We start from the raw sequence: 144179 nt of genomic DNA, 5'->3' as shown, positions 1-144179 counted from the left end.
ATGTGTGACACTTTTTTGCAGCCTAGGTGGGCAAAGGGGCCCATATTCCAAAGAGCACCTTTCGGATTTCACTCGTCATTTTTTACAGAATTTGATTTCAAACTCCTTACCACACATTTGGGCCCCTAGAATGCCAGGGCAGTATAACTACACCACAAGTGACCCCATTTTGGAAAGAAGAGACCCCAAGGTATTCGCTGATGGGCATAGTGAGTTCATGGAAGTTTTTATTTTTTGTCACAAGTTAGTGGAATATGAGACTTTGTATGAAAAAAAAAAAAAAATCATCATTTTCCACTAACTTGTGACAAAAAATAAAAAATTCTAGGAACTCGCCATGCCCCTCACGGAATACCTTGGGGTGTCTTCTTTCCAAAATGGGGTCACTTGTGGGGTAGTTATACTGCCCTGGCATTCTAGGGGCCCAAATGTGTGGTAAGGAGTTTGAAATCAAATTCTGTAAAAAATGACCTGTGAAATCCGAAAGGTGCTCTTTGGAATATGGGCCCCTTTGCCCACCTAGGCTGCAAAAAAGTGTCACACATCTGGTATCTCCGTACTCAGGAGAAGGTGGGGAATGTGTTTTGGGGTGTCTTTTTACATATACCCATGCTGGGTGAGATAAATATCTTGGTCAAATGCCAACTTTGTATAAAAAAATGGGAAAAGTTGTCTTTTGCCAAGATATTTCTCTCACCCAGCATGGGTATATGTAAAATGACACCCCAAAACACATTCCCCACCTTCTCCTGAGTACGGAGATACCAGATGTGTGACACTTTTTTGCAGCCTAGGTGGGCAAAGGGGCCCATATTCCAAACAGCACCTTTCGGATTTCACAGGTCATTTTTTTACAGAATTTGATTTCAAACTCCTTACCACACATTTGGGCCCCTAGAATGCCAGGGCAGTATAACTACCCCACAAGTGACCCCATTTTGGAAAGAAGAGACCCCAAGGTATTCGCTGATGGGCATAGTGAGTTCATAGAACTTTTTATTTTTTGTCACAAGTTAGTGGAATATGAGACTTTGTAAGAAAAAAAAATAAAAATCATCATTTTCCGCTAACTTGTGACAAAAAATAAAAAGTTCTATGAACTCACTATGCCCATCAGCGAATACCTTAGGGTGTGTACTTTCCGAAATGGGGTCATTTGTGGGGTGTTTGTACTGTCTGGCCATTGTAGAACCTCAGGAAACATGACAGGTGCTCAGAAAGTCAGAGCTGCTTCAAAAAGCGGAAATTCACATTTTTGTACCATAGTTTGTAAACGCTATAACTTTTACCCAAACCATTTTTTTTTTACCCAAACATTTTTTTTTTATCAAAGACATGTAGAACAATAAATTTAGAGCAAAATTTATATATGGATGTCGTTTTTTTTTGCAAAATTTTACAACTGAAAGTGAAAAATGTCATTTTTTTGCAAAAAAATCGTTAAATTTCGATTAATAACAAAAAAAGTAAAAATGTCAGCAGCAATGAAATACCACCAAATGAAAGCTCTATTAGTGAGAAGAAAAGGAGGTAAAATTCATTTGGGTGGTAAGTTGCATGACCGAGCAATAAACGGTGAAAGTAATGTAGGTCAGAAGTGTAAAAAGTGGCCTGGTCTTTCAGGGTGTTTAAGCACTGGGGGCTGAGGTGGTTAATGGGTCCGTGATCCGTCCGTTCCGCAAAAAGATAGGACCTGTTCTATCTTTTTGCGGAACGGAAGTACGGGACGCAACCCCACGGAAGCACTCTGTAGTGCTTCCAAGGGGTCCCGTTCCGTGCGGCCGTTCCGCAATTCCGGATTTGCGGACCCATTGAAGTGAATGGGTCCGCATACGTGATGCGGAATGCACACGGAACTGTGGCCGTGTATTGCGGCCCGCAATTTGCGGCCCGCAATACGGCCACGGATCACACACGTTCGTGTGAACTAGGCATAAGGCTTAGTTCACATCAGCGTTCAGCCTTTCCGTTCTCCTGCTCCATTATAGGAGCAGGAGAACGGAAAAGACGGATTCGGCTCATAACTGAGCCGAACTGAGCCTTTTGTCTCCGCTCCAAAATCATCCTCTGAGCGGAAACCTAATGGACTTCATTATAGTCTATGGGGTCTGTAGGCACAGTTCGGCCGAATCCGTCCTTTCCGTTCTCCTGCTCCTGTAACGGAGCAGGAGAATGGAATGGCTAAATGCTGATGTGAACTCAGCCTAAGGCCTCTAGCTCACGAACGGATTTTCTTTTCGCGTCCGCTCAGTTTTTTTTGCAGACCGTATACAGAACCATTCATTTTAATAGGTCCGCAAAAAAAACGGAAGGTACTCCGTGTGCATTGCATTTCCGTATTTCCGTTTCACAAAAAATAGAACATGTCCTATTATTGTCCGCATTACGGACAAGGATAGTACTGCTCTATTAGGGGCCAGCTGTTCCGTTCCACAAAATATGGAATGCACACGGATGTCACCCGTATTTTTGGCGGATCCGTTTTTTGCAGAACGCAAAATACATTCGGTTGTGAGCAAGAGGCCTAACTCACACGTCTGCACATGTGAATATACCCCTATTGTGTCCGATTTGGTTGACATCCAGCTTTACCATATGGAAATATAGCAATGCAGGGGTCATTTATTATAGCTTTACATGAAGTTTCTGAAGTAGAAAAGTCGCAAATTTGTCAGCTTGTGACAAAATTTCCATCTTTCTGACGTTCTTCAACATCCTTGCTGCTTTTACAAAAACTGGCGCACATTACACTTCAAATCTACTCCTACTCCTGGTTGGCATAGATTTCAGTTCTGATGCACAGACAGCAGAAGATGTGGCAAATTTATAAGGGAGATGTGTGCCTCTTAATAAATAGGTCGGATTTTCCACCACCAGCGTTTTTACTAAGATTGGCGCCTGAAGTGTCGGTATTAAAAAAATGACCCCCAGTACCCCAGTATATTTGAGTAGAATTAAGAAATCAAAGACTTAATGCTCATGCACACAATCGTATGTATTTTGCGGTCCGCAAAAAATATGGACGACATCCTTGTGCATTCCGTATTTTGCGGAACAGAACAGCTGGTCCCTAATAGAACAGTCCTATCCTTGTCCGTAATGCGGACAATAATAGGACATGTTCTATTCTTTGCGGAACAGACATACGGAAATGCACATGGAGTTACTTCCGTTTTTTTTTTTTTGCGGACCTATTGAAATGAATAATTTACGCATACGGTCCAGAACTTACATGGAAAAAAAATACTTTCATGCGAATGAGCCCTTATATTCATTATTTCAGATAGAGTGCTCTATAAGTAAAGCATGGAGGTGTAACGCTGTGTGATATGCTTTGCTCCTTCACATCATTTGGAAGGTAATGAAACAGACCCTTGTGTGTGGCATTAACTTTACAGGCGGCCCTGGAACCCACAAATGCCATTAATGGGTTTCCCATTAAAAAGTTATTCCACAGGAGCAGGCTCTGTCTTACCCTGTAATCTCATCCCAGCTCGAGTATCTGACATCGAGTCGAGCAACTGTCTCCCTAGGATATTCCAAACTGTACTTTTCATGGTTTCTATGACAGGCTGTTCAATCCAGGATCCGGAGTATTTCTGCAATGACAGCTAGAATGTTATTCAGAGGAGTAAGAGGGGAAGCGTCCTGTCCCCTGCCTCCAAAATAACTTCATCGTGTGACAGGGATTATTTTCATTTTATAGTAATAATTCACCTTTAATGTGAAGTGTTACAGCTGAACCATGGAAGTTATTTCGCTTATCTCATTTCATAGCACAGGATATACCGTATGCACTATGGCGATAAGTGACTTAATACCGCTGAATGGTATCCATGGCATATCAAAGAGCAAATCAACGGCAGAAATCCAAGGCACAGGCTCGGCTTTCTGCCGTAAATTGTGCATCATATTTTTCACAAGACAATACAGTCATGTTTTTTTGTGGCAGTTTTTGAAGCCAAAGCAACAAAATCTACGACAAAAAGCTATGTAGATCCTTCCCCGAGCCTTTCGTAACCCGTACCAAGAAGGGAGGAGTTGTATCAAGCAGCGCGGTTTTCCACTTTCTTGATTTAAAAAGCTATGTGTCACACCACCCTTAGGCCACCTGCCTACGAGTGCGGGTGAAAGCACATAAGATCTGCACAAATTTCCGTGTGGATTTATGTGGGTTTTAGCAGCATATCCGCACCAAAATCCCCAACTGTATAAGGACTCGTTCACACGAACGTTTTTTGCGTTCCATATACGGTCTGTATACGGAACCATTCATTTCAATGGTTCTGCAAAAATAACTGAATGTACTCCGTAGGCATTCCGTTTTTCGTATTTCCGTTTTTTCTTTCTGTTGAAAGATAGAACATGTCCTATTATTGCCCGCAAATCATGTTCCGTGGCTCCATTCAAGTCAATGTGTCTTTCATATCCGTTCTGTTTTTGTGTAACCATCTATTGAAAATTTTATGCCCAGCCCAATTTTTTCCATGTAATTACTGTATACTGTATATGCCATACGGAAAAACAGAACAAAAAAATGGAATGGAGCAGGAAACACTACTGAAACAAAAAAAAAAGAAAAACAGATCCGTTAAGCACTGAAAAAGCCATACGGTCGTGTGAACAAGCCCTAACTGTGGATTTTGGTGTGGATTTGAAAGGTTGAAATCCACAGCTAAAGCGGCAAACATAATTGACATGCTGATTTTAAATTTGCGCAGCAGGTTCAATTTCCGCATAGAAGTGTAAATGAGCTTTGTGTAATCTCATACAATTTGCTGCTACTGTAATAAGCAGCAGTTTTTCCGCACGGGATTGTTGAAACATCTCAATAACATCTAAAAAAAAAAAAAGTTACAAAAACGCTGAGCAAGAAGGGCTTTTTTGAGACTTTTTAAAAACTGTGCGTGGTAGCGCCCTATGGGCATCTCTGCACTAAGATGCGGCTGGCACCATGTGGCCAAGCCATGCTCAGGCTCGGTAACCAATAACTGCACAATCATGTAGTCATGATGGGCATAGATGGCCACATGCCAGCCTCACCATCGGGCTGTACCCTAACACGGTCTCTGTGCACTCACTAGTAACTTTGTGTGATACTAGTGATAACATGGGGCATCTGCAGTGACCCAGAATAGAGTACTTGCAAACTGTTCTTGTTGTTCATAACTTGTAATGTCCCCGGCATAGCTTTTATATGGATGAGACCGGGATAATCTCCCCGACTCAGCCCCTGCAGGAAGTTAGGTGTGGAACCTGAAGCCGTCCCTAGCTTAGTCAGTCTAGTGAGTCTAGAATTGGTGGAGAAAGTGAGAGCTGTGATATGTGCTCTACTCCTTAGGCCTCTTTCACACGGGCGAGATTTCTGCGCAGAGGCAATGCGTGAGGTGAACGCATTGCACCCGCACTGAATCCGGACCCATTCATTTCTATGGGGCTGTGCACATGAGCGGTGATTTTCACGCATCACTTGTGCGTTGCGTGAAAATCGCAGCATGTTCTTTTTTGTGCGTTTGTCACGCAACGCGGGCCCCTTAGAAGTGAATGGGGCTGCATTCAAAATCGCAAGCATCCGCAAGCAAGTGCGGATGCGGTGCGATTTTCACTCACGGTTGCTAGGAGACGATCGGGATGGGGACCCGGTCTTTATTATTTTCCTTTATAACATGGTTATAAGGGAAAATAATAGCATTCTTAAAACAGAATGCTTAGTAAAATAGAGCTGAAGGGGTTAAAAAAAATAATAATAATTTAACTCACCTTAATCCACTTGTGATGGATCATGTGACGAACCCTGTGATGAGAGCAGTGACGTCACCACAGGTCCTTTTCCCCACAGATGAAGAAAGAAGAGATGCCGGGCTGCGCAAACAAGTGGATTAGGCTACATTCACACGTCAGTATTTTTCTATAATCCGATTTTCTGTCCGTTTTTTGCGGATCCGTTGTTCCTGAAAATGTTTCCGTATGTCATCCGTATGTCATCCGTTTTTTGCGGATCCACAAAAAACGGAAACATGTAAAAATTTCAATAAGCAAATAAAGTTGTTTGGTTTTCTTGAAAAAAAAAAAAATTAAAATGTAATTTCCAGGAACGGATTCCGTATAAAACGGATGACATACGGAATGACATCCGTATGTCTTCCGTTTTTTGCGGATCCATTGACTTTGTATTGTACCAGGATCCAATTTTTCAGGAAAAGAATAGGACATGTTTTATATTTAAACGGACATGCGGAACGGAACAACGGAAACGGACAGCACACATTGTGCTGTCCGTTTTTTTCCAGGACCCATTGAAAATGAATGGGTCCAGATCTGGTCCAGAAAAAACGGAACAGATCAGGAAAGACAAAACGGACGTGTGAATGGACCCTTAGTGAGTTAAATTTTTATTTATTTTTTTAACCCCTCCAGCGCTATTTTACTATGCATTCTGTTTAAAGAATGCTATTATTTTCCCTTATAACCATGTTATAAGGGAAAATAATACAATCTACAGTGCAACTAACCCAAACCCGAACTTCATTGAAGAAGTTCGGGTCTGGGTACCACATTCAGTTTTTTCTCATGCGCGTGCAAAACGTATTGCACTCGCGCGGAAAAAAACTGAACCACGCAACGCAATCGCTGTCAAAACTGACTGAAATTGTGTGCTCACTCGCACGATTTCCCCGCCACGCACCCGCATCCTATCCGGCCCTAATCTGTAATGCCCGTGTGAAAGAGGCCTTACAGGACTGGACCAAAGTTCAAGAGAATCACCTTCTCTGAGAATTATCTACTGAGCAAGAAAGACCTCACCATTTCTACAGTACTCCAGAAAGAGAGAGATGGAGATAAAGGAGAGAACCAAGAGGGTCCAGAATCTGCTAGCCAAGCACTGGAGTCAGCCATTAAGGTATTTGCTGATTAAAGCTACTGACTTAGGGCCTGTTTACACGACCGTGCCATTTTTTGCGGTCCGCAAACTGCGTATCCACAAAAAAACGGATGCCGCTCGTGTGCCTTCCGTAATTTGCGGAACGGAACAGGAGGCCCATTATAGAAATGCCTATTCTTGTCCGCAAAACGGACAAGAATAGGACAGGGCTCATATTTTTTGCGGGGCCACGGGACAGAGCAACGGATGCGGACAGCACACAGAGTGCTGTCCGCATCTTTTGAGGACCCTTTGAAATGAATGGTTCCGTATACGGACCGCAAAATACTTTCGTGTGAACGAGCCCTTACTGCTGTGAAGGGGGCATTGCTTAGACACCCTTCACATTTGGACCTGTACAGTTTTATCTTCAGCCTGTATTCTTGAACTGGAAATTAAAGTCAGTATTGCCAGCCTTAGACTCCAGGAAGATAGAGAGGAACGAGTATTAAGATTACCTTCCTTACTCAAATCCATACATTGCTATCTGGAGGTTGTTGGAACTGTGTTTTTATATTGTTGGATGTACTACAACTCCCATTCTGCAATTTGGGAAAGACACGTTTATTTTCTACAACTGGCCAGGTTAGAGACTCCTGCACCATACATCAGCCACCGTACACCCCCTGCCTCGCATCTGCACCAAACCTATAACATCAAGGACACCCCAACTACCATCAAGCAGGAGCCACAACATCAGGTTGTGCCCTCCTACTACTTCCCTGGCCTCAGATAGTATTGGTGTGAGGATTGCCACTGCGATTGACTATTACAGCCAGAGCCAATACCACTTCTATCCTCCGCTCTGCTACTCCTGGGCTTGCAGCACATTTAAACTGGTAACTGTACGACATTTACACGCAGATTCATGAAACCGTCTTTGCTGCCTATAACACCAATTACAGCACAGCTTTTATTTTTAAGGGCAGCATGCAAAATAAAAGCAGAGTTGTGACTGGTTGATATGGGCAACAAAGGCAGTTTCTCTTTTAGACAGTTTTATGAATTTCACTATTGAATACTGATTTCAGATTATAAAACCCACTGTATATTATGCTCTGATAACCCTCAGACTAGCTGTTGAGTACAGAAAGACATCAACTTAAAATTTAGAAAGGAATTCAAAAATATTATAAAAAAAATTCAGGATCTGTTTTTATTAATGTATCCAAAAATATTTATTAATGGTCAAAATTTTTTTCTATATGGCATTTTGCTGCCTTGATTTTATGTCTTTGGGTCAGTTTCTTTTTAATACAGACTGCTTGGAGGATGGTGTTTTTCCACCATTTTTCCAGTAAGCTTCTCTATTGTCCTGTGTGAACCCAGCTTTAGATTAGTTACTGTAATATTTATATAGAGCAATAAATGAAAGACACAAACACGCAACAAAGACGCAAAACACATGTATGTAATAGAAGCTTCAATCCCCAATGCAGACGCACAAACCATAAGCCTAAAGTAACTTGGTATAATGAATTAGTTACACACAAGCCTCCAGAGTATCACAACGCAAGAGTGGTGCATCTGTTGTCAGCATACAAACAGGCTACATCACTGCTACTGGATTTTATTATGAGAAATTGAAAACTTAAAGAAAAAGGATAAGATTAAGTTCACAGAGGGCAGTTTTTGATGTATTCCGTTTAGGGCTTTCACATAGCCTTGAACTGCAAGCCTTTTTCATTTTCTACAAGTGTTTTGTTGGCTTTTAGTTGTGTTGTAACATTTTACAGATGAGTTTTTTCTACCATTTTCAAGTCCTTAGGGGGAAAAAAACATTAGAAACAACACAATACCCATAGCATGCTGTGTTTTGGAGAAAAAAAGATGTCACTGACACTAATAAAGCAAAAAATGCAAATAAAAACCTCCACAAACACCATGGGCCAGATATATCATTAGGCTTAGTCACTTTTATGGAGTCAAAAAGTCGCAAAAAAATGCGCAAATCAAATTTTTGCGACTTTTTTGCGACTTTTTGAAGGCAAGCGCTAAGCACTCCAGTTTTGAGAAAATGGGCGTTTTGCCTTATGCAAATGATTGGCAAGACAAATTTACTATTGCGACTTTTTTAAAAAGTCGCAAAAAAGTCGCAAAAAAGTCCCAATTTCACTCCAGCGAGGACCATGCTTATCTTATGAGACTATTTAATAGAACATGCGACTTTTTCATAAAAACGTGCGACTTTTTCATCAAGATGTGCGACTTTTGTAAAGCTGCTTACTGACGGATAAACTGCTACCGTCAAACCACATTTATTATAGTCTTAAAGGGCCGATCATAAATCTGACTTGGCTAAAACTGACTTTAGCCATATGTTAAAGTGGAGTGAGCTGTCAGAGGAATGATAAATCTGGCCCCATGTATGATATGTTTTTGATAATTCAAAATTAAGTAACATCTTGCGTCTTTGGCTAAAAGCCGGCAAAACTGTATTAAACAGACCACAAAAAAACACATGAAAACACTGGGGCACGTTTTAAAAAGACCAGCAGTTTCACGATGATATTTGTTTTCCCTTGCGCTAACAGAGGCTTATCCAAATTTATGACAATGCGTGCTCTTCTTCATAAATTTGGCTAATCCTCTGGCAGTTCTGTGCCTGGCAGACATGTCAGTAAATTTGCCAGGCATACATGTTAGTAAGGGCTCATGCACACGAAGTTGCCTGTTTGTTTGTGCTCTCATTAAGTCCTCTTTCACACAGGCATGTGCGCCCCGTGGTCGTGCTGCGGGTCGCAATGCACGAGCACAGTCCGTGGGGCAGCCGCAGCGAATCGCGGACCCATTCACTTGAATCGCGGACCCATTCACCCGTGTATTGCGGATCCCCAAATGCGATCCGCAAACGGCAAACGGGGCGCACACGCCCATGTGAAAGACGCTTAAGAGAAACAAAATAAGGCCTCCTGCACTCAAACGTATTTTCTTTCTGTGCCCGTTCAGTTTTTTTGCGGACTGTATACGGAACCATTTATTCCAATGGGTCCGCCAAAAAAAAAAAATGGAAGTTACTACGTGTGCATTCCTTTTTCGTATGTCCGTATTTCCGTTCCACAAAAAAATAGAACATGTCCTATTATTGCCTGCATTACGGACAAGGATAGTACTGTTCTATTAGGGGCCAGCTGTTCAGTTCCGCAAAATACAGAGTGCACACGGACGTCATCCATATTTTTGGCGGATTCGTTTTTTTGCGGACCGCAAAATACATACAGTCGTGTGCATGAGGCCAAAGAGTATTGCAGGTTTGATACCTTTTAATGGCTAACAAAAATAGAAGTAATGATGTTACATAGTGAGCTTTCGAGACATCACCAGTCCCTTCATCAGGCGTACCACAAGAATATATGAAGAAACAGCAATATATATACAAAAAGAACATAGACATGGGGGAATGAATGGACATTTGAAAAATAACAGAACAACATTTCAAAGATCTTGAGAATGAGTCCTTAATTATCTTACAGATAATGGGTGTGAAAGTTATGGTCTCTAAATTGATGCTATTTCAGAGACCTGGTGCCCCGACTATGTCTATAGAAGACTCTTTAGATCTTGTAGTGTAACTTGCACTTCTTTTTCCATCTAAAAAAAACGATGCACAGGGTCGTTTTTTTTTTACAGAATCAGTTTTTTTGTTCTTTAGTTATTTAGTAAATAACGGTGATGTGAACTCTCCCTAAGGCCTATTGCACACGGACGTTTTTTTTTCCCGTTTACTGGACGTTTTTTGCGTTCCGTATACGGTCCGTATACGGAACCATTCATTTTAATGGGTCCGCAAAAAAAAACGGAATGTACTCCGTATGCATTCCGTTTCCGTATTTCCGTTTTTCCGTTCCGTTTTAACATAGAACATGTCCTATTATTGCCCGCAAATCACAGTCCGTGGCTCCATTCAAGTCAATGGGTCCGCAAAAAAACGGAACACATACGGAAATGCATCCGTATGTCTTCCGTTTCCGTTCCGTTTTTTGCTGAACCATCTATTGAAAATGTTATGCCCAGCCCAATTTTATCTATGTAATTACTGTATACTGTATATGCCATACGGAAAAACGGAACGAAATAACGGAACAGAATCGGAAACACAACGGAAACAAAAAACGGAACAACGGATCCGTGAAAAACGGATCGCAAAACACTGAAAAAGCCATACGGTCGTGTGCAATAGGCCTAAATTTGCAGAGGCTGGATCCTGGCCCCAGCTCTGCCCCTGGACAAGCCCATGCTCCACCCTCGTCCAGCACAACTATCAAAAACTTTTCGACGAGAGCCATGTGACTTAATATAGTAGTACAGCAGAGCAAAAAGGGGACTTGAAGCTATTTTTTTTTTTATAAATAACCTCCACTGGGTGTGAATCCAGCCTTAGGCTAAGTTCACACGAACGTGTGTGATCCGTGGCCGTATTGCGGCCCGCAAATCGCGGGCCGCAATACACGGCCGCAGTTCCGTGTGAATTCCGCATCACGGATGCGGACCCATTCACTTCAATGGGTCCGCTAATCCGGAATCGCGGAACGGCCGCACGGGACGGGACCCCTCGGAAGCACTACGGAGTGCCTCCTGGGGTTACGTCCCGTTGTTCCGTTCCTCTAAAAGATAGAACAAGTCCTATCTTTTTGCGGAACAGCCGGATCGCGGACCTATTAAAGTGAATGGGTCCGCGATCCGATGCGGCAGACCTACGGCCGGCGAACAAGCATTGCGGCCCGCTATTTGCGGGCCGCTTCACAGGCACGGGTCACACACGTTCGTGTGAACCCGGCCTTAGCAGAAGCAACACAATAGAGATATATAATAAAACTTGTTCCTCTATTCTTTTTTTTTTCATTGTGACCCACAACTGGTTTCGGCCAAAAGAGAACAAAAATGCAACCAAGGGATCATTCACATGACCGTGGTTTGGTTCCGCATCTGAGCCGCATTTTTTGGGGCTCGGGTGCGGACCCATTCACTTCAATGGGGCCGCAAAAGATGCAGACAGCACACAGAGTTGGTCCGTTCCGTGGCCCTGAAAAAATTATGGATCATGTCCTATTCTTGCCGTTTTGCAGACAAGAATAGGCATTTCTATAATGGGCCTTCTGTTCCGTTCCGCAAATTGCAGAAGGCACATGGGCGGCATCCGTGTTTTGCAGATACGCAATTTGGGGACTGCAAAACACGGTACGGTCATGTGAATGAGACCTGAAGATGCATCAAAATGCACTTTGTGATCTTGACCCATTTCAAATAGACATGCTACAGCTTGGGTTTGTACTATGGCAACAACTCTTAAACAATGCTCTGTTCTTCTGAACCAAACTTAAGCCTCAGCCACATGACAGTTGGTTCAGTCCACATCCAATCTGCATCTTTTGCGGATCAGATGAGGACCCATTCATTTCAATGGGGCTGGAAAGATGTGGACAGCATGCAGTGTGCTTTACACATCCGTATGTCCGTTCCGCTGCCCTGGAAAAAAATAGAACATGTCCTATTCTTAGGCATTTCCAACAAAGTGCAGGACATACCAATTCGCAAAATGCAGTACGTACTGAAAATGCACCAATCATTTGGATAAAGGAGATGGTAAATGAAATGTTTGCAACAAATCTGCTGCATGTGAATATACCCTAAAGCCTCATTCACATGTCTGTGTCAGTAATTAATTCTGTAATAAGATGGTGAGTGATCAATCTGTGAAATTTTTTTGTGAAGAAACCGTGTTTTGTCTGTGTGTCCATTTTTTGCTCTCCGTGTGTCATCTGTGTTCCACGGACACTGCACTGCTGAAAACTCATTTCTCCAATAAATGGTGCATGAAACACAGACGAAATACGGATGGAGGACACAAGTAGGGCATGCTTCCGTGCTGAAACCACGGACCGTGCTGAAACATGGATGTGTGAATGCACACATTAAAATGAATGGGTACATGTGCTGTTCAGCGAGAACACATACAGTACACGTCCGTGAGTCACTGAGGCCTAAAAGACATACTGCAAAAATACACTATTCAATATCAGACCTATGTGACCCCCCCCTCAGCTGTTTGAAGAGGCAGCAGACCTTCTCATTGCATGCAGAGTAGTAGCTGCTCTGTTGTCCTATTCATGTGATGGGGACAGCGCTGCAATACTTACAACAGCCACTATTATATGTACTGTATGGTGTTCTGGTGTACGGACCAAAGTAACAATGATGAGGCCGCATCGCTTGCCTGAGCACTGTGGCCCACCCAAACCTCCTATTCAGGGGTGCCAAGTCAGACCCCACCAATCTGTTATTGATAGCCTATAGTGATGAGCAGTAGAGATGTCCCAAATAGTTCGCTGGCGAATAGTTCCAGGCGGACATAGCTTGTTCGCGTTCGCCGTGGCGGGCGAACATATGCGATGTTCGGTCCGCCCCCTATACATCATCATTGAGTAAACTTTGACCCTGTACCTCACAGTCAGCAGACACATTCCAGCCAATCAGCAGCAGACCCTCCCTCCCAGACCCTCCCACCTCCTGGACAGCATCCATTTTAGATTCATTCGGAAGCTGCATTCTCAGTGAGAGGAGGGACAGTGCTGCTGCTGCTGATCTAATAGGGAAAGCGTTAGCTAGGGCAGTGTTCTGTGTCCACACACTCATCTACTGTAAGGACAGCGTCCTGACAGCACCCCAAAAAGCCCTTTTCAGGGCTGGTACATCAGTCTGCTTTTTTTTATTTTTATATTTATATACAGTATATTGCAGTTGCCTGCCCGTGTTGTGTGAGAAGCTGCAGGCTCAGTCACAGACAGTACTGTGTGCACACCATTCATACAGGGTGTGACAGAAAATACCTTGCAGATAAAAAAAAATCCATTTATTATTTCTCTGTGATATAATAGCAGTTGCAAGCCAGTGTGTGTCTGGCCCATAGACTGTACTGTGGCCACTGGCTAGCCCACCACTAATACCGTTACAGGGTGTCACTCACTCACAAATACCTTGCAGATAAAAAAAATTCAATTTAATAATTTTCTGTGATATAATCCCAGTTGCAAGCCAGTGTGTGTCTGGCCCACAGACTGTACTGTGGCCACTGGCTAGCCCACCACTCATACCGTTACAGGGTGTCACTCACTCACAAATACCTTGCAGATAAAAAAAATCTATTTAATATTTTTCTGTGATATAATCCCAGTTGCAAGCCAGTGTGTGCCTGGCCCACACAGACTGTACTGTGGCCACTGGCTAGCCCACCATTCATACCTTTACAGGGTGTCACTCACTCACAAATACCTTGCAGATAAAAAAAATTCTATTTAATAATTTTCTGTGATATAATCCCAGTTGCAAGCCAGTGTGTGTCTGGCCCACACAGACTGTACTGTGGCCACTGGCTAGCCCACCACTCATACCATTACAGGGTGTCACTCACTCAGTCACAAATACCTTGCAGATAACAAAAATTCAATTTTATATTTTTCTGTGATATAATCCCAGTTGCAAGCCAGTGTGTGTCTGGCCCACACAGACTGTACTGTGGCCACTGGCTAGCCTACCACTCATATCGTTACAGGGTGTCACTCACTCACAAATACCTTGCAGATAAAAAAATTCTATTTAATAATTTTCTGTGATATAATCCCAGTTGCAAGCCAGTGTGTGTCTGGCCCACAGACTGTACTTTGGCCACTGGCTAGCCCACCACTCATACCATTACAGGGTGTCACTCACTCACAAATACCTTGCAGATAAAAAAATTCAATTTAACATTTTTCTGTGATATAACCCCAGTTGCAAGCCAGTGTGTGTCTGGCCCACACAGACTGTACTGTGCCCACTGCCCACCACTTATATAGGGTGGCACAGTACCTTGCACGCATAGTACCACTTATCTAAAAAAAGAATGACAGGCAGAGGCAGGCCACCCCGCAGGGGCCGTCGTGGTCATGGTGCTGTGATTTCCACTTGCCCTGCAATAATGCCCAGTGTTCAGAGGCCACGTACCCTGAACCCAAAAAATTCAGAGAAAATAGTTGACTGGCTTACACAGGACACCCAATCTTCAACAGCTTCCGCTAAGAACCTTGATGCACCATACTCCTCCAGCTCAGCTTTGGTCACCTGCTCTCAAGTTACCACTCTCCCGCCCGCCGCCAACACCACCACTACCACCACAGCCACTTCAATGGATCCCTCAGAGGAGTTATTTACACATCAGTTGGATGAAATTAGTGATGCGCAACCATTATTGCCAGAGGATGTAGATAACAGGGATATGTCTCAGTCAGGCTGCATTACACACATGGACGTACAGTGTGATGATGATGATGATGTTGTACCCGCTGCTGCTTCCTTTGCTGAGGTGTCAGATACAAGTGAAGTGGTTGATGATGACGATGTGTCTGTTGATGCCACGTGGGTGCCTGCTCGAAGAGAAGAAGAAGAGGGGGAAAGTTCAGAAGGGGAGACAAAGAGAAGGAGCAGACGAGTTGGAAGCAGGGGGAGGTCGTCGCAAGGAGTTAGTGGCACAGTCAGACAGCATGTATCGGCACCAGGGGTCAGCCAGATAGCACGCCAATCAACGCATGCTGTTGCCACCACCAGAATTCCGTCATTGCAAAGCTCAGCAGTGTGGCATTTTTTTTGGGTGTCTGCCTCTGATAACAGCAATGCCATTTGCAACCTGTGCCAAAAGAAACTGAGTCGTGGGAAGTCCAACACCCACCTCGGTACAACTGCTTTGCGAAGGCACATGATCGCACATCACAAACGCCTATGGGATCAACACATGAGTACAAGCAGCACACAAACTCAAAGCCACCATCCTCCTCCTGGTCCAGAATCTTCAGCCACGTCAACTACTGCTGTCCTCCTTGCCCCCTCTCAACCACCCGCCACTCCGCCTCTCACCTTCAGCAGTTCCATCTCATCTGCCCACAGTCAGGTGTCTGTCAAGGAAATGTTTGAGCGTAAGAAGCCAATGTCACAGAGTCACCCCCTTGCCCGGCGACTGACAGCTGGCTTGACGGAACTCTTAGCCCACCAGCTTTTACCATACCAGCTGGTGGAGTCTGAGGCCTTCAAAAAATTTGTCACTATTGGGACACCACAGTGGAAGGTACCTGGACGAATTTTTTTTTCAAAAAAGGCAATCCCAAACCTCTACTCAGTAATTGAAAAGAAAGTCATGGCATCTCTGGCATACAGTGTTGGGGCAAGGCTCCATCTGACCACTGATACCTGGTCTGCAAAGCACGGTCAGGGCAGGTATATCACGTACACTGCACATTGGGTCAACCTGCTGATGGCTGCCAAGCATGGAATGCGTGGCTCTGCAGCGGAGTTGGTGACACCGCCACGACTTGCAGGCAGGCCTACTGCCACCTCCTCTACTCCTCCTACTCCATCCTCTTCGATAACCTCCTCGGCTGAGTCCTCTTCTGCTGCGGCGTCTGGCTGCACATCAACTGTATCCCCCCAGCTCCCCAGGGGCTATTCCACATCCCGGATAGGACAGTGTCACGCTGTCTTGGGGTTGACTTGCCTGAAAGCAGAGAGCCACACAGGATCAGCACTCCTGTCCGCCCCGAACGCACAGGTGGATCAGTGGCTGACCCCGCACCAACTGGAGATCGGCGAAGTGGTGTGTGACAATGGAAGCAATTTGATGGCGGCATTGAATTTGGGCAAGTTGTCACATGTGCCCTGCATGGCACATGTGTTGAATCTCATCGTACAACGCTTTGTGTCTAAGTACCCAGGCTTACAGGACATCCTCAAGCAGGCCAGGAAGGTGTGTGGCCATTTCAGGCGTTCCTACACAGCCATGGCGCACTTTTCAGACATTCAGCGCCGAAACAACATGCCAGTGAGGCGCTTGATTTGCGACAGCCCGACACGTTGGAATTCAACACTCCTAATGTTCGACCGCCTACTCCTACAAGAAAAAGCCGTCAACGAGTATTTGTATGACCGGGGTGCTAGGACAGCCTCTGCAGAGCTGGGAATTTTTTTGCCACGTTACTGGACGCTCATGCGCAATGCCTGTAGGCTCATGCGTCCTTTTGAGGAGGTGACAAACCTAGTCAGTCGCACCGAAGGCACCATCAGCGACCTCATCCCATTTGTTTTCTTCCTGGAGCGTGCCCTGCGAAGAGTGCTGGATCAGGCTGTAGATGAGCGTGAAGAGGAAGAGTTGTGGTCACCATCACCACCAGAAACAGCCTTGTCATCATCGCTTGCCTGACCTGCGGCAACGCTGCAAGAGGAGTATGAGGAGTCAGAGGAGGAATGTGGCTTTGAGGAGGAGGAAGACCAACCACAGCAGGCATCCTAGGGTGCTCGTTGTTGTCACCTATCTGGGACCCGTGGTGTTGTACGTGGCTGGGGGGAAGAACAGACCGTCCATGACATCAGTGAGGACGAGGAACGGGAAATGAGTAGCTCGGCATCCAACCTTGAGCAAATGGGGTCTTTCATGCTGTCATGTCTGTTGAGGGACCCTCGTATAAAAAGGATGAAGGAGAATGACCTGTACTGGGTGGCCACGCTACTAGACCCCCAGTATAAGCAGAAAGTGGCGGAAATGTTTCCAAATTACCGAAAGTCAGAAAGGATGCAGCAGTTCAAAACCAAACAAAAAAATATGCTTTACACAGCTTATAAGGGGGATGTCACAGCACAACGGGAATCTAACTGGAGAAGAGGTGAAAGTAATCCTCCTCCTACCACGACCACGGCGGCAAGGACAGGACACTTTACAGATGTGTTGTTGATGGAGGACATGCAGAGCTTTTTCAGTCCTACACATCACCACAGCCCTTCGGGATCCAGCCTTAGAGAACGACTCAACCGACAGGTAGCAGACTACCTCGCCTTAACTGCAGATATCGACACTCTGAGGAGCAATGAACCCCTTGATTACTGGGTGTGCAGGCTTGACCTGTGGCCTGAGCTATTCCAGTTTGCGATAGAACTTCTGGCCTGCCCCGCTTCAAGTGTCCTGTCAGAAAGGACCTTTAGTGCAGCAGGAGGCATTGTCACTGACAAAAGAAGTCGCCTCGGTCAAAAAAGTGTTGATTACCTCACCTTCATTAAGATGAATGAGGCATGTATCCCGAAGGGACTGACAGTGGGGGATACGTTTGACTAACAAAAGGCCTGATGACATGCCTTGGCCTCAAAATGGTCCCCAAGCTGCTGTATTTAATGTCTGCTTACCGGATGACTTTCGTGAATTCTCCGCCACCAACTAGGGTTCAAGCCACAATGTTTTAGTCACCTTTCTGCCTTGAAAACATCAATTTTTCCGGCCGCTGCTACAACAGCGGCTGCAACAATACCATTATTTTTCAGGCATGTGTACATGCCTAATTTTTCTGGCCTCTGGTGCTGAACTGTGGCTGTTTTTTTTGTATGGGTTTTTAATACATAAAATAAAAAAATCATAATAAAGTCTCTTAATAGTTTATTAGAAATAATGCAGACAATTTAAAAAATCCCCATCAATTCCAATACAAAGCAAGTACAAAGCTCAGAACTAAATTATTGTAGGATGTCATAATGGTTCGTTAATTCGACAATGGTTAATCAATTCTACACACGTCCCCGGATAGGGGACGTAACAGGGATTAAACTAATAGGAATAGTACTAGTTAAGACACCACTCATATAGGGTGTCACAGCACATTGCTCCGTGCACGCACAGTGCCCCAACTTGGGAGTAAGAGGACCGACCAAACTGCTTTTTCCATCTCCCGGTTCCAAAAAATCAATTCATTTTGGTGTATCAGAGTTTGGTCTGTCACTGTGAAGGCAGTCGAAGGTACCCGGCCTAAAAATTTTTTCACAAAAGGCAATCCCTGATATGGGACGTAACAGGGATTAAATTGATGAGAATAGTACTACAGAAAATACCACTCATATCGGGTGTGAAAGTAAATTGCACGGCGCAGACGCAGTGACCGTGGCATGGATTTAAACAAAGGGGAGGGAGCCAGCGTTTTTTTAACCATCTCCCCGTTCGAAAAATCGATTTAATAAATGGACCCCAGATTGGGGACGTAACAGGGATTAAACTGATGAGAAGAGAGAACTACAGAAAATACCACTCATATCGGGTGTGAGAGTAAATTGCACGGCGCAGACGCAGTGACTGTGGCGTGGATTCAAACAAAGGGGAGGGAGCCAGCGTTTTTTTAACCATCTCCCCGTTCGAAAAATCAATTCAATAAATGGACCCCAGATTGGGGACGTGACAGGGATTAAACTGATGAGAAGAGAGAACTACAGAAAATACCACTTATATCGGGTGTGAGAGTAAATTGCACTGCGCAGACGCAGTGACCGTGGCGTGGATTCAAACAAAGGGGAGGGAGCCAGCGTTTTTTTAACCATCTCCCCGTTCTAAAAATCAATTAAATTCACCTTTCGGGGACCCTTGGTGTTGTACGTGGCTGGGTGGAGGAAGAAACCTTCAATGACGTCAACGGGACATGGCTAGCTTGGTATCCAACCTTGTGCAAATGGGGAGTTTGCGGTTGGGCAAATGGACTGTTTGTGGTTGTTTGCGGTGCATTAAAAGGGGAGTTTGGTCTGTCAAGGTCTGTGAAGCGGGCGTAACCCTTACACTACCTGATCGATACAACATCATACCTGATCGTAAACACACACTGGATGTTTTAAACCACGTTGTTCAAAATAATGTAGGATTGTTAGGTGATTTATGCCCTTTATGGATTAAAACCCAACTCTGCGTCAACTATGTCATTTTCCATTGGAGTTTTGCCATGGATCCCCCTCCGGCATGCCACAGTCCAGGTGTTAGTCCCCTTGAAACAACTTTTCCATCACTACTGTGGCTAGAAAGAGTCCCTGTGGGTTTTAAAATTCGCCTGCCTATTGAAGTCTATGGCGGTTCGCCTTGTTCGCCCGTTCGCGAACATTTGCAGAAATTCGCGTTCGCCGTTTGCAAACGGAAAATTTTATGGTCGCGACATCTCTAATGAGCAGCAGGGCCTATATTCGAATTCACGATATTTCACGAATATTTTTTAGAATATTCGTCATATATTCGCGAATTTTGAGAATTCGAGATTATTTTATTGAATGCAATATATCGTCAATGTAAAAATCGCGTAATGCGAATTTGTAACGTAAAATTCAGGCGTGGGTCACTTTGGCTACATTTTTCAAGCTGGTATAAGTTTCCTGAGACTGTAGAAAATGGTTGGCAACGCAGAACATTAGAATAGCTTTATATGCAGATAGAGTCAAGTGCTTCAATATATTCGCGATTGCGCTAATCGGCAGTGATTAAAATATTTTTTCGCACTACGTGCAACTTCACATTTTAGCAGGTCTGACTAAAGATTACTGATTGGTGCACTAAGTATTGTTGTGAACTTGACATTGCTTCCTTCTCATTGGCCCACAAGCAAGAAGCAGAGAGAAATCATGTGTTCAGATGAAAAAAAAAATGACGAATATTCAATATAACAAATATATAGCACTATATTCTAAATATTTGCGAATTCTCGAAGTGGTGATATTCGTGATAAAAATTCGCTATTCGAATATTCGTGCCCAACACTAATAGCCTATCCTGAGGAAAGCCCTTTATACAGTAATATCGTCCAAACGAGGCCACATTCTTAAGGGACTAACTGTTCAGTCAACTACTGTCACTAAAAATCACTAAAGTTTGATGTTTTACTCATAGTATAAGTAGGTCACTAGACTGACATTTCATGTAGAGTCTCTGTAGTCACATCATGGAGGATTGATTCATGTCCTCACTCCATGCACTGTTTGACCCGGAGCAGTGATTCAGCTACTATATGTGTGGACAGGCAGGAACAGCTGTCAAAGAATTCATCAAATACTACATCTTCTTTTTTTCAGGTTGTTTAAAAGCAGTTTATTCCCTGTGAATGATCTGTGACTAAACTGTTGATTTAACTAATCTATGTGCTTAAAGTGGACCTGTCATGGTCAAATATTTATTTACAGCATATATCATATAAAATGCTAGGGTAAGATATTAAGATCAGGTTTACACTAGGCAGTTTCTTAATGTTTTATTTAGCCAAAGCCAGGAGGGGATAATAAAGTAATGAATAGTACAAAGGAAAAATCGATATTACTTTTAGCCTTCTTGTACACGATTATATGGCTTTTTCTGTATTTTGCGGTCCGTTTTAAAAGGATCAGTTTTTCAGTTTTTTTTGTGTCAATAGTGTTTCTGCTTCCATTCCTTTTTTCCATTCCCTTTTTCCATTTGGTTTCCGTTTGTGATCCGTTTTTTGCAGATCGGAAACGGAAGCATACAATAATGTTTAAACAAGAGTTGTTTGCAAATGGAGATGAAATTTGAGAATTTCAATTTTTTGCAAATTTTCTATTTTAATCCATTTTTTCTGGTAACAAAGCAAGGGTTGACAGCCAAGCAAAACGCAATATTTATTGCCCTGATTCTGTAGTTTGCAGAAACGCCCCATATGTGGGCGTAAACTACTGTACGGGCACACGGTAGGGCGTAGAGGGAAAAGTGTGCTGTGTGGTTTTTAGAAGGCAGATTTTGTTGGACTGGTTTATTTACACCATGTCCCATTTGAAGCCCCCCTGATGCACCCCTAGAGTAGAAACTCCATAAAAGTGACCCAATCTAAGAAACTACACCCCTCAAGGTATTCAAAACTGACTTTACAAACTTTGTTAACCCTTTAGGTGTTCCACAAGAGTTATTGGCAAATGCAGATGAAATTTGAGAATTAAAATTTTTGGGCAAATTTTCCATTTTAATTCATTTTTTCCAGTAACAAAGCAAGGGTTAACAGCCAAACAAAATGCTATATTTATTGCCCTGATTCTGTAGTTTGCAGAAACACCCCATATGTGGCCGTAAACTACTGTACAGGCACACGGTAGGGCGCAGAGGGAAAGGTGCGCCGTGTGGTTTTTGGAAGGCAGATTTTGCTGGACTAGTTTATTTACACCATGTCACATTTGAAGCCCCCCTGATACACCCCTAGAGTAGAAACTCCATAAAAGTGACCCGATCTAAGAAACTAAACCCCTCAAGGTGTTCAGAACTGGTTTTACAAACTTTATTAACCCTTTAGGTGTTCCACAAGAGTTATTGGCAAATGGAGATGAAATTTGAGAATACATTTTTTTGGCAAGGTTACCAAAAATAGAAATTCTGAAATTTCATCTCCATTTGCCATAAACTGTTGAGAAACACCTAAAGGGTTAATAAAGTTTGTAAAATCAGCTTTGAATACCTTGAGGGGTGCAGTTTCTTAGATGGGGTCACTTTTATGGATTTTCTACTCTAGGGTTGCATCAGGGGGTCTTCAAATGGGACATGGTGCCAAAAAAAAGGCCATCAAAATCTGCTTCCAGAAACCATACGGCGTTCCTTTCCTTCCGTTTGGTCATACAGCAATTTACGACCACAAATGGGGTGTTTCTGTAAACTGCAGAATCAGGGTAATAAATATTAAGTTTCGTTTGGCTGTTAACCCTTGCTTTGTTACTGGAAAAAATCGGATTAAAATGAAAAAATTGCCCAAAAATAGCTGTTTTGGCACAGTTTTTATTTTTTTGACTGTGTTCATCTGAGGGGTTAGGTCATACAGTCGCGGCGATACCTAATATGTCTACTTTTTTCAAATTTGTTTAGGTTTTATACTATATTATCCTCTTATAAACAACAAAAAAATATTTTAGGATCTCCATAGTCTAAGGCCTCATGCACACAAACGTATTTTTTTGCGGTCCGCAAAAACGGGTCCCGTTTTTCCGTGATCCGTGACCGTTTTTTCGTCCGTGGGTCTTCCTTGATTTTTGGAGGATCCACGGACATAAAAAAAAAAGTCGTTTTGGTGTCCGCCTGGCCGTGCGGAGCCAAACGGATCCGTCCTGAATTACAATGCAAGTCAATGGGGACGGATCCGTTTGACGTTGACACAATATGGTGCCATTTCAAACGGATCCGTCCCCATTGACTTTCAATGTAAAGTCTGGAGTCCCTTTTATACCATCGGATCGGAGTTTTCTCCAATCCGATGGTATATTTTAACTTGAAGCGTCCCCATCACCATGGGAACGCCTCTATGTTAGAATATACTGTCGGATATGAGTTAGATCGTGAAACCTCATTTCCGACAGTATATTCTAACACAGAGGCGTTCCCATGGTGATGGGGACGCTTCTAGTTAGAATATACTACAAACTGTGTACATGACTGCCCCCTGCTGCCTAGCAGCATCCGATCTCTTACAGGGGGCCGTGATCAGCACAATTAACCCCTCAAGTGCCGCACCTGAAGGGGTTAATTGTACTATCATATCCCCCTGTAAGAGATCAGGGCTGCCAGGCAGCAGGGGGCCAGACCCCCCCCCCTCCCCAGTTTGAATATCATTGATGGCCAGTGCGCCCCCCCCCTTCCTCCCTCTATTGTAATAATTCGTTGGTGGCACAGTGTGCGCCCCCCCGCCCCCCCTTCCTCCCTCTATTGTAATAAATCGTTGGTGGCACAGTGTGCGCCCCCCATCGGCCCCCCCTCCCTCTATAGCATTAACAACATTGGTGGCCAGTGTGCGGCCTCCCATCTCCCCCCCCCCCCCGATCATTGGTGGCAGCGGGTTACTAGCAATAGTACAATAGTAAGAGATTCATACTTACCTGGGAGCTGTGATGTTCGTGTCCGGCCGGGAGCTCCTCCTACTGGTAAGTGACAGTTCATTTAGCAATGCGCCGCACAGACCTGAGGCTGTCACTTACCAGTAGGTGGAGCTCCCCGCCGGACACGAACATCGCAGCAGCAGGTAAGTATGAATCTTCTACTATTGTACTATTGCTAAGTAACCATGGCAACCAGGACTGTAGTAGCGTCCTGGTTGCCATGGTTACCGATCGGAGCCCCAGCGATTAAACTGGGACTCCGATCGGAACTCCGCTGCCACCAATGATGGGGGGGGGGAGATGGGAGGCCGCACACTGGCCACCAATGTTGTTAATGCTATAGAGGGAGGGGGGGCCGATGGGGGGCGCACACTGTGCCACCAACGAATTATTACAATAGAGGGAGGGAGGGGGGGGGCGCACACTGTGCCACCAACGAATTATTACAATAGAGGGAGGAAGGGGGGGGGCGCACTGGCCATCAATGATATTCAAACTGGGGAGGGGGGGGGGGGTCTGGCCCCCTGCTGCCTGGCAGCCCTGATCTCTTACAGGGGGATATGATAGTACAATTAACCCTTTCAGGTGCCGCACCTGAAGGGGTTAATTGTGCTGATCACGGCACCCTGTAAGAGATCGGGTGCTGCCAGGCAGCAGGGGGCAGTCTTGTACACAGTTTGTAGTGTATTCTAACTAGAAGCGTCCCCATCACCATGGGAACGCTTCTGTGTTAGAATATACTGTCGGTTCTGAGTTTTCACGAAGTGAAAACTCAGCTTTGAAAAAGCTTTATGCAGACGGATCTTCGGATCCGTCTGTATAAAAACTAACCTACGGCCACGGATCACGGACACGGATGCCAATCTTGTGTGCATCCGTGTTCTTTCACGGACCCATTGACTTGAATGGGTCCGTGAACCGTTGGCCGTGAAAAAAATAGGACAGGTCATATTTTTTTCACGGCCAGGAAACACGGATCACGGATGCGGCTGCAAAACGGTGCATTTTCCGATTTTTCCACGGACCCATTGAAAGTCAATGGGTCCGCGAAAAAAAACGGAAAACGGCACAACGGCCACGGGTGCACACAACGGTCGTGTGCATGAGGCCTAAGAGTCACTTTTTGTGATGTAAGGTCACAAAAAAATACCTTTTTTTTGCACCCTTTTTTTTTTTTTTTTACTGTGTTCATCTGAGGGGTTAGGTCATGGGGTATTTTTATAGAGAAGATTCTTACGGATGTGGCGATACCTAATATGTCTACTATTTTTATTTTAGTTTTACAAAATATTTAAAAACATATTTTTTTTGTTTTAGTGTCTCAAGTCTGAGAACCATCGTTTTTTTTCGATTGTCAGTGGCTAAATGGAATTAAAATTGGGGAAGGGGATTATAAATTTAGAACTCCATGGAAGTGTGGTACTCCCTGAAGCAACCGTCAATGCAAAGGCCCGGATGATCGGTGCACGTGTCACACTGAGTGGTGGTGTCCTTCCGTATCCCCCTCCTGTGACACACTCTGCACTTTTCAAATGGCATTATATGGCTTGAGGACTTCATCAGAGAGATTAACTCCTCCCATATACCGATTTGTAGTCGACGATACAATCGGGCTTGAGGACCGTTGCCGCGGTACCTCGCACAGGGAAAGAAGTGCTGCCGTTACCCTGAATTGTGGACAGTACAAGGACATCCCTCTTGTCCTTATATCCGACCAGCAACAGGTTTACACTGGTAAGGGCACGGGTCTCACCCCTAGGGATAGGTACCTGGAGGGGGTGGGTAGGGAGGCCGCATTGATTTTTCCGCACGATCCCAAAAGCGGACGTGGATCTGGCGGCGAGGGACTGGAACAAGGGGATACTAGTATAAAAGTTTTCCACGTCCAGGTGGTAACCTTTATCTAGCAGTGGGTGCATAAGGTCCCACACAAGTTTCCCGCTAACACCCAGAGTGGGGGGACATTCTGGGGGTTCAATACGGGAATCTCGCCCCTTGTACACACGAAACTTGTAAGTGTACCCAGAGGTACTCTCACAAAATTTGTATAGCTTCACGCCATACCTCGCCCGCTTAGAGGGAACGTACTGGCGGAAAATGAGTCTCCCCTTGAAAGCAATAAGAGACTCATCAACCGCGACCTTCCTTCCAGGTACATAGGCCTCCAAAAATTTGGCCCCAAAGTGATCGATGACCGGCCTGATTTTGTACTGGCGGTCATAGGCAGGATCACCTTGGGGGGGACATGCTGCATTATCTGCATAATGCAGGCATTTCCGGATGGGCTCAAACCGGGTACGTGTCATGGCCGTACTGTAAAGTAGGGTCTGGTAGAGGACGTCCCCACTCCAGTAATGCCTGACACTGGGTTTTTTGACTAGGCCCATGTGCAGCACGAGGCCCCAAAACGTCCTCATCTCGGCTGCACTTACCGGAGTCCAGCCACCGGCCCTAGCCAAAAAGGAGCCCGGGTGTTGAGCAATGAACTGTTGGGTGAACACGTTCGTTTTCTCCACCATCAGATTCACAAAGTGGTCACTGAAAAAAAGACTAAAATAGTCATATTCAGTGAAGCCCACTGTGGGAATCTGGATACCTACTTGTCCAACAAAATCAGGAATCGCAGGCTCAAAATGCTCTGGGGTACACCATGCAAGTGCACCGATAGGAAGCTCAGGTGGACTTATTTGGTAGGCCGGAAAAGTAGTACGAGCCCCAGAGCTGCTCGTACTAGTGTGGGCCACAGGGTCCCTGGCATGGCGGTCCCCTTGCTCCATCGCTAGATGATGAGGAGGACGCGGATGACAAAGGAAAGTGGGGTCATCCTCGTCCTCACTGGGACTCTCTGAGTTGGAGGCAAGCTGGGCGTTTGCCTCCTCGGCCGAGAAGATCCGGCGGGCCATAGGGGAGTGTGTGTGTTCGTGTGTGTGTGCGTGTGTGGAAATCTTTATTTAGTGTGCGTGTGTGTGGGGGCACGGGTGTTTGCGTACTTATCCCTAAAACTAACAGAAAAAAAAAAAAGAAATAAAAAAAGGTAAAAAAATTAGAATTTTTTTCTTTCAAAAATTCTAACTCGCTGATCAGCCGTCTGAAGCTGATCAGCGGTGGGGTGTGCGATGCGCTAACAGTGGCTGGACGCTAAGGGTGCCGGCCACAGTCAGCGTACGCAGAAAGAAAAAAAAATGTGTGTGTGCGTGGGGGGGGGGGGGGGCTAACCTAACCTGTCCCTAACCTTTCCCTAAATACCCTTTAGTGCCAGATGGCACTCTGGAGGGTCAGAAGGGGGGGTTCTGGGCAGATATGGGGGTGCTGGTTCTGGAGATCCGATTGCAGTCTCCTCTCTCCCGGACACAGAAAGGAGAAGGAGAGGAGAACTGCAATAATTTGAACCTCCCGTCTGCCCTGCAGCCAATCAGAAGCGATCCTGAGAGTTGATGTCACCATTACCTCTCAGGATCGCAGGATGGTGATTGGTGGTGATATATTATCACACCACCGATCACCATCCTGTTCCGGGTTATTGGGTCACCAGAGACCCGAATAACCTGGAAACGCAGCAAACTGCAGGTCTGAATTAACCAGCAGTTTGCTACAATCGCCGACACGGGGGAGTCACAGGACCCCCCGCGCATTGTCCCAGGGTGCCTGCTCAATGATTTGAGCAGGCACCTTGTTACGATCACCGCCCGCCGCGCGGCGGTGATCGGAAATACACAGGGCTTACAGGGCGTCCTTAAGTACCAGGACATCAGGGCGTACCTGTATGCCCTGTGTCCTTAAGAGGTTAATTAAATTTCCTCATGACAACCCACAAATATCCGCCATCACACAGAACAAATAATGGTCCCTGTCTTAGGTAAATACAGCGGCATGAAAGGCATTTTCTGTCCGTTGAATGCCTAATGTGAGACGACCACGTGTTTCAACTACTATCATTAGTCTTTTTTTCAAGAGGGGGATTTCGTTAGCTATGTTTTTAATCCAATTTTATGTTTTTAGTTATTTTAAACATATGTATTTGACCTGTATTTGTACTGGCCTTCAGTAAAATTGATATCCATTGACTGTCTAATAGACCTCCAGCCACATACTTGCTTGTTCTTTTCTGTAAGCTGAATGCATAATTTTTGGGGCCTGTAGTCCACTGGCCTGCTGTAAAATTGATATCCAATGACCGGGTAATCTACCTCCAGCCACATACTTACTTGTTATTTTATGTACACTGAATGCATAATTTTTGGGGCCTGTAGTACACTTGCCTGCTGGAAAATTGATATCCAATGACGTTGTAATCTACCTCCAGCCACATACTTGTTCTTTTCTGTACGGTGAATGAATAATTGTTGCAGCCTCGGAGGAATTCAACACCAGTGGCGTCTACGTGTTATCGAATTTCAACTATTATTATTAGGGTTTTTTTTTTTAAGAGGGGGATTTCATTATCCATGTTTTTAATCCAATTTTATATTTTTAGTTTAGTATTTGACCTGTATTTGTAGTGGCGTGCAGTAAAATTGATATCCATTGACAGTGTAATATACCTCCAGCCGCATAATCACTTGATCTTTTCTGTCCGGCGAATGCCTAATGTTTGGGGCCTGTAGTCCAGTGGCCTACAGTAACATTTTTATCTATTGACTGCATAATGTACCTCGAGCCACATAATCAGAATTTATTTTATGTCAGGTGAATGCCTAATTTTTAAGGCCCGTACTCCTGTGGCCTAAAATAAAAAATTTCTAGTCTCCGACAGGGCACATTTCGGAGAATTTCCCTTTAAGAAGCATAAAAATGTCCCCTGATTAAGGCTACTTTCACACTAGCGTTCGGGGCTCCGCTTGTGAGCTCCGTTTAAAGGGGCTCATAAGTGGCCTCGAACGCATCCGTACTGCCCTAATGCATTCTGAGTGGATGCGGATCCGCTCAGAATGCATCAGTCTGGCAGCGTTCAGCCTCCGCTCCGCTCAGCAAGCGGACACCCGAACGCTGCTTGCAGCGTTCGGGTCTCCGCCTGGCCGTGCGGAGGCAAACGGATCCGTCCAGACTTACAATGTAAGTCAATGGGGACGGATCCGTTTGCAGATGACACAATATGCTCAATTTTCAAACGGATCCGTCCCCATTGACTTTCAATGTAAAGTGTGGACGGATCCGTCTGAACTACTTTCACACTTAGAATTTTTTCAAAACTATAATGTAGACGGATCCATTCTGAATGGATCCAAACGTCTGCATTATAGGAGAGGATCCGTCTGTGCAGACACCAGACGGATCCTCTCTGAACGCAAGTGTGAAAGTAGCCTAAGACACATATTTTTTGTTGGAATGTTTGTCTTTGATCCCCCTCTAGTATGTCACTGTCCATGTTGTGGGACTATTTGTGCACTTTTACTAAGTATTTGGTGGCTGCCAATATGAGCTGAAGGTTTTTCAGGCTTGCCTGCCATTAAAGTGAATGGGGCCTGCCGCGAACTTGCTGTCTGCGAACATTTGATCGCGTTCGAGCGATCGCGTTCGCTAACTGTCCCAGCTGATGTTCGTCCATCTCTAATGGCTGTAACCTAACGAGACCGCACTGTTTAATTATTCTGTTTTGCTAATGGCTGCGGGGCACCTTCAATATCGCACGGACACTAACAATACTGACCTTCTGAACAGTGTGGTATCATTTGTTTAAAGGGACACTGACAGGGCCAAAAAGCATATTAAGGTATATATATGACCGTACAGGTCTTATAAAGTGTATAAGAATCATGTAAGTATCCCCCCTGTCCACCTTATAACTACAGTAATGTGAAGTTTTATAACCTGCTGGAATTGGGTTCAATCTGCCCAAGGGGCGGTGCTTCACCTCAGCTTGCGCCCAGCCAGCCCAGGTGAAGCACCGCCCCTTGGGCAGATTGAACCCGATTCCAGCAGGTTATAAAACTTCACATTACTGTAGTTATAAGGTTGACAGGGGGGATACTTACATGATTCTTATACACTTTATAAGACCTGTACGGTCATATATATACCTTAATATGCTTTTTGGCCCTGTCAGTGTCCCTTTAAGTACAGCCCGCTGCGGCCGCAAGAGACTAGAACACAGCACAGCTGCGCCGCACTACTTTGCTGCATGGTCATTTTGGCATCAAGCAAATGGATTTCTTCAAACCCCATTTAGATGAATCATTCAGATGAACATTATAGTTGCAGGCATTTTTGCACACAGCCGTAGTTTTGGTCCACATCCAATTGACATTTTTTGCGGATTGGATGCAGACCTATTCATCTCAATGGGGCAGCAAAAGATGCGGACAGCACACATTTCTTTCTGCATCCGTAAATCCATTCTGTGACACCACAAAAATAAAAATAAATAGAACATGTCCTATTTGTGTCTGTTTTATGGACAAGAATAGGACATTTCTGCAGGAGAAATAAGTTGCGGCAGAGTCTCAGCCAGTATCCATGTTTTGCGGATCTGTGATTTGCGGACCGCAAAAACAGATATGGTCGTGTGCAGGAGCCTTAAATCTGACATCATGCATTTAGCAATATTATGAGTTGTACAGAGCCTTAGAGGGCCTGTCTGGTTTTATGATATTCACCTATTCCTCAGGATAGGTCGTCAGTATCAGATTGACTCTAGATACCCTCACCGATCAGCTGTTTGAAAGGACTGCGGCCCTCTCGAGAGGACTGCATCCTCTTTGATATTTACCTGCAAGCTGTCGACATTGTAGTGGAGGTGAAGTTTAATTACAGCTTGTTCATCTCATGCACATGAATATGAGAAGAAGATGTAGTTACATTGTACCGCCACAACAATGTCAACAGCTTTTGCAGGTAAACATTGAAGAGGACGCAGCCCTTACATGAGCCCTGCAGCCCCTTCAAAAAGCTGATCGGTGGGGGTGTCTGGAATCAATCTGACACTGAAGATAGTTCATCCGTGTCAGAAACCAGACAACCCATTTAATAGAATACCTATATACTCCTATGATTTAAGATTGTGACATTGTACTGTACATCTGAGGTCATATTGCAGAGCCATTTCCCCAGAAGCATTGCTTCTAAGGCTGCTGTGTCTTTTGCTACTATGTTTTGATGGTAAAAGATCATATGATTAATAAAGTGTCATTTTCTTCATCCTTCAGTTCTGACATGCAGAGCACTGATACTAATGTATGTACTAATTTCTATAAGTAGTGAGAGAAGTGACATTTATCAGTTTACCTCAGGCAAGGTGGCTCATCATTGCTGGTGACTGTGTGCTCACCTTTATTCTAATGCAATTATGTAAACCAGTCCATTATCATATAGATGATACAATTTTCACCCCTGAGAGTTGAGTAAAGGATGAATCCCATTTTCTTCTATTTCAATTCCATTTATTTTGTATAGGGCATTAAATGGAGCATTGTAGCCTAGCTTAGATGGTCAAGTCTGTGAATGTCTTGATAAAAAAAAAAAATCCACTTACTGTATCTGTGAACAATGAAGCCATATTTACATGTCCTACAAACGCTCGTTCCCGATAGGTTGCCAGTCTAATGGTGCAGCAGATCACTTGATAAATGAGTGAAACACTCGTTCATCGAGTGAAATTATCTGAGGTGTAGACACCTCAATCAACGTTCCAGGGCAGCAGACTGTCCTGTCTAAACAGCACTCTGCTGCCTAGGAGAAATGATTTTGCATGGGGACAAGCGATAGCAGCAGCCATTGCTCGTCTTCATACTATGGAGGTGAACGCTGCATGTAAAAGCAGCTCTTCACCTCTACTGAACGAGCAGCGATTTTCAGGAAACAAAGTTTTTTCCCCACAGTTGGCTACTCCTCACAGCATCTAAATGCATCACTAGGCAAGATCTACCCCAAAGTTAAAACTTTATGCATATCTATGTCACCGCACTTAACTTGTTACTAGGGTTGAGCGAACCCGAACTGTAAATTTCGGGTTCGTACCGAACTTTAGGATTTTTGAACCCCGAACCCGAACATTTCAGTATATATTTGGGTTTGGATTTGGTGTTTGGCGAGTTAATAGCGCTTTTTGAAAGCGTTTAACTCGTGCGCCCTTAGAAGCCATCACAGCCATGCCTACTAATGGCATGGCTGTGATTGGCCAGTGCAGCATGTGATCCAGCCTCTATATAAGCTGGAGTCACGTATCGCTGCACGTCACTCGGCTCTGATTAGTGTAGGGATAGGATGCTGCTGCTGTGAGGGAGAGAATAGGACAGAATCTTTAATCAGAAGTGCTTGTTAACTCAGCGATCTACCTAGATTTTGTTTTGTGGATGCAGTGCACAATCTTTTTACCGTGCCCTGAGCCCAGTGACTCAGAAAAATAACTTTTATCCGTCTGTTAGTTAGGTGGGCGGCGGCGGCAGCCATTTTTTGCAAGTTCTGTGCAACAGCACAGCATATGTGCATTTGTGACAGTCAAATAGAAGCTTGAACTACTGCAATTATATTCTGGGTTTAAAAAAATCACCCATTTTTGGCAAGACCCTACATCTGTGGCTTTTGCAGCATTAGTCAGTGTGCAATTTAAGCTAGAAATACAGCAATAATTTTCTGGGTTTTAAAAAACACCCTTTTTGGGCAAAATACAATTTTTTTTACAGCCTTTGTTGCATCTGTCAGTGTGAAATTCAAGCGTTATATACTGCTGTCATATTCTGGTATTAAAAAAGCACTCTTTTTGGGCAAAGTACTTAATATTGCAGCCTTTGCTTCATCTGTAATTGTTAAAAACAAGCTTGAAATACTTCAATAATTTTCTGGGTTTTAAAAGGACCCATTTTTGGCAATACCCTCCATCTTGGGCCTCTGCCGCATTAGTCAGTGTGCAATTTAAGCTAGAAATACAGCAATAATTTTCTGGGTTTTAAAAAAACACCCTTTTTTGGCAAAATACTAAATTTTACAGCCCTTGCTGCATCTGTCAGTGTGAAATTCAAGCGTTATATACTGCTGTCATATTCTGTTATTAAAAAAACACCCTTTTTGGGCAAAATACTTAATTTGCGGCCTTGTCTGCATCTGTCAGTGTGAGATACAATCTTGAAATACAGCAATAATATTCTGGGTTTAAAAAAAAACATTTTGGGAAAAGGACTTAATATTTCCGCCCTTGCTGCATTTGTCATTGTGACATACATGCATTAGATACTGATGTTCTATTTTGTTATTTAAAAAAAACACCTATTTTGGGCTAAAAACTAAATTTGCGGCCTTGTCTGCATCTGTCAGTGTCAGATACACCTTTAAGATACTGTTGTTCTATTCTGCTATTAAAAAAACACCTATTTGGGGCAAAAAACTTAATTTTGCAGCCTTTGCTGCATCTGTCATTGTGAGATACACCCTTTAGATACTGTTGTTCTATTCTGTTATTAAAAAAAGATCCTAAATTTGAGAAATATGATTGGAGCGTCAAATAAGGGACGTGGCCCCGGTCATGGTGCTGCTGGTGGAGCTCCTGTTCCAGCTACACGCACAAGTGAAACACCTTCCTTAGGTGCGAGAAGGCGACAGAACCTTCAGCGGTATTTGGACGGGCCTAATGCGGCTCTACGAATGGTGAGGCCAGAACAAGTACAGGCGATAGTAGATTGGGTTGCTGACAGTGCCTCCAGTTCCTCTACATTGTCTCCCACCCATTCTCCTGCTGAAAGATCAGAGTTGGCACCTGCAGTCGATGTCCATCAGTCTTTCACCTCAACCCCCTTGCAAATCAGCCAAGCAGTCTGAGCCCCAAGTCATGCAGCAGTCTCTTCTGCTTTTTGATGACTCTGCTAGCAGGCTTTCCCAGGGCCATCCACCTAGCCCTGCCCCAGAAGTGGAAGAGATTAAGTGCACCGATGCCCAACCACTTACAGTCAGGTCCATAAATATTGGGACAACAACACAATTCTAACATTTTTGGCTCTATACACAATCACAATTGATTTGAAATGAAACGAACAAGATGTGCTTTAACTGCAGACTGTCAGCTTTAATTTGAGGGTATTTACATCCAAATCAGGTGAACGGTGTAGGAATTACAACAGTTTGCATATATGCCTCCCACTTGTTAAGGAACCAAAAGTAATGGGACAATTGGCTTCTCAGCTGTTCCATGGCCGGGTGTGTGTTATTCCCTCATTATCCCAATTACAATGAGCAGATAAAAGGTCCAGAGTTCATTTCAATTGTGCTATTTGGATTTGGAATCTGTTGCTGTCAACTCTCAAGATGAGATCCAAAGAGCTGTCACTATCAGTGAAGCAAGCCATCATTAGGCTGAAAAAACACAACAAACCCATCAGAGAGATAGAAAATCATTAGGCGTGGCCAAAACAACTATTTGGAACATTCTTAAAAAGAAGGAATGCATCGGTGAGCTTAGCAACACCAAAAGACCCGGAAGACCATGGAAAACAACTGTGGTGGATAACCGAAGAATTCTTTCCCTGGTGAAGAAAACACCCTTCGCAACAGTTGGCCAGATAAACAACACTCTCCAGGAGGTAGGTGTATGTGTATCAAAGTCAACAATCAAGAGAAGACTTCACCAGAGTGAATACAGAGGGTTCACCACAAGATGTAAACCATTGGTGAGCCTCAAAAACAGGAAGATCTGATTAGAGTTTGCCAAACGACATCTAAAAAAGCCTTCACAGTTCTGGAACAACATCCTATGGACAGATGAGACCAAGATCAACTTGTACAAGAGTGATGGGAAGAGAAGAGTATAGAGAAGGAAAGGAACTGCTCATGATCCTAAGCATACCACCTCATTAGTGAAGCGTGGTGGTGGTAGTGTCATGGCGTGGGCATGCATGGCTGCCAATGGAACTGGTTCTCTTGTATTTATTGATGATGTGACTGCTGACAAAAGCAGCAGGATAAATTCTGAAGTGTTTCGCCCAATATTATCTGCTCATATTCAGCCAAATGCTTCAGAACTCATTGGACGGTGCTTCACAGCGCAGATGGACAATGACCCAAAGCATACTGCAAAAGCAACCAAAGAGTTTTTTTAAGGGAAAGAAGTAGAATGTTATGCAATGGCCAAGTCAATTACCTTACCTGAATCCGATTGAGCATGCATTTCACTTGCTGAAGACAAAACTGAAGGGAAAATGCCCCAAGAACAAGCAGGAACTGAAGACAGTTGAAGTAGAGGCCTGGCGATGTATATGCATTCCAGACTTCAGGCTGTAATTGACTGCAAAGGATTTGCAACCAAGTATTAAAAAGTGAAAGTTTGATTTATGATTATTATTAGGTCCCATTACTTTTGGTTGTTTAGCAAGTGGGAGGCACATATGCAAACTGTTGTACTTCCTACACCGTTCACCTGATTTGGATGTAAATACCCTCAAATTAAAGCTGACAGTCTGCAGTCAAAGCAAATCTTGTTTGTTTCATCTTAAATCCATTGTGGTGGTGTATAGAGCCAACATTGTTAGAATAGTGTCGATGTCCCAATATTTATGGACCTGACTGTATGTTTCAAAATGAGTACATGGGAGTACCACCGCAGCACATCTCGGATAATGAAGAAATACAGGTGCCAACTGCTGTGGCTTTCGAAAATGTGCAGACCGACAAGGAGGGCAGGGGTGAAGAGTGGGTGGAAGATGATGTGGAGGACGATGAGGTCCTCGACCCCACATGGAATCAAGGTCATGCGAGTGACCTGTGTAGTTCGGAGGAAGAGGCGGTGGTCGCACAGAGCCACCAGCACAGCAGAAGAGGGAGCAGGGTGCAAAATCAGAGCGGCCGTCCCCTAGACAGTACGCCTGCCCACCGCAGCATGGGACCGAGCACACCCAAGCCAGCTCCAAGTAGTTCCCTGGCATGGCAGTTCTTCAGACAATGTGCTGACAACAAGACACGAGTTGTTTGCACGCTGTGAAATCAGAGCCTGAAGCGAGGCATAAACATTCTCAACCTGAGCACAACCTGCATGACCAGGCATCTAAGTGCAAAGCACGCGCTGCAGTGGAGTAGACACCTCAAAAACCAAGAAAGGTCTCTGGCTCCTCCTGCTTCCTCTTCTGCTGCAGTCTCGGCCTCTTCATCCAGCTCTGGAGTGACAGTGCCACATGTCACCCCGCAAACAGGGGATCTGCCAGCAACATCACCACCTGGGTCACCAAGCATCTCCACAATGTCCCACAGAAGCATTCAGCTCTCCATCTCTCAAGCACTGGAGTGGAAGAGGATGTACCCCCCTACCCACCCACGATCCCTGGCCCTGAATGCCAGCATTTTAAAATTACTGTCCTTTGAAATGCTGTCATTTTGTGTGGTGGTGACGGAGCGTTTTAAAAGCCTTATGGCGGTGGCTGTCCCACAGTACGTCGTACCCAGCTGCCACTACTTTTCCAGGCGTGCCATCCCTTCCCTGCACAACCAAGTGGGGGAGAAAATCAGGTGTGCACTGCGCAATGCCATCTGTTGCAAGGTCCACCTAACTACGGATACGTGGACCAGTAAGCACGGTCAGGGATGTTATATCTCCATAACAGCACACTGGGTAAATGCAGTGGTGGCTGGGCCTGAGGCGTATAGCAGTTTGGTGCATGTCCTTCCACCATCGAGGATTGCAGGGCTCTTCCTCTTCCGGTTGCTTCCTCCTCCTACTCTGCTTCCTTATCCTCTACCGGCTCCTCATCCAGTCAGCGTAACACCTTCACCACCAACTTCAGCACAGCCAGGGGTAAATGACAGCAGGCAGTTTTAAAATGTATCTGTTTGGGGGACAAACCCCACACCGCGCAGGAGGTGTGGACAGGCCTTTAACAACAGACCGATGAGTGGTTGGTGCCAGTGAGCCTCAAGCCCGGCCTGGTGGTGTGCGATAATGGGCAAAATCTCGTAGCAGCTCTGGGACTAGCCTGTTTGACGCACATCCCTTGCCTGGCGCATGTGCTGAATTTGGTGGAGCAGAGGTTCCTTTAAAATTACCCCGATATGTCAGAGCTGCTGCATAAAGTGCGGGCCGTCTGTGCGCGCTTTCGGCGCTCTCACCCTGCTTCTGCTTGCCTGTCAGCACTGCAGCGAACTTCGGCCTTCCTGCTCACCGCCTCATATGCGACGTGCCCACAAGGTGAAACTCCACCTTGCACTTGCTGGCCAGACTGTGCGAGCAGCAGCAGGCGATAGTGGAGTTTCAGCTGCAGCACACACTGGTGAGTCGCTCTGCGGAACAGCACCACTTCACCACCAATGACTAGGCCTCCATGTGAGACCTGTGTTCCTTGTTGCGCTGTTTCGAGTACTCCACCAACATGGCCAGTGCTGATAACGCCGTTCTCAGCGTTACTATCCCACTTCTATGCCTCCTTGAAAAAACGCTGCTGGAAGAGGATGGGGCTCAGGAGGAGGAGGAGGAAGAGGGATCATTTCATAAAGTTTCCAGCCAGTCATTTACAAGTGGCTCCATAGGTGGGTTCCTGCACCCACAAACGCCAGGTACACAATTGTCCAGCCAGGGCACAGTTCTTTAGGATGACAAGGTGGAGGATCAGTAGATTGAGGAGGAGGAACGTGTTCACAGCAGGGTGGCACCCAAACCAGCTCATGGCCATCACTGGTGAATGGCTGAGGGGATACAGAGGACACAGATGATACACCTCCCACAGAGGACAGCTTTTCGTTGCCTCTGGGCAGCCTGGCACACATGAGCGATTACATGCTGCAGTGTCTCCGCAACGACCGCCGAGTTGTCAACATTCTAATTTGTGCTGATTTCTGGGTGGCCACGCGGCTGGATCCCCATTACAAGGACAAAGTACCGTCCTTAATGCCCTCATTTGAGCTTGATCGTAAAATGCGCAAGCTGGCAGACGCTGGTAGACACGCTGCTGGTGGCATTCCCACCTGACAGCGGGGGCACAGTGGAAGCACAAGGCGAAGGCAGAGGAGGAGGAAGAGGTCGCCAACGCAGCTGGGGCACCTCAGAAGGCAGGGTTAACATGGCCGAAATGTGGAAAAGCCTTGTCAGCATGCCACAGCAACCAGCACCACCAGCTGATATGGAACGTCTTAGACGGAGGCAGCATTTCACCAACATGGTGGAGCAGTATGTGTGCACACGCCTACACGTACTAAATTACGGGTCTGCGCCCTTCAACTTCTGGGTCTCCAAATTGGGCACATGGCCTGAGCTTACCCTTTACGTCTTGGAGGTGCTAGCCTGCCCTGCAGCCAGTGTATTGTCTGAATGTGTGTTTAGCATGGCAGGGGGCGTTATCACAGATTAGCTCAGCCGCCTGTCCACAGCCAATGTGGACAAGCTCACGTTAATTAAAATGAACCAGGAATGGATCCCACAGGACTTGTCCGTACCTTGTGCAGAATAGATATGTATACCGGCCTTAACCAGCCATTGTTATACTACAGCGCAATTGCTCATTGTTGAATTTTGGATATTTCACACTCTTTTGGAGTGTATCCTAATTAAAAAAATAATAATTAAAAACAAAAACCAGTGTTGGTTACCTCGTCCTCCTCCACCGCCACTTCCACCTACACCACTACGTCCACCGCCTACTCAAACTCCTACTACATATGGACCTCCACCTCATAAATCAAGTTAATTTTTTTTAATTTGTACGTATTTTATTTTATGTCATTTCACTAATTTGTCTGTTACATTTTCTGGTGAAATTCACCAATTCTTGGGTGTGATATACCACTGCTATACCTAGAAGACAGGTAAAAACATTTCACTAATTTGTCTGTTACATATTCGGGTGAAATTCACCAATTTTTGGGTGTGATATACCACTGCAATGCCTAGTAGACAGGTAAAAAAAAATCTCAAATTTGTCTGTTACATATTTGGGTGAAATTCACCAATTTTTGGGTGAGATATACCCCTGCTCTATTTAGTAGACAGGTAACATTTAACTAATTTGTCTGTTACATATTCGGGTGAAATTCACCAATTTTTGGGTGTGATATACCCCGGCTGTACCTAGTAGACAGGTAAAAACATTTCACTAATTTGTCTGTTACATTTTTGGGTGAAATTCAGCAATTTTTGGGTGTGATATACCACTACAATACCTAGTAGACAGGTAAAAATAATTTACTAATTTGTCTGTTACATTCTTTGGTGACATTTGACCATTTTTGCTGTGATTAAACCCCTGCTCTGCATAGGTGATAGGGACATAAATTTCAAAAAATCATCTGTTACATTGTCAGGTGACATTTTACCAAAAAAATTTACTTTCCTTGGATGTGGTCTCTCTTTCTCACACTTCCTCTCCGGCATGGAACTCTGATTCGTCGATAACCGTGATCAACATGGTAGGCTCAGAAAAGAACATCGAAAGTTGATAGAGAAGTTATCCAAATGGATTGTGGACGTCACGGTGACGTGCGATCAGTCAGAAGTTATCTAGAGTCAACAAAGCGGCATCAGGGCCTCTCCTGTCTAATGTTTCCAAATCCTAAATACCCCAGCGACATTCCCTATAATTTTTTTTATAATCATTCCAATAACAGGGCATCTTAAGAGTCCTGTATTGTTATTTATCGTCACTACCTCCTCGAGTCGAGAGTGGGTAATTGCAGCGCGCCCCCTCCTTTCCTTCGATTCTTCTGTTTTAATAACCTCTCCCACATTTCCGCTCGATCACAATTAAATTTCATGCATTGATCTCCCTTGGATGTGCTATCCCTTTCTCACTCTCCCTCTCCAGCATGGAACCCTGATTCGCCGCTAACCGTGATCAACATGGTAGACGCAGAAAAGAAAATCGAAATTTGATAGAGCAGATATCAAATTGGATCGTGAACATAACGGGGACATGCAACATGCTGGGGCAGTATGTGTGCACCCGCCTACGAACTGACTGATGGGTCTGCCCCCTGCAACTACTGGGTCTCCAAATTGGGCACATGGCCTGAGCTTGCCCTTTACGCCTTGGAGGTGCTAGCCTGCCCTGCAGCCAGTGTATTGTCTGAACGTGTGTTTAGCATGGCAGGGGGCGTTATCACAGATTAGCTCAGCCGCCTGTCCACAGCCAATGTGGACAAGCTCACGTTAATTAAAATGAACCAGGAATGGATCCCACAGGACTTGTCCGTACCTTGTGCAGAATAGATATGTATACCGGCCTTAACCAGCCATTGTTATACTACAGCACAATTGCTCATTGTTGAATTTTGGATATTTCACACTCTTTTGGAGTGTATCCTAATTAAAAAAATAATAATTAAAAACAAAAACCAGTGTTGGTTACCTCGTCCTCCTCCACCGCCACTTCCACCTACACCACTACGTCCACCGCCTACTCAAACGCCTACTACATATGGACCTCCACCTCATAAATCAAGTTAATTTTTTTTAATTTGTACGTATTTTATTTTATGTCATTTCACTAATTTGTCTGTTACATTTTCTGGTGAAATTCACCAATTCTTGGGTGTGATATACCACTGAAATGCCTAGTAGACAGGTAAAAAAAAATCACAAATTTGTCTGTTACATATTTGGGTGAAATTCACAAATTTTTGGGTGTGATATACCCCTGCTCTACCTAGTAGACAGGTAACATTTAACTAATTTGTCTGTTACATATTCGGGTGAAATTCACCAATTTTTGGGTGTGATATACCCCGACTGTACCTAGTAGACAGGTAAAAACATTTCACTAATTTGTCTGTTACATTTTTGGGTGAAAGTCAGCAATTTTTGGGTGTGATATACCACTGCAATACCTAGTAGACAGGTAAAAAAATTTCACTAATTTGTCTGTTACATTCTTTGGTGACATTTGACCATTTTTGCTGTGATTAAACCCCTGCTCTGCATAGGTGATAGGGACATAAATTTCAAAAAATCGTCTGTTACATTGTCAGGTGACATTTTACCAAAAAAATTGACTTCCTTTGGATGTGGTCTCTCTTTCTCACACTTCCTCTCCGGCATGGAACCCTGATTCGCCGATAACCGTGATCAACATGGTAGGCTCAGAAAAGAACATCGAAAGTTGATAGAGAAGTTATCCAAACGGATTGTGGACGTCTCCTGTCTAACGTTTCCAAATCCTAAATACCCCAGTGACATTCCCTATAATATTTTTATAATCATTCCAATAACAGGGCATCTTAAGAGTCCTGTATTGTTATTTATCGTCACTACCTCCTCGAGTCGGGAGTGGGTAATTGCAGCGCGCCCCCTCCTTTCCTTCGATTCTTCTGTTTTAATAACCTCTCCCACATTTCCGCTCGATCACAATTAAATTTCATGCATTGATCTCCCTTGGATGTGCTATCCCTTTCTCACTCTCCCTCTCCAGCATGGAACCCTGATTCGCCGCTAACCGTGATCAACATGGTAGACGCAGAAAAGAAAATCAAAATTTGATAGAGCAGATATCAAATTGGATCGTGAACATAACGGGGACATGCAACATGCTGGGGCAGTATGTGTGCACCCGCCTACGAACTGACTGATGGGTCTGCCCCCTGCAACTTCTGGGTCTCCAAATTGGGCACATGGCCTGAGCTTGCCCTTTACGCCTTGGAGGTGCTAGCCTGCCCTGCAGCCAGTGTATTGTCTGAAAGTTTGTTTAGCATGGCTGGAGGGGGTTATCACGGGTTATATTTCCCAATGTTTTGGGGTGTACCCTAATTTAAATAATAAAACATAAAATTTAAAACCAAAAACCAGTGTATGCTACCTCCTCCTCCACCGCCACTTCCACCTACATCGCCACATCCACTGCCTCCTCAACCTCCTACTCGATTTGGACATTGTCCTCTTAGATCAAGATTATTATTTTATATTTTTACTTATTTTATGGTATTTGAAGTTATTTCCCTATCCACATTTGTTTGCAGAGCACTTGCCATGCTCTTAACCACATTTTGATGCCATTTGCAGCCCTCTAGCCCTTTCCATGACATTTTTACAGCCATTTTAGTGATCAAAAGTTCGGGTCCCCGTTGACTTCAATGAGATTCGGGTTTGGGATCAAGTTCAGGTCAAGTCCAGGTCCCGAACTCGAACTTTTTTTGTGAAGTTCGACCGAACCCGTCGAACCAGAACATCCAGGTGTCCGCTCAACTCTACTTGTCACCAAACTTTATAAAATATCATTTTTTTTAGCAAAATGATAATCCTGTCAGTTAATCCCTCTAAAGATGTTGTGTAATTTGGATCTCAGGTGATCTATAAACTTTTGCTTGTATAAATCTATGTTCGAATTATTATAGCAGATATGTACACATATATAACAGAGCAGGGGTGGACAAAGACGGCAGAGGGCCCCTGTGCAAAGAATGTGCCTGGGCTCCCCCCCCCCCATGCAAAATTCTCAACCTAACCTAGTCCCTCCTAACATTACATACAGCAATACAAAACATACAGGGTAAGGCTACTTTCACACCTGCAGCACTATGATCCGGCCACCTAATCTGGCAGAAAATGCAAGGAATTGGCCGGACCCAAACCACAGCATGCAGCAGTTTGTGTCCCACCGATTCTCTGCATTTTTGCCAGATTGTGGCCGGATCTCTGCTGGACCCCATTATAGTTAATGGGGCCGGCAAGCATTCTGTCTGAATGCAACAGTGACGGATCTAGTGAACAGCCTGCCGGAATCACTAACGCAGATGTAGCCTAATACAGTGCCACATACCTCGTATATCCAGTGACATCTCCTAAGATGTAGATATTCTCTGTTCTCATCTTCTCCTTTCAGACCAGACCACTATGATGATTTCTTTCAGCCATCTCTTCTCTTTGCAGAGTTTTACAGACAGACACCTTAGTTTCCTACTTTTCCATCATCCTCCCCACCTTCTGAACACCCCACCCTACCACCCCCAATACTGTGTCCGCTGTACTCTCCAACACTATACTGCAGAAAGAGATAATCCCCCTGAAAATACTAGCATCACACATATAGTGCCCTTCAATAATTATTGGCACACAGTGTCCTAAAAAATAACTGCATCCGGCAGTAGGAAACTAAGTAGGAAACTAAGTCGCAAACAGTGTCCCCGACACTAATAGTGTAAACATAATGTCTCCCAAAAATAATGATACAAAAAAATGCCCTGGCAGTAAAAACAAATACCTCCTCGTAGTGCCCCCAGTAGAGACAATGTCCCCATAGTGCCCTCATAATGTGTGCCAATGCCCCCTACTGTGTGCTTCAAAAAACCCTCTTAGTGCCTCCAGTTGAGCTAAGGTCCCCATACTGCCCCATAATTTGCACCAGTATAAAATACTCCTATTTAGTGCCCCCAGTAGATGCCCCCATAGTGCACCTCCTTACGTCCCATGGTGCCTGACATAATCTGCCAGAATAAAATGCCCCTATAGAGTGCCCCAAGTAGATGCCCCGATAATGCTCCTCTCCCCCCTTCCCCATAGTGACCCCATAATGTGTGCCAGTATAAAGTGCCCCTATAGTACTCATCCCCACCCCCATATTGCACATATAGTTTGTGCCAGTATAAAATGCCCCTATATAATGCCCCCAGTAGATGCCCCCAGAGTGCTCCTCACCCCCACTTCACCATAGTGTCCACCATGTGTGACAGTATATAATGCCAATATATAGCGCCCCCAGTAGATTCCCCCAGAGTTCTCATCTCCCCCACTTCTCCATAGTGCCCCCCATGTGTGACAGTATACAGTTGCAAGAAAAAGTATGTGAAGCCTTTGGAATGATATGGATTTCTGCACAAATTGGTCATAAAATGTGATCTGATCTTCATCTAAGTCACAACAATAGACAATCACAGTCTGCTTAAACCACACAAAGAATTAAATGTTACCATGTTTTTATTGAACACACCATGTAAACATTCACAGTGCAGGTGGAAAAAGTATGTGAACCCCTAGACTAATGACATCTCCAAGAGCTAATTGAAGTGAGGTGTCAGCCAACTGGAGTCCAATCAATGAGATGAGATTGGAGGTGTTGGTTACAGCTGCCCTGCCCTATAAAAAACACACACCAGTTCTGGATTTGCTTTTCACAAGAAGCATTGCTTGATGTGAATGATGCCTTGCACAAAAGAGCTCTCAGAAGACCTACGATTAAGAATTGTTGAAGGGGTTATAAAAGTATCTCCAAAAGCCTTGCTGTTCATCAGTCCACGGTAAGACAAATTGTCTATAAATGGAGAAAGTTCAGCACTGCTGCTACTCTCCCTAGGAGTGGCCGTCCTGTAAAGATGACTGCAAAAGCTTTTGACACAATCTCATTTAATCTGTGAGTTCATATATAGTCTTACTGTGCCTCAGTATTAAAGGGCAGTCTAATATATCGCCTTCTACTTCTTGTTGAACTGCTGACACATTCACAGTTAATCTCTTAGAGAGTCATTTATTAAGCTTAAATACGCCTAAATTATGCATATTTCAGGTGAATATGGCATTGCAATGGTTAGTTGCACCGCTATCTGCGACTTCGCCTCGCCAAATTGTGGGTGTGGCGTGGGTGGGGAGGAGTACGGACTGGCGGGCCTGTCTCATTCATTTTCTATACCTATTTTAGTTGTAGAAAATGGTCTAAATGTAAGAAAGCAAGGTAGCTATCTTACATTTAGAACTGGCATTGGATGTGCCGAAGTTATTGAGTGGACTGTGCCTCTTCATAACTTTGGAGAATTCTCCGCCAGCTATGGGGCTTTATTAAGACCGGCCGGTTTAAAACATCGGTCTTAATAAATGTGCCCCTTAGTTTATATATATAATTACCGTGCCACAGTATTAAAGGACGGCCTAATATATCGCCACCTACATCTTGTTCAACTGCTGACACATTCCCCATTAATGTTTTAGCTTATATATAGAAATACTGTGCATCAGTATTAAAGGCTGGTCAAATGTTTCACCGTCTGCATCTTGTTAAACTTCTGACACAATCCCTGTTAATCTTTTAGTTTTTATGTAGAATTACTGTGCCTCAGTATTAAAGGGCGGTCTAATTATTTTTTGTTTTCCAAATTTGCATCAGCAAATTCTATCCGATCAGGTTTAAAAAGTTTAGATGTTATAATTGAAGGCATTTATTTAGATGTCATAGATATACCAACAAATAAAGCAAAACAGTTTTCTATGGATACCCTACTAAGACACTTGCATTTCCTTCCACATTATTCTGTTCCATAATTTTAGGAAGGAAAATACAGGGAAGATACGGTAGTTAGATATTTCTATAGGCTATGTTTACATTCACTGCAGAATTTGAAGCAACAAAAGCACACCCAAGCCAGCAGTAAAAATAATAAACTTGTGTAGCAGCAATTATTGTGACACTGAGACATTATTCGTATATAATAATAATTGAAGTGTGATGCTTGTATCAATTACCACATACAGGGAGTGCAGAATTATTAGGCAAGTTGTATTTTTGAGGATTAATTTTATTATTGAACAACAACCATGTTCTCAATGAACCCAAAAAACTCATTAATATCAAAGCTGAATATTTTTGGAAGTAGTTTTTAGTTTGTTTTTAGTTTTAGCTATTTTAGGGGGATATCTGTGTGTGCAGGTGACTATTACTGTGCATAATTATTAGGCAACTTAACAAAAAACAAATATATACCCATTTCAATTATTTATTTTTACCAGTGAAACCAATATAACATCTCAACATTCACAAATATACATTTCTGACATTCAAAAACAAAACAAAAACAAATCAGTGACCAATATAGCCACCTTTCTTTGCAAGGACACTCAAAAGCCTGCCATCCATGGATTCTGTCAGTGTTTTGATCTGTTCACCATCAACATTGCGTGCAGCAGCAACCACAGCCTCCCAGACACTGTTCAGAGAGGTGTACTGTTTTCCCTCCTTGTAAATCTCACATTTGATGATGGACCACAGGTTCTCAATGGGGTTCAGATCAGGTGAACAAGGAGGCCATGTCATTAGATTTTCTTCTTTTATACCCTTTCTTGCCAGCCACGCTGTGGAGTACTTGGACGCGTGTGATGGAGCATTGTCCTGCATGAAAATCATGTTTTTCTTGAAGGATGCAGACTTCTTCCTGTACCACTGCTTGAAGAAGGTGTCTTCCAGAAACTGGCAGTAGGACTGGGAGTTGAGCTTGACTCCATCCTCAACCCGAAAAGGCCCCACAAGCTCATCTTTGATGATACCAGCCCAAACCAGTACTCCACCTCCACCTTGCTGGCATCTGAGTCGGACTGGAGCTCTCTGCCCTTTACCAATCCAGCCACGGGCCCATCCATCTGGCCCATCAAGACTCACTCTCATTTCATCAGTCCATAAAACCTTAGAAAAATCAGTCTTGAGATATTTCTTGGCCCAGTCTTGACGTTTCAGCTTGTGTGTCTTGTTCAGTGGTGGTCGTCTTTCAGCCTTTCTTACCTTGGCCATGTCTCTGAGTATTGCACACCTTGTGCTTTTGGGCACTCCAGTGATGTTGCAGCTCTGAAATATGGCCAAACTGGTGGCAAGTGGCATCTTGGCAGCTGCACGCTTGACTTTTCTCAGTTCATGGGCAGTTATTTTGCGCCTTGGTTTTTCCACACGCTTCTTGCGACCCTGTTGACTATTTTGAATGAAACGCTTGATTGTTCGATGATCACGCTTCAGAAGCTTTGCAATTTTAAGAGTGCTGCATCCCTCTGCAAGATATCTCACTATTTTTGACTTTTCTGAGCCTGTCAAGTCCTTCTTTTGACCCATTTTGCCAAAGGAAAGGATAATAATTATGCACACCTAATATAGGGTGTTGATGTCATTAGACCACACCCCTTCTCATAACAGAGATGCACATCACCAAATATGCTTAATTGGTAGTAGGCTTTCAAGCCTATACAGCTTGGAGTAAGACAACATGCATAAAGAGGATGATGTGGTCAAAATACTCATTTGCCTAATAATTCTGCACTCCCTGTATAAGGAGGATCTAGGAGTCTGTGGTGTAACGGTCAAGAGTAGGGTTTCCCATCAGGAAAGTCAGGATAGTTGTAAGGTAGTTAGTCATGGAAGAGTGTTGACTCATCTGATATCAATGAATCTCACTGTTCAATTTTCAGCAATATTTAGCAATATTACTGAGAGTAGAGTTTGATAATTATATAATTTACAATTAACTTTCATGGACTTCTTGTTACTAACTTCACCTGGTTCCTCGTCTGCTTCTCCAGCTTCCACCTTCTGCCTTGGCCCTGCTGGATCAGGCCATGCATGGTTCTCCTACTTCGGAGGTAAGTGATGTTGGGTTACAAAGACATTCTGCACCCAAAGATAACTTTAGTCTTGGCAGCTTATTTACAGGGGAGTGTTCTCCCCACACTCTACTTGCCTATTGCACTCAATCTCTTGTTCCTTGTGGTATTCTTAGTTGTGACTCCTAACTGACCTTGATCTTTTTTTTGTTTCTCAATATTTCTTCTACCTCACCCTTAGAATTATTCTCCTGGTATCTGTTGTTCTACTTCAGACTCTGATTCTAGTATCGACATCTGTGTACCCACCCATATTATTTTCTAGTCTGTTGCACCTTGGATGTTCTCCTGGTAATGTCACGCTTTGGTGTGGGAGGGAAACACCACACCGAGCATAAGAGGGAAGGGGAGAACAGGGAATCAGGCCTGAGAACTAAGGAAGGAAGATGGACACCTCCTAGTAAGACCCTAACCAAAATCCTGACTGGCTATCAGTATGAACAGACCCCAGAGGTAGGTGTGTTCCTACACAGGAATACCTAGAGTCCTATCTAGCCCTATAGGACCCTGGTACTAATGGCATGGACGAGACTACCTGTTCCTCCAAAAGGAAGGACACATAGGATGCTCCCTCAGGCCTAATACAAACAATAGGGAAATGCAACACACAGAACCAAAACAAAATACAAAAGGGAAAGGAAAGACTTAACATCAAAGGAGCGATGAAAGTGCCAGAAAATCCGCTGAGATCCACACACCAGAAATCCAAAACTGAAACTGAAGCTATAAACCACTCAGCATTGTGGGATAAGCAACAATAAATAAGGAAGGTTAAATGACCACATTAGCAACACCTGAGGCAAGGGGTGTGGCCATACCAGAAACAACACAGACTCCAATTGATCCACAGGGAAAAGCTGTCAGATCAAACCATGTGTTGCCAGTCTCACCGATCTCCTGCCACCTGTCGTGGGAACGTCCGTGACAGGTGATCACTCTTGGCTCTGTTTCTGACTATGCTGACTATTGCTGCATTTGTACTGTAGCTAATTCAATCAGATGTCTTAGACTCTGAGGCCCAGTGTAGCCATCTTAGAGAATCCACATCTCCAGTACGTGGCCATAACTGCACATTACGGGTTACCAGATTTTGCATGGTTTTTCTATGCGTGCTGCGGTATTTGTCTGACTGCATGTTTGCCGTTCTGCGGCAGGATCTCCGGCTTGTCCCCATTATAATGAATGGGGCTGAGTTGGACTTCCATCAGCACACGTGTGCAAGCGTTAGTAGGGATGCAGCAGGCTGTTCCCCTGCCGGAACAGCTTGCCAAACAAGCCTAACGCTAGTGTGAAAAAATCCTTAGGCTACTTTCATATCTGCATTTTTAATACAATTTTGAGATTTGGAAGAGGATCTCAAAACCTGAAGTAAGGGTACTTTAACACTAGCGTTAATATTTTCTGGTATTGGGATCCATCATAGGTAGAGATGGCCTTGCGGTTTGCCCGGTGGTCATTTTGCTGCAAACTTTGCGTGTTACGCAATTCGCCGAACATGCGAACATACACTGCGTGCAGAATTATTAGGCAAATGAGTATTTTGACCACATCATCCTCTTTATGCATGTTGTCTTACTCCAAGCTGTATAGGCTCGAAAGCCTACTACCAATTAAGCATATTAGGTGATGTGCATCTCTGTAATGAGAAGGGGTGTGGTCTAATGACATCAACACCCTATATTAGGTGTGCATAATTATTAGGCAACTTCCTTTCCTTTGGCAAAATGGGTCAAAAGAAGGACTTGACAGGCTTTGAAAGTCAAAAATAGTGAGATATCTTGCAGAGGGATGCAGCACTCTTAAAATTGCAAAGCTTCTGAAGCGTGAGCATCGAACAATCAAGCGTTTCATTCAAAATAGTCAACAGGGTCGCAAGAAGCGTGTGGAAAAACCAAGGCGCAAAATAACTGCCCATGAACTGAGAAAAGTCAAGCGTGCAGCTGCCAAGATGCCACTTGCCACCAGTTTGGCCATATTTCAGAGCTGCAACATCACTGGAGTGCCCAAAAGCACAAGGTGTGCAATACTCAGAGACATGGCCAAGGTAAGAAAGGCTGAAAGACGACCACCACTGAACAAGACAAACAAGCTGAAACGTCAAGACTGGGCCAAGAAATATCTCAAGACTGATTTTTCTAAGGTTTTATGGACTGATGAAATGAGAGTGAGTCTTGATGGGCCAGATGGATGGGCCCGTGGCTGGATTGGTAAAGGGCAGAGAGCTCCAGTCCGACTCAGACGCCAGCAAGGTGGAGGTGGAGTACTGGTTTGGGCTGGTATCATCAAAGATGAGCTTGTGGGGCCTTTTCGGGTTGAGGATGGAGTCAAGCTCAACTCCCAGTCCTACTGCCAGTTTCTGGAAGACACCTTCTTCAAGCAGTGGTACAGGAAGAAGTCTGCATCCTTCAAGAAAAACATAATTTTCATGCAGGACAATGCTCCATCACACGCGTCCAAGTACTCCACAGCGTGGCTGGCAAGAAAGGGTATAAAAGAAGAAAATCTAATGACATGGCCTCCTTGTTCACCTGATCTGAACCCCATTGAGAACCTGTGGTCCATCATCAAATGTGAGATTTACAAGGAGGGAAAACAGTACACCTCTCTGAACAGTGTCTGGGAGGCTGTGGTTGCTGCTGCACGCAATGTTGATGGTGAACAGATCAAAACACTGCCAGAATCCATGGATGGCAGGCTTTTGAGTGTCCTTGCAAAGAAAGGTGGCTATATTGGTCACTGATTTGTTTTTGTTTTGTTTTTGAATGTCAGAAATGTATATTTGTGAATGTTGAGATGTTATATTGGTTTCACTGGTAAAAATAAATAATTGAAATGGGTATATATTTGTTTTTTGTTAAGTTGCTTAATAATTATGCACAGTAATAGTCACCTGCACACACAGATATCCCCCTAAAATAGCTAAAACTAAAAACAAACTGAAAACTACTTCCAAAAATATTCAGCTTTGATATTAATGAGTTTTTTGGGTTCATTGAGAACATGGTTGTTGTTCAATAATAAAATTAATCCTCAAAAATACAACTTGCTTAATAATTCTGCACTCCCTGTATGGCGATGTCCGCCAGCCCCATATTCTTTTGCATTGCGCTGAACTTTGACCCATGACATATCCATCAGGTTGGACAGGACAGCCAATTGAGACATTTCAGCACATGGACACACCCCAACCCTATCAAAGAACCCAATGTGGCAGCCATTTTACATTCTGTGTTTTGCCAGTGTAGGGAGAGGTTGCTTTGTGGAGCAGGGACAGGCTGTTAGGGACACCAATCGCTAGCTAATAGGGCCACAAAAGTCCTTTTAAGGACTGGTATAGGTGTGCTATCGATAGGTGTGATATACTTATAATATACTTTCTAAAATAGAAAGTATATTATAGTGCATTTGTATTGTTCAGAAATTGTGTGCGGTACTGCTGCAATACCGTAGCTATATAGAGGGACAAACGCTATTGGAACAACTAATTGCAATGGGTGTGATATACCTGTTGCCCCAAAAAAACTGATTGAGGGGGGTATTTTGACAAAATACTGATTGAGGGCTACGATATACCTGTTGCCTGCCCCCAAATAAACAGGGTGGTGTGATATAACTGTTGTGGCAAAAAAAATAATTGATGGGTGTGATATACCTGCTTCCACAAAATACTGATTAGGAAGTTTGATATACCTGCTTCCACAAAATAGTGATTGAGGGCTGCAATATACCTGCTTCCACAAAATACTGATTAAGGTGTTCGATATACCTGTTTCCACCAAATATTGACTGAGGCCTATGATATACCTGCTTCTGCAAAATACTGATTAAGGGGTATGATATACCTGCTTCCACAAAATACTGATTAAGGGGTTTGATATGCCTGCTTCCACAAAATACTGATTGAGGGTTGTGATATACCTGCTTCCACAAAATACTGATTAAGGGGTTTGATATACCTGCATCCACAAAATACTGATTCAGGGCAGCGATATACCTGCTTCAACAAAATCTGATTAAAGTGTTCGATATACCTGTTTCCACCAAATATGAGGGCTGCGATATAGCTGCTCCCACAAAATATTGTTTAAGGGTGTTTTATATACCTGCTTCCGCAAAATACTGATTTAGGGCTGCGATATACCTGCTTCCACAAAATACTGAATAAGGGGTTTGATATACCTGCTACCACAAAATACTGATTCAGGGCTGCGATATGCCTGTTTCCACAAAATACTGATTAAGCGGTTTGATATACCTGCATCCACAATATACAGATTAAGGGATTGATATACCTGATTCCACCAAATATTGATTGAGGTCTGCGATATACATGCTCCCACAAATACTGCTCTTCTCTAGGGACTTAGGTACAGGGTCATTTTGAAAATGACAGTATTCACAGAATGAAGTACCGCACACCGCTGTCGCTGGTGCTAGCAAAAGACTTGTTAGTCGTAATCTGTAGTAGAAAAAATTGCTTCACACAGCTAGTTCAATTTGCCATTGATTAGTGAAATTTATTATTCACAATTATTTCATGTTGCATACATGATCCAGCGGATGCCCATATATCTCGGAGTCACATTGCATAAGTACCGTACGTTTCAGCCTATTTCAGCCTTCTTCAGCGGTATACGATCTGGCAGTGACGGTGGGCAGGTGCGCTGGATCACATTTTTGAAAATGACAGGCAGAGGAAGAGGCAGGCCATTCCGCAGGGGTGTTAGGGGTCGGGCAGGTGCATCAGGCCGGAGCCTAAGTGGGAAGTTGGAGAATTACTTCAAAGGGCGCACCAGAGTTGGTTGAGTGGCTCACTCACCCTTCTGCTTCTGGCCTCTCCTCATCCTCTGTATCTGCACCCTCCTCACTCTCTGCTATGTGCACCCCAGAAAACATCACCACCATAACCCCTCCACTCGAGTCAAAGGAATTATTTTCCCATCCATTCCCAAACCTTACTGATGCTCAGCCATTCTTGACATCGGATGAGGAAGAGGAGGTAGCAATGGCTGCCACCCAGCTGTCTGACGACAGTGCCCAGATCAGCCCAAGGAGGGATGTCCCCGCTGTTGCTGCCTACTCCGAGATCTCTCATTTCAGTGGTGGCGAAGGTGACGATGATGACGTGTCGATGGACATCATGTGGGTGCCCACAAGAGAGGAAGAGGAGAGTTCAGCGGGAAAGACGGAGCAGCAGAGAGGGAGGAGAAGCAGGCAGTGCTCGCAGGGCACAGGAGGCAAAAAGCAGACTGCTAATGTATCTGGAGCGAGCCATCCACCATGCACAGTCACTTCTGGCGCTTCCAGGATGCCGGAACATGGCTCCGCAGAGTGGGCTTTTTTTTTATGTGTCAGCTGCTGACAATAGTGTTGCCATCTGCAGCCTGTGCTGTCAACACATAAGTCACGGTAAGCCCAACACTGACCTAGGGACGACCGCCTCCCATCACCCAGCCTAGTGAGAACAACGCCGTCAGAACCCAGAAAGCTACACTCCCGGTGCTCCACATCCTGCCTCTTTTCCTTCTCCTCTCTCCTCCCATTTGTCCTCCAATCCACCTTCCACGTGCCGTCGTAGCGTTCATCTGGCAGAAGGCGTGGCCCAAATGTTCGAGCGTAAAAAGTAGATGACGCCAAATAACCCTCTTGCCCAACGGCTGACCGCTGGCTTGTCAGAACTGCTAGCCCGCCAACTACTGCCATATAAACTGGTGGACTCAGAGGCCTTTATAAAATTTGTAGCCATTGGCACACCGCAATGGAAGGTCTCCAGAAGAAAATATTTCTCCCATAAAGGCATCCCAGAGCTATATGGCCTTGTTCAGCGGCAAGTGAATATATCTCTGGCACACAGTGTCGGTGCCAAGATACATCAGACCACAGACACGTGGTCTACCAAACACGGACAGGGAGGGTACATAGCTTTTGCTGCCCACTGGGTGAACCTTCTGACTGCCATCAAGCATGTAACCTGTGGGTCCTGTGTGGATTTGGTGCTACCGCCAAGGATTCCATGCAGGCCTGCCTCTTCTTCTCCTCCTACTCCATCCTCCATCACCTCCTTGGCTGACTCCTCCTTTTCCACTACTACCGCCTCTTCAGCTGCACCGCCCAAGCTCCCCAGAACCTATTCAACGTCCCAGGTGAGACATAGCCATGCTGTGCTGCGGCTGTTGTGCCTGGAAGCCAAAAGCCACACCGGTCCTGCACTTCTTTCAGCTCTGCGGTCACAGGACGATCAGTGGCTGACCCCACTCAACTTGACAGTTGGTAAAGTGGTGTGCGACAATGGTGCCAATCTGCTGAGAGCGCTGAAACAGGGCAAAATGACACATGTGCCAAGCATGGCACAATTCGTTGGCAAATACCCCAGGTTCCAGGACGTCTTGCGGCAGGCCAGGAAAGTCTCTGACCATTTTAGAAGATCTTACATGGCCATGGCTCACCTTGCTGACGTTCAGTGGTGACACCACTTGCCCGTCAGATGTCTGATTTATGACAGCCCGACGCGCTGGAACTCTACCTTGTATATGCTTGATAGGCTGCTCCAGCAGCGACGTGCCATTAACGACTACCTATATGAACTCTGCAGCAGGACCGGTTCTGGGGAAATTGTTTTCTTTTCACTGCGCCAGTGGCTGCTCATGCATGACGCATGTAGACTTCTGCAGCCATTTGATGAGATCACCAAACTTGTCAGTCGCAGCCAGGGCACCATCAGTGACATCGTACCTTATGTCTTCTTTCTGGAGTCTGAAGAGGAGTCAGAGGAGGATAGTGGCTGGGGGGAGGATGAGGAGGAGGAGCAAGAAGAGCAGGCTTTGAGGGGGACTTTAAACTTTTCAGGGATCCCTGGTGTTGTCCGTGGCTGGGGGGAGGAGACCGAGGACAACATTCTCCTGGGCGATGAGCAGGAGCCATGGCGCTCCACCACTTTTAATTTAGTGCAAATGGGGGCCTTCATGCTCCAGTGTTTGAATAGGGACCCGCGCATAAAAAGCAGAAAGGGCAAGGACCAGTACTGGGTGGCAACATACTTAGACACCCAATACATACACAAAATAGTGGACATGTTACCAGCATCACAGAGGGCTGGCAGAATGCAGCATTTCCAGGCCTTGCTGTGAGTGATGCTGCATTCTGCTGTTGTGGGCGCTGGCACAGGAATTTCCAACCACAGCGAAACAGGTACGGGTACCAATCCTACCGCGCCTGCAAGAAGAGGGCGGTTTGAAAATGTGTTGGTCACTTCGGATATGAGATCATTCTTGCAGCCATCCCATCGACAGCTGCCTTCCGGATCTAGCCTCAGGGAATGCCTAGACCGACAGGTGTCCGACTACATCGGGTTAACGGCCGATATGGATGCTCTGAGAAGTGAGGAACTCTTGGACTACTGGGTGTGCAGGCTTGACCTGTGGCCAGAGCTGGCACAATGTGCCATGGAACTCTTGGCTTTCCCCTCATCCAGTGTACTATCCGAAAGGACGTTCAGCGCACTTGCCTAGCTAACGACAGTGTGGACTACCTTATTGTCACAGCCACTATCTCTGGCTGTGACCTTCCGTCATTGCTTGTTCGGCACTCCTCGCTGAGGTTCCGTTCCTGTGTCATTTGTGGTTCTTTATGGGTTAACTCCCCTGTGTGCCTATTAGGAGTTAATCCTCTGTCTGCTCCATGAGTGTGGTCTCTCTGCTGCACCCATGGAACCTGTATATAAGGCTGAGGTTTCCTCAGTTCTGTGTCAGCTCTCCTGGTGTGTGTTGTCTGTCCTGCTCCTGGTTTGTACTCTCTCTCCCATGCTGCTGACCCATGGGATCTGTGTCTGTCTGTCTGTGCTCTGTGAGTTTCCCTACTTGTTCATTGATGTCGTCTTTCCTGTCTTTCTGTTATCTGTTCTGCCAGTTATGTTTTGGTTACTTTGTGTTTATTCTGATGTCTGTGTTCAGCAAGCTTTTGCAGCAGAGTGGCATGACAAGGCCATGCAGTTTACTACTGGTGGAGCAAGTCCTTCTCTGCTCATTGCCACTCCTGCTCCCCTGTGTGAACTCCTGCTTGTATTATTAGTTGCCCTGTTTTGTATTCATATGTCTGTGTTCAGCAAGCCTTTGCAGCAGAGTGGTATGACAAGGCCATGCAGTTTACTACTGGTGGAGCAAGTCCTTCTCTGCTCATTGCCACTCCTGCTCCCTTGCATGAACTCCTGCTTGTGTTATTATTTGCCCTGTTTTGTATTTACCTGTCTGTTATGTTTGCCTATGTGCCGTCGGTACCTTCTGGTACCTGTTGTCCATTCGTCCCTGCTGTCACTGTCTAGTTCACGCTCCAGAGTGGACCCTGGCAACTTCCTGCAGCAAAGTCTAACCCTACCATCTAGGGCTCTAGTGAAAACCAGGAGTTGCTTAGTTACGCCCCTCTGGAGTATTACTAGACAGTGGCGCAGTGGGGGGTTTCTCCCACTGTGCTGACGGTACATAGAGCTCTTGTTTTGTCTGTGCTGCCTTCCCTGTTTTGTTTGTGCAATAAACTCTTATGTGTCTGTACCTGATTTCCGTTTGTTTATTGCATGACGACGCGGTGGTCTCTCCTGGGACCTCCAACTCGTGACACTTATATTTCTAAAAATGAATGAGGCATGGATCTCGGAGGAATTCAAAACCTGTGACGACCACGTATAATTGAATTCCCTCATGATAGCCCACACATGTCCGCCACCACACAGAACAAAGAATGGTCCTTGGATCCAACACGAAGAAGTAAAGAAATCAGCGGCACTCACCACTTGCAGGATGTCATCATTCCGCTTTTTATTGCGATTTGCAAGACATGCATAAGAGCATCACAGGGCTTAGGCGGACAAACCTTTACGCCTAAGCGGTGTAAGGCAGCGACGGCCGTTTAGCACGATTGTGCTTCTTCTGGCTACCTGTGTGAGAATGGACCTTGTCTTATGTATATATAGCGGCATAAAAGGCCTTTTCTGTCAGGTGAATACCTAATTTTTGGGGCCTGTACTGGACTACAGTAAAAATTTGTATCCAGTGACTGCCTAATGTACCTCCAGCCACATCATCACAAGTTCTTTTCTGTCAGGTGGATGCCTAATTTTTGGGGCCTGTACTCCCGTGGCCTAGAATAAAAATTTTCTTGGCTCCAGCAGGGCACATTTTTGAGAGTTTCCCTTTTTTTTTTTTTTTCAGTTTTAATTTTTTATTGAAGAAAATCAAGATTGTACAGACTTTTCTGATAATATTCAAAATAAAGTAAAAGTTACAACATTATCAGGTACATAGCAATAATGTAATATGCAAAATCGTTTTTGATTAAAATAATTATTAATGTAAACTTCAAAGGTAGAATGATGTTCCTATCTGACATTCATAGGCATAGTTATACCAATTATCTTAGAGTGCATGCAATATTGCTACTATGAGATTGAGTTTAGACTTGAGAGGAAGGAGCCTTGATGTGGGTGGGGGATAAGTATAGATAGAACGGATCATTCATAATTCCTGAAAGAGGACCAAGGTGACTAACACCTTTTGAACGCAATTGTACTATTATTTTCCCATGAGGCTAATTCCTCGAATCTATATAATTGGTCAATTCTGGCAATCCATTGAGAAATGGGCGGTGTATCTGCCGATAACCAGTAGCGAGGAATTAAAAGACGTGCTGCATCCAAAAGGTGATTGAAGAGGGGGGAGATAGTCTCCTTGTGAGTGGGAATGTACGTCCCTAGAAGTGCTAAAGTAGGTAGCATAGGGATGGTTGAATGGCATATCCGGTTACATTTTTCAAATATGTAAGACCACCATAATTTAATTTTAGGGCAAGACCACCATATGTGGAAAAAAGAGCCTCTATCACTACTGCACCTCCAACACTTGTCTGAACGGGTAGTGCTGAATCTGCACGTTATGTCTGGGGTTTTGTACCATCTTGTTAATATTTTGTAGGCGTTTTCCTGGATACGAACACATCTCAACGCTTTGTGAGGTCTTAAAAGAATCCTGGAAATTGTTACTGGGGTAAATGAGGTTTCAAGATCTTTCTCCCATAAACCAATAAACGCCGGTTTTGGCATAAGTTTAGGGGAATTTAAGTTTTTATATATCAAAGAAATCAATTTAGGTTGCGGGTTGGGCCTTAATAATAGGTTTTCAAACCATGTAAGCGGGCGTATAAGGGAGCTTTTTGCAATGTATTTAGTGATGAAGGACTGTAGAAATGAAATAAAAGGGAGAGGGAACTTACATTCCGGGTAGAGCTTAGTAAGAGATACCGGATTCATTAATTTCCCACTATCATCAAAGAGAGACATCACTGAGTGGGTAGAGTTTCTTATAGGCGAAGGAAGGCTATTTAATAGAGCTTTGGGTGCCAATCCTAAAACATCTCTGACCTGGATTAAAGGGGAGGGTAATGGAATAGCGTGCGTAAAAGATTGGAACCATTCCCAAGCTCTTAAGGTGGATTTGATTATGGGGTTGCCGTATTTAACCATGTTCTTAGATATTCCAGTTCCCACTAGAAGTTCTCTGAAAGAGATGCCATATTGTGTTTGTTCAAGGTCAACCCAAGGTTCATCCGTTGATCCCTTAATCAAGCCCACAAGCCTAGCTAAGAGAACTGCATTATTATATAGTTCTGGGTTGGGCAAGCCTATTCCACCAAAAGATTTGGGCCTATTTAGGGTGGAGAACGCTATGCGAGCTTTCCTTCCAGCCCAAATAAAGGATCTAATCATTTGATTAAATGATTTATAAAATTACTTAGGCACCGGGATTGGTAGGACTTGTTGGAGGTAGGTCATTCTTGGGATTATAAGTGAGGTTACTATATTCTTCCTGCCGAACCAAGACAACAGGAGATTGTTGAGAGAGGTAAGTTGGTCTTTTATTGAATTTAAAAGTGGAGTGTAGCTTAGGCAAAACAAAGAGTCAGGGTCAGGGCTTATTTTGATTCCCAGATACGTGATGTGTGGGGTATCCCAGTTAAAGGGGGAGTTTGACTTGAGTTCTTGTATCAATGATGAGGGAAATCCAACGTTAAGAACATGGGATTTATTAGTATTAATTAAAAAATTTGAAAAGATACAAAATTGTTCAATTATTCGGTGGATGTGAGGGAAGGCTGAGGTTGGGTTCGTAAACATAATAAGCAAATCATCAGAAAAGGCTGCAACCTTGTGTTCAAATCTTCCCACACGGACCCCTTGGACTCCCCCCTCTCTCCTGATAGCCTGTAGTAAAGATTCCATTACCAAAACAAACAGTAGGGGAGAGAGGGGGCAACCCTGCCTAGTCCCATTATGTATAGCAAAGGGGGAGGATAGGGAGCTATTGATAATTACAGAAGCTGATGCATTTGTAAATAACAAAAAAACTGCATTTATAAATCGGATTGGTATCCCAAATACAGATAGTACTTTGCACATGAAATCCTAATCCACTCTGTCAAATGCCTTCTCAGCATCCGTGCTGAGAAGGATCAGAGGGCGTTTAGATCTTTTTGCGTGGTATATGCAATTTAAGACTCTGGAGGTATTATCACCTACCTGATCTTTTTGGATCAAAGTAGGGAGAAAAGTAGATAAACGTGTGGCCAATAATTTAGCTAATATTTTCAAGTCCAAATTTAGCAGGGAAATAGGACGGTAATTTGCACAATTAGAACTATCTTTCCCCTCTTTGTGAATCAGGGAGATATGGGCCATATAGTCATATCTGTAGACATGTTAGTGCTGGTTAGGGAGCTGTTGCACACTTCAAGTAGATAGGGGCTTAATAACTTAGAGAATGAGCGATAATAGGAGGCTGGAAGGCCATCAGGGCCTGGGCATTTCCCTCTAGGTAGATGTTTGATAGCGTCTTCTACTTCTTGTAAAGTAACTTGTAACAGCTTGTAACAGTTGTGCCTGTTGTTTAGAAAGGGTTGGGAGAGACAAGGAATGTAGAAAGGACGTCATGGACTCATTAGGTGGGAAGGGATATTGTACTCTTGCTTCTGTGTTTTTTAGATTGTATAGGGAGTGATAGAATTCTCTGAATTGGGCCGCAATGTCAGCGGTGGAGAAGGCTATGCCGCCACTAGACATTTTAATCTGGTGAATGTAATTATGGGCTTTCTTTTGCTTTATACGTTGCATCATACATTTAGAGGCTCTATCGCCATGGGCATAGTACTTAAATTGCGCTTGTAGGTAATATTTTGCTGAGGCATTATTTAGGATCTTTTTTAGGGCTTCCCTTTTTTCCTGTCAATTCCGAAAGGTGAGATTCTAACAGAGACTGTTTGCGTAGGGATTCAAGTTTTTGAATTTTGGCTAATAAGGAGTCCATAAGGGCCTTCCTGGCTTTCTTGGCTCTAGCTCCCATAGAGATAAAATGACCTCTTATAAAGGCTTTATGAGCATCCCATAAAACTTGACATGAAGTAACTGATTTATAGTTCAAGGAAAAATATTCCTTTGAAGCTTTTTGAGTTTGGATTAAGGGGTCATCTGGAGCGATTAATTGCTCATTTAGACACCATCTAAAGGGGCGTGGTTCCATAGTGGGGGCAGATAATGTTAAAAAGACTGGGGCGTGATCTGATAGATGCATAGTACCAATGCTGGCCAGGCTGCAAAACTGGAGGTGTTCTTTTGATATGAATAGGTAGTCCAGTCTGTGGTAAGACCCATGTACAGGAGAAAAAAAAAGAGTAATCTCGTTCTTTAGGATTGAGAAGTCTCCAGACATCACAAACTGACCAATTGTGCAGGAATTTCTTGAGATGTCTGAGCACTTTAGTTGCTATTTTATGGAACAGAAGACCGGCACTTCACGTGTGAAGTGCCGGTCTTCTGTTCCATATTGTAAGTGGGCTTTTCATACCCTGGACGCGTGCACTACGACTCTGCCAGAGGAGTGCCGACTGCTTTCCCCCTTTTAGTTGCTATTTTAGATTTTTTAGAAGTGGAGTCAATATGTGGTTCAAGCGTTAAATTAAGATCTCCTCCCAATATCACTACTCCCTCTCTATAAGGCTCCAATAATGTTAGGACCTCCATAATCCATGAAGCCTGGCCAACATTGGGGGCATACAAATTAATAAAGGTATATATTTGGTTAGCTATGGATCCCTTAAGTAACATATATCTGGGGGGGGGGCGGAGCTAGCGCCGGACAGGAATGGACGTGCGTGTCTGAGCTCTGCAACTCAGACCCGGCTTCACATCAGCTAACTTTGGCTACTAGGCTCAAAAAATGGGTAAAATAGGCCAGCAGAGAGCGGGAGACTCATCCCTCTCACACAAGCAAACTACAAATTGCGGAGACATGGATAAATTTGTTAAAAAAGCGGAGGCAATCTGCGCAGCAAGAGAAGCAAAGATGGCGCCGGATCCTCATAAAGAAAGCAAGGAAAGCGAATCAGAGTTCCTAGCTGATGGCAGCGATGTGGAGGATCAGAGACATCGTAAACACCTCCCGATTTCCAGAAAGCATCTGGATTCAGCTCTGCAAAGAGCAATGGAACCTCTGGTGAGCGAGCTATCCTCCCTCAGACAGGACGTTAGGCATGTGGGCGGCAGGGTAGAAGCCCTTGAATCTAACCAGGCCGCAATCCTGGACTTCCAGACGGCCACAACTAAAAGCCTACAGAATTGCCAAACGCACCTTAATGATGCATTTAACGCCCTGGAGGACCAAGAAAACCGTGGGAGAAGAAACAACTTACGTTTTTGAGGGATCCCAGAGACGGAAGCTCCACAGGATTCCTCTGATATAATCAAAGAGATCTGCGAAGGCCTCCTAGGCCCAGAACGCTCCACCTCAATTATCATTGAACGGGCACACCGGGCTTTGCGCCCAAAACCTAAAGGCAACGAGCCCCCTCGAGATATTATATGCCGCTTCCTCCACTTCCAAGACAAGGAGGCCATAATCAACAAAGCAAGATTGCCGAATGGAGTGAAACACAATGGGGTGCCGATAAACATCTTTCAAGATTTAGCCCCAATGACCCTTCAGAAAAGAAGGACCCTCAAGCCCCTTACAGATTGGCTCAGAAACCACAAGATATTATATCGCTGGCAGTTTCCATTTGGATTAGCCTTCTCCTTCCAAGGCAGGAAGATTTCAATCAAATCTCACCAGGACTTGGGCCCTGCATTTGACATCCTGGACATTGCTCCCATAGAAATTGAGGACTGGGATTTAGTACAAGACCTCACATTGTTACCGGAGCTCCCTAGGATTCTGCCCTTTGAATTGAGAGGCACACCTAAAGCCCAAAGACAAAAGGAGAAGAAGAGAAATCAACCTCTTACCCCAAGACGTATTTCTGCAGATGTCGCCTGAAACACAAAAAGAACACTTCTCCTATCTCTCCGTTTCATATGCTGAGTATAAGTCGCAAAACCCTCTATTTCTATATCTCTCCTCTTAACTCCCTTATTTACATCCTTAAATACTCTGCCTAATTCTCTCTTCCTTCTCTCCCCTTGTAAATTTACTCAGCAATCCCTGTCAATGCTCCCGGCTACACATTGCCTCTGTGCTTGCTTATTTTGCGATGACTCAGTGTATAGCCGGCAGCAAAATATCATACTTATTCGCATTGCCTGTGCTCTATTTTTTATGTATCCAGCGGCTTTAAGCTTATATATATGCCATTGTGGAAATCACTTACAGATACTATTTTCAGAGTAATGTAGTTCTGACTTGTACTCAAAGGTTCCTGACGGTACTCCCGACCTCACAGTGCCTCTGTGCTTGCTCATTTACGTGATGATTCAGTTTGTGGCCGGCAATATAATGTCATACCTATTAACATTGCCTATGCTCTATTATTTATGTACCCAGCGGCCTTAAGCTTATTTGTATGCTATTTTTGGAATCACTTACAGATACTATTTTTAAAGCAATGTAGTTCTGACCTGTACTCAGCGGTCCCTGCCGGCGCTCCCGGCTGCGCACTGTCTCTGTGCTTCTATGCGATGATTCAGTGGGCAGCCGGCAGCGTAAAGTCATACTTATTCGCGTTGTCTGTGCTCTATCTTGTATGTACCCAGCGGCCTTAAGCTTATATTTACACCATAGTTGAAATCACCTATAGAAACTATTTTCAGTATAATGAAGCTCTGATATGTACTCAGCAGTCCCCGAAAGTGTTCCCGACTACGCATTGCCTCTGTGCTTTCTTATCTATGCGATGATTCAGTGGGTAGCCGGCAGCATAGGGTCATACTCTATTCGCATTATTTAGGTTTTATTTTCTATGTATTCAGCGGCCTTAGGCTTATAGTTACAACATATTTGAAGTATAACTCTCAAATGTCCCCAATGCAATAACCTAATACTCACCTGATATTGCTCTATCATGTGATGCTTTTAGTGCCTTGAGTCCAAGTTATACTATATGTTTAGCTCTTCATAACCTTTTTAGTAAACTCCACTTATGAATACTTAAGGAGGCTTTGACATATACCGAGAGGTCACTGACGGCGCTCCCGACTACTTATCATCTCTGTGCTCTTTTTCTCTGCGATGATTTAATGTGTAGCCGGTATCATAATGTCACACTATTTTATCAACACTTAAGTTCTGTTCTACTTTTATGTATTCAGCGGCCCCAGGCTTTAATCTGGATCACCTGTGAGGGTCAACCTTAGGTACTAAAGACACAACTCATCTATTCCTATTTACCCTTAATAATAAATAGCTTTAACTCATTGGCTAAGCTGACAGTTATAGTTGTGAACCGGGTCTTCAAAGGGCATCTGCCACTTCCCCCCACTTGATAAGTCCTTCAAGACCCATTTATTATGGTTCTTTTAATTTTTCTTTTGTTCAATTTGTATTTGTTTTATTTTGTTATACACAGGTCTTTCGGTATCCAGTGGTGTATCCATCCGAGGCGGTTCATCCTATTACCGAGACAGCGGCTTTCAATACTACCATCTCGTTTAAACGCTAAGTACCCTGAACAGTTCACTTTCATAAAATGCCTCCATTGGTATTTGACTCGTCGCTCTGCCACTCCTCGCCACCCCCACAATGGCTATTAGCATTGCCTCTTATAATGTTAAGGGTTGCAACTCGCCTTCTAAACGGAGCCAGATCTTTGGGATGATGAGGAGAGACAGAGTGAACGTAGTTTTCTTACAAGAAACACATTTTAGGTCTTTAGATCACTTCCCCAATTTATCTTTCTCATTTTATCCTACTTGGTTTCATTGCGGTTCCCCTAAGTCTAACTCTAAAGGAGTTAGTATCGGCTTCCAGAGCAAGGTACCCTTCATCTTGGATGATCAACTATGTGACCCTGAGGGTCGCTTCATTATGATTAAAGGCAAGATAGGCCAACACCTATATACCTTTGTGAATATCTACGCCCCAAATAGTCACCAGATACCTTGGCTTAAGTCAATTTTACAAAAAATAGAGTCTTTTAGAGATGGCGTTACGGTGGTTGGGGGGGACTTAAATCTGGTCCTAAACCCCTTCATTGACTCCACCTCACACAAATCGGCCCAATCCCGAAAAGGAATTCGTTCTCTATTATGGTCATTAGCCAAAGCTCACCTAATACATGTCTGGCGCACCATACATCCAGATTCCAGAGATTATACTTTTTATTCATCACTACACAGATCGTATCAACGCCTAGATTATCTATTTATCTCAAAGGAACATCTCCACTTATGCTCTGGAGCTGAAATGGGATCCATAATCTTATCTGATCACGCTCCCATATTTTTACATATGATTTCCCCCCTTAGCCATAAACCCTCCAGTCATTGGCGATTTAATGAACAACTCACCAACCTACCAGCCACTAAATCTAAACTAAAAGGCCTCCTTGAAGAATATTTCACCACAAACTGTACCCCCGAGGTATCGCCACAAACAATTTGGGATGCCCATAAAGCATTTATAAGGGGCCACTGTATTAGTTTAGGGGCTCATCTCAAAAAAGAGAGACAAAAACAGTTAGACTCCCTCTATGAAAAAATTAGTCATCTGGAAGGTGCCCACAAAAAATCCCAATTAGAATCACACTTAATGGAACTCTCTTCATGTAGGGCTGCCATCAAAAATCTGTTAAACATGGCCTCTGCCAAACTTTATTTACATTCCCAATACAAAGTATTTGCCCACGGAAATAAAGCTTCCCGATATATGATGTCCAGACTTAAACGTAGGAAACTAAATAATTATATACATAAACTAAAGACTCCAGAAGGTATACTAACATTTGAACCAAGTAAAATTGCTTCCTTATTTAGAGATTATTACGAATCCCTCTACAATCTTAACTCGCCGCAATCTCCCTCAGGTGATACGGTAGTCTCGCCACCTCTTACTTCATATTTTAGCGGCTTGGCACTCCCCTCTCTCTCGGAACAGGATAAAGTTCACTTAGCTTCCCCATTCTCCTCAGAGGAACTCTTACAAGCCATTAAAAACTCCCCCAAAGGGAAATGCCCAGGTCCGGATGGGTTCCCTATACCCTACTACATGTCTTTTCATGAAGTACTAATCCCGCATTTTATTCCAATATACAATGGTGCCTTGCAGGGTATACCATTATCAACTGACATGACCAAAGCTCACATCACCCTAATTCCCAAGGAAGGTAAAGATCATTCTCTATGTCCCAACTACAGATCCATTTCTCTTCTTAATATAGATTTAAAACTCCTAGCTAAGATGCTCGCAAACAGGTTATCAAAATTTCTCCCCACACTTATCCACAAAGACCAAGTGGGTTTCGTGAAAAAAAGAGAAGGGAAGGATAACACAGCCCGTATCCTTAACATTATACACTATGTCAAGAGGAAGGGCCTACCTCTGGTTCTTCTCAGCACAGATGCTGAGAAGGCATTCGACAGAGTCAATTGGTCCTTCATGTATGCGGTGTTGCAATCTTGTAATTTCCCCCTCCCCTTTATAGCAGCAATAAAAGCAATGTATCAGCATGCCTCAGCTTCAGTTAGGGTCAACGATACCATATCAAACTCATTTAAGATCAGTAATGGCACCCAGCAAGGCTGCCCTCTATCTCCCCTCCTGTTTGTCCTCGCCTTAGAACCCCTTCTACAGAATATTCGGTTGGATGATGACATACTGGGAATAAATCTAGGTGACCAACAACACAAAATAGCCGCATTTGCGGATGATCTGCTTTTAATAATAAACAATCCTGAAATGGCTCTACCTAAGATTTATGGACATTTAGAAACATATGGATCACTTTCTAATTTCAAGGTGAATCACAATAAATCACTAATAATATCCACAGGACTTAATAAGTCTTTGAAGAATCATCTAGAAGCGTGTTCGCCTTTTAATTGGTCATCCCCTTTCCTAACATATTTAGGTATCAAAATGAGTACAGATCCCAATCAACTCTTTAACCTAAACTATATCCCTCTCCAAAATAAATTGGCGGAAGATTTAACTTCTCTTGATATCCCTACACTCTCGTGGTTTGGGAGGAAAAATATATTAATGTCACTCATCATCCCCAAACTTACGTACCTCCAACAAACCTTACCAATTCCCGTCCCTTCTACATACTACTCTAAACTTAAGTCCATGTTCCGTTCCTTTATATGGAATAAGAAAAAGGCCAGAATGTCTTACAAATCTTTGTCTTACCCGAGAGAGAGGGGAGGAATAGCTTTACCAGACCCTGAACTCTATGGCAGAGCTATTTTACTCACTAGAGTAATAGACTGGTTGACGGCCCCCAAGCAGAAATCATGGGTCCCAATGAAAGAGACCTTGCTGGGACTCCCGTTCAGAGCGGCTCTACTAGGACGCATGTCTCCATTACCCCCTCATCCTAATATCACCCCGGTTATGAAAGCCACTCTAAATGCGTGGAACACCTTGCAAAAATCACCCTTGAGTTCCCCACTCCCATCCCCTGTCCTTAAAATAGATGATATATTTCACTTAGCCCCCCAGGCCTTACAGAACAGCCTTCCCACTGAGATTGTTCAATCTAATCTGAAACTGACAGATCTCTATAAAGAGGATCAACTACTTTCCATAAAATAAATATGTGATCTCTTAAAAATTCCATGCTCAAGCTTTAACGGGCTCCACTTTCTGCGAGCATACATGTCTCAAAATGTCCAATTACATACGTTGCTACGCCCTATTACTTGGTTTGAACATGTTATCTCTCAAGATTCTACCCCGCATAAACTGATCTCACAATGGTACAACAGGTTGAGAACTCCTCCTGCTGCCCTAACGCCAGCTTTCATAAGACTCTGGGAAAAAGACCTAAATAAAAGTCTCTCACCAGAGGATACCTTCATCATTTATAACTCTTCACATAAAACCTCAAGGTGTGTGAGGATTCAGGAGAACAACTATAAAATCATCACAAGATGGTATAAAACCCCCGACAAGACATGCTTATACTCAGTTACAGCATCTGACACATGTTGGAGATGCTCAAAAGAAAGGGGCGCCTTTATCCACATATGGTGGACATGCCCAATTTTACTAAGTTGGTGGGAAAAGGTTTTTCAAATCTGTAATAGAATTTGCAATTCCAATATTACTCCGTTTCTGGAAGTTGCCCTCCTGAATCTTTACCCTCGTGACCCCTTTCCCCCTAATTTACTTCTTTTTAAACATCTAGTGAACGCTGCAAAATTGCTGATCCCTATATTATGGTTATCCTCCGAGGTTCCCTCTTTGGATCAATGGTATCAGAAGATTGATCAAATTTACCGTCTAGAGGAGTTATCCTCATGGGAGCTGAGATCCCATCATAAGTTCCTAAAAAACTGGAGTCAATGGATTTCCTTTAGAGGCTATTAGACCGGGGTTAACACAATTAGTATTCTCCCTGGAGGTTCAACATCTAGGGCTCATCCCATCTATTTACCCCTCTATTCCCTTCCTAAGCCTTCTTATATTAACTATTGTCGAGCTGTTCGGATGGTGCTGCTGCTCCCGATTTGGGCCGTCTCGGATGGATCATTACACTAAGACTTAAGGTAATTCTTAGACATTCTGTGACGATAACTGTCACCTTGATATCAAATGTGCTTTCCCTAAAGTATATTTTCCATTGGATGTTTCTCTACTGATTAACTTTGATTTTGTCACATCATAATTATTGTATAATTGATATTTGACAGATCTGTAATCTGTTTTCTCATATGTAAGAGTAGTGGAGTATGTTACTTCTCTTCTGCTCTATTTTTGTACTGTTTTGATTTACTCAATAAAATCTTTAAAACTCCAAAAAAAAAAAAAAGTCTCCCCTCGTGATCTTGCGTGTGAAATATATAAGTGAATGGAAGGTGTTTTCTGATCCCTATACTTACACCTCTGGAGGCTGAGGACCCTGAACCACAATGGTACCAGTCTGCAAATAATGAGTTATTAAGGTTTGGGTATTTATCAAATTTAAAGTGGGTCTCTTGAAGAAAGATGATCGAGCACTTTTCCTTCCTTAAGTAGGAAAAAGTTTGACTACGTTTAGAGGGGGAGTTAAATCCCTTCACATTGAAGGATGTTATGCAAAGGTCAGCCATGATTCAAGGTGAAGGGAGGGATGTTCAAATGAAATGAAAGCAGGAAACTCAATGTTTGTGATAAGGGATAAAGGGAGAATAGAAAAATGCAACACTCAGCCTCCATAAGCGAAGCACCGGGATGTTTCATACGTCTCGGATAGGATCGTAGGTCAAGCTTACAAAATAAACTACCTGACTGAAAAATAAAAACAAAAGAAAAAAGAAAATATAAGGAGCAAGTAACAATATGAACAATACAGTATTTTAGCAGAGCTAGGCGACTCTGCAAACTCTTGGGGGGAAAGGTGAATTATTCCAGAATATCCCTCCAAAGATCAAATTATACCAGACAATATTACTAATGTAAAGCAGGGTGTAAACCCTCACCCAGCAGCTAGAGGGAGCAATGGCGGTATTTTAGGTTGAGACATAAGAAGAATAATAGCAATTAATCGCATCATACATCAGTTAAAGCTTTGTCCTCTAACCCAAAGTTTGCCATAGAGACGGCACCTGCAAGGATGGAACATAGCATAGCATCTAAACGGGAAAGCTTATTCGGGTGAAACTGCCCGATAATAGAAATGGCCACTGACAAAGTGACAGTCGCAGGTCATGCTTATATATATTTATCGACGAAACATAAGGAGAATAGTAGCAAGTAAACGCATCGTACATCGATTAAAGCCTTGTCCTCTAACCCAAAGTTCGCCATTGAGACCGCACCTGCAGGGATGGAACATAACATAGCATCTAAACAGGAGAACTTATTCAGGTGAAACTGCCACTGACAAAGCGAAAATCGAAAGTCATGCGATTATATACTTATCGACGATACTGATCTTCACTCGTCAATAAGTGGAAGTCTCCTCGGGGTGGGGGTTTTCAATCTTCTTCCCCTTTGCGGTTTGGGAGTACGAGGAGGTTCCCAAGGTACGAAAGACGGCAGATCGGGAAGGGTAGCTGTGTTCTGGAGCATGTCCCAATTGTCGATCGGCAGCGGCTGGATCTGAAGGTGAGCGTATATCTTCTCCAGGTCTTTGGGAGAGGAGATGAAAAGGCGACGGCCTTCATGGGAAAAGGAAAGGCCAAAGGGGAAAGACCATCGGTATAAAATCTTCTGAGAGCGCAGCCAATCCGTAAGTGGCTTCAGTGCTCTGCGTTTACGAAGAGTAGACTGTGCTAAGTCCTGAAATATCGCGATTTCACTACCCTCCCATAACAGAGACGGGTTGTTCCTAGCACTGAAGAGAACTGCTTCCTTAACCGGAAAGTAGAGAAATTTACAAATAACATCCCGTGGGGGCTCATTCGGTTGTGGTTTGGGCCTTAATGCCCTGTGAGTTCTTTCAATGGTGATTTTGTTAGCTGTGTCAGGGCCCAGCAATTGTAGGCAAATTTGCATTACTGCTTCAGGAACATCATTGGGGGTAATAGATTCAGGAATATCCCTGAACCGAAGGTTGTTCCTTCTTCCCCTATTCTCCTGATCCTCCAGCGCTGTGTACAGTAGGTTAATGTGCGACTGATATTCAGCCATATTAGAAGACACCTCTTTCTGGTGCGTAGCGATCTTGTGTTGATCTTCCTCCAGGGTCTCCACTCTGGATCCTATATGGCGGATATCTCCCCTAATAGCCGCTAGCTCAGAGCTGAGGGGTTCAAGAGCTTCAGCAAGCGAGTCTTTAAGGAAACTCCTGGATATCGGTAAGGCATCTGGGCTCAGGGAAACATCCCTACTTCTTTCAGTGCCCGTAGGAGCTTGCTGTTTGTGGCCGGCAGCCTTTGGAGTACCGGGCGCCATCTTAGTTTCTCTTGCCACGCATGCAGCGGCAGCCTTTTTAATGAATTTATCAATTTCTCCAGGCTGAATTGCCGCTTTAGCAGGACCGGAGGAATCTGTGTTCTTTTGTCCTCCGATTTTGCCCATTTTCAGTCTGATTAGCTGATAATAAGAGGCTGTGAGGGATAATCAAGTAGCGGAGCGACGCTTCACACAGCCATCCACACTCAGCGTAGGCTCCGCCCCCCCCCTGAGAGTTTCCCTTTAAGACACATAAAAATGGCCCCTAATTAAAATACATATTTTTTATGGGAATTTTTGCCAATGATCCCTCTCTGGTATGTCACTGTCCATGTTGTGGGACTATTTGTGCACTTCTAGTAAGTATTTGGTGGCTGCAAATATGACCTGAAGGTTTTTCAGGTTCGCCTGCCATTAAAGTTATTGGGGCCGCCGCGAACGCGCGGTTCGCGGCCAGTATTTGTCCATCACTAGTCATAGGGTCTCAATACAAGAAAAAAATGCTTCAGTTTGGTCTGCATTCATTGTCAATGGGGACAAAACGTAACTGAACAGAATGTAATGCTCAATGCATACCGTTCCAGTCTCATACCGGAGAGCAAACCGCAGCATGCTGCAGTTTGCTTTATGTCATGGAATGCGGAGCAAGCGGAGCGTCATGACCCACAATGCAAGTCAATGAGGACGGATCCGTTTTCTCTGACACAATAGAAAATGGATCTGCCCCTATTGACTTTTAATGGAGTTCATGACGGATCCGTCTTGGCTATGTTTAAGATAATACAACTGGATCCATTCATAATGGATGCAGATGGTTGTATTATCAGTAAGGGTACTTTCACACTTGCGTTGTTTGATTCCAGCATGCAATTCAGTTGCCTGAATTGCCTGCCTGATCAGGAAAACTGTATGCAAACGCATGTCATTTGCAGACTGATCAGGATCCTGATCAGTCTGACAAAAGCATTGCTCTACCGGATCCGTTTTTCCGGTGTCATCCGGAAAAAGGATCCGGTAATTATTATTTTTCACATTTTTAAAGGTCTGCGCATGTGCGGACCTGTAAAACGGATTTGTTTTACCGGAACACTTGATACCGGATCCGGCATTAATACATTTAAACGGAAATTAATGCTGGATCCGGCATTCAGTCAAGTTTTCGGAATTTTGCACTGAGAAAATACCGCAGCATTCTGCTGTATTTTCTCTGTCCAAAAACCGTACAGTGACTGAACTGAAGACATCCTGATGCATACTGAACGGATTGCTCTCAATTCAGAATGCATGGGGATAAAGCTTTATTTTTTTTCAGTATTGAGCCCCTAGGACGGAACTCAATACCGAAAAAGTTTAATTCAAGTGTGAAAGTACCCTAACGGAAGTGTTTTTGCCGAACCCTGCCGGATCCAGCAGAAACGCTAGTGTGAAAGTTGCCTTACAATGATTTTCATGCCTGATCAGGTTTGTTCAGATTTGATTTAGTACAACCGGATCCGGCCAAAATTGAGCCATTAGGATGTATTAAATGGAACTGCCGGATCTCAAAACCTGGATTAAAACCGCAAATATGAAACTAGCCTTAATTAATCGATCTATCAATCAATAATGAAAACAAATAAGTAAGACTAATTGGGCAGATTTAATCCAATAGATGGCATAAACAAAAATCATTTTTCTCTGCTAAGATATATTACAAAGCTTCTTACCTTTACTTCTTAGTATTCATTTATGCAGTTTGGTGAAAGTACAGTGAGCTTTTAAAGGAAATGTGTTATCAGAAATTGACCTATTGTTTAATGACATTTTCATATTAAACGTATTTTTAAAGAACTTTTGGTGATTTTAGTTTTAATTTTCCATGTCAATATTTATATTTAAATAAAAACCACAAAATCCTTCAGTTTTCCCACTGGCCACTTAGAATGATAATTACTACTTCTTGGTCTGCACAGATCAGTTAACTGCAGTAACCTGCTTATCTATACACTGAGGTGATACAATTAGTGGCAAGATTAGAATGACAGATAAGACAGGATTCACCATTCACAACAAGTGATTGTCAAAGCTTATCAATGTTTAGTACATAGAATAAAAATAATCTGCAATAAGAAAATAAAAAGAGATTAGAAGAAAAGGTACAGTATGTGTCACTGGTTTTAACTGGCACCAAAATATTTTAGTGACATATTTCCTATAACTTCTAATCTGGCAAAAGTTAAACAAGTTCCATTATAACTGAAGCTGAAAGTTTGACAACAGCTGGAGGATCACCACTGCATTATAATGAAGAGTGGTGCCTATTTGCTTCCCAGTGTAGAACACAGAGAACCCAATTCAGATCGATTAACAGGACATCTTCTATGGACCATAGTACTTTATAAAATGTGCATCTTCACTTATTTCTATAAATACTGTACCAAAGCACATCATACATATTAGACCTGTGTTTCAGTAAAATCCTATAAAATGTCAAAGATATTCATTTTACATGAGGTGGAGCTATTGTTTGTAAATGGAGGAATCATCTAGAGAGTGCACATTATGTAGAGAAAGCACTGAATAGTGAAGAACAGTACACCTATAAGTGCTTTATGCAGCCACCACTATGTTATTTGTGCACTCACTTAAAAAAAAAAACACAAACAAAATTGAGAATATTATTAATTTACTACTGGTCAAAAAGCAGATAGTCTGGCATTTCTGGTCTGTTTGTACAAACTCAGTATGATACTTTTCTTATCTCTGAGTATTTTCTCTTTTTTGCATTATCTTCTGTTGTCACAGTCATTCTTTATCTACTTTTCAGTTCAGAGAGTGATATAGTGGAGAAATCTGAGTAAACAGTATCTAGAAGATAACAAAAACAGTTTAGTATGTAGCAGTTCCGAATGTATAATTTGATACAGTAAAGCCCATAGATATGATTTGCTACAAACCACTTTGGAAATGACTTCGCACTTTGAGTCAAAAATATTTTTTTTTACTAAATAAATGATTAAAATAATGATGTACGATAGTGCTAAAGCCAACTAAATCTACATGAATTTGAAACTATACAAAAGTGACTCATTAGTCCCAAGATGACCCCTAAACTACAATTCGAGAAATGAGAGATGATTAACTGATTACAATGCTAGACTGATTATATCTTAGCCGCTTTGCTAACTTTGTTTCAGAATTATTACTATATTGTACTTATTAAAATATTTGAGCTTAGTAAATTATATGAAGAATATAATGACTTAAGTGGAAACAAAGTATTGTTTTGAGATTACATTATTTTTAGCCTTAAAGTTTAAATATGCTTGATGCAAGATAATATGATAGGATGGTCAAACATGATGCCTTTCAAACAATATTAATGTGTTTAAACTACTTGCTTTTTTTATTATATTTGGTTAGTAGATAAAAGGTATACTTTCAGCTCCAACATATCTAATATGTCTTATGTAGATGTGAAAATTATTCTAGACTATGTTGTATATCTCCAGCTAGTGGTTGAGCTACTGTATGGTAATAGATGAGTTACCATTAAGATTACCCCACTGAAGCTCAACCTTCTCAGTGGTTTGATCGAAACATAAATTAAATTTGTTTAGGAGTCCATCACATAGTCTCTTCTGTTGTAGGCAAAAATAGTAGGAAGTAATTAGGTAATGTTTTGGCCAACCAATATTTAACCCTAATCCTCAGCAAAGTTAATAACATTTTAAAATGACAGGTGCAGTATATACACTCACATGCAGAAATAAATACGGTAAAAAAAGAAAACAACTGTGGTGGATGACCGAAGAATTATTTCCCTGGTGAAGAAAACACACTTCACAATAGTTGGCCAGATCAAGAACACTCTCCAGAAGGTAGGTGTATGTGTGTCAAAGTCAACAATCAAGAGAAGACTTCACCAGAGTGAATACAGAGGGTTTACCACAAGATGTAAACCATTGGTGAGCCTCAAAAACAGGAAGGCCAGATTAGAGTTTGCCAAACGACATCTAAAAAAGCCTTCACAGTTCTGGAACAACATCCTATGGACAGATAAGACCAAGATCAACTTGTACCAGAGTGATGGGAAGAGAAGAGTATGGAGAAGGAAAGGAACTGCTCATGATCCTAAGCATACCACCTCATCAGTGAAGCATGGTGGTGGTAGTGTCATGGCGTGGGCATGTATGGCTGCCAATGGAACTGGTTCTCTTGTATTTATTGATGTGACTGCTGACAAAAGCAGCAGGATCAATTCTGAAGTGTTTCGGGCAATATTATCTCCTCATTTTCAGCCAAATGCTTCAGAACTCATTGGACAGCGCTTCACAGAGCAGATGGACAATGACCCAAAGCATACTGCAAAAGCAACCAAAGAGTTTTTTTCGGGAAAGAAGTGGAATGTTATGCAATGGCCAAGTCAATCACCTGACCTGAATCCGATTGAGCATGCATTTCACTAGGGAAAATGCCCCAAGAACAAGCAGGAACTGAAGACAGTTGCAGTGGAGGCCTGGCAGAGCATCACCAGGGATGAAACCCAGCGTCTGGTGATGTCTATACATTTTAGACTTCAGGCTGTAATTGACTGCAAAGGATTTGCAACCAAGTATTAAAAAGTAAAAGTTTGATTTATGATTATTATTCTGTCCCATTACTTTTGGTCCCTTAACAAGTGGGAGGCACATATGCAAACTGTTGTAATTCCCACAACGTTCACCTGAATTGGATGTAAATACCCTCAAATTAAGACCTCATGCACACGACCGTATTTATGGTCCGCATACGACCCACAGTTTTTGCGGCTCATATGCGGACCCATTCACTTCAATGGGGCCACAAAAGATGCAGACATCACTCCGTGTGCTGTCCGCATCTGTTGCTCCGTTCCGAGGCCCCACAAAAAAAATATAGCAAGTCCTATTCTTGTCCGTTTTGCGGATAAGAATAGGCATGTCTACAATGGGCCACCCGTTCCATTCCGCAAATTGCGGAAGGCACACGGGCGTCTTCCATTTTTTGCGGATCCGCGGTTTGCAGACCACAAAAAACAGCACGGTCGTGTGCATGAGGCCTCAAGCTGACAGTCTGCAGTTAAAGCACATCTTGTCCGTTTCATTTCAAATCCATTGTGGTGGTGTATAAAGCCAAAAATCTTAGAATTGTGTCGATGTCCCAATATTTATGGACCTGACCAGATTTTTATATCCACTGTGTAAATGTCAGGTTTATGTGCTGTAAAAAAATGAGACAAAGATAAATAATTTCAGAACTTTTTCCACCTTTAATGTGACCTATAAACGGTACAACTCAATTGAAAAATAAACTGAAATATTTTAGGTAGAGGGAAGACAAAATATAAAAATAAAATAATATGGTTGCATAAGTGTGCACAACCTTTTTTGGTTCAAAAGTTTTTTATTGAATGTTTCAGAATACAGTAAACATAAAGCCTCGGGCATTCCCGATTGGCAAACAATAAGAGTAACAATACAATTACAATTAATGCCTGTTGTTAGCGAAAAAAAATTTTTGACTTGAAATATATGACTACCTAAGTCTGAGAGTTTTACACCAATGGCTCATTTATCTGAAGATTCTATAGAATCTATAAGTTCCATAAAATCTATAAGTTCTATAAAAGGTCCTCCCTTCCCAGCCAGCGACGACGGTAAACTCAACATATTTTCTAAGGCTATACCATATCCCACTTCCAGCTAACTTAAAACCAGGTGCTATACGTAGAGTCTGACCATGGTTTCCAGTTTTGGAGGAATTTATCATACCCTACTCCTCCCATGGCTATAATTCTCTCATATGTATACGAAGTATTAAGTGCCGCTATTAATTCCGGGATATCTGGTATATCTTGGGTTTTCCATCTACGCAGCAATAATAGTTTCGCTGTTACATAGAAAATACAATGAATGGCCCTTAAGCGGACCGGTAGAGTGTCCAAAGTGTGCACAACCTTAACCCCTAAGGACCAGGCCATTTTTTGCAAATCTGACCAGTGTTAATTTATGTGGTGATAACTTTAAAACGATTTGACTTACCCAGGCCATTCTGAGATTGTTTTTTCGTCACATATTGTACTTCATGACACTGGTAAAATGGAGTAAAAAAAAAAAAATCATTTTTATTTATAAAAAAATACCAAATTTACCAAAAATTTTGAAAAATTTGCACATTTTTAAGTTTCAATTTCTCTACTTCTATAATACATAGTAATACCTCGAAAATAGTTATTACTTTACATTCCCCATATGTCTACTTCATTTTTGGATCATTTTGGGAATGATATTTTATTTTTTGGGGATGTTACAAGGCTTAGAAGTTTAGAAGCAAATCTTGAAATTTTTCTGAAATTTTCAAAAACCCACTTTTTAAGGACCAGTTCAGGTCTGAAGTCACTTTGTGAGGCTTTTATAATAGAATCCACCCAAAAATGAAACTACACCCCTCAAGGTATTCAAAACAAATTTTTCAAATGTCGTTAACACTTTAGGTGTTCCACAAGAGTTAATGGCAAATGGAGATAACATTTCAGAATTTTGATTTTTTTTGCCAAATTTTCCATTTTAATCCATTTTTTCCAGTAACAAAGTGTTAACAGCCAAATAAAATTCTATATTTATTGCCCCGATTCTGTAGTTTGCAGAAACACCCCATATGTTGCCGTAAACTACTGTACGGGCACACAGTAGGGCGTAGAGGGAAAGGAATGCCATACGGTTTTTGGAAGGCAGATTTTGCTGGACTGTTTTTTTGATACCATGTTCCATTTGAAGCCCCCCTGATGCACCACTAGAGTAGAAACTCCAAAAAAGTGGCCCCATTTTAGAAAAAACGGGATAGGGTGGCAGTTTTGTTGGTACTAGTTCAGGGTACATGTGATTTTTGGTTGCTCTATATTACACTTTTTGTGAGGCAAGGTAACAAGAAATAGCTGTTTTGGTACCGTTTTTTATTTTATTTACAACATTCATCTAACAGGTTAGATCATGTGGTATTTTTATAGAGCAGGTTGTCATGGACGCAGCGATACCTAATATGTATACATTTTTTATTTATGTAAGTTTTACACAATAATATCATTTTTGAAACAAAAAAATATCATGTTTTAGTGTCTCCATAGTCTGAGAGCCATAGTTTTTTCAGTTTTTGGGCGATTATCTTGGGTAGGGTCTAATTTTTTGCTGGATGAGATGATGGTTTGATTGGCCCTATTTTGGGGTGCATATAACTTTTTGATCGCTTGCTATTACACTTTTTGTGATGTAAGGTGACAAAAAATTGCTTTTTTTACACTTTATTATTTTATTTTTTACGGTATTCACCTGAGGGGTTAGGTCATGTGATATTTTTATATATCAGGTTATTACGGATGCAGCAATACTTAATATGTTTACTTTTTTAAATTTACTTAAGTTTTACACAATAACAGCTTTTTTAAAACAAAAAAATTATGTTTTAGTGTCTCCATATTCTGAGCCATAGTTTTAATATTTTTGGGGCGATTGTCTTAGGTAGGGGCTCATTTTTTTTTGCGGGATGAGGTGACGGTTAGATTGGTACTATTTTGGTGGGCATACGCCTTTTTGATGGCTTACTGTTGTACTTTGTGTGATGTAAGGTGACAAAAAATGGTTTATTTAGCACAGTTTCTATTTTTTACGGTGTTCATCTGAGGGGTTAGGTCATGTGATATGTTTATGGAGCCGGTCGATACGGACACAGCGATACCTAGTATGTCGTTTTTTTGTGTTTTTTTTACTTGAAACTTTTAATTTTTTGGGGGGAAAACTTTATTTTTTCAACTTTTTTTTCACTTTTATTTTTTGTCCCACTTTGGGACTTCAACTTTTGGGGCTCTAATCCCCTTTTCAATGCATTCCAATACTTCTGTATTGATTTTATTACAGCTTTTGATTTTATTACAGCACTCAGTCGTTTTGGGTATGAGTCTATCAGCATGGCACATTTTGACTTGGCAAGATTTGCCCACTCTTTGCAAAAACACTCCAAATCTGTCAGATTGCGAGGGCATCTCCTGTGCACAGCCCTCTTCAAATCACCCCACAGATTTTCAATTGGATTCAGGTCTGACCTCTGGCTGGGCCATTCCAAAACTTTAATCTTCTTCTGGTGAAGCCATTCCTTTGTTGATTTAGATGTATACTTTGGGTCGTTGTCATGCTGAAAGATGTTCAGCTTTCTAGCAGAAGCCTGAAGGTTTTGTGCCAATATTGACTGGTATTTGGAACTGGTTCATAATTCCCTCTAGCTTAACTAAGGCCTCAGTTCCAGCTGAAGAAAGACAGCCCCAAAGCATGAGACTGCCACCACCATGCTTCACTGTGGGTATGGCGTTCTTTTGGTGATGTGCAGTGTTGTTTTTGCGCCAAACATATCTTTTGGATTTATGGCTAAAAAGTTTAACCTTGGTTTCATCAGACCATAACACCTTTTCCCACATGCTTTTGGGAGACTTCAGATGTGTTTTTTCAAAATGTAGCCTGGCTTGGATGTTTTTCTTCGTAAGAAAAGGCTTTCGTCTTGCCACTCTACCCCATGGCCCAGACATATGAAGAATACGGGAGATTTTTGTCACATGTACAACACAGCCAGTACTTGCCAGATATTCCTGCAGCAACTTTAATGTTGCTGTAGGCCTCTTGGTAGCCTCCCAGACCAGTTTTCTTCTCGTCTTTTCATAAATTTTGGAGGGACGTCCAGTAGCTCCATTCAAGTGAACAGTGAACAGTCATTCACAATGACTTTTGTGGCCCTATTAGCTAGCGTTTGGTGTCCCTAACAGCCTGTCCCTGCTCCACACAGCAACCTCTCCCTACACTAGCAAAACACTGAATGTAAAATGGCGGTCAGATCAGGTTTATTTATAAGGTAGGGGGTATGTCCATATGCTGAAACGTCTCAATTGGCTGTCCTGTACCACCTGATGGATGTGTCATGGGTCAAAGTTCTTCATAATGTAAAAGAATATGGCAGGCGCAAATTTCTCCATATGTTCGCATGTTCGGCGAATCGCGAACACGCAAAGTTCGTCGCGAAACGACCGCCGGGCTAACCGCAAGGCCATCTCTAATGATGACTGTCTTCACTGTGTTCCATGGTATATCTAATGCCTTGGAAATTCTTTTGTACCCTTCTCCTGACTGATACCTTTTAACAATGAGATCCCTCTGATGCTTTGGAAGCTCTCTGTGGACCATGGCTTTTGCTGCAGGATGCGACTAAGAAAATTTAAGGAAAGTCCAACTAGAGTAGCTGAACTTTATTTGGGGGTTAATCAGAGGCACTTTAAATGATGGCAGGTGTATGCTGACTCCTATTTAACCACTTGCCATCTGGGCCATTTGCCCCGTTCCTGACCAGGCCTAATTTTGAAAAACTGACATATCTCACTTTATGTGGTAATAACTTTGGAACGCCGTTACTTATCCAAATCATTCAGAGATTGTTTTCTCGTGACACATTGTACTTCATGAAAGTCATAAATTTGAGTCAAAATATTTCACCTTTATTTATGAAAAAATCCCAAATTTACCAAAAATTTAGAAAAATTAGCAATTTTCTAAATTTCTATTTCTCTGCTTTTAAAACAGAAAGTGATGCCTCATAAAATATTTATTACTTAACTTTCCCCATATGTCTTTATGTTGGAAATGTCATTTTATTTTTTTAGGACGTTAGAAGGCTTAGAAGTTTAGAAGCAATTCTTCAAATTTTTAAGAAAATTGCCAAAACCCACTTTTTAAGGACCAGTTTAGGTCTGAAGTCACTTTGTGGGGCCTACATAGTGGATACCCCCATAAATGACCCCATTGTAGAAACTACACCCCTCAAGGTATTCAAAACCGATTTTACAAACTTTGTTAACCCTTTAGGCATTCCACAAGAATTAAAGGAAAATGGAGATCAAATTTTTAAATTTCACTTTTTTGGCAGATTTTCCATTTTAATCAATTTTTTTCTTTAGCACATCGATGGTTAACAGCCAAACAAAACTCAATATTTATTACCCAGATTCTGCGGTTTACAGAAACACCCTACATGTGGTCATAAACTGCTGTATGGGCACACGGCAGGGCACATAAGAAAAGGAACTCCACATGTTTTTTAGATGCCATGTCCCATTTGAAGCCCCCAGATGCATCCTTACAGTAGAAACTCCCAAGAAGTGATCCCATTTTGGAAACTAGGGGATAAGGTGCCAGTTTAATTGCTACTATTTTTGGGTACATATGATTTTTTGATCATTCATTATAACACTTTATGGGGCAAGGTGACCAAAAAATTGGTTGTTTTAGCACAGTTTCTATTTATTTATTTTTACAGCGTTCACCTGAGGGGTTCAGTCAAGTGACATTTTTATAGAGCAGATTGTTACGGACGTGGTGATACCTAATATGTATACTTTTTCTTATTTATTAAAGTTTTACACAATAATAGCATTTTTGAAACAAAAAAATTATGTTTTAATGTGTCCATGTTCTGAGAGCTATAGTTTTTTTATTTTTTGAGAGATTTTCTTATGTAGGGGCTCATTTTTTGCGGGATGAGGTGACGGTTTTATTGGTACCATTTTGTGGGACATACGCGTTTTTGATCACTTGGTGTTGCACCTTTTGTGATGTAATGTGACAAAAATTTCTTGTTTTGACACCGTTTTTTTTTTTTATGGTGTTCACCCGAGGAGTTAGGTCATGTGATATTTTTATAGAGCTGGTTTTTACGGACGCGGCAATACCAAATATGTCTATTTTATTTAATTTTTTCTATTTTTTTAATTTTTTTTTTATTCCTTACTTGGGGAATTTTTTTTTTTACATGTGAAACCTTTTTTTATTTTCTTTTTTCAACCCTTTATTTTTTTATTATTTATTTTACACTTTTCGTCCCCCATAAGGTCATACAAGACCTCTGGGGGACATTTACTTCACTTTTTCTTTTTTTTTTCACTGTTGATTTCTCCTGTAACTGGGGCTGACATAGTAGCCCCAGTTACAGGAGAAATACACCCCCCAGAGAGGCTGTACAGCATAATTCTGCACTGTACAGCCTCAGAGCAGGGCTGATCGAGGTCTGTGAAAGACCTCACACAGCTCCTGCACTCTCCGGTCACGGCGGTCACATGACCGCCAGGCCGGAACAGGAAGCGCATAGAAATAGAGAACCACCTCCGGGACGTTTATATCCTATGGGCGGACGGGAGGTGGTTAACATGATTTTGAATGTGATTGCTTAATTCTGAACACAGCTACATCCCCAGTTATAAGAGTGTGTGCACACTTATGCAACCACATTATTTTAGTTTTTTTTTTTGTTTTCTTCCCTCCATTTTAGTGTGTTTTTCAATTCAGTGGTACAGTTTATAGGTCACATTAAAGGTGGAAAAAGTTCTGAAATGATTTATTTTTGGCCTCATGCACACAACAGTGTTTTTTCACTGTAAGTGATTTGGCTTCAGTGGTCCGTGTCTGATTTTGCTTCAGTTGTGTTTCCTTGTGTTAATGAAAAATGTAATTTTATTGCACCAAGATCCGGACACGTACGCGGACACGGATGACATACCAGTTGTGCATCCGTTTTTTTTTGACTGACCCATTGACTTGAATGGGTCCATCCTCCGTTTTCCACTGACAAGAATAGGACATGTGTGCATGAGGCTTAAGAAGGGTGTGTAGACTATTTATATCCACTATATATATATATAGAGAGAGACCTTTCTTCTTTCCTTTAGGCCTCATGCACACGACCGTTGTGTGCATCCGCGTCCGTTTCCATCATTTTTCACAGTTTAGCGGAGGTCCCATTCATTTCTATGGAGCTGCGAAAAAAAACTGATAGTCCGTGTCCGTGATCCGTGATTCCAGTCCGTCAAAAAAATATAACCTGTCCTATTTTTGTCAGTGGAAAACGGAGGACGGACCTATTCAAGTCAATGGGTCGTCCAAAAAAACTGATGCACAACTGGTATGTCATCCGTGTCCGCGTCCGTTTTTTTCTACAAGACCTTGGTGCAATAATAAAATTACACTTTTCATTAACTTTCCTTTTTTTTTCCCCTGTCAGACAAAAAAAAAGAAGACACAAGGAAACACAACTGAAGCAAAATCGGACACGGACCACTGAAGCCAAATCACTGACAGTGAAAAAACATCTCATATGACGAGCAAGCACTTGCATCTCCAAGGTGTGTATTGCAGTGAGCTCTACAGTGACATGTTTTTTTTTTAAAATACAGTGTATACCCATATTCATGTACACTTTCTAAAAGGGTGAGTGTTAAGTTCTTGCACTGTCCATTCTAAACTTTGACAGCACGCAGAGGTAAATATCGCCTATCTCTAAGCGGCCTTATGATTTGAAGGAGACTAATTTCTTAGGCCTCTTTCACACGGCCGTAGTGCTCCCGTGGCCGTATTGCGGGCCGCATATGGCGGTTCCGCAATACACGAGGCACCGGTCATGTGCATTGCGCATCACGGATGCGGGCCCATTCACTTGAATGGGTCCGCAAATCCGGAGATGCAGTGCTGTGCGGAACGGAAGCATGGATCGGAACCCCACGGAAGCACTATGGAGTGCTTTCGTGGGGTTCCGTTCTGTGCTTCCGTTCCGCAAAAAAAATAGAACTTGTTTTATCATTTTGCGGGACGGATGGATCACGGACCCATTCAAGTTGAATGGGTCTGGATCCGTACGGCTGCCGCACTGATATTTCCCATGCATTGGGGACCTCAAATTGCGGAAGAGAACTAATACGTTTGTGTGAAAGAGGCCTAACTGCTAATTGTAAATAATTATTAGTAATTATTAGTCTAAGGGCTCCTGCACACGATCGTATGGCTTTTTCAGTATTTTGCGGTCTGTTTTTCACAGATCCATTGTTCCCTTTTTTTTGTATCCGCAAAAACATATCCGTGTACTGTCCGTATATGATCCGTTTTTGCGGATTGCAAACGGAAAAAAAAAAGATTTTACATCATCATTTTTGGACACATCCCCTTTTCCACTCCCCCTATTTAACTTGGTCATGTGATAGTTGTGACACCATTTTATGCAGCTTGTTGCAGCATTGAGAGCGTACTTGGAATCTTGTGTTTGGCAGACATTGGTTTCTGGCTAGAATTTTCTGTTGTATCATGGCTGAGGAGGAACTGGTTCTCTTGTGCTGGCTGCTTTCTCAGGAACACAAACAACAGCCAACTATGCTGAAAGTGGAACCGAGGAGGAGGAGGCATTGGGTTCACCCAATTCTCTGTCAGCGGCGCAGGAAGGGTCATTTCCACATGCTGTACATGTATCTGCGACAGCATCCTGAGAACTTTTATGGGTATTGTCGTATGTCTGTGAGCAGCTTTGACTTGTTGTTAGCGTCCCTGCGCCCTGGCCCCACATACCAGGGCACAAATATGAGGCGCTGCATTTCTCCTGAGGAACGGCTCATCGTGACGTTGAGGTATGTGTATTTGACATTATTTATATGTTTGTGTGATAGTTTAGATGCAATGTAATTATGTGTATATATAGATTAGTTGTAATTTGTGGGTGTTATTGCAGCGTACTCAAGTTGTGTGTAATAGAGTTTCTGGGTGTAGTAGTGCAATGACACTAACCTGAGACGGCTGACTCTCTGCATAGGCAGGTGATGGTAGAAATTGTTTGTGACGCCAGTGCCAATTAAACGGTGGCACGCCGTTTGCGGATAGCAGGAATAAATTGAGGAACACGTGGTATTAAAACAGAACTCCAACTTTAGTAGTTTTCATGCAGAGACAATATTGGAATCGCAGTTCCTTGGCATACAGTCGATTTTGCAATACGGTTGATGCAGGCAATTACAGATTTAGCAAGGTGATTACAGAGTGTTGAACACAGGACTTGCAGTACAGGAGCTTGCACTCTATTTCTGTCTGATCCTGGAATATAGCAATTCTTCACCAAGGCCCAATAACCTAGTTCTGGCTTTATATCCTTGGCTATAGCTTTAGAAAGTACCTCCTCTGTTATTTTTAGTACCTCTTGCTTCTCTGCACTTTGCCTCTGTCTCTCTCTGCTTCCTGAGGCTCTAGAAACTTCTGAGCTCTCCACTAGACTGCCTTTTGCTTCCTTGACTGGGCCTTATATAAACTAGGGCTCTCTAGCTCCCTCTAATGACTAGAAGCTGGAATGACACCCCTAGCAGGCCTGTACATGCAAGTGTCATAGTAACAGGGAAACACATAGCATTGCATTACATGACATTTTATAAAACTGACATATACCAACTTCTCCATAACTAGGAGGGACGACAGCACACCAAGTGACACTTTGGTAGTGACGGGTATTACAGTCCCCGTACACTACATACCCCACTGCTTTAAGCTGAGTACGACCTCGTACTCCATCATGGGTCGCCCAACTGGAATCTCTACCTGAAATAGAAAATAGAGACATGCAGGCATACATACATGTAATTCATCTGCATTTACATTTACATCAGGTCCAATTGGCAAAGGTGAAGGGTAGTGACAAGGGGCGTCGTTCTCTTCTCTCAGGATAATGAATGGAACGGGGGCGCTGACCTGGCACAGCGTAACATTATAACCAGGATAGTCCATGACAATGAATAAGTCCATGATAGAACAGCAAAATAGATAAAACAGTATAACAACGGAACTACCCAGGAGTTTCCTGTGGGTGTATCACAGGCAAGGGCTCACGTGGAGGAGTCCATTCTTGCGCACAAATGTCAAGTAAGGTATTGCCAGTGGCAACTGTTTGGGAGGAGACACCACCAGAATAATCAAAGTCTCCTAAACGGACTGGCGGGCGTCCCCTGGTCATCCGTGTAGACCTTCTCAAAACAGGGGTCTCCTCTTCCCTTAGCAACGAGGTAGAAGAGAGAGGAGCAACAGGAGGGTCTCCATCAGGGAGATCTTGGTCAGGAACAACTGGAACAACTGGAACAATTAGATCCACTAGAGGGGGGACTGGATCCGGTGCATCTTGAACCAGCTCTTCCGGAGGTGAAGCTACAGTAGGTGCCGGAGCAGGCACCAGCAAGTTCAACCAAGGGGTCAGAAGCCAATGCATGGGATCAGCGTCATACCTCATATTACTAACAGCCTGCATAGGATCCTCGGGCTGTATTGCTGACTCTGACACAGGATATTCAGATCCAGAACTCTCGGCACTAGGTTCTGGTGTCAGGCAGAGCTTTAACCGGTTTCGGTGTACAATTTGGGATCCCTTGTCTTCCCGGGTGATCTCATAAGTGTGAGTTCCAACATTTGGGATTGCCGTGACAACATAGGGACTTCGCTCCCATTTACTGTCCAATTTACTGGTACGGCGGTTATTCTTTAACCATACCACGGCCCCTATTGTCAAGGGTTCTGCATGGGCTGCTTGATCATAGTCTCTCTGCTGTCGGTCCCTAGCATAGTCCATACGCTCCTGAACAATGGCTTTGGCTGTATTCAATCGCCTTTGATGTTCAGCAACCCAGTCGGTGTTAGGTAATGGGTTAATGCAATCAGGTACGTGTATGTCCAATGAATGATCAGCAGGCAATGTCCCTTGGCGCCCAAACATCAAGTAAAAAGGGGTATACCCGGTGGAACAATGTATGGTATGATTGTATGTGAACATGAGCTGTGGCAACAGACTGGGCCAATCTCCTCTGTTCTCAGGAGGCACGGCCCTCAGCATCTCTATCAAGGTCTGATTCATTTTTTCACATAATCCGTTACCTTGAGGATGGTAGGCCGTTGTCCGGATCTTCTTACAGTTGTGTAAGCAGCACAGTTCATGGAACAGATGGGACTCAAAAGCAGGTCCTTGATCGGTGAGGATCTTTTCCGGACATCCATAGGGCAGGAGGAAGTGCTTCCAGAACATTTCGGCTGTAGTCTTGGCTGTCTGGTCTCTCACAGGCACTGCTACAACAAACTTTGTGAAATGATCAATAATAGTCATGGCATAAGCATACCCTGAGCGACTAGGCTCCAGTTTTACATGGTCGATGGCGACAAGTTCAAGAGGACGGGTACTTACAATAGGTCTCAGTGGTGCCCTCTGATCATGGTGCTCACTTCGTTTCAAGGCACAGGCTACACACTCTCGACACCACTTCTCCATGTCTTCTCTCATGCCTACCCAGTAAAACCGCTGGCTGATAGTAGCCTCAGTTTTTTGGACCCCAAAGTGACCGGATTGATTGTGGTACATCTCCAACACCATACCTGCATCTCGTCGGGGTATGAGAATCTGGTGCACTCTCTCGTTGGACACTGGGTCTAGGCTTCTCCGTAGCAATAGGCCCTTTTGTATGAAGAGTTGATGGCGCTGTCTCCACAGTTTGATGAGCTCAGGATCTGCACTCTTACGCCGAATCTCTCAGGGGCTCTGCCACTAGTAATGAAGTCCAACAACTCACCCAGCACTCTACTTTCAGACTGTAGTTTCACCCACCTTTCTTCTTTAGGATCAGGCCTACTGGAGGGTGAAGGAACTGCAGCTCTGTTATTGGTAGCTCGAGCCTGATCCTGTTGAGCAAATTTGTTATAGAAAGCCGGCATCTCTACATCTTCCCAAGCATCTCGCACATCATCAGGAGCTGTCTCTGTGGGAAGCCTGGATAAAGCATCAGCATTATCATTAGTGCGTCCAGCACGATACTTTACAGAGAAATTATAGTTGGCAAGGCGAGAAGCCCATCTCTGCTCCAAAGCCCCTAATTTAGCTGTATTTAGATGTGCTAGAGGGTTATTGTCCGTGAATGCAATGAACGCGGTGGCGGCTAGATAATCCTTGAATTTTTCTGTCACCGCCCACACTAATGCCAGGAACTCTAGTTTGAAGGAACTATAATTCTGGTCATTTTTCTCAGCTCCTTTCAGGGAGCGGCTTGCATATGCTATCACTCGTTTTTAGCAATTGGAACGCTATCTCTCTTTTCTCATTCCACTCAATGGGCACAGGAGTTCTAGGGCTTTTCTTGGGTTGCCCCCTCAAGAGTTCCTGGATAGGATCAGCTATTTGAGCAAAATGGGGGATAAAACGTCTATAGTAGCCGGCAAAACCAAGGAAACTCCTCACCTCTTTGACGGTAGTAGGAACCGGCCAATTACGGACAGCTGCTAATTTATCAGGGTCAGGTTGCACTCCCTCTCCGCTTACTACATGCCCCAGGTATCTTACTGCAGGTTTGAGCAGGTGACACTTAGATGGCTTTACCTTCAAGCCATATTTGATAAGGATTTCAAATACTTCTGCCAAATGTTTCAGATGGTCTTCATATGTTTTTGAATACACAATGACGTCATCTAGATACAGCAGCACTGTTTCGAAGTTTTTGTGACCCAAACACCGTTCCATTAGTCTCTGGAAAGTTCCTGGGGCATTACATAGCCCGAACGGCATACAATTGAATTCGAACAGGCCCATGGGAGTAGTGAAAGCAGTCTTTTCCCTATCTGCAGGGGCCATGGGTACTTGCCAATAGCCACTGGTTAAGTCCAATGTGGAGAAATAGGCAGAGGAGCCCAGAGCGGTTAGTGACTCCTCAATGCGGGGCAGTGGGTATGCATCTTTGTGGGTTATTTGATTAATTTTCCTATAATCCACACAGAAACGGATACCACCATCCTTCTTCTTTACAAGGACCAGGGGTGCAGCCCACGGACTACGGCTGTCCCGGATTACATTAGAGTCCTTCATCTCTTGGATCATTTCCTTTACAGTCTGATATGAAGTAGGCGGTAAAGGTCTGTATCTCTCCTTGATAGGAGGATGAGAGCCAGTAGGTATGGTGTGTTGTATGGCACTCACCTCTCCATAATCAGTGGCATGCTTACTGAAGGCCTGGTGGTGCTCCTTGACAAGCTGTATAATCCCTTCTTGTTGTTGTTGGGGGGTAGTCTCGTCCCCGACATGGAGCTCCTTCCACGAGGGCACTTGTGGCTGGGTCATCGGCGAGCATCCGCTGACTGTGGCTGGCGGCTTTTCTGTCACTGGAAGACGAATGATGTCTTGGAAGGATACCTGAGAAAGCTGGGCAACACGGCAATGCTTATTAAGCGCCACAGGATGATCACTCAGGTTAATCAGACGGACAGGTACTTTACCTTGGGAGACATTCACCAGGGACTTGGCAGCTCTCACAAAAGGGTAATCCTCCATCTGGATTGGTTCCACCAGGGCTGGATAGTCTCGGCCTTGGACTCCCAGGACAGCACGACACCATAAGAGAGTTTGAGAATTAGGAGGCAAAGTCACAGGCTTAATATCACTAATCCTGGCAGTACAAATTTCTCCTTTCCCATTAGCAAACCTCTGCTGGGCACTTAACACAGTAATAGTCTTTTGAATCACCCTCCTGGATGCAGAGGAAGCTCTGGGCAAAGTCTGATGTAATACAGCAAGTATTTCTGAATAACAGTTTTTGAAGACATTGGTGCCTAGAATGACAGGATGTCCTCCTCTGTCACCGGCCTGTACTACGATCACTCCCTGTTGAGGCAGGGTTACTTCTCCCACCTGCAGGGTGGGTTCCCAGTATCCATGAACCTTTACTGGTTTGCCATTGCTGGCGATAATTTCCACCCAGGATTCAGGCGGTTGGGTCAACTGGTTGGTGTCCCAGAACTTTTCAAATGCAGGCAGCTGAATAGTAGTGACCTGAGACCCAGTATCTAGGAGGGCTTCAAAGGGGACCCCGTTGATCTCTATATTGATTTTAGGATGGGATCCTACATAACGTGGCATCCAATTTGGATCCTCTGGACCTAGTGTTCTACCTCCCGAGGGGTGGTCCTCAGCCTCAGGGGTTGCCCGTTTAACTGCCAGCACGTGGATTCTGTGTGTCCCAGCTTTTTGCAGTATGTACACACGGGCTTCTTGCGACCTCTATTACGCCTCCCAGGATCCCTGAGGTGAGTCTCTTGGTATGGAGGTGGGAACGGCCTAGGAGATGACAGGAATTCTTCTTCTAGCATTATGGGTTTTTCCCATTCCTCTATTTTTCTGCACACTTTCTCTAGACTTTTAGTGAGGTGATTTACTTGCTCTGTCAGCATGGCAATAGTATCGGTAGCTGACACTTGAACAGCTTGGCCGGCCTCAGCTCGGTTAGTGATAAGCGGTTTTGGCCTGCAGGCTGATGACTCAGATAGGGCGCTCAACTCAGGAGATACTGTGGACCCCAGGATCTTTATAGCCAGTTCTTTAAAGTCTAGAAAGGCACTGTTAGGGTACTGGGCAGACAGCATCTTTAACTGGGTCCTTATTTGTTCACTAGACACCCCGTTGATAAATTGTTCCCTCAGGGTCTGGTCTTGGTTATCAGCCTCTTTGGGATCTATCTGCATTACAGCCCCTAAAGCCTCCTGAAGTGATAGGGCAAAGTCACGGAGGGACTCACCGGACTTCTGTTTCTTGCCAAAGAAGTGCATCTTTATCTCTGAGGCAGTCCTAGTTTCAAAAGTGGCTCTGAGGCGGGTGAATATCTGCTCTAGAGTACTCCGCTCAGCAGCAGGCCAGGATAACACTTCTCTACTGGCAGCTCCCTCCAGTTGTGCCAGCAGGATTTCCATTTGCTGGTCGGCATTTATAGGGTACAATCGGAATAGTGCCAGCAACTTTTCTTTAAAGTCCCTTAGGGTATGGGTCTCTCCCCTGTAGCGAGGGAACCATGGGGCCCCGAAATAGTAAGGCATGGTAAAGGGCATCATGCTGGGGGCTGTAGGATGATTAGGAGCCGCAAGCTCTCCCGGGGCCGGCTGCTCAGGCACTCCTGGCTCTGACATGGTAGTCTATTTAGAGGTGGCCGCTGGCGACTAAAGGGGCCGGTACACTCCCCTTCCCTCCGGTTACAAGTGCTTACCGGTATCGCCGGGCTTGCGCAGGCCAAGTCTCGCAAGGTTCCAGACGTCCTGAGCACCCGATGACGCAGAAGAAGCAGGGCCGCGGCGGGGCGATGATGAAGAGGGGCGGGACTCTCTGTGTCTTTGCAGGGATCCGCCCACGAAGGTCCTCAGCGGCGCGGGAAACTTTACTCCAGGCAGCTGGTGGCCATCTTTAGCAAAACGCTGTCCATTCACTGACAGCAAGCAGGATTGTAAAAAGTCCACAAAGCCACACTCCAATGCGGCGATTTTCTTCCTCTTGGTAGCGCAACACTGCACAGCGCTTTTTAGAATTTTTTGGTACACTTTGGGTATGATTTTCAGTCCACAAAGTCCACTTTCAATAAACAGGCAATTTGTCACTTTGGTCACAGGGCAACTGTATAAGGCACAAAGTTCACGCTTCTTGCACTATAAAGCGTGCGTATCCTGTTCGTGACGCCAAAAGAGAGGTGCAGCGTACTCAAGTTGTGTGTAATAGAGTTTCTGGGTGTAGTAGTGCAATGACACTAACCTGAGACGGCTGACTCTCTGCATAGGCAGGTGATGGTAGAAATTGTTCGTGACGCCAGTGCCAATTAAACGGTGGCACGCCATTTGCGGATAGCAGGAATAAATTGAGGAACACGTGGTATTAAAACAGAACTCCAACTTTAGTAGTTTTCATGCAGAGACAATATTGGAATCGCAGTTCCTTGGCATACAGTCGATTTTGCAATACGGTTGATGCAGGCAATTACAGATTTAGCAAGGTGATTACAGAGTGTTGAACACAGGACTTGCAGTACAGGAGCTTGCACTCTATTTCTGTCTGATCCTGGAATATAGCAATTCTTCACCAAGGCCCAATAACCTAGTTCTGGCTTTATATCCTTGGCTATAGCTTTAGAAAGTACCTCCTCTGTTATTTTTAGTACCTCTTGCTTCTCTGCACTTTGCCTCTGTCTCTCTCTGCTTCCTGAGGCTCTAGAAACTTCTGAGCTCTCCACTAGACTGCCTTTTGCTTCCTTGACTGGGCCTTATATAAACTAGGGCTCTCTAGCTCCCTCTAATGACTAGAAGCTGGAATGACACCCCTAGCAGGCCTGTACATGCAAGTGTCATAGTAACAGGGAAACAGATAGCATTGCATTACATGACATTTTATAAAACTGACATATACCAACTTCTCCATAACTAGGAGGGACGACAGCACACCAAGTGACACTTTGGTAGTGACGGGTATTACAGTCCCCGTACACTACATTATAGTATATCTGTGTTGCATGACTGTTTTTGTTTCTGTATTACAGATTTTTGGAAACTGGGAATTCATTTGCATCTCAGCATTTTGAGTTTTTACTTGGAGTCTCGAAGATTTCTCGGATAGTTTTTTAAACCTGTGATTTGTTTTGGCAGCGACTCCAGGACACGGTGATGCCAGTGCCCAAGGCAGAGGATTGGATCAGTATTGCTGAGAGTTTTTATGTTGATGCGCAGTTCCCAAACTGCATAGGGGCACTGGATGGCAAACACATACGTGTTAAGATGCCGCCTCACTCAGGGTCCTGGTACTACAATTATAAGCAATACTTTTCTCAGTAGTGCTGATGGCCTTGGCTGACAGTACTTACAAGTTTATAATTGTGGATATTGGGGCCTATGGGAGCACTGCTGATGCGCACATTTTCAGTTCTTCTAGTTTGCCCTCCCAGAGCCCAGAATGCTGCCAGGTTCTGCGGGACCACGGGCTCCATTTGTTATTGTGGCCAATGAAGGGTTTGCTTTGACACACCATGACATGCACCCCTTCCCCAGACGCAACCTGGATGACAGCAGACATATCTTTAACTATCGGCTGAGTAGAGCCCCGTCGGAATGTTGAATGTGCGATTGGAATACTCACACAGAAGTGGAGAGTATTACTGTCATCCTAACAGATGGCACCAGAGAATGCCACCTGGGTAATTCAAGCATGTGTGATCCAGCATAACTTCATCGGGATTCATGATGCTCACTCAGAAGTTCATGATTTGGAACCTGGTACCTCTTCTTCATCTGGAGGATTGAACCAGACCCTTCATGGACAACCTGGAACTGCCAGGCTTGCATTTCGGGACCCTTTTTCAAGTCCTGAGGGAGCATTGCCGTGGCAGATGGACATAGTTCATGGCAAACTATGAAGTGTCTGGACTATGGTCATCTTAGTATTTTTTGTTTTCTAGTGAGTTTCTTTAAGTTGTTGGGGGTTATATGTTGATAGTTTAGGGACTCACAAGACAAAGAGGACCCTTGACGTGGGCTTGTGGGCTGGAGTTAAAATGTAGCCACTTAAAAAAATAAAAGGATGTTGTAAATCATGTTCTATGTTAATGTCACGACCATGGTCATGGTCGTGACACCTTGGGAGCCGCGGTCTGGTATTGTTGTCAACCACAGGTGAGGGCTAGTATCTTGCCTCACGCGTGGTTGCCGCTGGCAACTTGTGGTTTTTGGGCAGTGGAGCAGCCTGAGCTGGTTGCTGGGCGACTCGCTGTCCATGCATGCGGTTGTCTTTGGCATCATATAGTTTTGTGTATGCACTTTGTCTGTTTGTTGTGCACGAGGTTATGTTTGTATGCACTGTGACACCTCCCTTCACTTGCGGTTGTCCGCGGCAACGTCTGGTGTTGTGTGCATGTGGTGGAGGTCTCGGCCTGCTGGCTGTTCCTCAGGACATGGTTGCCACGCATGCCGTTGCCGGCGGTAACAGGTGAGTGTGTTTATGTGCTTTTCCCTTCAAGTGGCTTCACTACCCTGCCTGGTGTAGGAAGGGTTAACTCCCTTCTTTCTGTGTGAACACTGGGTGTGTCTGAGTGTGGGTGTGGCTACTTTGGGCTATAAAGCTTTTCTGGAGACCAGATGCTGAGGGGTACTTCAGCCATGGTTGCTGGAGGCATCCTCCTGGTTATTTACCATCTGCCAGTGTGGGCCACCCTTGTGGTCATAAGTTTATGTTACACATGATGTTATGAAGGTGTGTGTTTGGTATAATTGTTTGGTGCAGCTTATGGTCCTGGGTTCATGTGTGATGTGTGGTGTGTGCTGTTTCCGTTTGTGTTCTGGATAGCAGCACTTGCACATGGGTTCCAGGCTTTATTGTCTGTGGCAGGTGGGTGTTGTGCTTGTTGCATTTACCTGCCATTGCCATAAGTTGTTTCTGTTCCCCTTTTCTTGTAGCATAGCCAGTGAGACTCCTGTTCCTCCGTGCCTAGGAGGAACAGGTCGTCTTACCCTGCTCCTAGTTGAGGGCCACCCTGAGGGCTAGTAGGAATCTTTAGGTTCCGGTGTATGAGCCCTCCTACCATCAGGGTCGGCTCATACGGCTAGGAGACAGGGTCAGAGTTAGGGATATGATAGGAGGTGACCTGCTCCCTGAGCTCTGTCCTGGCCTTGCAGAGACCAACATCTTCTGGCATCGCACGGCTGAGGGTTTTCCCCATCCTCAGTCGTGACAGTTAACATGTTCATGATTATATATAAAAAAAATTATCTACCATAACCCTCTAATACCTCTTTATAATTATATGTATCTGACCTATGGATTTTGTGCTGACTTGGCCTAATGTTTCTCGACATTTTACAACATATTTTCTTTATTTATCCATGCAGAGCACTTCAAGACGCTGTCCACGATCTCGCCATTGGAGGTTATCCCAGCACTTCGAAAATTTGGCTATAAATCCATTTGGCATATTTATGTTTGTCTTACAGCAGGAATGTCCACCCAGCGGCCCTCCAGCTGTTGCAAAACTTAATTTTCCAGCATGGCTGGACATACTACAGCTATTAGGACATGCAGGGAGGTTTAGTTTTGAAACAGCTGTAGGGTGGCAGGTTGAACATAGCTGTCATAAACATAGAAACATAGAAACATAGAATGTGTCGGCAGATAAGAACCATTTGGCCCATCTAGTCTGCCCAATATACTGAATACTATGGATAGCCCCCGGCCCTATCTTATATGAAGGATGGCCTTATGCCTATCCCATGCATGCTTAAACCCCTTCACTGTATTTGCAGCTACTACTTCTGCAGGAAGGCTATTCCATGCATCCACTACTCTCTCAGTAAAGTAATACTTCCTTATATTACTTTTAAACCTTTGCCCCTCTAATTTAAAACTGTGTCCTCTTGTGGTAGTTTTTCTTCTTTTAAATATGCTCTCTTCCTTTACCGAGTTGATTCCCTTTATGTATTTAAAAGTTTCTATCATATCCCCTCTGTCTCTTCTTTCTTCCAAGCTATACATATTAAGGTCCTTTAACCTTTCCTGGTAAGTTTTATCCTGCAATCCATGTACTAGTTTAGTAGCTCTTCTCTGAACTCTCTCTAGAGTATCTATATCCTTCTGGAGATATGGCCTCCAGTACTGCGCACAATACTCCAAGTGAGGTCTCGCTAGTGTTCTGTACAGCGGCATAAGCACTTCACTCTTTCTACTGCTTATACCTCTCCCTATACATCCAAGCATTCTGCTGGCATTTCGTGCTGCTCTATTACATTGTCTTCCCACCTTTAAGTCTTCTGAAATAATTACTCCTAAATCCCTTTCCTCAGATACTGAGGTCAGGACTGTGTCAAATATTCTATATTCTGCCCTTGGGTTTTTACGCCCCAGGTGCATTATCTTGCACTTATCCACATTAAATTTCAGTTTCCAGAGTTCTGACCATTCTTCTAGTTTTCCTAAATCCTTTTCCATTTGGCGTTTCCCTCCAGGAACATCAACCCTGTTACATATCTTTGTGTCATCAGCAAAAAGACAAACCTTACCAGCGAGGCCTTTTGCAATATCACTTATGAAGATATTAAACAAAATCGGTCCCAGTACAGATCCCTGTGGAACCCCACTGGTAACATTACCTTGTTTTGAATGTTCTCCATTGACTACAACCCTCTGTTGTCTGTCACTCAGCCACTGCCTAATCCACTCAACAATATGGGAGTCCATGCTCAATGACTGCAGTTTATTGATAAGTCTTCTATGTGGGACAGTGTCAAAAGCCTTACTAAAATCTAGATATGCGATGTCTACTGCACCTCCACCGTCTATTATTTTATTCACCCAGTCAAAAAAATCTATAAGATTTTTTTGACATGATCTCCCTGAAGTAAACCCATGTTGTTTTTCATCTTGCAATCCATGGGATTTTAGATGTTCCACAATCCTATCCTTTAATAGGGTTTCCATTAATTTGCCTACTATTGATGTCAGACTCACTGGTCTATAGTTGCTCGATTCCTCCCTACTACCTTTCTTGTGAATGGGCACGACATTTGCCAATTTCCAATCTTCCGGGACGACTCCTGTTACTAATGATTGGTTAAATAAATCTGTTAACGGTTTTGCCAGCTCACCACTAAGCTCTTTTAATAATTTTGGGTGTATCTCATCAGGCCCCTGTGACTTATCTGTCTTCACCTTAGACAGCAAACTTAGAACATCTTCCTCTGTAAAGATACATGCATCAAACGATTTAATAGTCATTCTTTCTAGTGGAGGTCCTTCTCCTTTTTCTTTTGTAAAAACTGAACAGAAGTATTCATTAAGGCAGTCGGCTAGCCCTTTATTCTCTTCTACATACCTTCCGTCCTTTGTTTTTAATTTAGTTATTCCTTGTTTTAATTTCCTTTTTTCATTTATATATCTGAAGAATGTCTTATCCCCTTTTTTCATAGACTGAGCTAGTTTTTCTTCTGCCTGCGCTTTAGAAGTTCTTATAACTTGCTTGGCCTCTCTCTGCCTAATCTTGTAGATTTCCTTATCTTCATTGCTCTGTTTTTTTTTATAATTACAAAATGCTAGCTTTTTATTTTTAATGATTTGGGCCACTTCTGCTGAGTACCACATTGGTCTCCTCCTTTTTTTGCTTTTACTGACAAGTCTAATGCAATTTTCTGTTGCCTTCAATAATGCACCTTTTAAGTAGTCCCATTTCTCCTGGACTCCATGTAATCCGTTCCAGTCTGATAAGGACTCATTTATGACTAATTTCATTTTTGAAAAGTCTGTTTTTCTAAAATCTAAAACTTTTGTTTTTGTGTGGTGGGACTCTTTCACAGTTCTTATATTAAACCACACTGACTGGTGATCACTAGATCCCAAGGTTTCGCCTACAATGACATCATATACCGAATCCCCGTTTGTGAATACCAAATCCAAAATGGCCTCCCTCCGGGTTGGCTCCTCGACCACTTGTTGTAGAGATAACCCCAGTAGGGAATTTAGAATATCTGTACTCCTGGTAGAACTTGCTATTTTGGTTTTCCAGTTTATATCTGGAAGATTGAAATCTCCCATAATGATAACTTCTCCTTTCATTGTCATTTTAGCTATTTCTTCAACTAGTAGATCATCTAGTTCTTTAACTTGACCAGGTGGTCTATATATCACACCTACACGAGTTACTGCATGGTTAGCAAACTGCAACGTAACCCAAACTGACTCTATGTTGGCCTCACCAACTTGTATTAGGTTAGATTTAATGCTATCTTTCACATACAAGGCCACTCCTAGATGTACAGCCCTAGTTGCAAGTTCTAGATAAAAAATAAATAAATACTATGTTTATTCTATTGGTGATGTTTGCATGTGAATAAAAAATTTTAGGCTGTAATTTTTGGATTTATGTACAATATTGAATAAAAGGCGAGACATTGAAGTTTGCTTATTATTTTATATTATTAATAAATAGACAAAATAAAATAAATGGCTTGACAATCAGCCTATATAATGATATAAAACGGAAAAAAATAGACAATTATATGTTCATAAAGAGGCTGAGAATACAAACTGGGCCTAGCAGGTGGTGGGACCATGCTGGGCACAGGTTTGAGATGTGTAGATAACATAAACACTCTATTTTTTATGTTATCCACATAACGCACCAGTTCATGTGGATCTAGTGGTGTTTTTAACAGGGTGGCAACTGAAGTCATGATATCGCAAAAAATAGTTAGCTTATATGAAGGGAGGTCTTCAATAAGGGGAGCGAGGCCACTGAGCATTCTCTCCTCCTTCCCTTCCTTCCGTCTCTCCCTCAAATATTCAAGCACCTGAGTCTGAAACAGGGCTTGAGCATTTGAGGCAGATTCGGCAGTCTGAGGTGCCAGCCTTCTCAGACGTGGCTGTCTCCTTGTTGGCTCAGGGCTTGATTGGAGAGCAGCAGAAGGTCCCTCCACAGCAGAGGACTCCTGCCTCTCTTGATGGGCCACAGGTTCCGCCTCTTCAGCCCCAGGAAGAGGGGAGTATTGGGGAAGCGTAGCATGCTCTTCCTCGCTGCTGGTTGTGGCATTACCCCCTTCTTCCTCCAGGCTATCAATGGTTCTGTTGAAGAAGAGATAATTTAATACAATGTGTATATATGAAGGGTATAAACATTGCAAAACAGATTTAAAACCCCACAGTTGAACACAGGGGTCCATGATCCGTTTACTATATTTTGACATTATTTACACTACTGCTTGTCTATATAAAAAGCCTGAAATACGTATTAATAAAGTGTTTATTTGGGTTCACAAATGGTCCCCCATATTAACACTTTATTAGAGTTGAGCGAACACCTGGATGTTCGGGTTCGACGAGTTCGGCCGAACTTTCGAAAAATGTTCGGGTTCGGGATCCGAACTCGACCCGAACTTCATCCCGAACCCGAACCCCATAGAAGTCAATGGGGACCCGAACTTTTGGGCACTAAAAAGGCTGTAAAACACACCCGGAAAGGGCTAGAGGGCTGCAAAAGGCAGCAAAATGTAGTTAAATCCCCTGCAAACAAATGTAGATAGGGAAATGATGAGTTAACATAAAATAAATAAAAATTAAACAATATTAATTGGAGTGAGGTCCCATAGCACAGAATCAGGCTTCAAGTCACCCACCAATGGAGAAGGTCACTTACTATTATTTTGACCACAGCACCCAGACAAAGGAGAGAGGTCCCACAGCAGAGAACCAGGCATCATATCACCCACCACAGGAGTAGGCCACCATTTAGTTACTTTGACCCCTACACCCAGACGGAGGAGAGAGGTTACACAGCAGAGAATCAGGCATTTAGATCACCCACCACAGGAGTAGGCCACCATTGAATCAGACCCCGGCAACCATGTCAGATGGCACAAGCATAAGCTTTATATCAATCAGCACAGGAGAAGGCGACTTTGAAAGACTTTGACCCCTACACCCAGACGGAGGAGAGAGGTTTCACAGCAGAGAATCAGGCATTTAGATCACCCACCACAGGAGTAGGCCCCCATTGAATCAGACCCTGGCAACCATGTCAGATGGCACAACCATCAGCTTTATATCAATCAGCACAGGAGAAGGCGACTTTGAAAGACTTTGACCCCTACACCCAGATGGAGGAGAGAGGTTTCACAGCAGAGAATCAGGCATCATATCAACCACCACAGGAGAAGCCACCATTTAGTTACTTTGACCCCTGCACCCAGGAAGAGGAGAGAGGCACCACAGCACATATTCTGGCATCATATCAGCCACCACAGGAGAAGCCACCATTGAGTTACTTTGACCCCCGCACCCAGGAAGAGGAGAGAGGCACCACAGCACATATTCTGGCATCATATCAGCCACCACAGGAGAAGCCACCATTGAGTTACTTTGACCCCCGCACCCAGGAAGAGGAGAGAGGCACCACAGCACATATTCTGGCATCATATCAGCCACCACAGGAGAAGCCACCATTGAGTTACTTTGACCCCTGCACCCAGGAAGAGGAGAGAGGCCCCACAGCACATATTCTGGCATCATATCAGCCACCACAGGAGAAGCCACCATTGAGTTACTTTGACCCCCGCACCCAGGAAGAGGAGAGAGGAACCACAGCACATATTCTGGCATCATATCAGCCATCACAGGAGAAGCCACCATTGAGTTACTTTGACCCCTGCACCCAGGAAGAGGAGAGAGGCCCCACAGCACATATTCTGGCATCATATCAGCCACCACAGGAGAAGCCACCATTGAGTTACTTTGACCCCCGCACCCAGGAAGAGGAGAGAGGCACCACAGCACATATTCTGGCATCATATCAGCCACCACAGGAGAAGCCACCATTGAGTTACTTTGACCCCTGCACCCAGGAAGAGGAGAGAGGCCCCACAGCACATATTCTGGCATCATATCAGCCACCACAGGAGAAGCCACCATTGAGTTACTTTGACCCCTGCACCCAGGAAGAGGAGAGAGGCCCCACAGCACATATTCTGGCATCATACTAACCACCACAGGAGAAGCCACCATTGAGTTAATTTGACCCCTGCACCCAGGAAGAGGAGAGAGGCCCCACAGCACATATTCTGGCATCATATCAGCCACCACAGGAGAAGCCACCATTGATTTACTTTGACCCCCGCACCCAGGAAGAGGAGAGAGGCACCACAGCACATATTCTGGCATCATATCAGCCACCACAGGAGAAGCCACCATTGAGTTACTTTGACCCCTGCACCCAGGAAGAGGAGAGAGGCCCCACAGCACATATTCTGGCATCATACTAACCACCACAGGAGAAGCCACCATTGAGTTACTTTGACCCCTGCACCCAGGAAGAGGAGAGAGGCCCCACAGCACATATTCTGGCATCATATCAGCCACCACAGGAGAAGCCACCATTGAGTTACTTTGACCCCCGCACCCAGGAAGAGGAGAGAGGCACCACAGCACATATTCTGGCATCATATCAGCCACCACAGGAGAAGCCACCATTGAGTTACTTTGACCCCCGCACCCAGGAAGAGGAGAGAGGCACCACAGCACATATTCAGGCATCATATCACACACCACAGGAGAAGGCCTCTTTCAGTGATTTAGGCCTTTGGACCCAGACAGAGGAGAGAGGCACCACAGCACATATTCTGGCATCATATCAGCCACCACAGGAGAAGCCACCATTGAGTTACTTTGACCCCTGCACCCAGGAAGAGGAGAGAGGCCCCACAGCACATATTCTGGCATCATATCAGCCACCACAGGAGAAGCCACCATTTAGTTACTTTGACCCCTGCACCCAGGAAGAGGAGAGAGGCACCACAGCACATATTCTGGCATCATATCAGCCACCACAGGAGAAGCCACCATTTAGTTACTTTGACCCCTTCACCCAAACAGAGGAGAGAGGTTCCACATCAGAGAATCAGGCATCATATCAACCACCACAGGAGTAGGCCACAATTTAGTTTATTTGACCCCTGCACCCAGGAAGAGGAGAGAGGCCCCACAGCACATATTCTGGCATCATATCACACACCACAGGAGAAGGCCTCTTTCAGTGATTTAGGCCTTTGGACCCAGACAGAGGAGAGAGGTCAGAGATTAGCTTCATATCCCCCAGCACAGCAGAAGACCGCTTTATTTGACTTAGGCCTCAGCACCCAGACAGAAGACAGAGGTAGCATGGCAGAGGTTATGGCTTCATGTCACCCGTTAGTTTAACCGGCCACTTTCATCTGGTTAGGCCCCGGCGCCCAGACAGAGAAGAGTTTCATTCAACTGTGGGTTTCATAAAATTTGTATCAAATAAAGAAGTGGCCCGTAGCACAACAAGACATGTTTTAGGCAGTTAATAAGGACTACTCTGCACAAGGGAGGGACAGGTCCTGTGGGATCCATGCCTCGTTCATCTTTATGAAGGTCAGCTTGTCCACGTTGGCTGTGGACAGGCGGCTGCGCTTGTCAGTAATGACGCCCCCTGCCGTGCTGAATACGCGTTCAGATAAAACGCTGGCCGCCGGGCAGGAAAGCACCTCCAAGGCATAACATGCTAACTCTGGCCACGTGGACAATTTCGAAACCCAGTAGTTGAATGGGGCCGAACCATCCGTCAGGATGTGGAGGGGTGTGCAGACATACTGTTCAACCATGTTAGTGAAATGCTGCCTCCTGCTAACACGTTCCGTATCAGGTGTCGGTGCAGATAGCTGTGGCGTGGAGACAAAACTTTTCCACATTTCTGCCATGCTAACCCTGCCCTCAGATGAGCTGGCCGTGACACAGCTGCGTTGGCGACCTCTTGCCACTCCTCTGCCTTCACCTTCCACCTGTTCCCCTGTGACATGTGGGAATGCTCTCAAGAGCGCCTCTATCAGCGTGCGCTTGTACTCGCGCATCTTACGGTCGCGCTCCAGTTCAGGAATTAAAGTGGGCACATTGTCTTTATACCGGGGATCCAGCAGGGTGGCCACCCAGTAGTCTGCACACGTTAAAACGTGGGCAACTCTGCTGTCGTTGCGCAGGCATTGGAGCATATATTCGCTCATGTGGGCCAGGCTACCCATGGGTAAGGACAAGCTGTCCTCTGTGGGAGGCGTATCGTCATCGTCCACCGTATCCCCCCAGCCACGCACCAGTGATGGGCCTGGGCTGCCACCCCGCTGTGAACTTGCGTCATCCTCGTCCCCCTCCACCTCCTCCTCCTCATCCTCCTCGTCCTCCAGTACAGTGCCTTGGCTGGCGACTTGTGAACCTGTCCTCTGCTGCTTAAACAAACCTCCCTCTGAGCCACTTCGAACAGACTGGCCCGAAAGTGTTAGAAACGAGCCCTCATCCTCCTCCTCCTCCTCCACCTGGGCCACCTCCTCTAACATCATTGCCCTAAGTGTTTTCTCAAGGAGACATAGAAGTGGTATTGTAACGCTGATAACAGTGTCATCGCCACTGGCCATGTTGGTGGAGTACTCGAAACAGCGCAGCAGGGCACACAGGTCTCGCATGGAGGCCCAATCATTGGTGGTGAAGTGGTGCTGTTCGGCAGTACGACTGACGCGAGCGTGCTGCAGCTGAAACTCCACTATGGCCTGCTGCTGCTCGCACAGTCTCTCCAGCATGTGCAAGGTGGAGTTCCACCGGGTGGGCACATCGCATATGAGGCGGTGAGCGGGAAGGCCGAAGTTCCGCTGTAGCGCAGACAGGCGAGCAGCGGCAGGATGTGAACGGCGGAAGCGCGCACAGACGGCCCGCACTTTATGCAGCAGCTCTGACATGTTGGGGTAGTGGTGAATGAACCTCTGCACCACCAAGTTCAGCACATGCGCCAGGCAAGGGATGTGCGTCAAACCGGCTAGTCCCAGAGCTGCCACGAGATTTCGCCCATTATCGCATACCACCAGGCCTGGCTTGAGGCCCACCGGCAGAAACCACTCGTCGGTCTGTTGTTCAATACCCCGCCACAACTCCTTTGCGCTGTGGGGCCTGTCCCCCAAACATATGAGTTTCAGAATGGCCTGCTGACGTTTACCCCGGGCTGTGCTGAAGTTGGTGGTGAAGGTGTGTGGCTGACCGGATGAGCTGGTGGAAGCAGTGGAGGAGGAAGCCGAGTAGGAGGAGGAGGCTACAGGAGGCAGAGAATGATGCCCTGCGATCCTAGGGGGCGGAAGGACGTGCGCCAAGGAACTGTCCGCCGGGGGCCCAGCCGCCACTACATTCATCCAGTGTGCAGTTAGTGAGATATAGCGTCCCTGGCCGTGCTTACTGGTCCACGTATCTGTGGTTAGGTGGACCTTGCCACAAATGGCGTTGCGCAGTGCACACTTGATTTTATCGGACACTTGCATGTGCAGGGAAGGCACGGCTGTCTTGGAGAAGTAGTGGCGGCTGGGAACCACATACTGCGGGACAGCCATGGCCATCAGCTGTTTGAAGCTGTCTGTGTCCACCAGCCGGAATGACAGCATTTCAAAGGCCAGCAGTTTAGAAATGCTGGCGTTCAGGCCAAGGGCTCGAGGGTGACTCGGGGGGAATTTGCGCTTCCTCTCTAAGGTTTGAGATATTGAGAGCTGAACGCTGCTGTGTGATATAGTGGAGACGCTAGTTGACGGTGGCGGTGGTGGTGGTGTCGGTGGCACATCCTCTGTTTGCTGCTCGGCAGGTGGCAACATTCCTCTCGAGGCGGAAGCCGAGGCAGCAGCGGTAGAGGGAGCAGGGGGAGCCTCAGCGAGTGCCTGGTTTTTAAGGTGTGTACCCCACTGCAGTTCATGCTTTGCATGTAGATGCCTGGTCATGCAGGTTGTGCTGAGGTTCAGAACGTTAATGCCTCGCCTCAGGCTCTGATGGCAGAGCGTGCAAGTCACTCGGGTCTTGTCGGTAGGACATTGTTTAAAGAAGTGCCATGCCAGGGAACTCTTTGAAGCTGCCTTTGTGGGGCTGGGTCCCTGTTGGCGATGTCCAGTAGCAGGCGAACTCTGGGGGCGGCGGCTCGTCTGCTTTGGCCCCCTGCTCCCTCTTTGGCTTCGCTGTTGTCTCGGTCTCACCACTACCTCTTCCTCTGAACTGTGAAAGTCATCGCCACGACCTTCAGTCCATGTGGGGTCTAAGACCTCATCGTCCTCTGCATCGTCTTCCACCCAGTCTCCCTCCCTGACCTCCTCCTGTTCAGTCTGCACACTGCAAAAAGACGCGGCAGTGGGCACCTGTGTTTCGTCATCATCAGAGAGTCGGTGACTCTGCTGTGGTGGTATTCCCATGTCCTCTTCATCTGGAGACATAAGTGGTTGTGCGTCAGTGCATGGTATGTCTTCCTGCACTGGGGAAGGGCTAGGTGGACGCCCCTGGGAAACCCTGGAAGCAGAGTCTTCAAACAGAAGAAGAGACTGCTGCATAACTTGTGGCTCAGACCGTTTCCCTGATATGCTTGGGGGTGATGTGACAGACTGATGGGCTTGGTTTTCAGGTGCCACCTGTGCGCTTTCCGCAGAAGACTGGGTGGAAGACCATGTGGTGAACGTGCTGGAAGCACTGTCGGCCACCCAATCGATTAATTCCTGTACCTGCTCAGGCCTTACCATCCTAAGAGCGGCATTGGGCCCCACGAGATATTGCGGTACATTCTGCCGGCTAGTTGAGGGAGTTCGTTCCCTACTGTGTGCGCCTGGGGCCGAACGGCCACGTCCTCTACCAGCAACAGAGGCTCCACGGACACCACCACGACCGCGTCCTCGTCCCTTAATAGTATTTTTCTTCATTGTTGCGATTCAACTCGCACCACAATGAAATATATTATTTTTTATAAGCAAAATCCCCTCACTGGAATACTTTCAGTCTTTTGACTGTATGGATTACAGATGGAATGACTGTTATATGTGAGTACCGCTTTCTTTGACAGATTCTAGTATGGTTACATATATGTTTTCCCAACCCCAGCACATTAGTTTGCTAATTCCAGATGTATGAAACGCAGGCCTAACTGTATCTAGTATATTGAACGCCAGATAAACTAACTTGGCCTTTTTTAAATAAAAAAAAAATTCCCTCACTGGAATACTTTCAGTCTTTTGACTGTATGGATTACAGATGGAATGACTGTTATATGTGAGTACCGCTTTCTTTGACAGATTCTAGTATGGGTACATATATGTTTTCCCAACCCCAGCACATTAGTTTGCTAATTCCAGATGTATGAAACGCAGGCCTAACTGTATCTAGTATATTGAACGCCAGATAAACTAACTTGGCCTTTTTTAAATAAAAAAAAAATTCCCTCACTGGAATACTTTCAGTCTTTTGACTGTATGGATTACAGATAGAATGACTGTTATATGTGAGTACCGCTTTCTTTGACAGATTCTAGTATGGGTACATATATGTTTTCCCAACCCCAGCACATTAGTTTGCTAATTCCAGATGTATGAAACGCAGGCCTAACTGTATCTAGTATATTGAACGCCAGATAAACTAACTTGGCCTTTTTTAAATAAAAAAAATCCCCTCACTGGAATACTTTCAGTCTTTTGACTGTATGGATTACAGATGGAATGACTGTTATATGTGAGTACCGCTTTCTTTGACAGATTCTAGTATGGGTACATATATGTTTTCCCAACCCCAGCACATTAGTTTGCTAATTCCAGATGTATGAAACGCAGGCCTAACTGTATCTAGTATATTGAACGCCAGATAAACTAACTTGGCCTTTTTTAAATAAAAAAAATCCCCTCACTGGAATACTTTCAGTCTTTTGACTGTATGGATTACAGATGGAATGACTGTTATATGTGAGTACCGCTTTCTTTGACAGATTCTAGTATGGGTACATATATGTTTTCCCAACCCCAGCACATTAGTTTGCTAATTCCAGATGTATGAAACGCAGGCCTAACTGTATCTAGTATATTGAACGCCAGATAAACTAACTTGGCCTTTTTTAAATAAAAAAAATCCCCTCACTGGAATACTTTCAGTCTTTTGACTGTATGGATTACAGATGGAATGACTGTTATATGTGAGTACCGCTTTCTTTGACAGATTCTAGTATGGGTACATATATGTTTTCCCAACCCCAGCACATTAGTTTGCTAATTCCAGATGTATGAAACGCAGGCCTAACTGTATCTAGTATATTGAACGCCAGATAAACTAACTTGGCCTTTTTTAAATAAAAAAAATCCCCTCACTGGAATACTTTCAGTCTTTTGACTGTATGGATTACAGATGGAATGACTGTTATATGTGAGTACCGCTTTCTTTGACAGATTCTAGTATGGGTACATATATGTTTTCCCAACCCCAGCACATTAGTTTGCTAATTCCAGATGTATGAAACGCAGGCCTAACTGTATCTAGTATATTGAACGCCAGATAAACTAACTTGGCCTTTTTTAAATAAAAAAAATCCCCTCACTGGAATACTTTCAGTCTTTTGACTGTATGGATTACAGATGGAATGACTGTTATATGTGAGTACCGCTTTCTTTGACAGATTCTAGTATGGGTACATATATGTTTTCCCAACCCCAGCACATTAGTTTGCTAATTCCAGATGTATGAAACGCAGGCCTAACTGTATCTAGTATATTGAACGCCAGATAAACTAACTTGGCCTTTTTTAAATAAAAAAAATCCCCTCACTGGAATACTTTCAGTCTTTTGACTGTATGGATTACAGATGGAATGACTGTTATATGTGAGTACCGCTTTCTTTGACAGATTCTAGTATGGGTACATATATGTTTTCCCAACCCCAGCACATTAGTTTGCTAATTCCAGATGTATGAAACGCAGGCCTAACTGTATCTAGTATATTGAACGCCAGATAAACTAACTTGGCCTTTTTTAAATAAAAAAAATCCCCTCACTGGAATACTTTCAGTCTTTTGACTGTATGGATTACAGATGGAATGACTGTTATATGTGAGTACCGCTTTCTTTGACAGATTCTAGTATGGGTACATATATGTTTTCCCAACCCCAGCACATTAGTTTGCTAATTCCAGATGTATGAAACGCAGGCCTAACTGTATCTAGTATATTGAACGCCAGATAAACTAACTTGGCCTTTTTTAAATAAAAAAAATTCCCTCACTGGAATACTTTCAGTCTTTTGACTGTATGGATTACAGATGGAATGACTGTTATATGTGAGTACCGCTTTCTTTGACAGATTCTAGTATGGGTACATATATGTTTCCCCAACCCCAGCACATTAGTTTGCTAATTCCAGATGTATGAAACGCAGGCCTAACTGTATCTAGTATATTGAACGCCAGATAAACTAACTTGGCCTTTTTTAAATAAAAAAAAAATTCCCTCACTGGAATACTTTATGGCTTTTCACTGTATGGATTACAGGTGGACTGGTATTAGTAGGGGTGACACAAGCACACCCAAGTCCCTGATGTAGGATTTCTATGGCACAGACCACTATTACAAGTGATTAATGGACGTTGGGAGAGATTGTGCTGCAGCACTAGTCCCAAGATGACCGCCGCCTATCAGCCCAGTAACATGTGCCACAAAATGGTCTGCACAACCTTTAAAAAAAATAGCCTTGGACTGTGCTGCTAAATCGCTATTGGTCTGAATCCCAGGTGTAGATGTCTGACTTGTTTGGAGCTTTGGAATGCACACTGTGGCAGCTTCTGCTGCAGCACTACAAGTCGCAAAATGGCGGCCGGCGGTCAGCCCAGGTACATGTGGATGGAAAAATCACTCTGGCCACTCTAAAAATAGCCAATCCCTATCAAAAAAGCAGCTCAGCTGCAGTTGTTCAGATGAATCACAGGTGGAGGAGAGAAATTTGCTTCCAGTTATTCAATTATCCCTGCCTATTCTCGCCCTAGCATCAGCTGCGTCTATCCCTGTTCTATTCACATCGGGAGTGAGCACGTCCCGACGTGCGCACAAGCTTATAAAGAGGCTGAGTCACATGCTGCACTTGGCCAATCACAGCCTTGCCAATAGTAGGCATGGCTGCGATGGCATCTTAGGGCAAGTAGTATGATGCATGTTGATTGGCTGCTTTGCAGCCTTTCAAAATGCGCCAAAATACATGCCGAACGACGAACCCGAACCCGAACTTTTACGAAAAAGTTCGGGTTCGGGTCCGTGTCACGAACACCCCAAAATTCGGTACGGACCCGAACTATGCTCGAACTGTTCGCTCAACACTACACTTTATATCTCATGTAGGATAAAGAAAAAACATAATTTGTACATGTCTTGTTCGTCCATGGTTCCCATGAGCCATGTGATGCATTGCAGAGGGCAAGGTCTGTTTCAGTGCTGCCAGTGATGTCAGCCATTTGTGCAGGTCATGTCAAGAGAAACAATGCTAGATGGAAGTCTTCTTCTAGCAGGGTGTGGACAAGGCGAGTATATTACCAGCAGATACCTAAGTGTACCAGGCATGTGCAATGAAGGGCATATTTTACAGACTAGCTTAAAACATTACTTCTATGCTGTTATAAATCATATAAAATAAATAACACAAGCCATGATTTATTTTGCATGTAGAGTATAAAAGTAAAACCCCAAAATACATTGTATACTCACGGCTTAAGATCCAGCACTGGTCTCAAGAAGTGTAGTTGCCGCGTATATAAATAAGGCTTCTTATGATGGCCCCCATCGCCACTTTTTCCACTTCCCTGCACACATTCCCGCCGGTATTAATCCTGGCAGGACTGCCAGCGGGTCTTCACACGTTGGACTGTAGAAATATAACATAAGAACCATTCAATCTGAATATATCACTACACGCTTATAAATGCACATGCTAACAATTGGTTACAACATTTATACATGCTAACAGGGGTCCAGTACAGAGATCTATCCCATCATCTATTTATCCCCAGGACTGTGATTGTGACGAGGGGACATCCTCTGTGTCTGGAGGAAAGAAGGTTTGTACACAAACATAGAAGAGGATTCTTTACGGTAAGAGCAGTGAGACTATGGAACTCTCTGCCTGAGGAGGTGGTGATGGTAAGTACAATAAAGGAATTCAAGAAGGGCCTGGATGTATTTCTGGAGAGTAATAATATTACAGGCTATAGCTACTAGAGAGGGGTCGTTGATCCAGGGAGTTATTCTGATTGCCTGATTGGAGTCAGGAAGGAATTTTTTATTCCCCTAAAGTGGGGAAAATTGGCTTCTACCTCACAGGTTTTTTTTTGCCTTCCTGTGGATCAACTTGCAGGATGACAGGCCGAACTTTTTTCGGCCTTATCTACTATGTTACTATGTTACTATGTAACACATTGTACTGTAGTTTATACCATATCGAAATACTTGTATTTAGCTAATATTGTGTAACTTCAATACACATGTTCTATATCATGTATTTTGCCCATATACATTCTATGGCCCTGTAAACACAATTTTTATTTAATATGATTATAAAGGGGTTGGCTCAACTCAGCATTTATAATAGCATTTATAATAATTTAAAATACATAAATCAAAGCCACTTTATCCTATATGTATTTCAAATACATTTATTCCTACTCTGGGTGATGACATTTTAACGTAACTTCATACACTTCTTGTTTCCATGGTTACAAAAACCATGAAATCCATCTGCAGTGACCGCGCTTGAACACTACAGGAAAACAATTATCTAATCTCTATTGGTCACAACTAGTGTTGAGCCAGCATGCTCGGTCGAACAGCAGTGCTCGGCACATATCAGTATTCGGCCGAATACTGTGTATGCTTGAACACAATGAAAATCAATGGGAGACCCGAGCATTAAACCAGGCACCCCCTGCTCTGAAAAAGAGAAGGTGTCTAGTTCACAGAAAAAGGTTAGAAATGGATTGAAAACAGCACGGTAAGGATGTCTGGATGCATTTTGGACTCCCATTACCTATGACATAGAATAGACAACCGCACAAAGGCTTTATGCCAAAAGCCAGGTATGTGCAAGCCAACAATCTATCCATGAGAAAGATACAGTCAGCATACCTTACATTGGCAGTCTTGTGCACTATGAGACATTCAAAACCAGCTCTCATCTGACTGAGAGCCAGTAAGCCTCAAAGTTGCTTCATAACTGTTGGATGGCTTAGGTGGATCTGCGCACCTAGATCATTATCATTAAGGTGACAATTCTGATTGTCCTAACATAATATTCAATAACCTTTCTATACAAGTTTGTCATCTAAACTCATTTGCATAATCGTGGGCATATGCAAATTAGCTGAATATGCTTGTTTTTCAGCTAAAACACCATTTGCATGGAAAATTTGCGATTAGAACATTCGCGATCAACACTACACATGAACAGCACCATTTATTGGATTCATAGTCTTATAAAAAGACTATGAATCCAATAGATGGCGCTGTTAATGACTCATCAACAGCGCCATCTATTGGTTTCATAGTCTTATGACAAGACTATGAATCCAATAGATGGTGCTGTTCATGACTCATGAAAAACGCCATCTATTGTCATGAACAGCGCCATCTATTGGTTTCATAGTCTTTTTTTAAAAATTTTTATACATTTTATTAGGTTTTGATTAGAGTTGAGCGGACACCTGGAAGTTCGGGTTCGACGGGTTCAGCCAAACTTCGCAAAAAAGTTTGAGTTCGGGACCCGAACTTGACACCGAACCCGAACCCCATTGTAGTCAATGGGGACCCGAACTTTGGAGCACTAAAATAGCTGTGAAAAAAGTCATGGAAAGGGCTAGAGGGCTGCAAAAGGCAGCAAAATGTGGTTAAGAGCATGGCAAGTGCTCTGCAAACAAATGTGAATAGGGAAATGAGTTAATATAACATAAAATACATAAAAATTAAAAATAATCTTGATCTAGTAGGAGGTGGTCCATATGGAGTAGGAGGTTGAAGAGGCGGTGGATGTGGCGGTGTAGGTAGAAGCGGCTGTAGAGAAGGAGGAGGTAGCCAACACTGGTTTTTGTTTTATTTATTTATTTATTTTGTTTTGTTAAAATTTGAGTTTACCCCAAAACATTGGGAAATATAAAAAATAAAACAAAAAGAAAGTGCGCTGGAGTACAACAATGGCTGGCTGAGGCCGGTATACATGTCTATTCTGCACAAGGTACGGACAAGTCCTGTGGGATCCCTGCCTGGTTAATTTTACTGAACGTGAGCTTGTCCACATTGGCTGTGGACAGGCGGCTGCTCTTGTCTGTCAATTACTCACTCCCGACTAGGGGAGGTAGTGATGATAAATAACAATACAGGACTCTTTAGATGCCCAGTTATTGGAATGAGTAATACAAAATTAGAGGGAATGTCACTGCGGTATTTTGGATTAGGAAACGTTATACAGTAGAGGCCCTGCTGCTGCTTTGTTGACTCTAGATAACTTCAATAACAATGTAACAGCAGTATTTAACGGTTATATTTGACTTTTAGATATGCAGTGCCAGTGTCAGAAAGAGAAAAAAATCTCTTTAGGTCCCACAAATATGTGACAGACTAATGTAATTGAATTATTTTCACTGGCAGGTATGCACTGCAGGCCCCAGGGGTACTTGACCGCCAAAAAAAGGGAATTTGTCCCTCTGGAATCTAACAGATGGATTTAATGAATAGATTTTCCCTGTCAGATATTCAGCACAGGGGTACTTCACAGAAAAAAATGTGAATATGTCCCCCCCCCCGGGGCCCTGAAGTTTCAGATGGATTACCTATATTATTTTCCCTTCCCCTGGCACATATGCAGTGTAGGTGTCCTTAAAAAATGCCTAGATGTCGCCCACTGAGCTACCAGAACAGGATTAAAGTAATGTCCCTGGCACATATGCAGTTGCAATTGCACTGCACTTGCAAAAATGGTCGCCGACGCCCACATAACTAACAGACTGATTAAAGCTTATTTCTCTGTGGCACTGGGCTCAGTGGTACAAAAATGTAGCATAGCAACCACAAAAATAATCGCTGTAGTTTGAAGATTTAACACCAAGAACACCAGAATTGTTTCCTAATCTCTCCCTCACAGCTGCAGCATCCTCTCCCTACACTAGTAAGAGCGGATGTGACATGCGGCGCTACGTGACTCCAGCTTATATAGAGGCTGGGTCATATGCTGCACTGGCCAATCACAGCCATGCCATTAGTAGGCATGGCTGTGATGGCTTCTAAGGGCACACTAGTTAAGCGCTTGTTGATTGGCTGCCCTGCAGCCTTTCAAAAAGTGCCATTAAATCGCCGAACACCGAACTCGAACCCGAACTTTTACGAAAAGTCCGGGTACAAAAAACCCTACAGTTCGGGTTCGCTCAACCCTAGTTTTGATATAATTTGCACATTTACATTCAAAGGTACATATTTGATCAAATTACAGGTCATATTCCTTTTTTACAGATATGTACAGTGAAAACAAAGTTAAAACACCTATAAACAGTGCAATAATCCTTTCCCTAAACATTTCTCTTCCCCCGCAACCCTCCCCCCTTTCTATACAGGTGATGTGGTTTAAAGTTTTCTTTTTATTATAGGTATTCCTGGAGGTGTACAGTGTCTCATTTCAGAGTTCATGTGGATTTATTGTCGTGTAGTCTCATGGTAGTGCGTCTTCATGTAAGGATTGATGATGCTTTATATGTTATTGGTTTCATAGTCTTATGACAAGACTATGAATCCAATAGATGGCGCTGTTAATGACTCATGAACACCGCCATCTATTGGTTTCATAGTCTTATGACAGGACTATGAATCCAATAGATGGCACTGTTCATGAGTAATGTAGACCGTGAATATTGTAATCACAAATTTTTATCGCAAATTTTCCATGCAAATGGTTTTTTAGTTGAAAAACAAGGCAGATTCTGGTCATTTGCATGTCTTTCCCATATGCCCATGTTTATGCAAATGAGTTTACATGACAAAACTGTATAGAACGGTTATTGAATATTATTATTATTATCTTTTTTTATTATTATTTTTCTTTTTTACAATACAAAAAGCACATGCATGTAATAACTACATATAAAATTAATACATCTATCTTTGCAAAATTGTATATCACCAAATCTACATCACAGTTTATAATTTTCCTCCCACTCCCCCTCCCGCCCAAAAAAAAAAAAGGGGGAACTCTTTCATTTTTCCCTATCCCTATCCTCTCCCCTCACGCCCCAATCGAATTTCCATCTTAATCAATTTTTTAACCATTCTGCCCACATACTCTAAAACCTCCACCTTTTAGCATTTGTAGTTATATGTAGTCTCTCGCAAGCCAACGAGCATTTGACTAGGCTGGACCACATATTTATTGTTGGTATTGTTTTCTCTGTCCATTTTCTTACAATACATCTCCTAGCCTGAAAGTTTAGTTATTATTAATAATTGCCCGGAATCCCCTATATCCTCCACCAAACCCAGCACACATGCCCTAAAAGTTTGAGAGATTACTTTATGATTAGTGTTGAGCGGGAGGTGCCATATTCGATTTTGCGAATATTCGCTTGAATATTCGTCTTATATTCTTCTAAATCGAATATTCGACATTTTTGTATTTATCGCGATTTAATATGCGATTTAATAATTCGCGTATTGCGATTTTTAAGCTTAGAATTAGAAGTTATAAATTATAACTTCTAATTGCCTTATAACTTAATAATAAGGCAACTTTCCTATTCTTTAATCTTGGAGATCTAGATTTAACACGAATATAGCGCTATATTCTATGTCTTTATATTAATAAAAGAATCAAGATAGCAAAGTATTCTTTATTCTACAGGGTGGGCCATTTATATGGATACACCTTAATAAAATGGGAATGGTTGGTGATATTAACTTCCTGTTTGTGGAACATTAGTATATGTGAGGGGGGAAACTTTTCAAGATGGGTGGTGACCATGCCGGACATTTTGAAGTCGGCCATTTTGAATCCAACTTTTGTTTTTTCAATAGGAAGAGGGTCATGTGACACATCAAACTTATTGGGAATTTCACAAGAAAAACAATGGTGTGCTTGGTTTTAACGTAACTTTATTCTTTCATGAGTTATTTACAAGTTTCTGACCACTTATAAAATGTGTTCAATGTGCTGCCCATTGTGTTGGATTGTCAATGCAACCCTCTTCTCCCACTCTTCACACACTGATAGCAACACCGCAGGAGAAATGCTAGCACAGGCTTCCAGTATCCGTAGTTTCAGGTGCTGCACATCTCGTATCTTCACAGCATAGACAATTGCCTTCAGATGACCCCAAAGATAAAAGTATAAGGGGGTCAGATCGGGAGACCTTGGGGGCCATTTAACTGGCCCACGACGACCAATCCACTTTCCAGGAAACTGTTCATCTAGGAATGCTCGGACCTGACACCCATAATGTGGTGGTGCACCATCTTGCTGGAAAAACTCAGTGAATGTGCCAGCTTCAGTGCATAAAGAGGGAAACACATCATCATGTAGCAATTTCGTATATCCAGTGGCCCCCTTAGACTTTTATCTTTGGGGTCATCTGAAGGCAATTGTCTATGCTCTGATGATACGAGATGTGCAGCACCTGAAACTACGGATACTGGAAGCCTGTGCTAGCATTTCTCCTGCGGTGTTGCTATCAGTGTGTGAAGAGTGGGAGAAGAGGGTTGCATTGACAATCCAACACAATGGGCAGCACATTGAACACATTTTATAAGTGGTCAGAAACTTGTAAATAACTCATGAAAGAATAAAGTTATGTTAAAACCAAGCACACCATTGTTTTTCTTGTGAAATTCCCAATAAGTTTGATGTGTCACATGACCCTCTTCCTATATTTCACAAGAAAAACAATGGTGTGCTTGGTTTTAACATAACTTTATTCTTTCATGAGTTATTTACAAGTTTCTGACCACTTATAAAATGCGTAATTACATTTATCCCCCTATGTTTTAATGCTCCATAAAAGTTAGCATAACACTGTATTAAAGTTACTATCGCATTAAGCGATAATGACAACTATGTAATTTTCGAGTAAGGCGATCTATCTCCCTATGTTTTAATGCTCCACAAAAGTTAGCATAACACCGTATTAAAGTTACTATCGCATTAAACGATAATGACAACTACGTAATTATCGAGTAAGGCGATTTATCTCTCTATGTTTTAATGCTCCACAAAAGTTAGCATAGCTCCATATTCGTCAACTTCGCTAATTCTAGCAATCAAATAGGAAAGTTGACTAGAGACAGCTAAGTTTTTAATTCGCTATGCGATAATATTACTTTGCTTTTTTTAAAAAAATAAATAGAATAATTATAATACTTGATAATTATTATAATTATTCTATTTATTAAAAAAAAAGCAAAGTAATATAATCGCATAGCGAATTAAACACAGCTGTCTCTATAGTCAACTTTCCTATTTGATTGCTAGAATTAGCAAAGTTGACAAAAATGGAGCTAAAACGAAGATGAAGAATATTTCGTTATCTTCGTTTTGAGGAATATGACGAATACATTCGTCATATTCGTCATCTTCGCTAATTCTACCAAGCCAACCATAGTAAACCAGGTCTAAGTTGAAATCGCAATGCAATTACTTCAAGTTATATTAATCGCATTGCGATTTCAACTTAGAGCTGTGTTTCTAATGGGTCAGCTTGCTAGACAAAGTTAACGAATATGGAATATAGCAGTGCTAAGTTGAAATCGCAATGCGATTAATATAACTTGAAGTAATTGCATTGCGATTTCAACTTAGCACTGCTATATTCCATATTCGTTAACTTCGTTAATTCTAGCAAGCTGACCAATTAGAAACCCAGCTCTAAGTTGAAATCGCAATGCGATTACTTCAAGTTATATTAATCGCATTGCTATTTCAACTTAATTTTCACATCCGACAGTACAATCTAGTATGGAGGCATTCCCATGGTGATGGGGACGCTCCATGAGCACGGAAGTCGGCAGAAGCAGCAACGGGCACTGACTGGAGCAGCCAGTAAGCCAGGAATCCTCAGAACAGGTAAGAACTACTTTTGGGAAGTAGGAAAGAAAAAATATAACAATAAAAAAAAATGAATATTCGAAATAGCGAATTTATAGTGCTATATTCGAAATATTCGCGAATTAGCAAAGTGGCGATATTCGCTAAAAAATTAGCTATTCGAATATTCGCGCTCAACACTATTTATGATGTCTCTTAATATAGCTAAGTACTTTGTTCCAGAAGTTTTGGAGAGATTGGCACTCCCACAGTAAGTGCACATCTTCAACTCCATTTTCGCCACATTTTAGACATCTAAATACCTTATTCTTATAATATTTCATAAGTTTAGCAGGGTAGTAGTATAGACGATGTACCAAAAAGAATTGGATAAGCCTATGTGCTGGGTTCTGGGAGGTCTTGATTATTACTTAATGAAATTTTACACCACCCTTCAGGATTTATCTGTTCCACTCACCCATACCATTTTCCCATATTAATCTCCACACCTTCTTTTCCCCTCATTTTTTTGGACAAGATATTATAAATATTTGATACTCTTCTTCTTCTCCTACCGTTTATCATTTTTGAAATTACCTCAAATGTTGAAGGACGTGAGGTAGCTATTCTTTTCCCTAACAGAGATTCTTTAAGAGCCGCTCTAAGTTGCGAATAATGGAACAATTCTTTATCTACAAGACTATTTTTGCATTTAAGGTCTTCAAACCCCATTATTTCTCCATTTCCCCATATCTGGCCAAGAGTGCTGATTCCGTGTATCTGCCAGAACCTCTTATCAATAACTAATAGTTCTTTTAAATAATAGTTTCCCCAAAGCAACGTATTGTTGTATTAATCTATCTTTTCCCATAATTGTCTAATAGTTTGCCTTGTTTTATACATGACTTTCATAGTAGGGGATTTATTAAACTGGGGATACAGGTGTATACCAGCTTCTAGTATCTGGCATATTCCAGTAGAGGTAACATTGTTATATAGGCAGCTTAAAACTGAATTATAAAGTTGGGATTTACTCCAGTCCAAAAATTTTTAAACTGTCCAGCTAAAGCATATACTTGTAAATCAGGAATTGCCAGGCCACCTTCTCCCACCGGCAACTGTAATAATTGTAATCGCATTCTTGGCCTTCTACCCCTCCAAATTAAATCACTCAAGAGACTTTGTATTATTTTATAGTATGTTTTAGGGATTTCAATTGGGGAATTTATCATTGGAAGTAGATACATCCGAATCAACGATATTCTACCAGACATAGACAAGGGTAATTTTTTCCAGATACGTGTCTTGTTTCTAATTTTCGCTATTGTAGGTATTAAGTTTAGTTTTATATAGTCTTGAGGGTTGGATTATATCTGCATTCCCAGATACTGCAGACTCTCTCCCTATTTTATATTCTTCAAGCGACCAAGGATAAAATTCCCAATTGGGTCTAACGGAATACAGGCTGATTTGTTCCAGTTAATAGACAGACCGGCCACCTTCCCGTAACTCTCAAAGGTCGCAATTACTCAAAGCAAGGAGTCGTGAGACCGTACAAACAACATCAAGTCGTCCGCATACAGGGATATTTTTTCCTCGTGTTGACGAAATTTAAAACCCACTATATTCTTATCCTGTCTTATCAGGGCTGCAAGAGGTTCCACTACAATAGCGAAAAGAAGTGGGGATAATGGACACCCTTGTCTTACCCCCCTCTTAATGTCAATTGGGTCTGATATCTCTCCGTTTACTGTAACTCTTGCTTTTATTTCTGTATACAAAGGCTCAATCCAAGCTATGAAGTTATTCCCAAGGTTAGTGAATATTATGTTAGGACAATCAGAAAACTTTTTGTCACCCTAATGATAATGATCTAGGTGTGCAGGTCCACCCAAGCCATCCAACAGATATGAAGCAACTTTGAAGCTTACTGGCTCTCAGTCAGATGAGAGCTGGTTTGGAATGCCTCAGACGGGATGGAACATTTAGGAATGATAGAACTTGATAAGAAAGTATGCAATAAAGTCCCAGGCTATGAGCTGTGCGCTACGATTGGCCAGCGCTGCAGCAAGGGACAACCCTAATACAAAAACTCCGCCCAGTACAACAGAGGGAGCTGCAGACACCGGAGCCTATACCGGGCGAACGGAGCGGCGCCCAGACATACTAGTAAGTGCAGGAGGACCCCTGGGCTCCGCTCTGCCCACTGATAGTTAGTTTTTAGTTTTTAAACTAGTGAAAGGTCCTCTTTAAATACAGGGACATCCAATATGCAGCTCTACAGCTGTTTACAAACTACAACTCCTAGCATGTCCAGACGTAATAAATAGATCAGCCTACAGCAGGGCATGTTGAGTATTATAATAAGTTAAATGGGTGGCTCACTGCTGGTTGTGGATGGTAAGGTGCTACAAACTCAAATTGAGGACACCCTGCCTCAATCAATAAAGTAGATAAATGGTATACGGTGTAAGCGAGCACTCACACTATGGCATCAATTTGATATATTTATTATTTATAGATATAAAATCCAATATCTCATAAAATACAATAACACATATAAAATTCAATATCCCATAAAATTCCTTGCAATTAGTCGGCCGACCCTAAATAAAAACCACAATATGAGTTTGTAACAATAGCAGCAATAGATGGTTAAATATGTCAATAGCAGCGTACAATTATAATCCTAGTGCCTTCAAATGGTGATCTGTAAACTAGTTACATGAAAATAGTGCTTGAAGTGCAATCGATTGTAAGAAAAATCCCTTTTAGATTTGTTTTGACAAGTGTCCAACAAAAACTTGTGTGCGGTGTGTGACCCCTTGGTCATTTGTATCCAAAAAATATCATGCGGTGAGTATATCACTTCAAAAATATAATGCTTCAAAGAAATGTAGAAAATTTGTGTCAAAAATGAGACACCTGATGGTTAGCTGCACATTGATAAATGCTGAAATGTTTATGTTTCCTTCTGTGTCTATTGGCAATAACCGCTTGTCTTAGATCGTCCCAGTCAGTATATCATCCAGATAATCAATCTCACAATGCATCCAGTGTAATTAATGATCGAATATAACGCTGGTATACTAAGCAGATGGTCCGTGACCTCTTGTTTGATGGTGCGCTTGCATGAAAAGTCTATAACATCGGCATAGCACTTTCCTTTATGTATTCTAAGTAGTCTCCAATAATTTAGGAGAGATGACTCTTACCTCCTGTCGATCTTATTCGGAGATAGTATTCCTGTAGTAATCCAGGTGGTGAGCTGGAGACGCCACAACGCCAGATGTGATCCAGAATTGGATTCTAATTATCAACTTTCGCTTTAATGGGATTTTGTGGCGGTTTTTTGCTATCGATGCGTTTTTTCGTGTAATCGATCCTTCACACTGCGGTATATCACTGTATGTCATAAAAACTGTATCCGATATTTTGAATGTCATAAAATCGATATAACATTAAAAAGTTTTCATTAGGATAAATTTAAAATACACATGAGTTTTAGACAATATAAAATCATTTACATTAAAACTTCTCAGTACATAAACTTATGTAGATTATTTGGATTGTGGAACACTCACAGCCATCATCATTACAACCAGTCAGAAGAAAGAGAAAAACGAGGAGTAAAAGGGAGAGAAATAAAATACAGAAAACATCAGTAATGCCGAATAATGACTCCATTATAAACCTTAGCTCCATTAACCTCACAGAGGCACAAATTTCCTTGTTGAATAAAGGCCTGAAATATGCCCCTACGGTAAAGACAGACAAATTCTCTACATATATAGGGATACAGAAATTTATTAGAAAGATCTGCTTAAATAAATATTTTATTAAAAATCCTTTAGAAACTAAAAGGAGCCAACCTATTAATCTGTTTCAGCACACAACACTTAGAAATAAGTCGAGAATGTACCCGCGAAATGAGATCAGCAAGGAAATGGCCACCTTCCAGAAATGTGTGGAGGGAGACTTAAGAAAGATGAAATATAGGGCTATAAGTAATAATTTGACTAAAAAAGAAATTTTAGCTATTAAAGAACTTAAGAAAACTACAGAAATTACAATACACCCAGTTGACAAAGGGGGGTCCACAGTTATACTCGATACCGGAAAATACAATAATGAATGTTGGTGCAATTGGCAGATACTACTACTTATCTGAAACTACCAAAAGATCCGCTAAATCAATTTAAACAGGAATTGAAAATGTTATGTGAAAAAGGTTTGCGAGATCAAATTCTCCTCCAACAGGAAAATCGGACTTTATTTTTGGCACCTTCTACTGTTTGCCCAAAATCCACAAAAATTTACAAAGCCCCCCCGGCCGTCCCATAGTCTCTGGAATAGGCTCTATCACCTCAAATTTATCCAAATATATTGATACTCACCTCCAACCATTGGTGAAGAAATCTAAATCATATGTGAAAGACACCACACATATTATAAAGATTTTGGAGGATTTGAAGGTTGAGCCTGGCTGGATTATGGGTACATTGGACATCCAGTCCTTGTACACGGTGATCAACCATGAACAGGGACTGGATGCAATCAAGAAGCAACTAATTAAAGATGGCTCCTTGGAAAATTTACAGATTAATTTTATAATGGAGGGGATCAAATATATCTTGGAACATAATTATTTTTATTTTGTGGGGGACTACTACCTGCAAAAACCAGGTACCGCCATGGGGACCAGGTTCGCCCCCAGTTGTGCCAATTTATTTTTGGCTGAATGGGAAGCCACCACCATTGATCATAGACTGGGGACGGACCTGGCCCTATGGCGGCGCTATATTGATGATGTCATCTTTATTAGGAAACAGGGAAGCCCACAGTTGGAAGAATTCCTGAAAATATTGAATATCAATGACAAAGGTCTAATTTTCACTTTGAATGTTAAAAATCAGACAGAGTATTTAGCTCTATTGATTGAAGTACAGGATGACAAATATAAGTGCAGTACATTCCAAAATCCCACAGCGACAAACAATTTTATCCTCTTCTCAAGTTGTCACCTTCCAAGGTGGTTGATTAATATTCCTACTGGACAGTTTCGAAGAATCAGACGTAACTGTACAGAGGATGGTAAATTTGAGGAGGAGACAATCAAAATGAAATCTTTCTTTGTTGACAAGAATTATCCTATAGGGCCGATAGATGAGGCCTTAGAAACTGTAAGAAATTTGGACAGGAAATCATTTTTTCAATGAGAGACAACAGGTGAAAGCAGAGAATGAACTTTTAGACATGAGACTTATACTTCCCTTCAATGCCAATTATAAGAAAATACAGAGAATTATTGGGTCACATTGCCCACATTTATTGAGTGACAAGACAATAGGTCACCTCCTACCACATACACCGAAGATTTCCTTCACAAAAGCCCCCAATTTGGGTCTAAAGATAGCACCGTCTGTCCCAAATAAGATTAAAAAACATAGCAATTTAAGCACCTTTATGAAGATGAAAGGATTTTACAAATGTGGAAGATGTATAGGATGCAAATTAAATAACCTGCCACGAAAAACTTTGGAGGTTCGTTCAACCCAAAATACATACATATGGGAAATTAAAGATTGTATCTCCTGTAACTCATCGGGAGTTATATATCTCATTTAATGCCCATGCAACCGCCAATATATAGGCCGGACTAAACGAACGCCCAAAAAAACAAGAATTAATGAGCATATCTCTAACATCAAAAAAGGTTATAATAAGCATTCACTATCGAAACACTATAAAGAAGTACACAATAGCAATCCATGGGACATAACATTTATGGGACTAGAAAAGATAAACCAACATTGGAGAGGAGGTGACTTCATTCAGAAAATGTCTAGAGCAGAATCCAGACAGATATATGAATTTGGATCCCTATTACCATTTGGATTGAATTCTGATATGGAGTTGTTTGGGTTTTTGTAAGGTCTAGGTCCCATCCCCGATGTCGAGTCGCATGTCTGTCCGTTTATCGGCACTGGGACTCGCCCTCTGGTTTGGGACCTCTTCCTATCCCGGCGAATTCCACAATCCAAATAATCTACATAAGTTTATGTACTGAGAAGTTTTAATGTAAATGATTTTATATTGTCTAAAACTCATGTGTGTTTTAAATTTATCCTAATGAAAACTTTTTAATGTTATATCGATTTTATGACATTCAAAATATCGGATAAAGTTTTTATGACATACAGTGATATACCGCAGTGTGAAGGATCGATTACATGAGAAAACGCATCCATAGCAAAAAAAACACAACAAAATCGCAACAAAATCGCATTAAAGCGAAAGTTGATAATTAGAATCCAATTCTGGATCATACCACCATAGTTTATGGAGGACCTTAAAATACTTAAAAAGGAGGAGGTTTGGAGTGCCGGATATGACCACTGAGGAAGGGATGTGGAATCATCCCGAAACGCGTCTGGGATATTGGACACTCTGATAAAAACCTCCGCTGGAACAAACTTTATATGCATGGCCATGCTAACTTGAAAGTTCGTATGATCCGAAGATTGGATACACTCGAAAACTGAATCGACTCACCACCTAAGTGATTGCGCTTACCGGACGAAAGTCTCACTCATTACATAGCGAGATTTGGTGAGACCGACGGAGAACACGAGGCGTGAGGGCGTTGTGGCGTCTCCAGCTCACCACCTGGATTACTACAGGAATACTATCTCCGAATAAGATCGACAGGAGGTAAGAGTCTCCTAAATTATTTGAGACTACTTAGAATACATAAAGGAAAGTGCTATGCCGATGTTATAGACTTTTCATGCAAGCGCACCATCAAACAAGAGGTCACGGACCATCTGCTTAGTATACCAGCGTTATATTTGATCATTAATTACACTGGATGCATTGTGAGATCGATTATCTGGATGATATACTGACTGGGACGATCTAAGACAAGCGGTTATTGCCAATAGACACAGAAGGAAACATAAACATTTCAGCATTTATCAATGTGCAGCTAACCATCAGGTGTCTCATTTTTGACACAAATTTTCTACATTTCTTTGAAGCATTATATTTTTGAAGTGATATACTCACCGCATGATATTTTTTGGATACAAATGACCAAGGGGTCACACACCGCACATAAGTTTTTGTTGGACACTTGTCAAAACAAATCTAAAAGGGATTTTTCTTACAATCGATTGCACTTTAAGCACTATTTTCATGTCACTAGTTTACAGATCACCATTTGAAGGCACTGGGATTATAATTGTACGCTGCTATTGACATATTTAACCATCTATTGTGGTTATTGTTACCAACTCATATTGTGTTTTTTATTTAGGGTCGGCCGACTAATTGCAAGGAATTTTATGGGATATTGAATTGAATGTGTTATTGTATTTTATGAGATATTGGATTTTATATCTATAAATAATAAATATATCAAATTGATGCCATAGTGTGAGTGCTCGCTTACACTGTATACCATGGTGAGAATTATAGTTTCAGTACAGCAGGAGAGACACCAGTGGTCAAGGTTGCTGTCATTAAACTCTATATAGTGCTGTGGAAGGTGAGATTTACATTTAAGTGTTTTATAATACATCCTCATAGTGCACCTTCATTAAAAAAAATTCTAATTTCCCTACTTCTCATATATACAGTCAGGTCCATAAATATTGGGACATCGACACTATTCTAACATTTTTGGCTCTATACAACACCACAATGGATTTGAAATGAAACAAACAAGATTTGCTTTGACTGCAGACTGTCAGCTTTAATTTGAGGGTATTTACATCCAAATCAGGTAAACGGTGTAGGAATTACAACAGTTTGCATATGTGCCTCCCACTTATTAAACAACCAAAAGTAATGGGACCTAATAATAATCATAAATCAAACTTTCACTTTTTAATACTTGGTTGCAAATCCTTTGCAGTCAATTACAGCCTGAAGTCTGAAATGCATAGACATCACCAGATGCTGGGTTTCATCCCTGGTGATGCTCTGCCAGGCCTCTACTGCAACTGTCTTCAGTTCCTGCTTGTTCTTGGGGCATTTTCCCTTCAGTTTTGTCTTCAGCAAGTGAAATGCATGCTCAATCGGATTCAGGAAAGGTGATTGACTTGGCCATTGCATAACATTCCACTTCTTTCCCTTAAAAAACTCTTTGGTTGCTTTTGCAGTATGCTTTGGGTTATTGTCCATCTGTGCTGTGAAGCACTGTCCAATGAGTTCTGAACCATTTGGCTGAATATGAGCAGATAATTTTGCGCAAAACACTTCAGAATTCATCCTGCTGCTTTTGTCAGCAGTCACATCATCAATAAATACAAGAGAACCAGTTCCATTGGCAGTCATACATGCCCACGCCATGACACTACCACCACCATTCTTCACTAATGAGGTGGTATGCTTAGGATCATGAGCAGTTCCTTTCCTTCTCTATACTCTTCTCTTCCCATCTTTCTGGTACAAGTTGATCTTGGTCTCATCTGTCCATAGGATGTTGTTCCAGAACTGTGAAGGCTTTTTTAGATGTCGTTTGGCAAACTCTAATCAGGTCTTCCTGTTTTTGAGGCTCACCAATGGTTTACATCTTGTGGTGAACCCTCTGTATTCACTCTGGTGAAGTCTTCTCTTGATTGTTGACTTTGACACACATACACCTACCTCCTGGAGAGTTTTCTTGATCTGGCCAACTGTTGTGAAGGGTGTTTTCTTCACCAGGGAAAGAATTCTTCGGTCATCCACCACAGTTGTTTTCCGTGGTCTTCCGGGTCTTTTGGTGTTGCTGAGCTCACCGATGCATTCCTTCTTTTTAAGAATGTTCCAAACAGTTGTTTTGGCCACGCCTAATGATTTTCTATCTCTCTGATGGGTTTGTTGTGCTTTTTCAGCCTAATGATGGCTTGCTTCACTGATAGTGATAGCTCTTTGGATCTCATCTTAAGAGTTGACAGCAATAGATTCCAAATCCAAATAGCACAATAGAAATTAACTCTGGACCTTTTATCTGCTCATTGTAATTGGGATAATGAGGGAATAACACACACCTGGCCATGGAACAGCTGAGAAGCCAATTGTTCCATTACTTTTGGTTCTTTAAAAAGTGGGAGGCATATACACTCACCTAAAGAATTATTAGGAACACCTGTTCTATTTCTCATTAATGCAATTATCTAGTCAACCAATCACATGGCAGTTGCTTCAATGCATTTAGGGGTGTGGTCCTGGTCAAGACAATCTCCTGAACTCTAAACTGAATGTCAGAATGGGAAAGAAAGGTGATTTAAGCAATTTTGAGCGTGGCATAGTTGTTTTCACAATCTGCTCAGTTACTGGGATTTTCACGCACAACCATTTCTAGGGTTTACAAAGAATGGTGTGAAAAGGGAAAAACATCCAGTATGCGGCAGTCCTGTGGGCGAAAATGCCTTGTGGATGCTAGAGGTCAGAGGAGAATGGGCTGACTGATTCAAGCTGATAGAAGAGCAACGTTGACTGAAATAACCACTCGTTACAACCGAGGTATGCAGAAAAGCATTTGTGAAGCCACAACACGCACAACCTTGAGGCGGATGGGCTACAACAGCAGAAGACCCCACCGGGTACCACTCATCTCCACTACAAATAGGAAAAAGAGGCTACAATTTGCACAAGCGCAGCAAAATTGGACTGTTGAAGACTGGAAAAATGTTGCCTGGTCTGATGAGTCTCGATTTCTGTTGAGACATTCAATGGTAGAGTCCGAATTTGGCGTAAACAGAATAAGAACATGTATCCATCATGCCTTGTTACCACTGTGCAGGCTGGTGGTGGTGGTGTAATGGTGTGGGGGATGTTTTCTGGGCACACTTTAGGCCCCTTAGTGCCAATTGGGCACCGTTTAAATGCCACGGGCTACCTGAGCATTGTTTCTGACCATGTCCATCCCTTCATGACCACCATGTACCCATCCTCTGATGGCTACTTCCAGCAGGATAATGCACCATGTCACAAAGTTCGAATCATTTCAAATTGGTTTCTTGAACATGACAATGAGTTCACTATACTAAAATGGCCCCCACAGTCACCAGATCTCAACCCAATAGAGCATCTTTGGGATATGGTGGAACGGGAGCTTCATGCCCTGGATGTGCATCCCTCAAATCTCCATCAACTGCAAGATGCTATTTTATCAATATGGGCCAACATTTCTAAAGAATGCTATCAGCACCTTGTTGAATCAATGCCACGTAGAATTAAGGCAGTTCTGAAGGCAAAAGGGGGTCCAACACCGTATTAGTATGGTGTTCCTAATAATTCTTTAGGTGAGTGTATGCAAACTGTTGTAATTCCTACACCGTTCACCTGATTTGGATGTAAATACCCTCAAATTAAAGCTGACAGTCTGCAGTTAAAGCACATCTTGTTCGTTTCATTTCAAATCAATTGTGATGGTGTATAGAGCCAAAAATTTTTGAATTGTGTTGTTGTCCCAATTTTTATGGACCTGACTGTATATATATATATATATATATATATACACAACAGTGTAAAGTTTATACATAACTAATACACATTTTATAAAGGACTAAACATACGCATGGGTTGCCTTACCTAATCTGTAGCGTTTGGAGGAATTGGCCTTCTCCCACTCTCTGGCTGGCATCTCCTGAGTGACCTCCTCCCAGATACGGTCCTTAATAATTCTGTCATGGTACAGGTCCGTGCGGGTGTCCCATTGCTGGGGACACTCTTCTATTAAAAGATCAGCTTCTCCACATCCATTTTGATTTGCAGCTAAACCAGACAGGTTGGGGCCGGTTTCAGCACCTGACCATGTGCTCAGCTCCAAGTTTGTAAACACAAAACACATGGCCACAGTGGGCTGGGCCTAGCTTTTGTAATGCACAGATTAGCAAAAAAAATGGATGACATATGGATATGTTCCGTATGCATTCCGTTTTTTTGCGGACCCATTGACTTGAATGGAGCCACGGAACATGATTTGCGGGCAATAAAAGGACATGTTCTATGTTTGAATGGAACGGATATACAGAAATACGGAAACGGAATGCATACAGAGTACGTTCAGGTTTTTTTTGCGAAACCATTGAAACGAATGGTTCCGCATACAGACTGCAAACGGAATCCGCAAAAACGGAATAGAAACGGGGAAAAAAATGTTCATGTGCATTAGGCTTAAGAAACACATTTTATAAATGTTTTAATAGCAAATCTAGATAAAACACATAGATTCTGTTTTCTGGGGAATGTCATGCTAGAGCAGGCCAACTAGGTTATTATTAATCATCTTGGCAGTTTCCTTATTAAAATATATTAGATGTGAGTTGTTAAACCCATGGGTGAAATCTTGCTACCTCCTTAATTATTTACTGCACTTGTAATATAGTACTTAGTTTTACAGCTATCTTGTTTTTCTGGAGTGTTATTAGGATTGCTTTTTTTTTTTTATCAACATTTCAAGGAAAGTTTCAGTTACATTTTGCTTTCATATTTATAAACAATTCATCTTACACAATTACCAAATTTATCATACATTTTTCCTATTAGCAGATAATGTACCTGTACATTATAAGAATATCATTGGTGAGTTCTGAAGGTTTCTTTTTCTGCAGCAGCTGAGGTTTGAAATAAAGTGGCAACCACATGGTGATAGCGAGAGTGAGCTTCCATACAGTGCTACCTACAGTGATCCACTCATAGTGTGCTACGTATGTGTCAATATAGCTTTTTGATTTGACCATGAAATTCCATTTCTGTGGGTCACGATCTGTCCAGATGAGCATCAAACTTATACTGAACGTATCTTATTTCCTGATGACTTCTAATAACTGCTGAATCAAGCCCCTATTAGGTATGCAAGAAACGTAAATGTTGAAAAGACAATTGGGCAGATCTACTAATCGTATCTAAAATGTAGACAGTGTGGACTTACACCAAATTTATCACAGTGGCACTGGCTGAATGATAAATTTTGAGCATGGCAATACACTTATGTCTAACTGTTGGCTTGCTCTGTAAGAAAATATTGTGTCAATTTTGGTGCATGTAGTCAAATCTTATGCCACACCTCCTTGTCAAGCTGGAAATCTAGAATTTATCTGAAAGTAATTTAATAAATGTATAACATTTGAGGTGACATTGTGTGACAAAAATTTGCCAGTACTAGGTGCAAAATACTAGTAAATGAGCCCCAACATGACTTTCACTATTAGATACCTGGATGACATTTATTCTCCAGATATGGAGACTTATCAGGATCACATGAGACAGGTGGTACAGAACAGGTTTTCGTTTGGATCCTGAGAAGGTCCGTGCTGTATTGGACTGGGATCGACCTGAAAATCTGAAAGTGCTTATGAGGTTTTTGGGATTCACCAACTACTACCGTAAATTTATTTTGAACTACTCGACTGTGGTCAAAACTTTAACGGACATGACTAAAAAAGGTTTGAATGTGTCAGTCTTGTCTGATGCAGCATTACAAGCCTTTTCTGCAGTGAAGGAGTGTTTTGCTTCTGCTCCTATACCGGTGCAACCTGATGTGTCACAACCATTCATTGTGGAAGTTGACGCATCCAAGGCAGGCCAGATGGTCATTGTTTTTCACCAGATTTAATTTCATCCTCAGGTATCTCCCTGGGGTTAAGAATGTCAAGGCTGATGCTATGTCGCGTAAGTTCCCTGGGATGGGTGATTCGAAAGATCCTAGTCCGATATTGTCTGAAAGGGTAGTCATATCCGCCCTATATCCCGACCTTAGGGCAGAGGTGTTTGAGGCCCAGGGAGATGCACTGGATTCTTGTCCTCCGGGGAAGTTTTTTGTTCCTTCTGAATTATGTTACAAGGTGTTCGAGGAACATCACTGTACGGTTCTCACAGGACACCCTGGGTGCAGATATACTGTCGATCTTATCTCTTGTAGATTCTGGTGGCCCGGGTTTCATAAGGGTGTTGAGGACTACGTGTCTGCTTGTAGTACTTGTGCACGTGCTAAGCTGACACATACTCGGCCTACCGGATCTTTACTTCCGTTGCCCATCCTGTCCAGACTAGTGATGATCGAGCATGCTCGATTTATGAATATTTTTATCACCAAAACTTTTAAGGACTATTGTGTGTGGCAGCAGCAATCTATATTTTTAGCGTAGCATGAGCTAAATAGCTAAAACTTTACAGACCCAAAGTCCTTCTAAGGACTATTGTGTGTGGCAGCAATATCTATTTTTAGTTCATCCTGCACTAAATAGCGTACAATATTTAGGCCTCTGCGGACAGTTACATTAGCTGCGCCACATCTCCAGTGTAAAGTGTGTGCATCTAAAAATATCTGTGACTTCCAGTGTACTTTTTCCGTGGACGGTGTCCGCTGCGGACAGTGACATTAGCTGCGCCACATCTCTAGTGTAAAGTGTGCACATCCAAAAAATATCTGTGACATCCAGTGTACTTTTCCCGTAGACTGTGTTCGCTGCGGACAGTGACATTAGCTGCGCCACATCTCCAGTGTAAAGTGTGCGCATCCCAAAAATATCTGTGACATCCAGTGTACTTTTTCAATAGACGGTGTCCGCTTCTGGCAGTGACATTACCAGAGCTACATCTGCAGTGTAACGTGTGCGCTGAAAAAAATTCATATGTGACATCCAGTGTACATTTTCAATAGATGGTGTCTGCTTCTGACAGTGACATTACCAGGGCCACATCTGCAGTGTAACGTGCGCGCTGAAAAAAATTATTTGTGACATCCAGTGTACAATTTCAATAGACGGTGTCCACTTCTGACAGTGACATTACCAGTGCCACATCTCCAGTGCAACGTGTGCGCTTAAAAAATGTATCTATGACATACAGTATACTTTTTACGTAGACGCTTTGGACAGTGACATTACTGGTGGTACCTCTCCTGTATAACGTTTACTTATCCCAAATACCTATGACATTCCCTGTAATTTTGTATTAGCCGCTGGTGACAGCATTGACATTATCTGCGGTATATCTCCTGTGTGTTGTTTCCACATCGCAAATAGCTTTTTTACATTTTTTTTGCGCATGCACTTCCAAATCCTACGCTACTGTACGTGTGACATACTTTCAAGCATATATAACATTTAATACGAAGAAGGCGAGCAGTAAAGGACGGGGAAGTGGCCGTGATGCTGATGGTGCACGCAGAGGCTCTGGTCCTGGGCGGGCTGAAGCTGTGCCTGCTGCCAGAGCACTAGAAAAACAATCATCCTCGATACCTAGCTTTATGTCCCAGTTTGCAGGGCGGCGCAGGACACCACTATTGAAGTCAGACCAGTCAGGCAGATAATGCTTCCAGTCGGTTAAGCACCACCCTGTCTTCCACCAAGTCCAGTCTTGATACTCCTTCCTCCCACCATGGAGAGTCTAGCCAAACAAGTGATCCCACACTTGGATATTCCGAGGACCTCTTTTCATCGCCATTCATTGATTTGGCCCTCTCGCCAAGCACGCATTAGGAGGGACACATCTTGTGCTCTGATTCCCAAACTCTTTAGCATCCACAGTTACAAGAAGATGGCGGTGGGGAATGGCAATTACTGTTTAATGAGGTGGATGATGATGAGACACAGTTGCCAATAAGTCCACGGCAATTAGTGTCTCAAGAGGTTGATGAAGAGGATGAGACACAGTTGTCAATCACTGAGGTTGTGGTTAGGTCAAAAAGTCAGGAGGATGAGCAGAGTGAGGAAGTGGAACAGGAGGTGGTGGACGATTAAGTCACTGAACCAACCTGGGAAGGTGGAAAGCGAAGCGAGGACAGCAGTACAGAGGGGGAGGGATCTGCAGCACCACAACAGACTGGAAGAGGCAGTGGCAAAAGGGAGAAGGCGTGCCACACCAAACAGGCCTGCAACTGTTGCATGGAGCACCCCCTTGTGGAAATCACCCTTGCCAAGAGGTAGGTGTGAATACTGAGCCGGGGTGTGAACACTAGCAACCTCACCACCACCAGCATGATCCACCACATGGCATCCAAGCACCGTAATAAGTGGGCCTGGGTCCACAATCTGTGTCTTCCCCTATGTTACGTGCTGGTCAATCCCCTGTTAAAGGCGCAGGCCCGGATGCCTCCCGCCCTGCATCTGGACCTTCGCAAACACCATCAGCGACCACATCCACTTCCGTGTCCCAGCGCAGCATCCAAATGTCCTTACCCCAGGCCTTTGAACGCAAGCACAAATACCCACCCACAGGCCATAGCATTAAATGCGCAGCTTTCCAAATTACTGGCCCTGGAAAGGTTGCCATTTAGGTTTGTGGACACTGAAGCCTTCCGCAGCCTGAAGTCGGCGCGTGTCCCGCGTTACGCAGTCCCCAAACCAGGGCCGGTGCTACCATAAGGCAGACCAAGCGGCTGCTTTAGGGCGCACCCTGGGGGAGGGCGGAAAAATGTGACATGGAGGGGGAGAAATGTGACATGGAGGGCTGATGTGACATAGGGGGTGATTTGACATGGAGGGGGAGAAATGTGACATGGGGGCATGATGGATGGGGGCTGATGGCTGACATGAGGGCTAATGGCTGACATTGGGGGCTGATGGATGGGGGCTGATGTCTGACATGGGGGTCTGATCTGAGGTCTGATTAATATTGGGGGTCTGATTGCTGGTCTGACCTGAGGTGTAATGGAAAATATTTTTTTCTTATTATCCTCCTCTAAAACCTAGGTGCGTCTTAGAGGGCGAAAAATACGGTCCTCAAACCAACGATTGTCTGAAGCAGAGAGAAGATACCAGGACCACACAGAGGAGAAGCCAGCTGCTGCAGACGGGACCAGGACCAGGTAAGCTGCGAGGGGGGGGCGCCAAAATGTAGCTTCGCTTGTGTTGGCAAAAAGCCTTGCACCGGCCCCTGGTGCAGGGAGAGGACGTGGCCGTTCTGCCACAGCTACACGTCCTACTGAACCTACTACCTCAGCTCCCAGTAGCCGCCAGAATCTACAACGATATTTGGTCGGGCCTAATGCCGTTCTAAGGATGGTAAGGCCTGAGGAAGTACAGGCGCTAGTCAATTGGGTGGCCGACAGTGGATCCAGCACGTTCACATTATCTCCCACCCAGTCTTCTGCAGAAAGCGCACAGGTGGCGCCTGAAACCCATGCCCATCAGTCTGTCACATCACACCCGTGCATATCGGGGAACCTGTCTGAGCCTCAAGTCATGCAGCAGTCTCTTATGCTGGTAAAAATAGAAATGATTCTGAGGCTCACCAGACGGTCAATATGGATAGAGGTGCTCAATCACCGGTACACCTAAAAACCGTGAAGATAATGTAATAGAAAGAGAGAATTGTGATGGCACACTCGCACTTGGTTTAAATTAAAAGATATTTATTATTATTGGTTAAAATATAAATGATATTAATAAAATTATAATAGGAGAATAATGGTAGAAATCTCCAAAATTTGCCAATAGTGAAGTGGAATGATAATTGGTGATGTTGCTTGGGATAAGGTCTAGTTGAACTGCTTCATGTAAAAGAATGGGCAATATTGAACAAGATCAGGGTATTTATGGCAGGGATAATGTTACAATGTCAAAAAGTTGTTTAAAATATTCTAGAGTCCGTAAAAATATATAGTCCCATAAATATTTAGTGCTGCGTAGATGCAATAGAGTGATAATAGTCTTTTAAAAAAGTGTGAGATATCTTCTCATATAAAATACAAAGAAGAAAGAAAAATATGTAAAGAATATCCGTGCAAAATAATAGTGAGAAAATTCTGCTCAATTGAGTAAAAATGTGTTGTGCACAACAAAAATATTAAATGACATATCAGTGCTCAAAAAATTGGTTTAAATTGTAAACCATAGCATGTATGTCACATAGTGTTCATGTGTTGGAACACTTAGGGTTAACTGCTGCTGTAGCCTCACCGCAACAACTGCTGATATGGAGCGTGTTAGCAGGAGGCAGCATTTGAACAACATGGTGGAACAGTACCTGTGCACACGCCTACATGTACTGACTGATGGTTCTGCCCCATTCAACTTCTGGGTCTCCAAATTGTCCACATGGCAAGAGCTTGCCCTTTTCTTTTTTATATGTCCCAATATTTTGGGGGATACCCCTATGTAAAAATGCTAAATAACACAAATCTGTGTTGGCTACCTAGTCCTCCTTCGCCGCCGCTTCCACCTAGACGGCCATGTGAGCCTACACGGCCACATCCACCCATTCACCGCCTCCTCAACCTCTTCCTCCTACATCATTCCTAATTTTTAGTTTTTTAAGGTCTTTTATGTTTTTTTAATTCATTTCCCTATCCACATTTGTTTGCAGAGCATTTGCTATGCTCTTAAACACATTTTGCTGCCTTTTGCAGCCCTCTAGCTTTTTCCATGACATTTTTACAGCCATTTTAGTGCTCAATAGTTCTGGTCCCCATTGACTTTAATGGGGTTCGGGTTCGGGGTCAAGTTCGAGTCAAGTTCGGGTCCCAAACCCAATTTTTTTTTTCAAGTTCGGCCAAACCTGCTGAACCCGAACATCCAGGTGTCCGCTCAACTCTATTCGTAAGGTAATGTGAACAGAAAAATAAAAAAGTTATGGCTTCGGGATGGATGAGAATTAAGAAAATGGAACACAAAAACGGAAAATCATCATGTCCTTAAAAGGTTAAGATAAACATTTGAGATATAATCAAATACCTGTACTGATTAAATTAATTAATTTTGTGACTGACTATGCAATGTGTGAGCTGGCTGCAGGAAATGGGGATACTGAGTATAAATATGCAAGTGCAGCATATTTATGCAGTGCATTAGTAATTATACATCTCTGTCCTTAGGGGGGGATTTCTTTATACATTTTTGTTATGAAAGGAGGTTCATTTGAATATTCCTGGTGGTGAGCTCTTCAGAGGCTGAAGTGTACTCACACTATCCTTTTACATTTCTTATACAATGAAAAATGAAAAGACCTATAATTCATGTGTAACATATTTTATTAAGCTATAATTGAAGTACAATGGAATTTGGAGCTTTGAAGTTTCACTAGAAAATTGTATCATTACTTTTTCAATGCATTGTAATGTGGTATGAGCCTTTGTATAGTTTCCATGTGCCATGAGTCATGATGTGCTGCTGCTGACAAGTAGACTTCACTTAGCTTTGGAGTTGTTTGTTCAGTTGTGTGCTTGTGCTAAGAGACGGCTTACTTCCATTTATGAGTAAGATACAGCAGAGGGAGTACCAGGAATGTTTATGTCACACTAAATGAATAGAGTTATCTTGTTATTGCCTATGGACTTGACATAGTTCCTTAAAGTAGAAGATTTAATTTCTCTTGTGTTACAAATATGTTGGCACATGAAAGATGTCATAATATAGACACAACATGATGCTACAGCTAATGACCTATTTTACTTTCTTTATATATTTATTATTCTTAGAAAATAACATCATATTTTTAGACAGCTTCAATTTTACAGCTTTTTTTACGTTTTACAAATTTAAGTACAAAATATTCATCATTCATTTTAGTAAATGTAGCACTTGAAGTCTTTTTTTCAATAGAATTTGAACAGGAAAGGCTATATTCACACTGATGATCCATACATACTATTTCAGGACTTTAGTTTTCTTATAATTTGGATTCATCACCACTGAATCCATAAATTCCCATCTTATGCATTGCAAGCTTTTTTGTTTCACAAGAAACAGGATGTAGACTTGGTAGGTTAGGTTCATATCTCTGTGACAGGTATTCTGGTAGTTTGTTCCGACAGAGGAAAAGATTATTGGAGTTACCGTACTCAGCATAGCCTGACAATACTGTGCACCACCAGATCCCCATTGACCATATTGGTATGCAACCTGGATCTGGCAGCTTTCCAGCTTAAATGCTGGTATTTGTCCAGCAGAAAGCTGGAATTTATGCTGGAAAGACACACGATCCCTGTCAGAAAGTCAATTGGAATCTGGCAGTATGCGGCGGTGTCCAGCTGCGAAAACGGACTACTAGGTTACCTTTAACGTAGAAATGAACATAGCCTAAGTAATTTGGGAAACCAGAGGACAAATATTGAGGTACATTTTACTGAAGGTTCAATATGAATAGCTTAAATTAATTATAGAGATTGTACCTCTCTAGCTGTGTCATCCATTTTAAAATATGGTCTGTACATTTCACATAATAACACAATAATCTAGTTTGTAAGGCTGAAAAAACACATGTATCCATCCAGTTCAGTCTATTGCGCTGCAAAGCTTTGCCAGAGGAAGGTAAAAATCACAGGGAAAAAAATTCCTTCTCAATTCCAAATCTGGTAAACTTTAACTGGATATTTAACATGCTAAATTAATATTGCAGCAAACTTTATAGGAGTTAGCCGCTATAAATTTCCAGCTGCATGTTTGCTGGGAGCAGCTACTAATAAGCTTTATTAAACTACCTGATGTCTGATAGTATACAGTCGTGGCCAAAAGTTTTGAGAATTACATAAATATTGGAAATTGTAAAAGTTGCTGCTTAAGTTTTTATAATAGCAATTTGCATATACTCCAGAATGTTATGAAGAGTGATCAGATGAATTGCATAGTCCTTCTTTGCCATGAAAATTTACTTAATCCCAAAAAAACCTTTCCACTGCATTTCATTGCTGTCATTAAAGGACCTGCTGAGATCATTTCAGTAATCGTCTTGTTAACTCAGGTGAGAATGTTGACGAGCACAAGGCTGGAGATCATTATGTCAGGCTGATTGGGTTAAAATGGCAGACTTGACATGTTAAAAGGAGGGTGATGCTTGAAATCATTGTTCTTCCATTGTTAACCATGGTGATCTGCAAAGAAAGGCGTGCAGCCATCAATGCGTTGCATAAACATGGCTTCACAGGCAAGAATATTGTGGCTACTAATATTGCACCTCAATCAACAATTTATAGGATCATCAAGAACTTCAAGGAAAGAGGTTCAATTCTTGTTAAGAAGGCTTCAGGGCGTCCAAGAAAGTCCAGCAAGCGCCAGGATCGTCTCCTAAAGAGGATTCAGCTGCGGGATCAGAGTGCCACAAGTGCAGAGCTTGCTCAGGAATGGCAGCAGGCAGGTGTGAGCGCATCTGCACGCACAGTGAGGCGAAGACTTTTGGAAGATGGCCTGGTGTCAAGAAGGGCAGCAAAGCAGCCACTTCTCTCCAAAAAAACATCAGGGACAGATTGATCTTCTGCAGAAAGTTTGGTGAATGGACTGCTGAGGACTGGGGCAAAGTCATATTCTCCGATGAAGCCTCTTTCCGATTGTTTGGGGCATCTGGAAAAAGGCTTGTCCAGAGAAGAAAAGGTGAGCGCTACCATCAGTCCTGTGTCATGCCAACAGTAAAGCATCCTGAGACCATTCATGTGTGGGGTTGCTTCTCATCCAAGGGAGTGGGCTCACTCACAATTTTGCCCAAAAGCACAGCTATGAATAAAGAATGGTACCAAAACACCCTCCAACAGCAACTTCTTCTAACAATCCAACAACAGTTTGGTGAAGAACAATGCATTTTCCAGCACGATGGGGCACCGTGCCATAAGGCAAAAGTGATAACTAAGTAGCTTGAGGACCAAAACGTTGACATTTTGGGTCCATGGCCTGGAAACTCCCCAGATCTTAATCCCATGGAGAACTTGTGGTCAATCCTCAAGAGGCGGGTGGACAAACAAAAACCCACTAATTCTGACAAACTCCAAGAAGTGATTATGAAAGAATGGGTTGCCATCAGTCAGGAATTGGCCCAGAAGTTGATTGAGAGCATGCCCAGTCGAATTGCAGAGGTCCTGAAAAAGAAGGGCCAAAACTGCAAATACTGACTCTTTGCATAAATGTCATGTAATTGTCGATAAAAGCCTTTGAAACGTATGAAGTGCGTGTAATTATATTTCACTACATCACAGAAACAACTGAAACAAAGATCTAAAAGCAGTTTAGCAGCAAAATTTGTGAAAACGAATATTTGTGTCATTCTCAAAACTTTTGGCCACGACTGTACATACAGGTCCATTCACCTGCTTGCCAGTGCTATACTCTGCCAGTGCTATAGTTCTGTCCATCACCAGCCTCAATTCGTACTGGGGACAGGGGAACTGGTGCATGGGCGGTCTGTCTCCTGTGTAAATGAATGGAGACCATTTGTAGACGGAAGCCTTCATCAGTGGCCATTGATAGAATGCTATCGGGCAACAGTGCTGATAGCTTAATAAAGCTTATTACTAGATATGGAATTGCGGTACGCCCCCTGAGGTTGTTTTGCGGTGAACTTAGCGCGTTCGCAATTCTCCGAACATAAAAACATATGGCGATGTCCGCTGGCGCCATATTCTTTTGCATTGCACCGAACTTTGACCCATGACTTTTGTTGATCGAGCACCAAAGTGCTCGGGTGCTCGAGTCGAACACCTCGGGATGCTTAGGTGCTCTACCGAGCACCCAAGCACAATGGAAGTCAATGGGAGAACCCGAGCATTAAACCAGGCACCCCATGCTCTGAAGAGTGGAGGGGTCTGGTTCACATGAAAAGGTCAGAAATTGATGGAAACACCACTGAAATGGTTCGGGAACAGCATAGGGAGGATGTCTGGATGCATCTTAGACTCCCAGGTCGCTGCTGAGAATGATGTTGTCCGAGTAGTACGCTACTTTTACAGACTGACAATAATACGCACAAAACCGAAGATAAAATCGATTTTAGAGGAAAAATTGTTAGGAAACATTCTTTCCTGTATATTTACTTACATATAAAGTGCAAGTGCTGCCAAAAATTACAAGGAAGAGGCACTCCGATACAACCTGTATATCACATAAAGGAGGGCCCTTATTCACATTGTGGTACAATTGTTCAGGTAGTGGGACTCGTACACTTATAAAGCCTATGCACTAAATGAAAGGGCTGCCAAAAATTATAAGGAACCGACACTCCAATACACCCTTTATTACACAAAAAGGAGAGCATCATACAAACCCATGAAAAATTATGATTGATAGCCTGCTGGTGACCCTCAAAATTATTAGGAGCAAAGGCCTGCTGGTGACCCTCTAAAACATTAGGGGCAAGGGCCTGCTGCTGAGATGACCATCGAAAAAATTATGGTTGAGGGCCTGCTGCTGAGCTGACCCTCTAAAACATTAGGAGCAAGGGCAGCCTAATAAGCATGTTGATATGATGGAGGAGGAGGAGGAGGACAAGAAAAAGAAAATTGAACCATATACCCTTTTTTGTAGTGGAAGGGGTGCATGGGAATACAGTGTATTCAATACACCATAAAAGCCACAATTAAAGTGCCTTTATGTTCAGCTGCTTTCCTCTGGTGGAGTACAGAAGTCAGGGTCAATCTAGGCCTTGTTCAATTTGATAAGAGTCAACCTGTCAGCATTTTCAGTTGACAGTAGGATGCGCTTATCATTTATTATGCCCCCAGCAGCACTAAATATCCGCTCTGACAAAACCCTGGCGGCGGGGCAGGCCAGCACCTCCAAGGCGTAGAGCGCCAGTTCGTGTCATGTGTCCAGCTTAGACACCCAATGGTTCAAAGGCACAGAGGGATCATTGAGGACGCTGACACGGTCTGCTACGTACTCCTTCACTATCTTCTAAAACGTGTCTTGTGACTCTAGGCCGTGCATTAGGGTGAGGGTGCTGGCGGGGTGTCATGAAACTGTCCCAGGACTTGGAGAGTGTTGTCTTGCCTCTGTTGGAACTGCTGTGTGTCCCCCCACGTCTCCCCTCCTCGGTTTCCCAAGGAACTACGTACTCTGCTGCCAGCGTTGTCAGCTGGAAATTTTTGGAGCAATTTTTCCACAAGGAGCTTCTGGTATTGCACCATTTTGCTAGTCCTCTCCACCACAGGAATGAGAAGATGAGAAGTTCTCTTTGTAGCGGGTCGAGAAGGGTAAACAACCAATAATCGGTGTTGCTCAAAATGCGTATAACGCGAGGGTCACGGGAAAGGCAGCATATCATAAAGTCAGCCATGTGTGCCAAAGTCCCAACAGACAAGACTTTGATGTCCTCAACAGGAGGATGACTCTCAATCTCCTCATCCTCTTCTTCATCTTCAGCCCATCCACGTTGAACAAATGGAATAAACCTGCTGTGGGTACTACCCTCTGTAGCTAAGGCAACCATCTCCTGCTCCTCCTCCTCATCATCATCCAATTCGCGCTGAGAAGACGAACAGAGGGTGGTCTGGCTATCACCCTGTGTACTGTCTTCCCCCATTTTGACCTCTTCCACATGCAAAGTGTCCTCCTTCATTGTGAGCAGCGAGCGTTTCAGTAGACACAGAAGTGGGATGGTTACGCTGATAATAGCAGCATCGCCGCTGCGTTGATTCCTCAAAGTTGCATAAAACTTCACAGAGGTCAGACATTCATGCCCATTCGTCGAGTGAAAGCTGACTGGAAAGGTGAGGACCATGTTGCAGCTGGTATTCCACTACTGCCCTCTGCTGCTTAAAAAGCCTGGCCAACATGTGGAACGTGGAGTTCCAGCGCTTGCTCACGTCAGTGAGCTGGCAATTGCAAGTGCTGCTGCAGCGTTGCCAGACCAGGGGCAGCTGTAGATGACTTTCGGAAATGGGCACACATGCGGCACACCTTCACCAGTAGCTCAGGCAAATAGGGGTAGGGTTTGAAAAACCGCTGATTCACTAAGTTGAACACGTGGGCTAGGCATGGTATGTGTGTGAGCTTGCCGAGCTCCAAAGCCGCCACCAAGTTAAGGCCATTATCAGACACAACCATGCCTGGTTCTAGGTTTAGTGGCGAGAGCCACAGCTCAGTCTGGTCCCTTATACCCTGCCACAGCTCTGCGGCAGTGTGCAGTTTGCCACCTAAATATATTAGTTTCAGCGTGGCCTGTTGCCGGTTGCCCACTGCAGTGCTACACTGCTTCCAGCTACTGACTGATGGCTGACTGGTGCTGCAAGATGAGAATTCAGAGGTGGAAGTGGAGGAGGAGAAAGGGGAATTTCAGCCACCATTGTAGTTGGTGGCGGAAATCCTGATGGAAGTAGTGCCCGCAATCCTTGGCGTCGGTAGCATCTGTGCCATCCCAGGGTACGACTCGCTCCCGGCCTCCACAACGTTCACCCAGTGTACCGTCAGGGAAATGTAGCATCCCTGGCCACAAGCACTTGTCCATGTGTCAGTCGTTAAGTGGACCTTCCCAATAACTGCGTTGGTCAGGGCAGGGGTGATGTTATGGGACACATGCTGATGTAAGACGGGGACGGCACACTGGGAAATATAGTGGCGGCTGGGGACTGAGTAATGAGGGACCCCTGCCGCCATCCGGCTGGCGAAAGCCTCAGTGTCCACAAGCCTAAATGGCAATATTTCCAGTGACAGCAATTTGGAAAGGTGCGCATTTAGTGCTATGGCCTGTGGGTGGGTGGCTGGGTATTTGCGCTTTTGTTCTAAGGCCTGGGGTATGGACATGAGGGCAGGAGGCATCCAGGCCTGTGTCTTAGACAGGGGATTGGCCAGCACGTGGCGAGAGAGATTGCCGTCAGGGGGTGCTCCGGGGAACAGTTGTGGGCCTGTTTGTTGTGGCCCGCCTCCTCCCTTTTGTCACCCCACTGCCTCTTCCAGCCTGTTGCAGTGCTGCGGATCCCACCCCCTCTGTACTGCTATCCTAGCTCGGCTTGCCAACTTCCCAGGATTTCGTCATCCACCACCTCCTCTTCCACTTCCTCACTCTGGTCATCCTCCTGACTTGACCTAACAACAGCCCCTTGAGACATTAATTGCCATTGACTTATTGGCAACTGTGTCTCATCATCATCATCCACCTTGTGAAACACTAATTGCCATTCCCCACCATCATCTTCTTGTGACTGTGGATGCTCAAGAGTTTGGGCATCGGTGCACACGATCTCATGTCCCTCTTCAAGCAGGCTTGGCGAGAGGCCCAAATCAAGGAATGGCAATGAAAAGAGCTCCTCGGAATATCTGAGTGTGGGATCAATTATTTGGCAAGACTCTCCATGGTGGGATGAAGGAGGATCAGGGAGAGGATTCTGTTGACTAGACTCTTGGCTACTGAGACTGGACTTTGTGGAAGACAGGGTGGTGATTAACTGACTGGAAGCATTATCTGCTGCAATCTAATTGACCACCTGGTCGCACTGGTCTGACTTTGAGAGTGGTGTTCTACGCCGCCCTGCAAACTGGGACATGAAGCTAGGTATTGTGGATGAATCTGTTTCTTGTGCTCTGGCAGCAGGCACAGTTTCACCGCGCCCAGGGCCATGGCCTCTGCGTGCACCATCAGCAGCATAATACTAGAGAGCGGGGGGCACACCTATCAATATCAGGGGGAGTGCTGGCCTGGTATAAAAAAACAGACATGAATGAAACTAAGCAAAGAAATACCATACTAAGGCCGCACCTCCAAGAGTAAAACACAGTTTATTGAGACATATAAATTTAAAACCACCATGATGGACTACAAGGTCGGTGATATTGGGACCCAGGACTTACCGAGCCACGGGTCTTCTCCTCCTGTACTCTCCCATCACTGCTCACTACAAATACATGTAAATTTACATGCTTTGGCACTTCAGCACTTTCATGACCTCAGGTCATTGTAACTCATATGACCCCCTTTCTCGGCCACTCCCCCCGATTGGGATATCCTTTGTATATATTTGCTATATCCCTTGTATGTCTTCGTTATGCTTAAAATCTTTTTATCAAGATGGAACATATATATTCTATGTCTGGTTCCTGTACTTACTAATCATTGAATACGTACCTATTATTTACATGTGTGCTCTGCTCCCTTTCTGTTTTTGCGCCTGCTTTCTTGGTCTCCCACTCCCCGATGCATGGTCCACCTCCTCTGGTTCGCTGTATACCTGTGTTTCAGGACAGATGTATATTTATTAATTTATTTAGTTGTCTATCTATTTACTTATAACGATTATGATGATCTAGTATTATTGCTTTAGGGATTAGGGCACTGTGGATTCGGGGTTTGGATATGGGCTTTACTGTACAAATTGAGGAAATGTGTAAATGATAGAACTGAGGGCATTAATTACTCACTTGTATATTTATGTATTTATTTTTCTATAATCTGTTGTACCTGTGGATCAGGTGCATCAGGGTCCATTGTATCATGCATATAGGTATAACTTTTATGTATTTACCCTATTTTATTATTTATTGATGTTTCATTTAGGAGAAGAGGGGAAAAATCTCTTCATTATGCACTTGTGTACAAATTGTAATGCATTCATTGTATACCAGTCCATTTGGATTGTTTTTTTTTTATTAGCATATCGCACATTTATAAACTAGCACATGTACATTCTTTGGACTGAAGGGTTACTCCGGCTTCGGCCGGCATATGTCATTTACTTATAATTTTAGATGATAAAAGAATCATGTAGTCACTTCCCTTTAATTGTTTTACAATTTGAATCATGTTTTGATATTAATTGTACCACTTTGTTAAATTGATCCGTCAACTCATATATGCCCGATCCGGTACCTGAACCAACGGCGCTCGCTCTCATTCCCTGTGTTCCATTGGATGTATTTGCGCGACGTGGCGCCCGGATGTGACGTCTGTAGCCGAGTTGCGTTTCCGCCCTTTGGAACGCATCGCGGCGCCGGCTTCCGCTTCAGGCGCCATCTTGCGTGTGAGCATTTGCTTTGTCAACACGCCGGACTCCACTGGCGCTTTCAATTGCGCGTGGACCATGCATCGGGCAGTATCTAGGTGACACCCATTGGCGCTTTCCCCTGGCTCCCTCCCCATGACTTTGTTACAGGTTTGACCACAGCTTTATGTTATAATAAAGTGATTATGTAGACTATAAAGGACTCTGATTAATGATTCAGATGTACATGGACCTCTGAGGAAGCTAGTCCATGCACTAGCGATACGCGTTAGGGCTTTCTGCTCTCCTCTTCGATGGGTTTTGTATGCTTCATGTGTTACCATTATGCTATGTGATAAATATAACACCCAGGATTTTGCAGGGATTTGATTGCTATCCTGCCTTATGATTGTTTATTCTGTGGCATCCCTTATCATGTTGCACATGATTTTCCCCATCCTCGGGGTTTTCTCCATGTATTCATGGTTTTAAATTTATATGTCTCAATAAACTGTGTTTTACTCTTGGAGGTGCGGCCTTAGTATGGTATTTCTTTGCTTAGTTTCATTCATGTCTGTTTTTTGATACCAGGCCAGCACTCCCCCTGATAGGTGTGCCCCCCGCTCTCTAGTATTGTGTATTTGTTTGCACGGCTTGGAACTCTGTTCCCTTTTGCTTTTCTGGGGTTGCGGCACCCTCAACTGTGGTCACCATCATGGCATTCAATTTGGAGGCTAGGGAGGCGGCGTGGACTTAGCAGGAAACTGCGTTGTTCCATGAGGACGGTGTCACTGACACAGGTGGTAACTTCAGAACACTAACCTCTGAGATTGTTGACACCCATAAGCTCTATACACGGGTTTGGTGGAATATCAAGAGCCTTGAGGAATACCTCAAGTGTTCCATCATCCGCAGGGGCTTGAGGGTGCAAATTTCCCGCATGGGAGGTCACTGTGGATATTAAGGAGACCTGGGAACAGGGACTCCTACAATGTTCTAGGATAATGATGGATATGTTGATTGCACATGATAAAGAACTTCTACAGCGGACCAAATTAAGGCTCGCAGAGCTAGAATTGAAATTGAAACAGCATGATAAGGAGAAAGTCGGTATATTTCAGGTTAGGCTGAAATAAATTTTGGAAAACTTTGATAAAGAGATTATGATGGGCAAAAAATCCAAATTTTATCGGGATAAAGTTGATTTTGAGAGGAAACAGGCCTTTAGGTGGAAACATAGTGGTAACACACGGGCACCCTCTAAGGGCTATCACTTGAATGATGCCACTTCGAAGCAGACTGCCCCTAACACGAATAGTGATGTGGATTTTTTATCCTAAAACAGTGAGGACAGCGAACCCGGAGGGGACTACGTAAATCCCAGAAAAAGGGGACCCCAATTGCGCAGGGGCAATACTCAACCATTACCCCACAGGAAACGGATGAAGGAGCTGGACAATCACAGGATAGTGGGTCACTACAGGTCATAAATCTCTCCTCCTATGTACTGTCTGACCAAGAGAGACTGGTCCTGAAGAAGGGACTGTCTTTTTCCCCTATGAGCACACTGGATAAATTTGAGTTTGTTAAAGATGTTTATTTATTTTGTAGGCAATTATGTTTCAAGTTACTTTATGCTCAACCAACACTTGTGAAAGAACTCATGGAGGATGAACGTGGTGTCTTTCTGGACCTGATGGATCTGCTTAAGGAGAGTGAGAGTGACTTAGGTAGGAGACCCTTTAGTCTAAGATGCTCTATTGGGTTGAGATCTAGTGAATGTGGGGGCCATTTTAGTACAGTGAACTCCCTGTCATGTTCAAGAAACCAATTTGAAATTATTTGAGCTTTGTGACATGGTGCATTATCCTGCTGGAAGTAGCCATCAGAGGATGGATACATGTTCTCATTCTGTTTACGCCAAAATTTGGACTCTACCATTTGAATGTCTCAACAGAAATCGAGACTCATCAGACCAGGCAACATTTTTCCAGTCTTCAACAGTCCAATTTTGGTGAGCTCGTGCAAATTGTAGCCTCTTTTTCCTATTTGTAGTGGAGATGAGTGGTACCCGGTGGGGTCTTCTGCTGTTGTAGCCCATCCGCCTCAAGGTTGTGCATGTTGTGGCTTCACAAATGCTTTGCTGCATACCTCGGTTGTAACGAGTGGTTATTTCAGTCAACGTTGCTCTTCTATCAGCTTGAATCAGTCGGCCCATTCTCCTCTGACCTCTAGCATCCACAAGGCATTTTTGCCCACAGGACTGCCGCATACTGGATGTTTTTCCCTTTTCACACCATTCTTTGTAAACCCTAGAAATGGTTGTGCGTGAAAATCCCAGTAACTGAGCAGATTGTGAAATACTCAGACTGGCCCGTCTGGCACCAACAACCATGCCACGCTCAAAATTGCTTAAATCACCTTTCTTTTCCATTCTGACATTCAGTTTGGAGTTCAGGAGATTGTCTTGACCAGGACCACACCCATAAATGCATTGAAGCAACTGCCATGTGATTGGTTGACTAGATAATTGCATTAATGAGAAATAGAACAGGTGTTCCTAATAATTCTTTAGGTGAGTGTATATTGATTTTCACTTTTCCCAATATATGGGATTGAAACACTCAGACGGCATAGAAAAGCAATGCGCTGCGATAAACGGTTTCTACCGCAGACAAAAAAAACTGTGTGCAGATTAAGTGAAATTTGTATATACAGTCAGGTTCATAAATTTTGGGACATCGACACAATTCTAAAATTTTTGGCTCTATACACCACCACAATGGATTTGAAATGAAACAAACAAGATGTACTTTAACTGCAGACTGTCAGCTTTAATTTGAGGGTATTTACATCCAAATCAGGTGAACGGTCTATAAATTACAACAGTTTGCATATGTGCCTCCCACTTGTTAAGGGACCAAAAGTAATAGGACAATTGGCTTCTCAGCTGTTCCATGGCCAGGTGTGTGTTATTCCCTCGTTATCCCAATTACAATGAGCAGATGAAAGGTCCAGAGTTCATTTCAAGTGTGCTATTTGCATTTGGAATCTGTTGCTGTCAACTCTCAAGATGAGATCCAAAGAGCTGTCACTATCAGTGAAGCAAGCCATCATTAGGCTGAAAAAACAAAACAAACCCATGAGAGATAGCAAAAACATTAAGCGTGGCCAAAACAACTGTTTGGAACATTCTTAAAAGGAAGGACTACACCGGTGAGCTCAGCAACACCAAAAGACCAGGAAGACCACGGAAAACAATTGTGGTGGATGACCAAAGAATTCTTTACCTGGTGAAGAAAACACCATTCACAACAGTTGGCCAGATCATAACACTCTCCAGGAGGTAGGTGTATGTGAGT

This window comes from Bufo bufo, chromosome 4 (assembly GCF_905171765.1).
Source record: "Bufo bufo chromosome 4, aBufBuf1.1, whole genome shotgun sequence".
Classification (NCBI taxonomy): Eukaryota; Metazoa; Chordata; class Amphibia; order Anura; family Bufonidae; genus Bufo; species Bufo bufo.
This window is presented reverse-complemented; position numbering follows the sequence as displayed.